Consider the following 123,339-nt stretch of genomic DNA (forward strand, 5'->3'; position numbering starts at 1 on the left):
CTCTGGGCTGACAGTCCCAGCTGTCCCTGAGTGCTGCATGGTGGCTGGGGGCTCGTGAGGCAGTGAGGTAGCGGTCCCTGAGTGCTGCATGGTGGCTGGGGGCTCGTGAGGCAGTGAGGTAGCGGTCCCTGAGTGCTGCATGGTGGCTGGGGGCTCGTGAGGCAGTGAGGTAGCGGCCCCTGAGTGCTGCATGGTGGCTGGGGGCTCGTGAGGCAGTGAGGTAGCGGCCCCTGGACCATCTGACCCCCTGCTGGTCAGACAGCCTCCAGGACGCCCTGGTCTCAGGACTGTTTCACATCTTTCTTTTCCCATTTTAATTCATTTAGATATTTTACATTACATTTTGTGGTACAACTAGAAAATGGCAGTGTAATATATTCCACTACGTGTGGACACTTGAAATGAAGATAGTAGTTCCAAGTTAGCTTGCTAACAAACAGAAGAAGCCTGGGGTAGTTGAGATCATCAAACTATTTAAAATATTATACACAAAAATCCAAACTTTCCCACAAGGGAATCTGACATGTTGCATGGCAACCACTTGCAACTGCCTGGCTAAACTAGCCTAGCTTACATCAAACTACTCACACTTCTTGGCAAGATATTAGATGATATTACAATACATTTTCTGAAAATCTAAAATTACCAAACCATTTGCATAATTGCTCAATACTAATCATATCTACTTTCAGACTAGTTCTATTGTAATGACATTTCCTTTACAGTTATCATTCTTTTTTTATATTAACACACTGAAATAACTTCCATGGTTTAGGATCATAAGAGAAAAGAGAGACAGAAAGAGGGAGAGAGAGAGACAAGAGAGAGAGAAAGTTATGTTGATATATATAGTTTTATTTAATGTATATTTAGAATACATTAATACTTTATATGTACATTATACATTGAAAATATTATTATTATTTGTATTTTTTTCCAATATTTAATGTTGAACTTAATGATTGATATACTTGCTATATCTTCCTCCTTTCATAATCATTTAATTTTAATGTTTCTTTCGCAATACTTAAAAATGTATTTCATGCCAAAAAAAAAGAAATCTGAACTGAGAGACAGGGTGGAGGATGGCCCCATCGCCCACACAGCCTATTAGATATGTGCGTTGGCCTGTGAAATGTTGTATCACTTTAATTAGTGGACGGCCGTAGGGTTGGGCAGTGTGACGAGTTTGGGAGAAGGTTGATCATGTTTTAGTCATTGCTCAAAGCAGAGGGGATTCCCCCCAACACATACAGGGTTTTGTCAAGCTTGGCTTGTTCCCTTTGTCAAGGTGGATGACAAGATTACTTCTGTTCTGTTGTGATATCCGCCAGTATACTAAAATCATTTCTAGGATAGTAATATTTAAAAAGCTGTGATACCCATACATTAGAGACTTTGAAGTGGTCATATTTAATAGCTTGTTAAGTTTGAATTTAAGTTACAATTGAATGAGTTAAATAATATTTAACTTTAATTTCTAATTATTTCCCAGTATATTCATATGCCACCTCTAGATACATAAAATGTTTCTTTTATAAATACATCTTTAAATTAGGCATTCATGAAGGGCATTCATTAAAACCATTCAGCCACCAGCCAGAATGGGAATTCTAAAATGAGGGATTGTTGATCGGATGTCTGAATAAATTGCTAAATAATGAACATTTTAGACAATTATTCCAAATCAGAGTTTGCTGAATGCACCTTGGCGCAGAGCCAAGCGTCACAGACGGTGGAAGATGGAGCCGAAATGGAGGAATCAGGGCTGAGGGGGTAATTGGACCTATTGTCCTATTGTATAAGCTAATGAAGTGACGTAACTGAAGGCTTTGGTCCCTTGTCTGTAATGTAGCCTATTATGCCATTCCACAAATGTAACGAAAATCCATTTAACACATATCTAAATGTGTATTTCTCAATAATATTTCATAGGAATATATACTCACCATATTGTACACAGAAAGCTTGCAGCATGTAACAGTACTGTATGTTAAGCTTGCAGCATGTAACAGTACTGTATGTTAAGCTTGCAGCATGTAACAGTACTGTATGTTAAGGTTACAGCCACAAAGAGGACAGGCCATCAAAATAAATACCTGAGATTGATGCAGGAGGTGTGTATCTAGCACTGGACAATGGCCAGCTAATGGGCGGTGTCATGTACTGTGTTTCTAACCCTATCTATCATGTACTGTGTTTCTAACCCTATCTATCTATAGGGTATCTATGTACTGTGTTTCTATGTCTGGGCTGAACTGCTCAGGAGCACTTTATAGGAGCTATAAAAGTTCACACGACCCCCATCCCTTTGAATTTGTATTGACAGGAGTTCTCACAAAGACTGGACCCCAACCAAGAAGACGAAGCATCTATATTATCTTAGAGCCTTCGCTATGGAAATGCTCCAGTAATAAGACAAGGCAAATAAAGACTTATGGAAAATGAAATGAGGTATGAATATCCATAAGCATAAAGGAAGACTATTACCCCCTTCGGAAAATCGTATATTTGTGAAGATAATTTTCTTGTGAACGAGGCTGGCTGTCTCTCTGCACTTGACCCTGTGTGATTATCTTTTCTCTGCTTGAACTCTCCTTGAACTAGGAATAACCATCACACCAGCAGACCTGGCTATCTCCCCTGCATCTGGTTATTTTAGCTCCAATTTGCTGCCTAATACAGCAATTACCCTGATCTATGGCTGGAGTCACTCCCGTTATGGATTAGTATCAAAATCAGCACATTCAGAGAGCCGGGAAAAGGGGGAGGGGTTGTGTGTGTGCAAAACCCTGCCTTCGGTCCATAGATGTCCTGATTAATTCCTGAAATATCACCTTGTTATAGCTGGCTTTCTGCAGCACTGAGACTGAGGACTAACATTACACATTTGTGTAACATCACACATTTGTGGTTCCTTATGACCATGTAAATATACAGAATGATTGATATTCCAAAGTCCAGATACGTATTAGAAACCTCTTTTATGCAAGCGTGCATTATTGTTTGTACTGAGCGTAGAACACCTCATGGAGGAGAGATGAATGTGACGAAGGAACTGTAGTTCCAACAACATGATGGAACTGGACCTGTTTCACTGAGGCTGAAATGAAGACATGATTTCACTTCAAACCAACACTAACAGGAACAAGGTTTAGGAACAGTACATGCACAGGTAGTGTTGGAGGTTTAAGTGTCTCCAAGCAGAATGAGCAGTTAGTGCCGGGCTGGAGTTATGTCCCTAGGGTTGGGACAAGGACGGCTGGACATTAGGTCTGGGCGATATAGCGAATATTAGCAATCATATCGTAATCATTTTGGTGACGATGTAAAATGCGAAAATATCGTGAATATATAATATTTTATATAATAATAATAAATATATGTATATACTTTTTGTCCTGTCACATAAGGACCTCTGCATGAATTGTTCCATGTGAGGTCCATTTTGTCAACTTGCAAGTACCATGTTATGGCAACTGCTTAAATTTGCACTACAGATTTTGTACTTTGTAACAATAGCTATTCTATCTAAATAGTTGTTGTTTTCTAATGGGGGAAAACAAAAATATTTTGTAATTTTTTTATGATTTCAATGCAAGTGCAAACATATCGAGATATATATCGAATATCGTGAACATTTTGACAATATCGAGATATCAAATTTTTGTATATATCGCCCAGCCCTACTGGACATGTCCCTGGGGTTGGGACGAGGATGGCTGGACATTTCCCTGGGGTTGGGACGAGGATGCCTGGACACGTCCCTGGGGTTGGGACGAGGATGGCTGGACACGTTCCAGGGGTTGGGACGAGGACAACTCATCAACACCAAGTGGCTCCCAGAGACAGTACATTTGATCCCCCCTCCCCTCCCCCCTCTACCTTCTCAGCCTCAGAGGGAGGGGCTAGACAGATGGTCGCCCTCAGCAAGACATCAGCAGAGGAGGTCTGAACACCTCTTGGGCCTGTGGAGCCAGTGAGTGCATGAGGCTCCAGACATGGACAGCAGTATGATGCAGGAGTTTAATGTTGCAGACTTCCGCAGACTTTGGCTAGTTTACATTTACATTTAGTCATTTAGCAGACGCTCTTATCCAGAGCGACTTACAGTAAGTACAGGGACATTCCCCCCAAGGCAAGTAGGGTGAAGTGCCTTGCCCAAGGACACAACGTCAGTTGCATGACCGGGAATCGAACTGGCAACCTTCGGATTACTAGACCGATTCCCTTACCGCTCAGCCACCTGACTCCCTGAGTTTAAGTCCTGACTGCCCTCTTAAAACCCCACTACATGATAGTTTATGATTCTTGTTCATTTTACTCAAGCTTGGCCACATTACGTTGTAGGTAATCAACAACAACAGTTTCAGTAATTTTCCAGTTCAGGATAGATGGCTTTTTTATTTTTTTATAATCAACCTATAATCAATCTGCTTGCATACGAGTGATTTGATTAGGATTTCCATAACACGAGAAAGCCTACCCTCTGTGTTATGGAAACGACTCGTATAATGCCATAACTCAACCTACTCTGCAACAGGAGGGGAAAGGGATCCAAGGTTACCTGCATCATTTTCCGACCCCAGAGTTCAAAGGGAGTGATTTGTTGGAGGCCAGTCTGGAGACTGGTGAACAGAGGGCTAGCTATTCCTGGACATCTTCACCACACCTGCCCGGAGAGCACAGGCTGGCATCTTCATCACCTGTCACCAGAGAGACAACGCCACGCCCTTGAAGCCATGCTTGAGGAGCCGGAGGAGACAAAGGGTCACACCTCTCTTTGTGTTTCTACTCATCAAGTCACTGAACAGTCTGAACTGTTCTTAGCTTGTTAGGTTTGGAGGAATTACAGTTAGTTGTGCTTATAATAAAGAGCAACCAGTTGTCTTTGGATTAGACGGTGGGAGGGTGGAGGGAGGATGGGAGGGGTGGAGGGGAGGGAGGGATAGAGGGGTCACCTGGGAGCTGTGATCAAGCTGACACCTCTGGGCTCCACAGGGGGTGTCTGTGTCACAGGAAGGCGAGCAGTGTCAGCACTGCAAACCTGCTGTCGTATGATGTAATACCCACACAAAGCACAGCCATGACATACACACACACACACACACACATACACTGATACACCCCCACAAACAAGCTAAAAAGCCACAACTGAAATGTGGATGCTTTGTCCTCCATGTGTTGTAACTGTCTTGTTCTGAGACATAGCAGTCGAACACATCTGTCCGGACACTCCTCATTACAGCGCAAATCGCAGAACTGACATCTTGTGATTAGAGAAGCAGAAAGTGTGTTCCCTCTCCTTCATCTTTCTCCATCGTTATTTTAAATCTGACTGAGTCAGTCTGCAACACTGCGACCGAGCGCCCTGCTGTACGCTCCACAGCAGCCCTACTGGAGGGGTTCTCATCACATCAATCCTAACCCATCACAACTCAGACACACAACACTTCAGAGCACGTTCAAATTCCTTTCTCCAAATTACATTTAGTCATTTAGCAGACGCTCTTATCCAGAGCGACTTACAGTGTAATGTACAGGTGGTTATCCCCTCAACATCTTGATCAAGCTGAATTTTTGGGCAATAAAAAAATAGGAGCCAGAGGGAATTGTGGAACAAAACTGAATGTCAGCAACCCTAATCCTAACACTGAAGGACTGAATGTCAGCAATAACACTGAAGGACTTTGGTTTAACAACCTCAAGCTCTGTTGTGTTCCACGGCCCATCGCTAGCACCCCAGCTCCCTGGCATGCTGCTGAACGACTGTCCGTTCCTCAGGCACAACTTGACCATCTGAGACTCCCACACATCCACACAGTCCACCCACACGCTGACACACACATTCACAGGACAACGCTCGACACACACACACTTCCTTATTACTAGCAGGATGAAGATGATGCATGATTCAAGACGAAAGTGTTATGAGATTTTTTTTATGATTATGAGAGAACTCAGCTCTACGAAGTTAATAGTGGCCACAAACGTTAATTTGTTTCTTAAATTTGATCAACAGAGAGCAGAAAGATCACTGCATGTATACTTCATACTGTCCCAATGGTGATACTGTAAGACAATAGCTATCCAGCAACTCCCTACATCAGACATACAACCACCACCCACACACGCACACACACACACACAGATACACTCACACACAGACCCCCCACACACACACTCACACACAGATACACTCACACACAGACCCACACACACACTCACACATGCATACACGCCTCCTTTTCATCGTTCACAATCCAAAAGCCTTCCTCCAGAAACACACCCCAACACCCACACCCCCCTTCCCCCCCTCCCCCCGCTCCACAACCAAACTGTTCGAGCCACTTGCCTGCCAGCAAGGCAAGATGGCCCTGCAGCCCTCCAGCCAATCACACAGCAAGGCAGGATGGCCCTGCAGCCCTCCAGCCAATCACACAGCTTGGCACGCTCAGCATATCGCAGGCCAGCTGATTCCAGTCTCTGACTTTCTTCGTCTGCTCTTCTGGAAACTTTTGGACGACAAATTGATATTTTAGTGCTTCACGGTCTGGTAGATAATGTGGATTAGAGCTAGGGATGGAGAGAGAGATAGACAGAGAGGGAGAGATGGGGAGAGGGAGAGAGAGAGACAGAGAGGGAGAGATGGGGAGAGGGAGAGAGAGAGACAGAGAGGGAGAGATGGGGAGAGGGAGAGAGAGAGACAGAGAGGGAGAGATGGGGAGAGACAGAGAGGGAGAGATGGGGAGAGACAGAGAGAGAGACAGAGAGGGAGAGATGGGGAGAGGGAGAGAGAGAGACAGACAGGGAGAGATGGGGAGAGGGAGAGGGAGAGAGAGAGACAGAGGGAGAGATGGGGAGAGACAGAGAGAGAGACAGAGAGGGAGAGATGGGGAGAGGGATAGAGAGAGGCGGGGGGAGGAGGGGATAAACCCAAGTGCTTGTGGCCGTTGGGATGTGTGTCTCGGCGTCCAAAGAGAGACTTCACACTTGGAGACCGTCGCCCCGGCTGAGCACACACAGTCTGGCGGAGGAAACCCTTCAGATGCTGGCAGAGACCCGGGCCTTGTGGTAACAGCACAGACCCAAGACAGATCCTGGTGTTTGGTAGCAGATCCTGATGTTTGGTAGCAGATCCTGGTGTTTGGTAGCAGATCCTGGTGTTTGGTAGCAGATCCTGGTGTTTGGTAGCAGATCCTGGTGTTTGGTAGCAGATCCTGATGTTTGGTAGCAGATCCTGGTGTTTGGTAGCAGATCTCATTCATTCTAATTCATGAAGGAGTGTCGCACCTGGGTCACATGGCACAAACACCCTCTTGCAGAAATAGGAATGCAAAATGGAATTAGAAACTATGTGAGATATGGTTTGTGAACAGCAAAAAAACTGAAATTCAAATGACCCTAACTCTACACAAACAAGGTGTTTTGTGATGTATGCAAAACATGTAATTAGTATTTTCCATAATTTAGTTATGGCCCTAACCCTAACCCAATGCAGTAACAGGGTCTTTGCCATCTCCAGACACACACACACACACACACACAAGTAAAAACAAACAAGCACAAAAGCGCTCACCCACATACACAGAGTCTTTACAATAATCTTTCCTGTTCCAGGGAGGCAACTGAGGGTGATTATGATGAACTACTTAAACTGCAATTACTGCAGCGAGGAAGGAGAAGGAGACGACAGCAGTTTAGACAATCTGGGCGTCCGCCACTGTGCCTGCTGCAGCTGGGGCCAGTTCTAATGCAGTAATTGATAGACTCTGCCAGTCACTAGTGGGATCAAAATTAAAACTCAAATTATCATCATTAGAGCCATAATTGCTGCATCAAACCCACATCAGTGTTTTTGTTTATCATTATAAAATTACACTTCTGTTATTTAATTTCATCAGCTGTGTTGAAGGGACCGTCTGAGGTCTCGACAGACAGTTAGTTCAGCATATTCTCTCTCTCTCTCTTTCTCTCTCTGCTAGTAATAGCCAGATGATATATTGCCCCCTGTGACTGTCTGGCTACTGCAGATGGTCGTCTAAAATCACTCTGGGGTGTTGATGTCACTATAAATACAATGCATTCCACCATAAATAAAGAGTAGCTCTGAACACACCCCTCCTGGTTGAGGCTTATTGATGCCTGTGAAAGGAAGGCGTGCACATGAAATGCCCCATAAAGTCCACATTCACTGTGCTGGTGTCTACAGTCACGTAGGCCTGTCTGGTTCACCTGACTGGCCGAGGTCATTACATAATTTCAAAAGAATCAGTGGAGACATTACATAAAGAACAACATAAAATTAGCTTCATGACAGTCCATATCATCAAGGTCACATGTAATTCACAGTTATTCTAACCAGGGTAGTAACCTGGGTAGAACAGCACAGTGCCACGCACAGCTGGCATGTCTCTCCCAGCCCCCAGCCCTGCCCCACCAGTGGGGGGTGTACATCTGAGCCTGGATAGGTGGATAAACGCTGAGGCGACACATCCTCTCACCCGCTCCTGACTGACAGGGGCTTGGCTGCGAGGGGGCGGGACTTGCCCTTGACTAAACTGTGACCTGCTGACTAGCACCCAGACACACCGACACCGTAAACGACCAGACTGGTACTGTAGCTGGATTCTCCCTCAGTAAAACCAGGCCAATCAGACAATATTAATGATTGTTAAATGTGCATATGCTGGCGCTGGAGAATGGGAAGGTTAATAGACAGGCAGCGTCACATGACCACATTTATCAGTTTCTATTTATCTCTCCTTGGGAGGTGGCAGGTTTACAGTAAATACCTTCTGTCCCCCTAATTTCCTAATGATGGGGATAATGATGGAGAATGGTGCAGTCATTAGCAGGGACAGGCTCGGTGCATCACTCTGTCAGGCATGTCTCTCCCAGGCCTGCAACGAGAAGTGATGGAGCCCAGCTGTTCCCCAAACTGCACCTCTCCCCAAACGAGGAGAGAGAGACTGCACCTCTCCCCAGACGAGGAGAGAGAGAGACTGCTTGTAACCACAGTAGGACGCAGCAGTGAAGACCTCTTCCTCTTTTACTTTTCATTTCTTCCTGTCTTCCTGAGGATTCTCATACTAGCTCTTTCCTTAGCCTTCCTCTACATTTACCCTCCATCTCATCCTTCTGAACACCGGCTTCTCCATTTCTGCTGGTCTTCCTCCACCACTCTCTTCATCCTCTCCTTTTCATGCACGTAGTCTTTGTCTGACCGTTTTAATTAGTAGTCAGCACCACATGCATTCTATCAGCCTGGCAGAACACGTTACAATTATAGCTGATAGCTAAATATTCCTCTTCTCCAAAAGATTAATTTAAGAGGGAGGCTTATCAAACAGCCTTTCCTTGTCTTGTAAACTGACAGCTTTCAGCACAAGGAGAGTGGAAAGCTGTAATCTAAAATGAGCACTCAAGTTAAACACTTGTATTCTAATATATCATTTGAAAGAGAGGGATGAAAAATGAACAGAGTAATTTAGCTTTCATCTCGCATTAACACATCTTTCTTTCTCATTAATCTTTTTGCGTGAAATATTGGATCTGGCAGAGGGGCTTATTGGCCATCAGACACCAAATGCAGAAATGACCCGGGTGAGGACGGCACCTTTACAGGTATACTCGGAGGCTGAATACATTACGCCACAAAATTAGTTCTGGTGATTTCAAACTAGTCTCATCAGAAATGTCAAAGTCACCTCTGATGAATGGCATGCAGTGATGACTTCAGGCTGGGCCCCACCATCTCGTCAGCGTAGTCTTACACTGGGTGAAGCAACACAAGCATAATACTAATGTGAGCACCTCCTACTTTCACTGTCTGGCCAACTTCAAAGGAATTAAAAATGGATCCATTAAATGACATCTGTACGGCACTTTGCTCAGAGAGTTTGGAGCTAGATTGGTTTGTATCCCAGGCAGTCAATCACCTCTGGGAGAGAAAGTGACAGCTTAAAATGTACAGACAGAATGTTGAGACTGAAATACATTTGGGTGAACACATCCATTATATTAATATGTTTTGAATAAATTGAGCGATGTACATGGGATTTGAGGCCCATTCATGTATTATAGAGTGAAATGCAATGTCTCTTGAAATCCATGCTTGTATGCACTCAGCCAAACTGAATAATCAACTCAGCACTCTAGTGACCTTTGATCCTGTGCCTCCATAGTGCTGTGTCTGACAGCTGAGCGAGCACATCCCTGCTCTGGTGTGTTGTGATCATGTGTGGTACACTGTTACAGCAAAACGACAAGTGATGGAAATCAAGCTTCTATTTTTATCTCCTGAGGGGTGGGGGAAGTTGTGTCGCTCTTAACCACGGAACCAAGAAAATCAACCATGAAGGGTTAGAGTTGGTTTGGTTTTGGGCAATATGATCGCTGACACTGCGGAGCTGTCACAGCGATGCCCTCACCCTCCATCAGCCGATCTCCCGCCCCGACCTCGCACCACCCCTCGCACCTGACTGGCAGAGAGGCTGGACCCTGACTGACACCTTGGACGATTCCCTGTAAACACCTTGAGATCTCTGCCCTCCGGCGTTGAAGATCGGTGGCTAGTGTGAAACCCTCCCCCCCTGCCTCGGCCCGGTCGGCCAGCGCTCTCCGTGTCAGAGGGACTGACCAGATCCACAGTGACGCAGCACCTCTGGAAATGTCACCCCCCAGAGCCAGCAGGGAGGGGGGGAGGGGGGGCTTGGCCGGCCTGTGGGACGGGGGCACACGCTCCAGCAGACAACAACCAGAAACACATGGGGGGCGAGACGTTGCTGTCTGCCTCCTCCGCCCTGCGCGGACTCATCAAGGCTTTCTGGAACAGTGCTGTCCAGCTGTGTCTGAGGAGGCCTGTCTGCCCTGGTGACCGATGTGCAGCACACGCAGGGATGAGCCCTGTGAGCGTGATGTCATCAGCAGCTCTCTAACCTATCCTCCCTTACTGCTCAGATGCATCACATTAAGAAGGATGAGGCACAAAGGGAACTTGTTCACGACACAATGTGTCACCGCTCGCTGTTTACTCCTCAACTGCAGCGTCTCTCCTCCAGAGGAAACCCAAGGATGTATAATACAACATATTTAGCGCTCCATATTTGTGGAAGTCGAGTGGAATGTGAAATGGGTGAAGCGTTAAGGCCCCTCCTCCCTGATGGTGCAGGGTGACATCTAATGGGGTGTTTACTCTTCGCCCGCTGAGACCCAGACTGCTACATTGACTCCTGATTTATATTTTCTGATTCATAGAGGCGCATGCATCTTACTTTAATCAACTTTCTCCATATCAGTCTCCCCCAGCCCCTCCCAAACTGCCATCCCGTTTTCCCCCACAATGCACATTAACAGCAAAAATATAATCAGTTTCCTGACAGACTATGTTTTTAGCAGATGATGGGTGAATATAGCATTTTGAAAATGGCCCCTTCCTCTCCTCCCTGACTGCTGGGGGGAGGCAGAGACTGGAGAGGACGGTTTCAAGGGTGTGGGTAATAGGAACTTCTGATGTGTGCTTTTCTACATGCAGGTTAACAAATAGCTCTGGATGAATTGAGTGACATACAATTAAGGCCAAATTAATTCAGGAAGTGAAATCAAGAAAATGTATCCCAATAGTGTGTGTACAGTAGGGCATTTTGGGGGTCGAACCAGTGATGTGTATAAACTCTACAGTGTGTGCCAATGCCTTCCCTAAGTTTACCCAAAGACCTGAATCCAGGTCAAAGCTTTGCATGTTGTTGAGTGTTGGGACTGGTGGAGTTTGCCAATGTGTGTGATTGGCCGTGCTCCATGAAGTAACGGCAAGGTGTACGATGACAGCTTTGTCCCCTCAAGCCGTGACTGAAACACATCGCTTCAACAAGACGGTGACCAGTTTGCAATAAAAAAACGTGTGACAGATCGGACACAATATCCACGTCTGCGTTTTCCAAGGCTGAGTTACGACTTCCGGCTCAATGTCATACCTCGTGACTGAGAGAAGATTCTCAAATACCGAGATGTAAGTTGATGCATTTTTATTAATGTCAAAAACGAGACATTGGTCTCCTTAGTTTGGCTTGGGCACACGTCCTTCACGACTGTCCAGGCCGAGGGCTGGGAGTCACAGGTTCCACAGATTAAGGCTTGGGATTTCTCTTGACCTTTCAGGCAAATGCCACGCTGTTTGAGGCGTCCAAGCGTAATTAGATCTGATCATCATGTGGCTTCCTAATCTTTCCAGGCCAATTTTGCGACAAATCGTTGTTGTTCATTAGCAATGTTTAAGATGTTGAGGGCATAGGCTAATGATAGGAACCACTGAGGGTGAAATAATCCTGTTGTTTCTGTCTCTCTACCCCATCCTCCTTCCAAGAGGAGGCTACAACTGTTGCAGAACTCGCTTTCAAGGTTAATGAGGCTCCTTTGGCCTGCTTGGCTATGTATTTACATCCTATCTATATACATCTTATCTATCTACACCGACAGCAGAAATGAAGCACTCTCCAGGCTAATGTAGTTTCCTATTCGCGTGACATTTGCCATTAGCTCCATGCTGAATTCACCAGACAACAAGAGCAGAAGAGAAAGCTCAAATCATTCCCAATTAACGGAGGCATCAAACAGTGAAAATCCTAGCAGGAGAAAGGTCAGGCTCCAGAGAAACAAGCCTCCATCACAGAGTTTATTACAGCTAATGAGCGCTATCAGGACCCCCCCTCCAGCCCCTGTCCACAAGTCTGGGCTAAAACATTCAAGTGTACATCATCCATAAACAAGGAGGGACGTTGAAGCCCAAGGAATGTAACTGACTGAAATGGTTGATTTGGAAGAACACCATGCTCCCAGGATTCTCTTAGAGATCTTGTTAACATCTGAAGGTACAGTCCTCCAATGTAGCATAAAAAAAAAAGATATGTTGTGTCGTTACTTTAGCACCCCAAAAGTTGCTTAGCGCACGTGGAAGCAGCCATCCTCCATGCTGTTTCCCCTCAGGCTGGTATCCTCACACAGGATCACCTCCTCACACAGGATCACCTCCTCACACAGGGATCACCTCCTCACACAGGATCACCTCCTCACACAGGATCACCTCCTCACACAGGATCACCTCTTCACACAGGATCACCTCCTCACACAGGATCACCTCCTCACACAGGATCACCTCCTCACACAGGGATCACCTCCTCACACAGGGATCACCTCCTCACACAGGATCACCTCCTCACACAAAACCTCAATTTCCTTTCTCCTGGCTCTCTTAATGAGCACATGAATTTACCAGAGTCCATTTGGTGGGAAATACAGCTGTGATCTCTCTCTCTCTGGACACACTGATGAGGGGCTTGGTGGTGAGGAATAACAGAGATTGGCTGTGACAGCGGCACAATGAGGCTAATGAATATGCCAGGCATGCATCCTAATGAGGATGTGCCAGGCATGCTCCCTCTAACCTGTCCCCAAGAGCTGGCCTTGCAAGATCTGCTCAAAGATATCTATATAGCAAGCACCAGCTACCTCACCTGCTGTCAGCACCAGCTACCTCACCTCCTGTCAGCTTCCCAACGTGGCTAGAAGACAGTGTTTATGTCACTTGCTAGTCATTGAATGACCTTGGAAAGTTTGACAGTCTGTTACACACACAATCATTTTAGTGTGGTCTAACTGTGAAGGCTGAATGGACAAGAGAGGGATTGAAATACCATTGCAGCAAGGATGTTTCCAGTATATGTGGACTGACACCATACTGGCCCTGGTCAGTCAACCTGGTACGCAGATGAAAAAGCATGTCTATCTATTTTATATGCCATTAAGTTCCATTAGAGTGCTACAGTACAGTAATATGAGCTGCTTTTACAAGGTCTAGCGGACCTCTGGGGGAGTTATCGTGGGCACATTAGAAAACAACCCTTCCTCTCGTCCTGGAGAGGCATGTGACTCAGCCTGGGGTGCCGGTGCTCAACCTTGAATAATGATTTAGTTTAACACGAGAGGGTTCACTCACACTGAAGATAATCTCACCCTGCTGTTGGTGTACCTTCATCATACCCCCCTCGACCAGACTGCCACAGCCTGAGGAGAGGCACTGGTTGTGGGCATGCTCAAGATTATCCTCCCCCTATATAGTCAAATGTGGGGATACTTGATGGTCTCACTGACTGAAGGTGAAGACTAAGGGGGGTTAAAATAACATAACAGCTCTATCACGGGTAGAGGAGAGATGATCATGGGTAGAGGAGAGATGATCATGGGTAGAGGAGAGATGATCATGGGTAGAGGAGAGATGATCATGGGTAGAGGAGAGATGATCATGGGTAGAGGAGAGATGATCATGGGTAGAGGAGAGATGATCATGGGTAGAGGAGAGATGATCATGGGTAGAGGAGAGATGATCATGGGTAGAGGAGAGATGATCATGGGTAGAGGAGAGATGATCATAAGTAGAGGAGAGATGATCATGGGTGGAGAAGACATGATCATGCTGAAGGATTAGAGGGTTGTGTAGGGAGGGAGGGACTGGCATATGGTCACGAGACAACATCACTGAGACCGTGTATGGTTCATCCTGTGTGACACCCCCCCCCTCCCCCTGCGTGAGTGTGTGCAGGGTGGGGGAGAGAGTGTGAGTGTGAGTGTGTGCAGGGTGGGGGAGAGAGTGTGAGTGTGTGTGTGTGCAGGGTGGGGGAGAGAGTGTGAGTGTGTGTGTGTGTGAAGGGTGGGGGTGGTTTTGGGATGTGGTCCGTGTGAGGATGGCCTGAATTGAAAAGAGCCACCTTTTGATAGGCCCTTTCCTGGCAGGCTGGCCGGCCATAAGGTGGGGTGGTGCCTCAGGATAATGGCAGCAGAAGGGATAGGAGGCTGACAGCTGGCGAATGCTGCCCCAATATGTTTCCATGAAAGAGGCGAGGAAATTTCAGAAGACGCAATGCCCGAACGACACGCTCGGTGGCAAAGAGAAGATTAAAAATAAAATTAGTTAACATCTTGCCCGTTTCACCCCACGATGCACATTTCAACGCACGGAACCTGACTGCGGGCGCCATTTACAAAACAAAGACAGGGGGTGGTGGGGGGGGGCCCAGAGTTAATTAGGAGAAGTCGTGTGTCTCCTCATGAATCTAATTCGGGGCACACAGATGTGTCCTGGAGGATTTAAACCGCTCCACATTACCTGGGTCTCCATCCTCCCTTGCCTGCGTGCCCCTTGGACAATCCTCAGCATATTGGTAACCTAAATAAGTAATAATCTCAAATGCAAATGACTTGCTTTTTACCTCCAATCACTGTGCTTCTAATGAGGTGTAAAATATGTACATTAATGACAGAAAGTTATTTGGTTCTGGGGGAGAGTTAATTGCTCCTAATCACAGTTTACATCCACCTGGTTACACTAGACATACACCACTGGCTAGACAACAAACCATTTCATTCTGATGCCTCATTAGACATATTGTAAATTGTTGCAACTAAAAGGCACCTCGCATATTGAATTGGCATTAATGACACGCTAACATTGTCGAGTTGACTGGCGGTGATGTTTTGGTCGACAGATATGCAGGTAGGCTGGCTTCACTTGAGTGCCACAATGGACATTTTTGAAAACAATACATTAACCATATACCCTGCCCCTCGCTTCACGCCTGCAACTTTACATTGATCTTATAGAGTTGGACATATACTGCAAGTACAATGGTTTCATTATTAAGTACCATTCATCTATGAAATTATGTTTATGAAAAAAAGAAATATTTATCAAATGTATTTAGTATTAAATCCACTGACCACTATTTATCAATAGTTTTCAAGCAAATGGTGGATCAGGTAAATTACAACAAATCATAGAAATACAATAATAAGGACATACAAAGTCTCCCTTCATACCATCCAGCCTGCCTCACTGGATAATTAAACTGCTATTGAGTGAGGAGCAGCACTAAGTGCTGATATGTGGTGTTGATGAGATCCATTAGAGGTTCATGGCATTACATGGAAGGTGCTCGCTTCAACTGACAATATCAGCATTAAATATCCTCTCAACATCATTAATTGACACAAACCTACAGTGGCATGCTGCCCCTCTTGTGTGCGTCTGTCGTTTAATATTACTTTGCTTTTGCAGCTTTAAATATGTTCTGACATCAGATCCAAGACAGGAGTACATCTGGTCTTTAAGACAGCGTTTGTTGGAACAGCTCTGTCTATCTAAGAGCTTCTTTCTTTCGACTTGTAAAGTGACACGTGGTGTGTTTTCAAGCCTCGTATCAACACTTGAGCTAACAGGCTCGTGGTTCACACCTCTCCTCTCTCGGCCTGTCCTGATGCCGGCAGCATGGCTCTATGGCCGCGGCCACACTCCCGACAGATGGAGAGAGCATCTCTAAGTTTACTGAGCTGAGCGTGGGCTGAGCTGAGAGAAATCCAGTTTGTTTTGTGTCAAAAATCTTCCTCTTCTCCATGAATGGAGATTCTCGTATATTTACATTTACATTTAGTCATTTAGCAGACACTCTTATCCAGAGCGCCTTACAGTAAGTACAGGGACATTCTCCCCGAGGCAAGTAGGGTGAAGTGCCTTGCCCAAAGACACAACGTCATTTTGCACGGCCGGGAATCGAACTGGCAACCTTCAGATTACTAGCCCGATTCTCTAACCGCTCAGCCACCTGACTCCCATACTCATGTATATGAATGTATGTCCCTAACAGGGATGAGACTGTTGGAAACTGTGGCCATTTAAACTGCTTACATAAATACAATATTTTGTAAAAATATTTTCCTTTATTCACACGACAGAAGTAAGAAGAATTATATACTTAAGGGATCCTCAAATAGGAGTCTAACAAAATGCTGATCCTACAAAGCAGGGGTTCCCAACGACCGAGCCTCGGACCGGGGCCCGGGCCACAGATCACTGCCCCACCGGGCCATGGGTAGCTGACAATAAAACTTTTAGCTTGTGTTCGATTAATCTATTACTCATGTCTGTACCAAAAAAGTCAAGCTGTTTAAAATTATACATACAGTGATGACGATGACGTAGCAATGTGAGCATGATTTTGTACTGTGTGGCTAAGAGAAAAAAATGGCTAGTAAAAAGCAGACACATTTGATGAGCTATTTTAAGAATCCGGTTGAAGACACTAACCCCTCACCATCACCTGGAGATCAGAGCCCACTAACTCCTCACCATCACCTGGAGATCAGAGCCAACTAACTCCTCACCATCACCTGGAGATCAGAGCCCACTAACTCCTCAGATCAGAGCCTTGCTCAGACATCGCTCTGGGTTTGATTACCTCAGAGTACAATGATCCAACTGGTGCTATAGATCAAAACAGCTTGATGCACACAAGCTGAAAAAATGACACAATGCAATGAGGTCATTTCTATTTTTCATCTATTCAGCTTCCTTTGTTTCCAGGGGGCTGTGAGCAGCCAATCACCACTGGCCTGCCCAGAGAGGACCAACATAAATAACTACCTGGATGGCTACCTTATGCCGAACTTAGAGACTGTCAACCTGTGGAGAAGAGTGTGGAAGCGGGTGATGGATCCTCTGTGAAGTGATGAATGCAGTGAACGGAGAGGTGGCACACAGCTACCCAGGGCTCAGGACGCCCCCCTGCTGCCCTGGGCTGCCCTACCCAGAGCTCAGGACGCCCCCCTGCTGCCCTGGGCTGCCCTGCTGCACTGGCAGCCTGCCACAAGTCAAACTGGACATTATTTTCATTGAGGGGAAGTGAAGAAACTACTAAAATTCTGTGTTCTTATTTCCAGACAAACATTCTTATATGATTTTACAAATATCGACTTGATATGTGAATTTATCCAGTCTCCATTCATACATAAAGAAGCTCTTACAGCAACATACCATTAAAACGGATGTGTTTCAGAGGACGGGGGATCTGGGCAGTGCTGAATCTATGAACTCACTGAGGGGTTTTACATCTGTTTAGCCTCATTGCTATGCATGGAGCCCTGAGCCACACAGCTCTGGTTCCCCCCCAGAGGCACAGAGTGCTGGCTGGGCCTCAGCCTTGACAGATTACTGCCCTAAACAGTAGTGCCTCCGCCAGTGAAAAAAGGCCTGCCAGCAACAGCTGTCCTTTAGCATTTTATATGCTAACTTCCTCTTTGACAAAGACTGAACACGAACACCGAGTGTCAACAATGCTTTGCTGGGAGCGGTGGGTAACATCTTGTAACTTTCTGTGCTCCAAACCACTTCTGCTGGGCACTTTGCATCAGCAGTGCAGTAATGTGAATGGTAATGAGTCATGCTTCCCTCCTCTCTAGCAGTAGAACAAAACCCTGGTGTCAACACTCCTCTTGAACCCCAGCGTTGTGCTAGCCGGCTGCTATGCTAATGAGCTTGGAGGAGAGCAAAATAAACAAATCTGTTAATTGATACATCCTGTCAGTGAAGAGCCCCAGGGATTACCTGGAGGAGCTGGCGGGTCGCAGACAGGTGCCAGCCAGCACCGCGGGAGTTTAAAGTGCTTCTAATAGGGACACTCACAGCGTCTTCATTCCTCTAATGGAAGCCATTTTGTGAGGACTGGAGAGGTGCCCAAGCTGTTAAGGACCAGGCATTTGGAGTGACCATGGTGACCTACAACCACTCCGGCATGCAAGTATGAGGCTAAGTTCAACAGCCTCTCCAAACAAGCCAGCCGAGGAAAGAAGACACTAATTAAGGTACACGGGCGGTCTAGTCCCCCAGTGTAGCACACAGTGTGAGTGTATACTGAACCTTGTCATGTAGGTCAGTCTGGTGCTTTTAGCAAGGCCATGCATATTAATGGGCCTCTGACACAGGAGTCACAGCCTTAGAGCTCTTGGGGTTTTGCAGAATTAACTGTGGGCTCTTTCCAGAAACATATGCATTGCAAATTGAGATTATGGCTGGTTACAACGCTGGTCCCTGTGGCATCATTTTGCCTAAACAAAAATAAGGGTACATGATGCCGAAAGAATTACAAGTTACCCATGAATTAATTAATTACCGTAGAGAGGTAAAGAGAGGGGCATATGCTTTGTAGACCAAAAACAAGTCTACCGTGTCATTTGAGCCCAAGTGAATTAAGGGTCTGTTTACTATGTTGTGTGTTTATATTAACCCGAGTGTGACTAGTGGATTGCATGTCCACTATTTGGCCCAGATTCCTTCATTAATCTTCACGTTCTAAAAAACAGAATGCTGCTGGATGTGCAGTATGGACTCAGCTGGCACGCAAGCCAAGACTTGATGTTCGTCAGGCATCTTGTTATGTTCATGCCTCTATGTTCCTTGGTGTCCTTCAGGAGGACCCTGACATGCATGTGGCATGTATCTTCAGCTAGGTTTCACAAGCAGTCCGAACCCTTGTCACTCACAGCCTTGTTTACAACTCGCCTTCTCTCCATCGGCTGTGATTTCGCAGCGAGACGACTGCCTCATTGCAAAAGTTCAGCTCTGGATGTGTGATGTACATCATCGGTAATCAGACAAGTTGGGTACCATCCTCCTGCTTTCCCTCCAAAACAACATGTCTACTGAACTGAAAGCCAGAGTGCAACTGTCACATTAGCAGCCAGAGTGTTCGCTGTGCTGCCTGGTAAACAAAGCCCAAAGATGTTTTGCATGACAGACAAAGCGCCAGCTCTTTCAGGCGAGGCCAGAACGCACTGAAACGCTGCAATGCTCTCTTTTGTTGTCTGTTTGAACTCTTTAACCAATTAAAATGGCAGAGCAGAGTGCATATCTGAATATGCATGACAGAATGTCACATTATGAAAAAAAGGGAAAAAATCCAGCTAATTAAGTGGTCAACAGTCTGCCATTGTGCTATTGTACCTTCCATTTAATTTGCACATAAAACCATGCCTTCATGACGGCAACATGCGTTTTTGATCTTGTGGCAAAAAATGCTCAAGCTTTCAACTGTATTGTTTTAATGAGGCTTTGCACATTCAGAGTAATCGTTTGGCCAACAAATTCTGGGTAAAAGCTGCAAACTTCCCGGTGCCTTAATGTAGGCTTTATTTGTCCCTCTTTCATTATGAGTATGGCTCTTATTATGTTTCAGTGTCTTTAGGTTATAATTGAGTAGTCACTGTTATTCTCTTCCCTATAGCTATGGCTGCTTGTCTGTAACACTTGGCGATTCATTGTATGACACTGTGTTTTTTTTGCTTCCAGCATACTGGCAAACTTGGCCAATTATTTGTGAATTGCTGGAATAAGAAAATAGCAAATGAAAAAAAATGCTAATTATACAGTAATTTTTGGGAATAAATATTTAGTCTGAAAAATGTAACTATTGAAAATGTCAGGAGTTATTGGGGAAAAAGCCTTATTAAATGGGTTCAGGTTTGGGCACATGCTCTTTACATGTGTATATATGTGTAGCCAATGTCACAGTAGAGCCCCCATGGAGGACAGACAGGCAGGCATGGAAGACAGACAGGCAGGCAGGCATGGAGGACAGACAGACAGGCAGGCATGGAGGACAGACAGGCAGGCAGGCATGGAGGACAGACAGACAGGCAGGCATGGAGGACAGACAGACAGGCAGGCATGGAGGACAGACAGGCAGGCAGGCATGGAGGACAGACAGGCAGGCAGGCATGGAGGACAGACAGGCAGGCAGGCATGGAGGACAGACAGACAGGCAGGCATGGAGGACAGACAGGCAGGCAGGCATGGAGGACAGACAGGCAGGCAGGCATGGAGGACAGACAGACAGGCAGGCATGGAGGGCAGGCAGGCAGGCAGGCATGGAAGACAGACAGGCAGGCATGGAAGACAGACAGGCAGGCCCGGGCCTCCACTTCAAACTCAGCATATTGCACCGCCCTCAGCTTGGTATAAAAACCCAAAGAACTGTGTCACAGCTCAACCGGGGCACCGAAAAGCTACTCTCCTATTTTGGAGGGAAGAAAAAAAATCCCAGTTAAATCTTCATGGTTTGCACTTCATGCCAAAACCCTGCTCATCCAAAGTCATTTGCAGCAAAGTCCATTATCATCATCACTTGTGGAGATGAATTCCCTGTGATGGTGGCAGCCCACAGCAGCCTCCCCTCATAATGACATTCTGCTCTTGTTGGCACAGATCCCCGCCAGATAGCTCATTCCCAACTGCCAGCATGCCAGACATGCAGGCACACACACACCATACTGGGTGGAACCTCACGCCAAAAAAAGGGAAAGTGGTATAAAAGGTGTAACATACCATATTATGAGTGAGCTGGATAGATAGATAGCTATCTGGGTAGCTAGCTGGATAGATAGCTAGCTAGCTGGGTAGGTAGCTAGCTAGCTGGGTAGCTGGGTAGATGGGTAGATGGGACGTGTGGATGGACAGACAGGCAGACAGTTTGTCTTCTCCCAGTGAGCAAATGGAAGGAGAAAACGAGCTTCTTGAGCCATCAGGCTGGTGACCAAATTAAGGTTGATGCCCCATGAAAGAAATGTATGAGGAAGACCAAGGCCAATAATGTTTAAAACGGCTTGAGACAGAGTCATCTCCACGGGAATAAAACAGTCCATGGACACACGCGGTCTGTTCATCACACGACTCAGCACAAACTGGAATTGTGCTGAGAAGTAAAGGCAGCAGCAGATCTCCTCTAACTCCAGCTCTACTGGTGCTCCACTCTTCCACCTGGACATTCATTAAAAAGGTGGACACTGAGTTGATTAATTGCGTTCGTCATTTCAATTATCATCCCTGGGTTTTTTCAGTTGATTGGGATTGTCGGTGACTACAGTGTAGTCCCTATGAATATTCCTGGTAATATTACCAGCGATCTCGGCTTACAAAGGCCCAAACTGTGAGAAGTTTTCAATACCAAAAGCATAACAATGGTATATGAAAAATCTTTGACAAGAAGTGTAAGGTCACATGGGTGGAGTGTGACATGGTTCAGGGCTGGACTGGGACAAAAAAATGGCCCTGGCTGAAGCTACAGCACTAAATATGTCGGTTATTTTTGCACATGTTGAGGTATCAACCTCTAGACTTAGGGTTTTTGGCCCGCAACTTCTCCGCACCCCCCTTGCGCTGTTGTTTCTCCATCCTAATCCACAGATTTCTGGCTCTGAGCCACTGCATCTGACACAAGAAACAGAGGGGGAGGGGTGGAGCCTGTTCAGAGATGTTATTGGGCCAGCCCAGTGTCAGTATGGAAAATGAACCAATGGAAATGGCCACTAACATTTTACAAGCTTTACAAGCACATTTCTGACCTCCATTACAGCTTGTTGACAACATAGTGTTTATATATTTACAGAAAAACTGAAATTGGCAAGCTGAAGACAAGATGGCTGAAGGTGACACTAGCAGGTTGTCGTGGGATTTGGGTAAACAGGAGACTTGGCAAATGCAGTTCTCCACTGTTGACAAGCAGTGATGGTGACCAGGTGGGAGATGTTATCCCAACAGTCTGGAACTCTTGTGAATTATTTGCTGATAGATATAAACAGCTGTTATTCTTGGTAATGGAAAGCAATTAGAAACATCTGTACACTTGGCTGTGAGCGATGCCTCCATTTCAGGCCCTGGTCCCAAGTGCCACTGGGACATAATTACATCACCAGGACTGGGGTGTGATGCAGGACTGGGGTGTGATGCAGGACTGGGGTGAGATGCAGGACTGGTACTGGTCTGTAAGAAGCAAGGAGACAAGCAGACTGACCAGGACATGGATCCAGTTTCGCAAACAAACACACACCTGCTCACATTAACTGTTCAGATCTGGATTTCCACACTAACGGCTATAACATTTCATATAACTTTCAATGAAAGAAACCCAGACCCTGGACATGAAGGTAGGACCCTGTCTTCGGTCCCTCCTGCAAGCCCTCCCTCACGGGGTCCTCTACGCCCGGCTACTCGACATGCTGTCGGTCACGGGGCTTAACTGTGTTGAGTATGGAGACAATGACCTTCTGCACCCCTCCTGCACTCCTCCTGCACCCCTCCACCCCCACATCATCCAAAACACAGAACTGCGTTGACGAGGGCCCCCCTACTGAGGGGTGAGATTAGCCGCAGTAAAGCGTGACTGTGACTCTACCATACATCACTGGGCGGGCCCCACTGAGCGTGCTCATCAGCTGTAAATACCAGAGGTCTCCGCTGATGGGAGCAGCAAGCGGGCCGGGGTGACGGGGAGGGGGGAGAGGGGTGACGGAGAGGGGGGAGAGGGGTGACGGAGAGGGGGGAGAGGGGTGATGGAGAGGGGTGATGGGAGGGGGGAGAGGGGTGACGGGGAGGGGGGAGAGGGGTGATGGGAGGGGTGACGGAGAGGGGGGAGAGGGGTGATGGGAGGGGTGACGGAGAGGGGGGAGAGGGGTGACGGAGAGGGGGGAGAGGGGTGATGGAGAGGGGTGATGGGAGGGGGGAGAGGGGTGACGGGGAGGGGGGAGAGGGGTGATGGGAGGGGTGACGGAGAGGGGGGAGAGGGGTGATGGGGCAGGCCGGAACGGCTCGGTGAGACCGGGAATTTGTTTTGGACAGAATACAGCGTCTGTTTGAGAAGAAAAAAAAGCGAATGCACGCCCGTTTCTTCGTCTTCTTCTACGTTAGTATGTTAATGAGGGGATGAATGGGAAAGAATTACAGGGGGGGCACTAGATCGACCTGTTCAACAATTAATTTGAGTTAGTGTTGAAAGCACTGCTTTCTCTTTCCAGATGCGACTACATGTTATAGAATCCATGCAACCGGTGAGCTCACATGTATGTTCATAAACACAAACACACAATTGGATTTGTGTGCTTTATTTGTGTGCTTGTCTATCTGTGTCCATCTTAAAAAACAATGTAAACGGCGACTAAAAAAGGACAAAGCCTGCTGTGCCTTACAGGACACGGAAGCAACAACACAGAACATTATGTTTGTGCTTCTGTTTCATGCGGTCTCCTAAATCCCTCAGGCAACAAACAGAAAATGTCCGTCACGACAGATGAGCGGGGAGGCCGTGAGGCCCGGCTGTTGGGTCTGGATATGCTGATGCTACGTGGCGTACCTGTCACAGGAAGCTGTCACAGGACGCTGTCACAGGACGCTGTGAGCAGTAGCACACTAGAGGCTGTGAGCACTAGCAGACTAGAGGCTGTGAGCAGTAGCACACTAGAGGCTGTGAGCAGTAGCAGACTAGAGGCTGTGAGCAGTAGCAGACTAGAGGCTGTGAGCAGTAGCACACTAGAGGCTGTGAGCAGTAGCAGACTAGAGGCTGTGAGCAGTAGCACACTAGAGGCTGTGAGCAGTAGCAGACTAGAGGCTGTGAGCAGTAGCAGACTAGAGGCTGTGAGCAGTAGCAGACTAGAGGCTGTGAGCAGTAGCACACTAGAGGCTGTGAGCAGTAGCACACTAGAGGCTGTGAGCAGTAGCACACTAGAGGCTGTGAGCAGTAGCAGACTAGAGGCTGTGAGCAGTAGCAGACTAGAAGCTGTGAGCAGTAGCAGACTAGAGGCTGTGAGCAGTAGCAGAGTGGAGGCTGTGAGCAGTAGCACACTAGAGGCTGTGAGCACTAGCAGACTAGAGGCTGTGAGCAGTAGCACACTAGAGGCTGTGAGCAGTAGCACACTAGAGGCTGTGAGCAGTAGCAGACTAGAAACTGTGAGCAGTAGCACACTAGAGGCTGTGAGCAGTAGCAGACTAGAAGCTGTGAGCAGTAGCAGACTAGAGGCTGTGAGCAGTAGCAGACTAGAGGCTGTGAGCAGTAGCAGACTAGAAGCTGTGAGCAGTAGCAGACTAGAGGCTGTGAGCAGTAGCAGACTAGAGGCTGTGAGCAGTAGCAGAGTGGAGGCTGTGAGCAGTAGCAGACTAGAGGCTGTGAGTACTAGCAGACTAGAGGCTGTGAGCAGTAGCACACTAGAGGCTGTGAGCAGTAGCAGACTAGAGGCTGTGAGCAGTAGCAGACTAGAGGCTGTGAGCAGTAGCACACTAGAGGCTGTGAGCAGTAGCACACTAGAGGCTGTGAGCAGTAGCACACTAGAGGCTGTGAGCAGTAGCAGACTAGAGGCTGTGAGCAGTAGCACACTAGAAGCTGTGAGCAGTAGCAGACTAGAGGCTGTGAGCAGTAGCAGACTAGAGGCTGTGAGCAGTAGCACACTAGAAGCTGTGAGCAGTAGCAGACTAGAGGCTGTGAAAAATAGCAGACTAGAGGCTGTGAGCAGTAGCAGAGTGGAGGCTGTGAGCAGTAGCAGACTAGAAGCTGTGAGCAGTAGCACACTAGAGGCTGTGAGCAGTAGCACACTAGAGGCTGTGAGCAGTAGCAGACTAGAGGCTGTGAGCAGTAGCAGACTAGAGGCTGTGAGCAGTAGCACACTAGAGGCTGGTGTGTCTGTTTCCATGTTTTTTTTCTGATTTTGGAAACATCAGAATGTGAATGTGATTGTCCCAGGTCTTTCTGTTTGTCTTTTCAAAGAGGCTTTATATTTCAAATTATTTGATCTTAAATGTAAGATTGTACAGATATAAATAAAAATGCATATCAGACATGATGTCAGTGACGATCACGCAGAGAGCACAAAGCAGAAACATCATCTGTGCCACGATCTGTGCTTAACCCTAACCATGCAGTCAAACGTCCTCCAAGTTCAAGTAAAGAACTTGATCAGACATACTCTGTAAATGCTTTTCATTTACAGTGAGCTGGTGACTGAACAGAAGAGTTAATGAGAGCAGTACTACAGTAACATGGTATTAGTACTGGTAGTACATGGTACTAGTACTGGTACTACAGTACTACCAGTAACATGGTACTAGTACTGGTAGTACAGTAACATGGGCACTACAACGCAGTAAAGCAAACCACCCAGATGGTGGGTTCAGCCTTTTGTAATGAAATCTGCTTTTGTGTTATTTCAAAAATGACAAAAACCTTTGCTTTAATCTCTTGTCTTTCACCGTGTATACCTGGAGTTGCATGCATGCATCCGTCTGAAATCCCTCTTGCTTGATAATATTTTAGGATTATATCTCTGATATAATTTTGGCATTATTCTTTAATAAATCAGGTTAGATAAGCATATCTGTTTAATTTTTCCCTTCCAGAATTTAGGATTACGATAAAACAGTACCTATTACTATCGTTAATGTTCCACCAGCCAGACAGGATACATGCAAACATCTGTACAACAATTTATCAGACAGAATTATGTATGTCAGGGCAGGGCTCTGGGAGATACATAATAATGAATAATAAATATGAGCAAAGGAATTAATGGGTTTATGCTGCGAGCAGGTGCCATGCATTTGACGATGCAATGTTCATTTGACAATGTGTTATTTAGTGGAGATCGGTGCTGTGGATTTCAGCCTGTCAATTTTATATAATGAAGCATGATCTTTCATCACCTGAAAATAGACATGCGTCACACCCAAATTCAACAAATAAGAAAATGCCAGTTTTTTGCAAGTCAGTTTACAGAATGTGATAAGAGTTTTACAATCACTGAAAGAAAAATCGCCTAACTGTCCTGTTCACACCAACCACTTCTGAAACTCATGATCACACTACAGTTAAACTCACCTACTTTATACATGAATCTAACATTAAAATGAATTAAATATCTGAACCATTCATACATAGTAACATTTATGAGCACGAGGCAGAGAGCAGCCCCATCAGGCTCGTCCCCAGCTGTCAGCCCTCTCCTCGCTCCTGTGTGGGGAAATACCTCCACGCCTGCATGTTGCTCTGATTTACCCTGACCAGGGCAGGGTACACCCCCAACACCCTCGACCCTTCTACCCCTCTCACCCCCCACAGCCTCCTGGGTCTCAGGTGAGATTGTTCCGTGCCACAGCATAGTGTTTTACACGTGCAAACTCACTCTCACTTCAATACTCAAACCACTTGAGTACACATACGCTCAGAGAGTCAAGCTGACTCACACACACGCACACACATGTTCACACACACCGTGCAGCTAGCTAACATCATGGTGCCTGCCCCTCAAAGAGACTCACACTGGTAAACAAACAAGAAGACTGATATTCGTTCTGATGAGGAAGAGATGCTCTTTTCCTCCAGCCTAATGCAGAAATATGCCCCACAACCCCATGACTGATTGCCTGGCTGGGTATGACTGGGAGCAAAACATATAGAAAAATAAACGCCTTATGGCCAGTATAGCTCTGCTTTTCCACTGATTTAATTAAGGAAGCCTTCTGTGCTGGCAGTTCACTACAAGGGACATTAATGATGGAATTAATGGCTGCTTCTTTCTACGGAGAATACTGTACCAGTTACGTATCAGACAAGTATCCTTGAGCTGAATTACTGGCGAGGGTGAGCTACTTCATACAGACACAAACTTCACTTCTCATTTCCACGCTGTCAAAGTGAGCAGCTGAAAGTGTCTTTTGTTTTTAGCGTTAATTAATATCTGGGCTATGCTAATGCGATGCATCGGTGTCGAGCAAGTCAGTACGCTCACATGCATTTAGTTTGAGGAGTATGAATAGCTTGTATCTGTGAGGGTGGAGAGTGTTCAGCAGGATGGTGGAGAGAGTTCAGCAGGATGGTGGAGAGGAGAGAGTTCAGCAGGATGGTGGAGAGGAGAGAGTTCAGCAGGGTCGGGGCCTGCCTTGGGATTCATCTCCAGCGCCCCCTGGAGAGAAGGTCTACTGCTGGCCAACCAGCAACCTTCACTTGAATAATAGTACAAGAAAAAAACTTTTTAAAGCTTTTTAGCTATATGTTAGGAATTGTATTGGATAAAAGTTTCTGCTAAATCTATAAAATGTTTATGTAAAACTCTAATAATGTATGTGAAACTACTGAATGTTTCTCCTTTACAATGACCATGTATTTTTACTGTTGCAAATGGATACAATGTGTAATGTTATCACCTTGAAGTATAATTGCACAAAATGTGCCATGTATTTGCTTTGAAGTTTGTGACGCATTAGTAGCAAGTGCATCTAAACTTCAGCTCAGACCAAGCAGCTTTTTGTTCAACCTCTATAGATGCTAATGAAACACCCAGAATGTTTTAATGAAAACTTAAATAAATAACAAGCTGTAAATCAGGCGCTGGGTGCAGAACTCAGGACCCAGTCAAGGAAACTGGGTCCTAAATCATGGAAAGAAAAGGTAATGTGGCCTTACCTCAAACTTTTATAGTCACGCAAAAATCCCTCTCTCTTCCTTGATGACATCCTCTTAGATACTTTAAGGGCCAAGAGACCTTCACTTCTGTCCAGCATCAATCACATTCAGCATTTTAATTTTCAGACCACAAATCTTTCTGTTGCTCAAGTTATTTTTTGACATTACCATGACACTTAATATAGCAGCTGTTCAATGGAGGCCACTGGATTGAAGCGTTATATTATAATTATATACAGTAAAAGCATTGCGGATTGTGTTTGATGTGACTTTTTATTCATCAAGTATTAAAGTATTTGGTCTACAGACAATGTTCAATACATGATTGTAGTCAGAAGTTACTATTGCACACATACCACATCTACATCATTGTCTCTCAGCTGGCATTACTGCATCACAATACCGGAGCGCAATAGTTTCATTTTGATTCAACTTTTCAAAACTAGGACAAACATCAACATACAAAAAGTATGAAAAGATTCATCTAAAAACTCATACAATCATATGGTGTCCAGACAAAGTGTGTCAAAGATGCACAAGTTTCATAGTGGTTTCAGCATCTGGTGCTGCAGGCAAAGTCTGAAAACATCCTGCCAACAGCCAGTCTACAACTGGAGGAAGCCAAGCAGCTAGCCCCCACCCTCAGCTGGGAGGTGGTTCCTCAGCTGGGAGGTGGTTCCTCAGCTGGGAGGTGGTTCCTCAGCTGGGAGGTGGTTCCTCAGCTGGGAGGTGGTTCGTCCCAGGTGGGATTGGGAGGTCACAGGTATGAAACCTTGTTGAGGAGGGAGGAACAGCTGACCTGAGGCTGGTCAGTCCAGCTGACCTTAGGGTTATCTTCATTGCCTTCTGACCTTGTACCTTCTAATTTGTCTCAAATCCATTCCATGCTTAATACCTTTCCAATGTGGTATTTCGATTGGATTAAATGCTGAACCATGCATCCAATCACGACAATAATTCTCTCCAGATTCTATTTTTGGAGACTTTTCAGTGTTTGGAATGGTGTGATCAGCTATACTTTTTGGAAACAGAAACATTTCTTTTTTATCCGGATATAACATGAGAACATTCAGGATTTTACAGTAATGAGCTTCTATGCAAACTGACAATAAAAATACTGTACTGTACTGGTACACTGCCAGTTAGATCCACTCATTCTGGTCCCTTCATGAATATGGGAGTCAGATGGCTGAGTGGTGAGGGAGTGGGGCTAGTAATCTGAAGGTTGCCAGTTCGATTCCCAGCCGTGCCAAATGATGTTGTGTCCTTGGGCAAGGCACTTCACCCCACTTGCTTCGGGGGGAATGTCCCTGTACTTACTGTAAGTCGCTCTGGATAAGAGCGTCTGCTAAAATGACTAAATGTAAAAATATATTGTACAGTTAACATGAGAAACCATCTCCATCTCCAGAAACATGCCCTTTCACACACCCCACATAAAAAGCGTGCTTATTTGATCTAAAGTGTGCATGCAGCGGGCCACATCTAACCAAAAATAAATGTATAGTACATTTCCATTTGACTTAGGTTGCTTCTGTGTTTCTGTGATTGAAAGAGTCAGTGGAAAAGGCCACTACAGCACCCTCATGGTTTAGTGTGTTTTCTGCAGCAGTTGGATAACAGTCATGAAACTCTTAAGATTACACTCCCCATCCCCTATCCAGTCATATATGTTTCTACAAGATTAACTCAGTCCTATTGTCCCTGACCGTGCACTCATAGATTAAAATCTGGGTAGCTGACCCATAACTGAAGTGATAATCTCTCTCCCTCCTCTCTGCTCCATCTCTCCTCTCAATCTCTTTGAGAGGTAACTGAGACAAGGTTTTAGTAGACTTGATCTGGGAAGACAATGTGTGTGTGTGCGTGTGTGTGTGTGCGTGTGTGTGTGTGTGCGTGTGTTGGAGGGGGGGGAGGCAGTACAAACAGACAGGGGGTGGTGGGGGGGTGCTGAAGGGGGGCGAGGTTGGCACATGAAACAAGGGTCTAGTATCAATCCTGCAGCTATCATCTCCCAGCATGCATCACTGCATGCATCCCCCTCCTCACCCCTCCTCCCCCAGACTCATCCCTCTTCCCCCTCCTCCCCCAGACTCCTCCCTCCTCACCCCTCCTCCCCCAGACTCCCCCTCCTCCCCCAGACTCCTCCCTCCTCACCCCCCTCCCCCAGACTCATCCCTCTTCCCCCTCCTCCCCCAGACTCCTCCCTCCTCACCCCTCCTCCCCCAGACTCCTTCCTCCTCCCCCAGACTCCCCCTCCTCCCCCAGACTCATCCCTCTTCCCCCTCCTCCCCCAGACTCCTTCCTCCTCCCCCAGACTCCCCCTCCTCCCCCAGACTCATCCCTCTTCCCCTCCTCCCCCAGACTCCTCCCTCCTCACCCCTCCTCCCCAAGACTCCCCCTCCTCCCCCAGACTCCTCCCTCCTCACCCCTCCTCCCCCAGACTCCTTCCTCCTCCCCCAGACTCCCCCTCCTCCCCCAGACTCATCTCTCTTCCCCTCCTCCCCCAGACTCCCCCTGACCTGCTAGACTGTCCTGGCTCGCTAAGGCTCTGTCATCCAGCAGCACCGTGAACATACACGTTTGGGAGGAGGACAATTCCATTAAGCTGAGTCAAGCTGTTTCCGTTCAGGATCCAGGCCCTTTGTGCTCACCGCCCAGCACTGACAACTGGAGACGCGGCACAAACAACACTGTGTTACAGCACACAGGCCTGGTGATACATCCATCTGCTGTGTCTACTGTTGCAGACCTGATGCCCCTCTCTCCATTTTGCTGCTCTCCCCTTCTCCCTCTCCCCTTCTCCCTCTCCCCTTCTCCCTCTCTCCCCTTCTCCCTCTCCCTCTCTCCCCTTCTCCCTCTCTCCCTCTCTCCCCTTCTCCCTCTCACCCTTTCTCCCTCTCTCCGCTGCCTTCTCCTTCTCTGTCCCTCACCCTTCATTCTAATTCACTCTCATCCCTGCCCCAGCACCCCTCTCTGTCCCTCCCTCTCGTCTTTCCCTGTGCCAGGCTATTAACCCATATTTCCCCTTCATTCCCACCAGTATGGTAGGGAGAGGACTTATCAGAGCGCAGAGAAAATGTGCTTCTAGGTAGGTAATGCAAGCTGTTTCACTTGATTCTATCTGCAGGCAACAGAAATAGTGTATTTGTGCAGTACATTTAGCAGTTTTCCTACTCTGAATGCACATTAAATTTACATTTAGTCATTTAGCAGACGCTCTTATCCAGAGCGACTTACAGTAAGTACAGGGACATTCTCCACAAGGCCAGTAGGGTGAAGTGCCTTGCCCAATGACACAACGTTGTTTTGCATGGCCGGGAATCGAACCAATAACCTTTTGATTAATAGCCCGACTCCCTAACCGCTCAGCCATCTGACCCCCTGACACATCTGACACATCTAGTTTAGTCTGCAGTTAAGGTTGGTATCATATTTACATTATTTCTATATGACTTTAGTATGACAGGAGAGCTTCAGACCGCTCTCTGGGAATGAACACAAAACATAAATACACTGAAAATCTGATAGAAACAGATGAAAATCTGTTATTCCTCTCTAAATGTGTTATTAGAAACACGATTTCCCTCCAAGACCTCAGTGTGATTGGTCTCATGTCCAGCACCAAATCCTAAATATAACATATTGATGCACTTTATTTGAGGGCCTTTAAAACACTGATCTGTTCATCACAACATGGCAGCGTAGATGGAGATGTAAGACGAGGCCTTCTCATAAATACAGCATGATACTCACACACACTGCCAGCATGTGTGAGAGAGTGTGTGTGTGAGAGAGAGAGTGTGTGTGTGTGTGTGTGTGTGCACACAGTAGAAGGATCTTCAGGGTCACATCTTACCTTCTTACCGGCTAAGCTCATAACAGGGAGACATATTGAAGATGAGCTCAGGCAGACATGAACATTTTCATCTAGTAGATTACATGCGCGGGGTGAACAGATGTTTGTAGGCCCGTGAATTTTTTACATATAAATAAACAGACTAACACATGTCCTTGAGTGATGCAGGAGGAAAAGGAGGGAGAGAGGAGGAGGCAGAGGGGGAGAGGAGGAGGAGGCAGAGGGGGAGGCAGAGGGGGAGAGGGGGAAGGGAGGAGGAGGCAGAGGGGGAGAGGAGAGGGGGAGAGGAGGAGGAGGCAGAGGGGGAGAGGGGGAGAGGAGAGGAGGCAAAGGGGGAGAGGAGAGGAGGAGGCAGAGGGTGAGAGGAGGCAGAGGAGGAGAGGGGGAGAGGAGGCAGAGGGGGAGAGGAGGAGAGGAGGCAGAGGGGGAGAGGGGGAGGCAGAGGGGGAGAGGAGGAGGCAGAGGGGGAGAGGAGAGGAGGAGGAAGAGGGGGAGAGGAGGAGGAGGCAGAGGGGGAGAGGTGAGGAGGGGGAGAGGTGAGGAGGAGGAGGGGGAGAGGAGGAGGAGGAGGCAGAGGGGGAGAGGAGGAGGCAGAGGGGGAGAGGAGGAGGAGGCAGAGGGGGAGAGGAGGAGAGGAGGAGGCAGAGGGGGAGAGGAGAGGAGGGGGAGAGGAGGAGGCAGAGGGGGAGAGGAGGAGGCAGAGGGGGAGAGGAGGAAGATGGGGAGAGGAGGAGGAGGAGGCAGAGGGGTTAGAGGAGGAGGAGGCAGAGGGGGAGAGGAGGAGGGGAGGAGGCAGAGGGGGAGAGGAGGAGGAGGCAGAGGGGAAGAGGAGGAGGCATAGGGGGAGAGGAGGGGGAGAGGAGGAAGAGGGGGAGAGGAGAGGAGGAGGCAGAGGGGGAGAGGAGGAGGCATAGGGGAAGAGGAGGAAGGGTTCCTGAAGAACCCCTGGCTGGTTAAGAGCCTGCAGGAGAGATGAGGGCCAAGGGCTGCAGCTCCACTCTCTAAGGCACGCTCCCTTGAGATTGTAACTTAAGCATGTTTCCCTGTTCATCTTGGTAAAATGGGATTGACTAGATGTTCAGCAAAGATGCCAGAAAAAAAATACAACTCATATTTGTTCAATTCATATTAGTTATTTTAAAGCTTTAAAAAAAAAAAGAAGCCCAATTGTGAACTATTTGAACATTTTTTTATTTATTTGTTTATTTGTCAGGGACAAGGCAGCGCACATTATTAAATACATAGATAATGTTGTAGATGTGTTGCATAAAAGGTTTTTAGCCAATAGGCTAATTTGCAAATACAATTTACTGCATAGTGTGAGTTACACAATCATGCAGCAGATGCAATGTATTAGTATATCAACATTTCACAGATTCATGACCACATTACACCAACATGTTGGTGGTTTACAAAGGGTCAATTTACAACAACCTGTATCTATTGCTCATGACAACAGTTATGGCTATGATAGTCTTCCCTCTAACAGAATGGCAAACTTTTACTTCATCTTCAATGTCAACGGAGCTTGGAGCTCATCTCTGCTTTATGTTGGAGCAAGGGAGAGGAAGGGAGAGAGGCACATTTAATTTGGAACTGTAATGACATAAACATCAATCTGTCTGAACGGCTGCTTAAATGACTGTGTAACCTTTACAACCCTGTTAAAGAAAGATGTATAATTTCTGTATAAAAGAGAACCTGGCCATAAAGAGTCCAGCTGCACTTTCCCTTTACTGGACTTCAGTCTCTTTTATGTCCAGTCAAAAGGTTCCCTTAGAGCCTGTTGGTGAAAGACTCAGATAGATCCTCCTGTTAAGAACCACATTAAAATATTCCGTGAATTTTAACTGATTTAAAAATTGTCCGGAACAACAACAGATTGAGAGCCATAAAAAGTAGAATAAAGCCTTTATTGCCAAGTGACATTCCCCACATAATGGAAATATTTTACAATGCCTCCCATTTATGGACCTCTATCTACTATAAATTATATTATGCAAGAAACATCCTCATCACCTCAGGCATTAACTAGCCTGTATTAAACATCTTCTCTTGAACAGAGGGAAAAATTGACTTGCTAGATGTGCCCTGAAACAAAATTAAATCTGCCTCCATATTTAATGCCACATGTTTTTATTATGTAGCAAGCATATGTTGGAACCGCTACAGACAATGACACTGCTGCTGGGCACAGCGCTCATCAGGACGTTCTAACCCTAACCCTTCCATCTTTCTTTTCATAAAAAGATTGGGCAAATTGTTTGTGATCTTTGTCAAGGGCTTAGCGGAGAGAAGGACCGTGGCCGTGGCAACACCAGCCCGGAGCGGACAGCAATCTGCAAAGCTCGCATTTTTTTGTGCAAGGTTTCAACAAGAAAAAAATGAAGTGGTTTGGAGAACTGTTGCCTCCCAGGGGCTTCCCACAGCAACATGAAGCTGAGGTCTGCAAGAATGTCTGATGGTGCTATCTTAGTTGAACATATGCCAGATTCTGTTTTGGAGGGGTCATGTTTGTTTGGTGGCCTTTTCCCTGAATTATGGTGCGGGCCACTGGGGACAAAGCCACACCTACACACACACTCCCCAGTTCAACTACACACACACCCACATACAGAGAGGGGGAAGATGGGAGAAAGGAGGAGGGTAGAGAGAGGGGGGAGAATGGAGAGGGGGGAGAGTATATAGGGTGGAGAGGGTATAGAGGGGGGAGAGGGAGGAGGGTATAGAGGGGGGAGAGGGAGGAGGGTATAGAGGGGGGGAGAGGGAGGAGGGTATAGAGGGGGGGAGAGGGAGGAGGGTATAGAGGGGGGGAGAGGGAGGAGGGTATAGAGGGGGGGAGAGGGAGGAGGGTATAGAGGGGGGGAGAGGGAGGAGGGTATAGAGGGGGGAGAGGGAGGAGGGTATAGAGGGGGGGAGAGGGAGGAGGGTATAGAGGGGGGGAGAGGGAGGAGGGTATAGAGGGGGGGAGAGGGAGGAGGGTATAGAGGGGGGGAGAGGGAGGAGGGTATAGAGGGGGGGAGAGGAAGGAGGGTATAGAGGGGGGGAGAGGGAGGAGGGGGGCGGAGGTTGACGGACATATTTCCCACAGCTCTGTGTCACTGTGGGATCATCGCACGTGATTACGGCCGGATCAGCGTGATCGGCTGTCTCTGATTCACTGACATCTGTCGCTGAGGTGAGACAAGCTGTGACACGACTCATCCTAGACACGAGGCTTGAGCAGCTTTTTAACCCTAACCCAAAGCTGGCTGGGTTGTGTTTAGACCTTCAGAGATGCTCTTCATCTGCTCACTGCAAACTTTGCAAGTTTGGTGCATGGGGGACCTTCCAAGTCAGAGCTATGGGGTAGAAGAACAAATAAAAAAAACAAATAATAAACTGCACGTAGAGGGGATTCTAATGACCAACCCAGACGCACTATGACACAAACATGTCACTATTGTTTGTCTTGTGTTAAGATTACTCAACAAATGTTAGAAATAATCTTTTTGAACTAGGTATGCTTGCATTCCAACAGTAAAGATGAATAACCTAACCTGTCATCTGACCTGACAAAACCCTCACAATGAGCTGTTGGATTCAAAACAAGGACACTTAAAAGTAAGCAATGCTAAACTGTAGGCAATTTGTCCTGTGTGAACACAAAACAGCAGAGTGAATCAGTGACTTGTGGGAATGAATGAGTGAAGTATGTGTGAGCCATGACATAGACAACAATAGATGTAATCTGCTGCTTGAACAGTGTCCTTTACTAACCCCAATATCTCTCTCCAGCTTCATGAGATGGGGCATAATTACATAGTTCATAACAGTGAGATACAGATTAAGGAATTCATTACCGCTTTTGTCAACAAATAGCTTGTGTACAGTTATCTAAAAGTCCAGCTAGGGAATAGAAATCATTCCTATGGAAATCAATCATATGGAGCCCTGGGCTGCTTTGATGTGCCCCTCATGGTGGAGGCTCAGAAAGGATCTCTGAGCCAAATCCAACCATCAATCCGTCTCTGAGATTTAAGGGAATATTGAAAATAATTTTTAAATTGTTGGTAATGTAGCATAACCCATAACCTAACCCTAACCCATAACCTAACCCTAACCCATAAGCAGGCCCAAACGGAATAAGTGGGCGCAGAATTCCGACGAAAACCCGCAGATTTTCAAGTAGAACGCATTGGTCTGAGGCTAAATGTAAATAAACTTTTCAACTCATATTATGTCTCTATTATTAAAACTTTAGCCAAAAATGCTAAGAATTGAAAAGGAAACACTTATCGACCAAAATGACAGCAAGAGACAGGGCCAGGGAGTTTCCAGGCGATCTTTATGAGGATGGATCAATACTTTTTTGCAAAGTCTGTCAACATTCAATCGACCATATTCGGCGTCAAACTGTGGTGGAACAGCTTCGGTCGCTCCGACATAAGAACAGGAAGGCTAGCGGAATTCCGCAGATTTCCGCAGATTTTCAGTCTGAATAACTGCAGAAAATGTGAAAGAAATCTGCGTATTACGTTTGGGCCATAAGCCACCTAGGGACCTCACATCTGCTTCAATCCTTTTCTTCTTTTTTGGATGCAAGCTCAAAATGTGATTACATGTCAGACTTTCACTACCACATATGCTGGGGCTAAATCCCTCAGTCCTTGGAGATTTCTTATTACAAGGTTCCAAGAAAGAGTCATGTAAATGATTCCATGCCCACGTCTGTGATCTGTCCTGAAACATGCAGGAAGCATTTTCCGTAATACAATAAAATATGAATGCCCAAAACACAATAAAATACCGTAACATCAGATTATACCTTAATCTGACTCAAGAATTCTGTTCAAATCATCCCAGACACTGTGCAGCTAAAGGATAGGATTGAGATTGCAACATCAATGGCACAAACTCCTACTGACTGGAATCAAATAAAATCGCTGTACAGTACCTCGCTGTCAGCAAAGACATTCGCATTCAATTGACCTTTTACACTAGAACTATCATTAACTGTTAAAGACAATACTGTTGTATGCAGGGTACTAATTACAGGAGTACAGGTGGATACTAATAGTAGCAAACGTAAAGTAAATCAGTTTAAACATTTGCAAAAGCTTTGAATAGAAAAAAGAATGTCTCAACATATTCATTTAATTACAATATTACACAATAGGTATTGTTTAGTGAGGCCAGGTGATAAGTCAGTGGTGATAAGAATGCTGCTGACTCTGCATCCAGCAGCCTCCTTCACCAGCCATGTCCCTCTGCATCCAGCAGCCTCCTTCACCAGCCATGTCCCTCTGCATCCAGCAGCCTCCTTCACCAGCCATGTCCCTCTGCATCCAGCAGCCTCCTTTACCAGCCATGTCCCTCTGCATCCAGCAGCCTCCTTTACCAGCCATGTCCCTCTGCATCCAGCAGCCTCCTTCACCAGCCATGTCCCTCAGCACTACGTCTTCACAGCAGATCACAGAACGTCTTCCAAGTGTATTTTTATTCCAGTTATTTTTTTGTTTTAATATGTGTGAATCAATTAATTCAGTCATAAAAGGCCATTATAAACTGTGCACTGAAGTTAATGTGTCCAGCATTATCACATCATTACACCAGCTGGCATTACTGAGCATGTGTTGTTTGTCATAATATATGCTGCCATGCTTAGCAGTCATTAATTGTTTACACTGGAATGTTTTTTTGGGTGTGTGTTGTTTCAGAAGTTTTTCTTATATTGTAATTTACTGAAGAAATACAATTATTTCAGTCTACAGGACAGCTATCTACAGGAGAGCAGTCTACAGGAGAGCAGTCTTCAGGACAGCAGTCTACAGGGCAGTAGTCTACAGGGCAGCAGTCTACAGGGCAGTAGTCTACAGGAGAGCAGTCTTCAGGACAGCAGTCTACAGGGCAGCAGTCTACAGGGCAGCAGTCTGCAGGACAGCAGTCTACAGGACAGCAGTCTACAGGGCAGCAGTCTGCAGGAGAGCAGTCTACAGGAGATCAGTCTGCAGGACAGCAGACTACAGGGCAGCAGTCTGCAGGAGAGCAGTCTACAGGGCAGCAGTCTACAGGGCAGCAGTCTACAGGACAGCAGTCTACAGGGCAGCAGTCTACAGGGCAGCAGTCTACAGGGCAGCAGTCTTCAGGGCAGCAGTCTACAGGGCAGCAGTCTTCAGGACAGCAGTCTACAGGGCAGCAGTCTACAGGACAGCAGTCTGCAGGAGAGCAGTCTACAGGAGAGCAGTCTGCAGGACAGCAGTCTACAGGGCAGTAGTCTACAGGGCAGTAATCTACAGGGCAGCAGTCTACAGGACAGCAGTCTGCAGCAACACTTTCCCTGCCACAAGGTCATCTGGCCCTTGACCGCTGTGAGATGATGGGTAGTCTAGGCCGTGGCAGCCAGCCAGCCTTAGCATATCTACGATGACTGAAGGGGGAGGGGTTGCAGGCACCATCCTGCAGCTTGATAACTGGTACCAACTGGTGGCCCCCTACTGGGCTCTGACCTGCGGGCAGGCAGCGTCGCAGGGCTCCTCAGAGCCAGCCTGGAGGAAGGGCAGGCAGCTGTCTCCTGTCAGCCGCTGCACACCTCCAACATCACCTCCTCACCTGCACACTACAAATCCACTTCTGACAGCCAGTTGAACAGCAAATGGTGGAAGTTTTCTAATTTTTGGCAAACTTGGGCAACAGGGATATCGATGAAATTAAGCTGGGACTACTGGAGAAATTTGACTCTTGAAAATGAGCCAAGGGTTCATTATCTTTACAATAGGACTGAGTCCAGGCCTAATACTGAGGGGCCCAAATCTAAACGGTCCCAAAAATAACGTTTTAAAATCTGTCTGAACATGGCGCTGGAAATGACACTAAATGATGATGATTACAACACTGATCAAACTGCTTTCCTTTTTATTCTTGGGGCAAGCAATGATTCATAAAAAAAGAAAGATATCAAACCCATCTCTAGCCTTCTGCTCCTCTCTGTGTGCCTCTGAAGCCTAGAGGAACAGTATTACATGGTGCTTGATGGAGAGAAGCTGCATAATTAATTTGTGTATGCTTACGTGACAGATGTTTGATTTTGGCCGTAAAAGTAATTAATAAGAGAGTGGAGGGAGAGGCAGATTGCTGGAAGATTATTTATGAAGACTCCTCGCGGTGCATGTCAGAGGGACATCAGCCCTCGTGCTCGCCCCAGCCTCACCTGCTCCCCCATCACAGCTGCTCCCTCTACACTCTCATCTCCTCCCTCTACACCCTCTACACTCTCATCTCCTCCCTCTACACTCTCATCTCCTCCCTCCACACTCTCATCTCCTCCCTCCACTTATCTCCTCCCTCTACACTCTCATCTCCTCCCTCTACACTCTCATCTCCTCCCTCTACACTCTCATCTCCTCCCTCTACACTCTCATCTCCTCCCTCCACACTCTCATCTCCTCCCTCCACTTATCTCCTCCCTCTACACTCTCATCTCCTCCCTCTACACTCTCATCTCCTCCCTCTACACTCTCATCTCCTCCCTCTACACCCTCATCTCCTCCCTATACACTCTCATCTCCTCCCTCCAAACTCTCATCTCCTCCCTCCACACTCTCATCTCCTCCCTCTACACTCTCATCTCCTCCCTCTACACTCTCATCTCCTCCCTCTACACTCTCATCTCCTCCCTCTACACTCTCATCACTCTCAAGACAAGAAAACAAATGCTAACACAAAACATTAACCTGCACTTCTAATACCTCTGCAACATAGATCTTAAGGTTTTAATACAACATAGCTGAAATTGGAACATGCAGTCTGGACAGCATGCCAGAACACCTGCTTATCTTAGATGGAGTTACAGTAAGCTGTTCAAAGAAATCATGGACTTTTGTTGACTACTGCCTCTCACAGGACTTGGGCCTGTGGGGAACTGTCGGGTTAAGGGCTGGGCCTGTGGGGAACTGTCGGGTTAAGGGCTGGGCCTGTGGGGAACTGTCGGGTTAAGGGCTGGGCCTGGGGGGTCTGGAGGGGTAGGGGACTGGAGGGGTAGAGGGCTGGGATTTGGGTGAGGATATCCAGAGGAGTTCAAGTAAAGAAAGACAAGGGAGTGACAAGGGTTAGGGTTGGGGGGGGGGGGGGTTGAGGAAACTGATAAGATACAGCCCAGTGTTTTGCAACAGCAGGGACAAGACAATTTATGCCTCAATCTAGGGACAAACTTCTGCTTTTCTTTTTTTTCTTTTTATTACAGTGCTCCACGGCTTGTAAAGACAATAATGAAGTGTAATGGATGACAAACAGTGAGGACAGGGACTGAATGTAATTTCCTCAATGTGGGTATAAATCTCGTGGTGAGGGTTTTACTGGAAAGTCTTGTGGATATTCAAATCTGCTGCTTTGATTGAAGTAATCACAGTGGATCACGGAGCTGTAATTCAACAGAAGGTTATAGCAGGTGACCCACCACAATATGATCTTGTTTATTTGAGGAAATTGCAGCAAGATTACTCTCCTGGGTCTTATTAGTCGACATGATTAAAAACAAAGCTTTGATTTGAGAAAAAACAATAGACTCGGGGAAGAACCGTTTCTACTTTATTATGTCATGCAACTACTAGTGTGGTTAGTGTTAGGATTAGTTAGGTCACTAGTGTGGCCTTGTGTCGGCTTGAAACACTTGGGAGAGGCTCACATTAACTCAGAGTTTGGGACATGGAATATTGGTATTAAACAGCATCAGCCTGATAGAGGAAAGGGGCAGCATGCAGATATATAAAACAGACAGTCTGGGATTAAGAGCAGACTGATCTCCCTGGAAAGGCATATTTGCTGTGATGCAAGAGGGGGACCTTCTGGTGAACAGCTCTCTGGGGTTAAGGTTAGATACCACTCTGGGGTGGTCTCTTTAGGTGTCACCCTTGGGGGCCGGAGGGGTGGAGTGGTAACTGAGACCAGGGGTGGAGGGTCTGGAGGGGTGGAGGGTCTGGAGGGGTGGAGGGTCTGGAATGTTCCAGCCATTAACTATACAGTGCATTTTTACTTCTGCAGCACTTGCAGTCGGAGGAGAAGGAAAGTGAAACCAAGCCTTTCCTCAGTGGGTTAACTTACTTCCTCAGCATTTCTGGAGCATGCAGAGTGTGAGCAGTAACTGGCTGTCTGGTCTGGTCCAACCTATGGACAATTCTAATTACATTATTTGTCATCTTTCTGATTTTTGCACGATGATCAGCACTAATGTGCCTATAACCAACCAGTCCCAACTCAACACTGTAAACCTCCCTGTGTGTCCCACTGCACTAGCAGGCTGGCACCTACATGAATAGCACAGACAGCTAACATGAAGACATACTTTGGGTATAATATAGAGAATAATTCTGTTACACACATAATTGTACGGATCTGCTTGATTAACGAGCAATGCATTTTAAATTAATTACAGGGCAGTAAATTACAGCAGTTTTACACAGACGACGTGAATTCAATCTAACTCTTCCTAGGAGGATAAATAGAGAGATGAAATATAATGAAGAAGAAAGAGGAAAAGCCATCATAAAGAGATGCATTTGCATACTAATTAAAAACTGCGTAGTAATCTTGCCAATATTCTTCGAACCGGTGCTTTAGAAGTCCTTGGCTTAACTTACTGAATTATCGTTTTGTCGTTCCCACAAACTCTGAGAAGAACTTCACTGTTGGAACTGGCAACAATTCTGATTCAACTTTCTTGTTCACAAACTCAATGGAATTAATTGAAATTCCTAGTGCACCTGAACAGCGGGTTCAATCTCTTTTCAATCTGTTAATTGTGGGAGTTTAAAGGCAGTGTCCTAGGCACCCAATAAATCAAGTAAATAGCCAAACCAAGTTCATGTTCATTCAATTCCTCCTCATGACATTGAAAGGAATCGCTTATAACAGATTTTCAACTGTGATATAATTTCCTGTAAGCAAAGACCACTGATTAAATACCTCACATAATGCATTGTCACTGTGATCTCTGCCACATTCCTCTGGCTGATATTAAACTGAGCTGTTTGAAGCAGTTTAATCTCCAGCAGAGGCAAGCTGAGAAGGATGGGAGAGACTTGCTGTCTGGCGTTGGGGTGTTTAAATCTGTTTACAGGCTGTTTAAATCTGTTTACAGGCTGTTTAAATCTGTTTAAATCTGTACATTGATTTGATATGTTTTATCTTAACTCAGTTGCATGTTGTAGATGCTGCAGTGTACACAGGTCTCCCCTCAACCTGACCACAGCTCTGCACTCTGCTGATGAGGCAGTCAGTGCTTCAAATGTCTGTCATTTAGAAGCTCAACCAGCAGGCCAGCACTGTGAGAGTCAACCTATCTTCTTAACCATTACAAAGCCAGCTACCGTATGTGCTGGGCAGCCACAGCAAATCTGAATGCATTAAACAAACTTTCACTAGTTGAGATTATACAAATCCTTCTGTTAATTTCATGTCCGTCTGTCCCCACACACATGCCCCCTGCTCGTCTGCTCTCAGCTCCTGACGGCAAAGCTCTCTGAAGCAATATGTAATTAAACTCAGGGAGCATATTTTTAATCCTAAAGGCTATTATAGATTTATGGTCAGTGCATTGTCTGAGCTCAACAATGGCTTTTTTGCCCAGTCCTCTCGTGGGATACCCACAGCCTGGATATGCCCACTGTATATGTTCTTAACTGGTCAGATAACATCAGGAGGGGAGTGCTATGCTGGCTTACTGCACTCAGGAGTAATCCTTAGCTTTTGTATTTGGTCTGGAATAGATAGAAAAAAGCTTATCTCACTGAAGACTGTAATTATAATGCATCACCCATCATAAATGACATATTTCTGAACCCATTTTCAGTCACATTAGACTTGAAACAGGGCTATATACGCAAAACTATAATTACAGTGTATTCATTTTTCGTTTCGGCGGATTAAAGTATTGAGTATGTGTAATTGTAAGTGTTCTACATTTCAGAACACTGGGGCTTTGATTAAAACTGACCAATCCTCAGGACACTACGCATTGAAATGCCATGAATACTTAACTTAATTGGTACTTTTATTTGAAATAAAAAAAATCTTGTCTGCTCTGTAGGTGTGGCGTAACCCAGTCGCTGATAGCAACATCCACAGCAACCATTTCCAAGGTCCTGTTGCACTCTTGTCCTCTTCTGTCACACGCAACTGAAAATCATCAGGTTGTGGTGCCTCAATGTTAATGTATTCTCTCTCTTATTTGACTTTTTAATAGGCTTTTACCTAATTATCCTCACATGGTTGTGGAGAGCAGCGTGGGAGCTGGGAGCAGGAACAAATGGGGGCAGGTTGGGAGGTACTGGCATGCGGCCGGCTTTGCTCCAGCTCTGCCGCGCGATCATTCCCTTCCCCTTGAACATGATGTCAATATGTTGATGTGCCTTTCTTTATTAAGACACCATCCAACTGATAACAAGTCCTGCTGTGTGTTACCAACATAAATAATTACAACAGAGACCAAGGAACGGCAGGTGGCTTTTGGCACAAAGAAATCATCGTACTTGATGTGGAAAATAAAGTAAAAGGACCCATCTGTTCACAGCAGGGGGAGGCAAAAAAATCCGTTAACATATTGTCACTAACATTATGAAACACACATTTAATAATTTAGTCATGGCACCTGGCTATGGACACTTGTTTAAATTATCGAAACAGAAACACACAAGGCTTCAAGGCTTGAATGAACCCTTCCCACTTATGGCTGATAGGTTGGCCATTTTGTCACATGATCTGCCAATATTTACTGAAGAGGAAGTAGTGGCAGGCACTTGTAATGACAAAATAAGCGTCTCTGATATGAGATTAACCAAGTGACAGCAACAGAAGGGATCTTGAACCGGTTTTGGTGTTGACAAGTGGCCCAAGATCTTAATTTAGTTTTCCTCTGAGCCAAAAGCATGGCCAGACGTTGACTTGATTTAACGGAGACGAGGCCAACTGAAACACAACACACTAAGCAGAAACCTTCTGCCTTGCTACGGTGGAACCAACATCAGAACCCTTCTGCCCTGCTACGGTGGAACCAACATCAGACAAGTCAGCACTGAATCTATTTGTTTAATCTGATGCTTAAAATGCAAATATCTAAACATACCGCAGTATCTACATATATCCCCCTGAGAGTCGATCTTTAGATTAGAAGACCAGGAAGTGACCAAAACACGAGGGTTTGGAAGAGGGCCACTTCACCCAATGAAGAGAGGTCCCCCCTGCAAGTTAAGGACCCCAGCGCCTCCCATCATGAACCAACACATTCATCTAGGGAGGAACATTTCTTACAAATCTGATTGATATATTTGCTTGTTTGGAACGATCAGTTTAGCACTGCTAATGTTTCCTGGTGTGTGGAGCCCTTGTCTGTGTATGAATTAGGTGATTAAGCTGTAGGGTTTCCCTACGCACCCTCTGATGAGCCGCCCACCAGCACAGCGGTGCCTCCAACGAGGGGCTGAACCTCGAAGCACATCTAGTCCTAACGGCCAACAGAAGCATCTTCCTGCAGAGCTGTGTGTGTTTGTGTATCTATGGGTTTACTGCGTGTGTGTTTGTCCCTGAGTTCTCTGTGGAAAGGAATGATCCTTTTAATATGCCCATACCTTCTGGCTGGGATGTCAACATTGAAGATAATTATAACTTCCTGTTATTTCCACCTGAGAAATATGAGGATGAGTAGATGTGTTCTGTGGAGTGTGACCCGCCTGACGCCACACTGCAGCAGATGAACCCTAACCCCTGACTCCATCACCTCAAGCACAACACTAGCTAATGAACATTCATGTAAAGTTGAACGAGAAACTGCGTTTACATTCTTCCAGAACTGGGTCCACGGTCTGTAATTCTAATGTCTTGATATCTTAAATGGCCCAAAGAAAGAACATTTGTCATTAAGGTCTTCGGTTTCCTAAGATCTTTAATCCAGTTGAAGATTTTTCAGATTCATGTTTCAATTAAGGAGATTGTGTTTAACAAGAGGCAGAATGGCAGACCCCCTCCTGGTCTGCCTCCTCTCCCTCCCCAGGATGGCGGGCCGACAAGCCCTCACAGGGAACATTATTCCTCATAAAATTCTTATAAATACCTCAGATCCTTGGAGAGTTCCATGAACCTGAAAGAAACATTCTCTATGCCCAGGAGCAAAGACGCCATTACAGCTTGTAGTGGAAGATTTAATAGGTGTCATAATTTATCATGTAAACCCAAAAGTGTTTCTTAATTAAGTGCGTGCGTTAATGAATTTTTTAATTTGATCCCTGTAAGTACTTTGCTATGCTAATTGCAATATTCCACACATTAGTTATCGGCTGTTGCCCTTGGCTATTTGCTGCCCTGAGGAAGAGAACCCTTTTTCCTCAACCAAAGTTCCTTAACTCGTGCAACCCCGGCCATCTTTCAGTGTTGGACTGGCTGATCTTCTGCAGCTTGTCCTGTTAATTAAAGTGACCAAAGCTACTGTCACACTCCCAAAAGAGTAGAGTATGGTGCTGATGCTGAGCCTCTACCGAGACAAGACAGGCACAGCCCTCTACCAGGGCAAGACAGAAGCACAGCCCTCTACCGAGGCAGGACAAAGGAACAGCCCTCTACCGAGGCAGGACAGAGGCACAGCCCTCTACCGAGGCAGGACAGAGGCACAGCCCTCTACCGAGGCAAGACAGAGGCACAGCCCTCTACCGAGGCAGGATAGAGCCAAAGGATCCTTTAAGCAGGTTTTGGTGCTTACAAGTGCCTTCCCGTAGTGAGCTATTTATAATGACTAATGGTATCCCGATTCAATCTTGATGACAGTATTAAAGACTCAATATCGCTGGTGGCAGCCTCATATTGTTGGATACAATTAATCGGTTTAAGCAACATACTAATGGACTCCACTCTCTCTCTCCATCGCCTGGTATTTTATTAATCAACTGCAATTAAGCAACAAGGAATTGTCCTTCTAATGACTTTCAGTAATAAGAAATAAGAATGATTTAACCCTGAGCAGTGTCCAAATACAGAAGCAAGGTCACTTGAGCTCACTGGTCATGTATGTCTGTAATGAAGCTAGGACAAATCTTAGCCTTATTCAATATCAATGTCAATATTTCTCATTCCAAGTATCTATAAAATATTATTATGATTTTCTATGCTTTTGTTCCGATCAATAATGTTATTTTATATTTAAACTAATCAGTGAAGTTGCTGACGACCAGTACAAACCACAGTGATCCTCTTCTACCTGTCATGGGAGGACATGGATTCGCTAAGCCCCTTAATATTGCAGAAGCCAAAAAAACACAAGGACATCAGCCCTTAACCCTAACCCTACCCCTAAGGACATCAGCCGTTAACCCTAACCCTACCCCTAAGGACATCAGCCCTTAACCCTAACCCTCCTGGAGGCCCCGCCAACATATCCTCACATTTTGGGCTTAATGTGAAACTCAGCAAAGGCAAACGGTTCCACAAACGTTTCAGGAAGTAATTCCTCCCATATGAAGAAAAATGTGTTGCCATTACCCCTGCTGGTAGTAGGGAAAGCATCTGCACAGGAAATGTATTTAATATTCACGAGCGTCTTACACTCTGACATTAGCAGAGAAAGATAATCCCCTGAAGATTAAATTAAATGTAGGCTGGAGTATTTAGTGCTGCTATTGTTTTCATTAGTACAAAAGGACTTGTGTTCAGAGCACATTATATTAAATCGAGCCGTGAGCTGTTCTCATCCATGGCTTCTTGATGAAACATAATGTTATTCAGCCTCCAAATCTCTTAGCAGCAGGTTAGCATTATAATTTTTAACTACACTTAACAGTACCAAAATATGCATTAACAGTATAAAAAAGCTTTTTATTAAGTTAAAAGCAAATTTGTTTCTGGGTGGTACCCATTTGCATTTGCTTGTATATGCTGTACAGTTTGATAGAGCGTGACATTTCATTATTTATTTGTTTTAAGGGCAAATCCTTTTTCTTTTTTTTGATTGCTTTTATGGAAGTGCTGTCAACAGGTTGTAGCACAATAACATTAGCAATACAAGCACAATAACATTAGCAAATCCAGTTGATTCGTTTGCCTTATGACAGATGGTCTGTCTTCATTCTGTGATATGAGATCATAAAACATTGGACAACTTAGCATCCGTTTTGCACTTCATCTTTCCAGAATGACCCATTTAGCAATGACTCTACAGCACAGACTGCATGTGCTGTTCTAAAACACAACTGAGGTCCGTCACCCTCTGTGAGCATTGAAACATACACTTCATGCCTGGAAACTGCTACACTGGACAAATAAGAGTTTCAAAGTCTGCTTCAGGTTAAATTAAATCAATTCAACATTACCACGGTACCTGGATTAGCAAACCAGACAATCCATTGTTAGACCACTAATGCAGGTCACATTAATGAAATGAATGGTCTTATATAATACTATGTTATAGCACAGAATAATACGATAGTCAGTTAAGAGCCGTATTAACTACAAAATTCCACCATGAATATTTTAACTACCAGAGCTGAGGTGGTCCTCACACTTGTACCAACCTGGTGAGGCTGGTCCTCACCCCTGCTCCCTGTACCAGCCTGGTCCTCACCCCTGCTCCCTGTACCAGCCTGGTGAGGCTGGTCCTCACCCCCGCACCCTGTACCAACCTGGTGAGGCTGGTCCTCACCCCTGCTCCCTGTACCAGCCTGGTGAGGCTGGTCCTCACCCCTGCTCCCTATACCAGCCTGGTGAGGCTGGTCCTCACCCCCTGCTCCCTGTACCAGCCTGGTGACGCTGGTCCTCACCCCCTGCTCCCTGTACCAGCCTGGTGAGGCTGATCAAGCTGTTCCAACAACTGGAAGACATCACAAGTTAAACACTCATTATTTTAATTCGATGCTAATCATGTGTTAATGAGACTAATCCTTGCAATGATTCAGGTAATTTGCTTAATGGCTGCCCAGAGTCCAGATTACAGCAATCAGTCACGTTTGATAAGACGTCTGTTGCGTTGGGAAAACTCAGGTAGTAAATGTGGACGAGGGAGGGTGAGCAGGCTCGTGGGCAGCTCTACATGCTGGTTCACTAACCTTTAGCCCGCTAACACCTTGCATTAGCTCTGTGTTTGCAACACTTTCTTAAAAGTTCATCCTCCAAACCCATTTCCACTGTTAACAACAAAAATGAGAATCAGGCAAAATGTAATGTAAGACGAATAATAGCATAGCACAATTCCCCAAATCTCTGCCTTATTTACCTACAATATACGTGAAAAAAAGCAAAGATGTGCTAAATGCCAGACAGGGACGAGGAAACTTTAGACTGTGAGCATTGCATATGGCCCCCTGCTGTGCTGACACACGGTGGGGCAGGTCAGTCCTCGGAGTCTCTCTCCCTGGGGAGGAGGAAGGGATGTTCCTGAACGCCACACGCTGAAAAATGGCTGCAGCACAACGGCATGAAGAGCTCACAAATATAAATCTCTTGCCTTGTATTTTTACTGTCATCAAAACCAATGCTCATTTGCTTTTTATGAGGAATAGAGGGAATAATACATCTTAATTGCCGCTTACCACAAATGCAAATTTGTGAATTTAAAAAGCATTGGACAGTATACAGTAAAAGTAGGCACAGTGCAAAGGGTAATCGCTGTGTTTTGAATGGCTTCTACAGTTATTTTATTGCATGTACTGCTTAAATGGCATACATTAATTGACTACTCATTTAATCAACAGCTAATGTCCAACATTATATTGAGGAAACATTATTTCTTGGAAACTGGGTTATTTCTTGGTTGTCTATGATTCCAGCTGGTCAGCTTTAACCCTGCATCCACTGCAGTCATTCAACAGTCATTTGCATATTCCCCACTAAATAAACAAACATCATAAATGGAATTACAGAAGTATTTCCCAGGATATAAGCATGAGAACCATTACAAAACAATGGTATTTAGCTAAATCACCATGCACCATCAATCTGCAGTGCACAAATCACAGGATAACCTACATTTTCTGCAGTAATCTGGACTAAAACATGCTAAATGCCTATACAAGGGGCCCACCCATTGTTCAGGATGAGGGTTTAGCCATGTTTAGCATACTGAGGGAAAATGGGTTTAAGTGGCTGTCTGCCTCTGCAGCTTTGTGACTACAGACTCATATCCAGCTCTGTCGGATCCTCTCTTAGCCCCTCCCAGACACACACGCTCTACCCCCCAACACACACACAAACACTACCCCTGACCCTAGGTTCAAGTCCCCTGGGAAGCTATGGGGATGTCTGTCATGTGTTGCATGACAGACATGCAAGCACATGCATGCACAAATAACCCCATGCTAGATAAACACATATGTGTAGATATGGAAACACGCATCCCCCCCACCCCGACACCTCCTGCTATCATGTACAACAAAAAGTTGTCTCTGACACCAATAAGCATAATGGAGATTACAAAGGTAGCTCACCAGTACACTCATTGATGTTACTGTTTTACAGCATCTGTATTTAGTAATCTCCAACTGTACCTGTGGATTAAAACAAGATTATCCATTAGACGGATTATCATTATAATTTCTTAATATCACATATAGCGTGATGTCAAAGATGGAGGCTTCACCAGGAAATTACATGAATGTTTACTGATAAACGACATACAGCTAACTAATCACACCTCATTTATTTACAATTCTATTTCAGTGTTCGTTTAACTCAAGTCTTTAACCTGAGATGTCCCCAAAGCTTGTCTCGACTGTTGACCTGTAAAACCATTCACATTCAAATCTCCCTTGATACGTTATAAAATAGGTGGTGTAATACAACCTTGCACCTTCAAAAGTAGGTGTGAGTGAGTTATATTCTCTTCGCCCCACTGATCAATGTTGAATTAATAGGGTCTATACTGGATATTTAATTGGATGTGGTCATGAAGGCCAGCTCTCCCCGGAGCAACCCACAGGTACAGTGCTGCCTCAGAGGCAGGAGTAGACATGGTGCTGCCTCAAAGGCAGGAGAAGACATGGTGCTGCCTCAGAGGCAAGAGGAGACATGGTGCTGCCTTAGAGGCAGGAGGAGACATGGTGCTACCTCAGAGGCAGGAGGAGACATGGTGCTGCCTCAGAGGCAGGAAGAGACATGGTGCTGCCTCAGAGGCAGGAAGAGACATGGTGCTGCCTCAGAGGCAGGAGGAGACATGGTGCTGTCTCAGAGGCAGGAAGAGACATGGTGCTGCCTCAGAGGCAGGAGGAGACATGGTGCTGCCTCAGAGGCAGGACGCATGCGGGGGATGCTGCTGGATGTCTCCCCCCTCCACACTGGCAGCAGCTTGTGAGTTGTGTCCGATCTCCGATGCCCACACAGGAGCTGTAAAATACCCACAATGCTTTATGCATGACGGACGTTACCAAGCCAATCGATTTTATGGATGTGCTTAACGACCACTGTGATGGATTTTCCCAATTTAGTTTTTTTGCCCATTTGTACTACAAGTGGGCATCTTCTTCCAGAATGTGTATAAAATATTGTATAAAACCATCCACTGTAACACAACACTGTAGAACTGTAAAGTAATTAGCATTGTTTACTATTCTAGAGCCATTTTCCAAGTACGAATGAATACAGTTTTACTCAATCAACAAACTCATGCACAATTTTCAAAGGTCATTCAAAGAAAGAATTTAGGAGGCATCCAGCAGTGCATTACATTCTAACCTGCATGAAGCGGCCTTGAACCTGTGAGTATGATCATGTTTGCTGTGGGGACATAACTTCCCTCTGCAGAATTTCTTTAACATGTTTGAGTATTTAGAAGATCTCTCTTTTCCTCCAGTCCTCCCAGCTGAGGAGTCATACAGCACTTCCATTCACTTCCTGCTTGTTGGTGTCTCTGAGGGCATCAGAGGCCAAGGCAGCCCTCTCCTGGTGGGAGTGGGTACTGCAGCGCTGGCGGCCTTCTCCCACACGCCCAACACAGATGCGTCCTGGGAAACACTCAGTTAGGACAGAACACAAGCTCTTGGAACATCATACTGTATAATCTGCAACATATGCAACCTCCAAGTCATTTTTTCCGTAAGCTAAAAACCCTAAAGAGGATGAATTTGAACCTCCCCCATCTAAGCTGCTTTCACTGGGCAGCAACAGCTGAATGAAAATGGAGCAATTACTATATTGAGGTCAGAAGGTAATGACTGTGTGCTGCTGCCCATGTGCTGACTGCAGTCACTGCCTGTATCCATCGTATCAGGGGAAGTGATTGTGAGCGATCTGCCTGAACGGAGGTCTTTATCCAGGAGGGACCTGCTTAGCAAGTTAGCGCATAGCCAACCTCCCCTGATGCAGGCATTAGGGGAATGGGAAACAGCTTAGGCGCTTAATTTCTTTTCAATTTCTTGAAACTCCTCTGATGCACGCAGGTCCTCATATCCCCTCATGTTGTTCAATATATCTGTCTTCACTATGGCATTCTTAATATTGCGTGCTTAGCTTACATTGTTGTGGATTCTTCTGAGTATTTCATATGGAGGAGTCAATGAACTGCTTCAGCTTTTCATTCTCCTGTCAGATGGATGCGGGAGTGGAGGCTTTGTGTATTGCTGTCCTTGTGACTCCAGGGAGTCAGGTGGCTGAGCGGTGAGGGAATCGGGCTAGTAATCCGAAGGTTGCCAGTTCGATTCCCGGTCAAGCCAACTGACGTTGTGTCCTTGGGCAAGGCACTTCACCCTACTTGCCTCGGGGGAATGTCCCTGTACTTACTGTAAGTCGCTCTGGATAAGAGCGTCTGCTAAATGTAAATGTGACTCATGGATAAGAGTTTTCTTAAACTCATGCAGTTCATAAAGATCAGTTTTATTTCAGGGCCCACCATGTGGGATCACTTTTCCACATGGTCGAACTGCACGAAGACCACAAGACAAGTTGTCTCTCTCTCTCTAGCACATCACAGAGAGACAAGTGGTCTCTCTCTCTCTAGCACATCACAGAGAGACAAGTGGTCTCTCTCTCTCTAGCATATCACAGAGAAACAAGTGGTCTCTCTCTCTCTAGCACATCACAGAGAGACAAGCGGTCTCTCTCCTCTAGCACATCACAGAGAGACAAGCGGTCTCTATCTCTCTCTAGAACATCACAGAGAGACAAGTGGTCTCTCTCTCTCTCTAGCACATCACAGAGAGACAAGCGGTCTCTCTCTCTCTAGCACATCACAGAGAGACAAGCGGTCTCTCTCTCTCTAGCACATCACAGAGAGACAAGCGGTCTCTCTCTCTCTAGCACATCACAGAGAGACAAGCGGTCTCTCTTTCTAGCACATAACAGAGAGAGAAAGAGGAGAGACAGAGAGGAGAGACAGGAGAGACAAAGAGGAGAGAGAGGAGAGACAGAGAGGAGAGAGAGAGAGGAGAGACAGAGGAGAGAGACAGAGGAGAGGAGAGACAAAGAGGAGAGACAGAGAGGAGAGACAGAGAGGAGAGAACCCCATATTGACCGTGTGGCAGGTGAGGATGCTCTCACTAACCCTAACCCTCAGTGAGTGGAGAGACAAGATAGACAAGCAAAAGAGCACAACAGGAAGAACGCATATGTGTAAGTATTAAAGTTGTCCTGTTAAATAACAATTATCAACGCTGGTCACTATCTGTAATAAGGTACCGTGAGTGGGAATTAACCCAATCAAAACAAAAAATAAACAAACAAATAATACAATAAATTAGTGCCCTAGAGATTTAGACTAAAATCAGTGACAATCTGCAAAAATGGGGTCTGGCCTGGAAGACCTCATGCGATTCGAGCTAGTGTCACCTTGCGATGATGAGCGTATTGCACAGTGTGAGACCAACAGCTTTCCAGGCCACACAAACCAAGCAGATGTTACGGGTGTCAGGGGTCAGTGTGCAAGCTGCAAGGGCCTTAATCAACCATTTAAACAGCAGATAGCAAATGACATCATTATAAACACAGATTTAGTGGCATATTTCACCCTCTTACTGGAATAGGCTGAACACTTGGTTAGGGTTAAGGTTAGGCTGAACACTGCCGCAATGATGTGTTGCTGTTGCTTACAACATAATTTCTTCTGCAGAAATTAACTTTTGTTACAGTACAATAAGGGTTGTTGTTACATGCAAATAAATGTATTGTATGTATAATGTATGCAGACAGAGGTACCCACAGCACACAGACAGGGTCATAGTGCTAACCTGGGCCAAATAAGCTTTTCAGGAAGGACACCTGGTCCACCTTTAAATGCAATTAAATATCATTAATGCTGTATTCAAGATTTTTTTTAAGTATGTAGTATATGAGGTTAATGACTCACACATTTTCCTCACACAACAAAACTCCACAGAAACACCTTCAGATACAAACAGCATGCTCTCACACACACACACCTTCTTAATCTCTGTTGTGATTAAACAGCTCCTCATCAAGTTTGATCCATAAGACACATTCTACATGCGTCTGTGTCCAGGTCTGCAGTGCTGCATGTCTCCTGGTGTGAGGCAGCAGACATGAGGCAGGGCAGCCTTCACGTCCACCAGTGCTGCATGTCTCCTGGTGTGAGGCAGCAGACATGAGGCAGGGCAGCCTTCACGTCCACCAGTGCTGCATGTCTCCTGGTGTGAGGCAGCAGACATGAGGCAGGGCAGCCTTCACGTCCACCAGTGCTGCATGTCTCCTGGTGTGAGGCAGCAGACATGAGGCAGGGCAGCCTTCACGTCCACCAGTGCTGCATGTCTCCTGGTGTGAGGCAGCAGACATGAGGCAGGGCAGCCTTCACGTCCACCAGTGCTGCATGTCTCCTGGTGTGAGGCAGCAGACATGAGGCAGGGCAGCCTTCACGTCCACCAGTGCTGCATGTCTCCTGGTATGAGGCAGCAGACATGAGGCAGGGCAGCCTTCACGTCCACCAGTGCTGCATGTCTCCTGGTGTGAGGCAGCAGACATGAGGCAGGGCAGCCTTCACGTCCACCAGTGCTGCATGTCTCCTGGTGTGAGGCAGCAGACATGAGGCAGGGCAGCCTTCACGTCCACCAGTGCTGCATGTCTCCTGGTGTGAGGCAGCAGACATGAGGCAGGGCAGCCTTCACGTCCACCAGTGCTGCATGTCTCCTGGTGTGAGGCAGCAGACATGAGGCAGGGCAGCCTTCACGTCCACCAGTGCTGCATGTCTCCTGGTGTGAGGCAGCAGACATGAGGCAGGGCAGCCTTCACGTCCACCAGTGCTGCATGTCTCCTGGTGTGAGGCAGCAGACATGAGGCAGGGCAGCCTTCACGTCCACCAGTGCTGCATGTCTCCTGGTGTGAGGCAGCAGACATGAGGCAGGGCAGCCTTCACGTCCACCAGTGCTGCATGTCTCCTGGTGTGAGGCAGCAGACATGAGGCAGGGCAGCCTTCACGTCCACCAGTGCTGCATGTCTCCTGGTGTGAGGCAGCAGACATGAGGCAGGGCAGCCTTCACGTCCACCAGTGCTGCATGTCTCCTGGTGTGAGGCAGCAGACATGAGGCAGGGCAGCCTTCACGTCCACCAGTGCTGCATGTCTCCTGGTGTGAGGCAGCAGACATGAGGCAGGGCAGCCTTCACGTCCACCAGTGCTGCACTCTAGGAGATCAAACCTCCACTAGGCTGCTCTGGGATTCAGAGCGGATAACTGGGGCCCGTGAGAAGACATTCCTCCAGAACACCAGCGTATGCGGCTTGCGCTGTGGTGTCTCGCCTCAACTTTTATAGTAATTGGCTCCCCCCTTTTAAACAGTCCTGATCCGGATTGATCGTGCTGACACAGCAGAGCTCTGCTTCACCCCGGCCCCATAACGGTGGCTCGCCTGGGTGAAGACTGATGTCTCAACAACCAGGCGAGCAAGGGATCCGGGGAAGGGGCCCTTAGTCGAGAGGGAGAGAGACAGAGAGAGAGGGGAAGAGACCCTTGGGGGTGTTCTAGTCAGTTTGTCAGAGAAACTCACTGGTCACCAGAGCGCCGACCAGCGTCAGTTTGGATTCCCGGCCCCGCCACATGATCCTGGGTTGGAGCTTTGCCCCGGAGACAGATAGACGCCTGGATGAGGAGCCCTGCAACAACATGCAGCCCCGACACGTGATTGATACGCTCCTAATTCCCTCAAATAAGACGTATCATGATGTGGGGAGGGAGACAGACAAAGGGGCAGAGGGGAGGACATGGGTGGGTGTGGAGGGGGGTGGGGGAGAGGGGCCATGAGAGCCATTAAGTAGGCCACCCTGTGTCAGGTAAACTTTCTGCTTGTAGCTAACTGGACGTGTCAGGCTGGTTAAGTGTTGAGCTGTCAAGCCAGAACAATGGGGTTAAAGATGTGGCCTAGAAAGTATTCTGCTGCACCAGAGAGAGACAGCAAGAGTGAGAGAGAGAGAGAGAGAGAGAGAGAGAGAGAGAGAGAGAGAGAGAGAGAGAGAGAGAGAGAGAGAGGGGGGCGGGGGGGGGGGGAGAGAGAGGGGGGAGAAGAGAGTAGAGAGGGAGAGAGAAAGGGGAGGGAAGACAGGGCACTTGAAAAGCTCTTTGACACATCTTACTAATTGTTGTGTGAGAGGTGAAAACCCACATTGGTCTGAACTTCTCAACTCATATTACGTGTCTATTATTAAAACGTAAGCCAAAAATGTTAAGAATTGAAAAGGAAACACTTATCGACCAAAATGACAGCAAGAGACAGGGCCAGGGAGTTTCCAGGCGATCTTTATGAGGATGGATCAACACTTTTTTGCAAAGTCTGTCAACATTCAATCGACCATATTCGACGTCAAACTGTTGTGGAACAGCTTCGGTCGCTCCGACATAAGAACAGGAAGGCTAGCGTAATTCTGCATATTTCCGCAGATTTTCAGTCTGAATAACCGCAGAAAATGTGAAAAAAATCTGTGTATCACGTTTGGGCTGCTCATAGGGCACAAAACAAATAAAAGTCAACAGAGACAAGATCGTAGAACAGCTCTAACACAGCACAGGGCTAACAAAGCACAGCTCTAACACAGCATAGTGCTAACACAGCTCAGCTCTAACACAGCACAGTGCTAACACAGCACAGGGCTAACCCAGCACAGGGCTAACCCAGCACAGGGCTAACCCAGCACAGTGCTAACATAGCCCAGCACTAACACAGCACAGCTCTAACACAGCACTGGGCTAACACAGCAGAGGGCTAACCCAGCACAGGGCTAACACAGCACTGGGCTAACACAGCACAGGGCTAACCTAGCACTGAGCTAGTGAATCTGAGGACCTCATAAAGATAACAATAAAAGAGGAAACAATCTACCTTTAAATACATTTTAGTCCATTTCATTTAAGAATGGTTTAGAAATCAAATGATGGCATTTGGTCTTTCAAACTCTTCATGGTTTTTACTGGACAGTTGGGTGTTACTATATTTGATGTGCTCATGCAGGAATGAATTCTACACACTCACAATTATGAGAATGAATGTTCAAATTAAACCTTTGATAATCCAGTGAGCTATTTTTATCCTTGCAGTCCTAACAAAATTAAATCTCTAAAGATAATTGCTCGCTATTGTCACAAGCACCCTATTGTTTCTGCCCGAACAAACCCAGAACCTATTTGTTTTGCTTTGTCCGCCTGCATGTTTCCCTCTCTTGTTGGTGCCTCAGGGGCAACCGGCTCTAAGTGTTCTAATAAGTCATGTAAACGTACGGGGTAAACAAGTATGAACCAGAGATCGTCTACAGAGACTGGGCATCTGCCTCCCTTAATCAACCCCCAGAATACCAGTCAGAATAATGAGTCAATTACTGTACTGAGAAGACTGGGAGGAGGGCTAGTGCCACATACAGAGGAGGAGAGAGGCAGACAGAGGGAGAGAGGCAGACAGAGGGAGAGAGGCAGACAGGGAGAGGGAGAGGCAGGAAGAGGGAGAGAGGCAGGGAGAGGGAGAGAGAGAGGCAGGGAGAGGGAGAGAGAGAGGCAGGGAGAGGGAGAGAGGCAGGGAGAGGGAGAGAGGCAGGGAGAGGGGAAAGGTAGAGGCAGGGGGGGAGAGGTAGAGGCAGGGAGAGGGAGAGAGGCGGGGGAGGTAGAGGCAGGGAGAGGGAGAGAGAGGCAGGGAGAGGGAGAGAGGCAGGCAGGGAGAGGCAGGGAGAGGGGGAGATATATAATCTCTCTCTGTAGTCTTTCACACACAAATACACTACCATATAAATGCATAATACACTCCCCAGTGAAAGTGAGAACGAGGGCAAAAGAGACAGAGAATAAATCCTAATGTTCAAAGCCTTTACATCTGAGCCACAACAGCCTTGATAACAAGAAGGTGAATACTTCTGTTCCTGCTCAAATTTCGCTTCCATCTCGCCATCCTAATAGTCAGACACAAAGCGAGAAAATTTACAAGGTGACAACTCTAATTTATCTTTAAACATTTCTAAAATCAGTTAACTGACTGTTTCAAGCCTTGGCAAATGAACAATTAGCACTTCCTGTCGAATTGTTTTGAAACAGTCACTAGCCAAAGAGCCACAATAAGAATGGGAGATAAAAAGAAGATAGTAAATAATAGATGACTAACTTGGATTATTTCCTTGTCATGAATTGTAAGCAATTTATTCACCTTTACTGAGCCACAATAATGAGCTTGCTTGGCTTTCCATTCATTTAGATGACGGCATTTTGTAAACTGACGGGGGCCTAAACAGCATGAATACATGACCATGATCTTGAGACCTCATAACTGTAGTAGGTTTATGTGTAACATATACAAGTGCATTATGAAATATCTGTTGCATCTTTTCAATATACTTATATGACTTATAATATACTAACAAATATGTTGCCAGGTGACACATACAGCAGTGTCAGTTTATGTGACAACAGGAAACATTATTAATCATCTGCAGATGTGTGTAATTACCCCTGTTGCTAATTGTTCACGCTAACCCAAAGCAGCCTCCACCATTACGATCCGAAGCGATCCTGTAACCTTACTGATCCATTATTCAAGGCCATTTGCCATGGCATCAGTCACTGACAGCTGGGGGCGAGCATGTCCCGTCATCAGGACACACCAGGGGCCCACGTCCTGCGTCCAGAAGGATCCAGACACAAGCTCTTACTTTCAAACTGTCACTAGGAATCACAGATAACCCTTAATACATCAAGTCGCCTTCTTCACTGAGCTAAAATGAATTAGCGCAAGTCTCAGAGGACGTAGTTTCAAACCCTCAGGTCCTTTAAAGGACAGCGTGTCGTGCGGATGCGAGATGGAAGGTGGTCTGTTCAGAAGGGTTAGGGAGTACAGGCTGGAAGGGTACAAGACTGGAGGGTCAGGGAGTACAGGCTGGAAGGGTACAAGACTGGAGGGTCAGGGAGTACAGGCTGGAAGGGTACAAGACTGGAGGGTCAGGGAGTACAGGCTGGAAGGGTACAAGACTGGAGGGTCAGCCAGTACAGGCTGGAAGGGTACAAGACTGGAGGGTCAGGGAGTACAGGCTGGAAGGGTACAAGACTGGAGGGTCAGGGAGTACAGGCTGGAAGGGTACAAGACTGGAGGGTCAGGGAGTACAGGCTGGAAGGGTACAAGACTGGAGGGTCAGGGAGTACAGGCTGGAAGGGTACAAGACTGTGTGGGTCCAGCCAGGACGTGAACACGCTGTGTGGGTCCAGCCAGGACGTGAACACGCTGTGTGGGTCCAGCCATGACGTGAACACGCTGTGTGGGTCCAGCCAGGACGTGAACACGCTGTGGGGGTCCAGCCAGGACGTGAACACGCTGTGTGGGTCCTGCCAGGACGTGAACACGCTGTGTGGGTCCTGCTGTGAGGCCAGCAAAAGAAGGAATGTCCCAGTCCTGTGTGTGTATGTGTGTATGTGTGTGCGTGTGTTTGTGTGGAAGGAGGGCGGCCAGTAGGGAGGCAGCATGAGGAAACAGTAGGAGCGTCGGGGACGACACTGGATCCATGGCAGCTGTTTCATTCAATGTTTCCTGCTCTCAGCCACAGCTGCTCCCAGATGAGGCCCCTCCTGCAGGGCCCCGGCCTGTCACAGGCCCCTCCTGCAGGGCCCCGGCCTGTCACAGGACCTGAGTCTCAAGCCTGGCACAGCGCACTGGTGGAGCACTCTCCTTCTTATCGCCCTGCTCTTCGTTGATGTGTCGTTCTGTCTCAAATGATCTGTTTACCCCGGACAGAGAGGGAACTGGGGTGTGTGTGTGAGAGAGCGTGTGTGTGTGAGAGTGAGTGTACCACTGTTAATGTCAGAATAAAACATAAAAGCTCTTGACATGCTGTAGCCCCCATCTGCATCTCTGGTATGACCTTATGCTGCCATGATCCAGTCCACACTGCTGTCAGCGTGTGTGCACAGTAAACATCCGTGTACACAGTTATGAATATGCAAAAGAGCCTTTGAGTGTGTATTTTGGTGTTCTCTATGAGGGTTAGAACGATATTCCACTTCAAACTGCATGAGCGCACACACACACAAACTGCATGAGCGCACACACACACAAACTGCATGAGCGCACACACACACACAAACTAGTTGTGATCATTTGAAGTGTCCTGTCCGTGGTGGTTACAGCTAAATAAAGAAAACAGATGCTGAGCTGTCCCTCTCCTGCAGTCCATCTCAGGGACACAGTCCCTCTCCTGCAGTCCATCTCAGGGACACAGTCCCTCTCCTGCAGTCCATCTCAGAGTCCATCTCAGGGACACAGTCCCTCTCCTGCAGTCCATCTCAGGGACACAGTCTCCTGCAGTCCATCTCAGAGTCCATCTCAGGGACACAGTCCTGCCTCCTGCAGTCCATCTCAGAGTCCATCTCAGGGACATAGTCCTGTCTCCTGCAGTCCTGCCTCCTGCAGTCCATCTCAGGGACACAGTCCCTCTCCTGCAGTCCCTCTCCTGCAGTCCCTCTCCTGCAGTCCATCTCAGAGTCCATCTCAGGGACACAGTCCCTCTCCTGCAGTCCATCTCAGAGTCCATCTCAGGGACACAGTCCCTCTCCAGCAGTCCATCTCAGAGTCCATCTCAGGGACACAGTCCCTCTCCTGCAGTCCATCTCAGAGTCCATCTCAGGGACACAGTCCTCTCTCCAGCAGTCCATCTCAGGGACACAGTCCCCTCTCCTGCAGTCCATCTCAGAGTCCATCTCAGGGACACAGTCCTGTCTCCTGCAGTCCATCTCAGGGACACAGTCCCCTCTCCTGCAGTCCATCTCAGAGTCCATCTCAGGGACACAGTCCTCTCTCCAGCAGTCCATCTCAGGGACACAGTCCCCTCTCCTGCAGTCCATCTCAGAGTCCATCTCAGGGACACAGTCCTGCCTCCTGCAGTCCTGTCTCCTGCAGTCCTGTCTCCTGCAGTCCATCTCAGGGACACAGTCCTGCCTCCTGCAGTCCATCTCAGGGACACAGACCTGCCTCCTGCAGTCCATCTCAGGGACACAGTCCTGCCTCCTGCAGTCCATCTCAGAGTCCATCTCAGGGACACAGTCCTCTCTCCAGCAGTCCATCTCAGGGACACAGTCCTGTCTCCTGCAGTCCATCTCAGGGACACAGTCCTGCCTCCTGCAGTCCATCTCAGAGTCCATCTCAGGGACACAGTCCTCTCTCCAGCAGTCCATCTCAGAGTCCATCTCAGGGACACAGACCTGCCTCCTGCAGTCCATCTCAGGGACACAGTCCTGTCTCCTGCAGTCCATCTCAGGGACACAGTCCCGTCTTCTGCAGCCCTGTTTCCTGCAGTCCTGTTTCCTGCAGTCCTGTCTCCTGCAGTCCTGTCTCCTGCAGTCCTGTCTCCTGCAGTCCTGTCTCCTGCAGTCCTGTCTCCTGCAGTCCTGTCTCCTGCAGTCCATCTCAGAGTCCATCTCAGGGACACAGTCCTGTCTCCTGCAGTCCATCTCAGGGACACAGTCCCGTCTCCTGCAGCCCTGTCTCCTGCAGTCCTGTTTCCTGCAGTCCTGTTTCCTGCAGTCCTGTCTCCTGCAGTCCTGTCTCCAGCAGTCCTGTCTCCTGCAGTCCTGTCACCTGCAGTCCTGTCTCCTGCAGTCCTCTCTCCTGCAGCCCTGTCTCCTGCAGTCATGTCTCTTGCAGTCCTCTCTGGTTGATGATCAACCAGATTTATGACAGTTTGAGGAGGGAAATCTCAGAGTAGTTTGTACAATTACAGGTGCAAACACTAAAGGTCTGATTGCATCAACCCACGCTATTTGTTATTTTACATTGTATAATAGAAATATAAGAAACTACTTTTGAAAATGATACTGTACAACACTATCATGAATAGCTGCAGAGTACTTGACTTAGATCAATACACTTAAGCCACAAACAATGTCCACAAATATAGTTATTCTTGACCTACATTACAAATCAGGAATCCAATATTGATTGAACCTTTGATCTACAGTTATAGTGTCACATTCTTTGACATTAGCAGATTGCTGTAGAGGGAATTTTCCTTGATAAGTTTAAGATTATAAAACACATATTTCACAAATGAAAATGCATGTGTGATACTCCTGGGGACCATTTGACCTCTGACCTCCATGCTGTCATGGTTGAGTTCCCTGAGGAAATTGAGAGCTTATTTGCGATCCACTAGCTTCCACTAGCTTGTTGTCCACTAGCTTGTTGAGACATAATATTGTATGGAAACATTCGACTAAGTAACATGAAGCAGGCGGGATGTGTTTTCCACCTGTAATAACGTCCTCCCCACATACGGATTGGATTTGAACCTTACTCAAAACAGACTTCCAAACTGATATCTCAAACACACTCCGAATGATATTCTAAATCTCCCATGATAAAGACTTTAAGGGCATTATCCTTTTGGTGCTTAGGGTCTCTAATCCTGGGTGTTGATTAGTTGCAAAGATGGAACAGAGTGTCTGTGTTGTGAGCTGAAATATTAATTCTGACTTATTCCACCAGAATCCACATTCATACAAACTTGCTGTATATAGTATGAGAAAACGCCATGGTCTTGAAAACTTTCACACAACTGATAACATCCATACAATATGTATTGCACATGTATATTACAGGAGCTTTCAATGGGTAAGAGTTAAGTTACACAGGCTTAACTAGTACTACTACTAAGTTACACGGGCTTACCTAGTACCACTACTAAGTACTCAGGCTTAACTAGTACCACTACTAAGTACTCAGGCTTAACTAGTACCACTACTAAGTAAGTAGTCCATCTCAGAGTCCATCTCAGGGACACAGTCCCGTCTCCTGCAGTCCTCTCTCCTGCAGCCCTGTCTCCTGCAGTCTCTCCTGCAGCCCTGTCTCCTGCAGTCCTGTCACCTGCAGTCCTGTCTCCTGCAGCCCTGTCTCCTGCAGTCCTGTCACCTGCAGTCCTGTCTCCTGCAGTCATGTCTCCTGCAGTCCTCTCTCCTGCAGCCCTGTCTCCTGCAGTCCTGTCTCATGCAGCACTATCTCCTGCAGTCCTGTCTCCTGCAGTCCTGTCTCCTGCAGCCCTGTCTCATGCAGTCCTGTCTCATGCAGTCCTGTCTCATGCAGCACTCATGCAGCACTATCTCCTGCAGTCCTCTCTCCTGCAGCCCTGTCTCCTGCAGTCCTTTCTCCTGCAGCCCTGTCTCCTGCAGTCCTGTCTCATGCAGCCCTGTCTCCTGCAGCCCTGTCTCCTGCAGCCCTGTCTCCTGCAGCCCTCTCTCCTGCAGCCCTGTCTCCTGCAGTCCTGTCTCATGCAGCACTCATGCAGCACTATCTCCTGCAGCACTATCTCCTGCAGCCCTCTCTCCTGCAGCCCTGTCTCCTGCAGTCCTGTCTCCCGCAGTCCTGTCTCCTGCAGCCCTGTCTCATGCAGCCCTGTCTCCTGCAGCCCTGTCTCCTGCAGCCCTGTCTCCTGCAGTCCTGTCTCATGCAGTCCTGTCTCATGCAGCCCTGTCTCCTGCAGTCCTGTCTCATGCAGCACTGTCTCCTGCACCTCCAGCACCTGCTGCCAGGCTCCTCAGAGAGTTCTCTGCCCTCACCTCCAGGAGAAGAACAATGACAAGTATTTCTAAAACATATGTCTCATATTAGGCGAATCCTGACTGGCTTCACTGTGATACACTGTCGAATAGGCCTTGAGGTGCGTTGAATACAGTTCAACAGATACCAGAACTCATGAATATGATAGGGTTGACTATCTATGGTTGCACAACAGGGTCTGTCACTTTTACACTATACACTTCTATAGATCAGGGAAGCAGGTTTGTTTGTCAAAAGTGGGGGAAGCTTTTTGTCCCCCCCTCCCCCCCTCGATTGCAGACATGATATGGAGGGCTTGATGATGCACCCAAACTAGCTCTGAAATAAAGTCCTTTTGTGAAGCACCGTGATGAATAAAACACTGAATGGACTTGATGGACCAGTGTACAAACCCTAGCTTCATCTTCCATTCTGAACATCTGCTTCCCTCCTTCGAGGAGAGGCGCTCTGCCGTGAACCACGGACGCTCAAACTCCACGATGAAATATACATGCTGCAAAATAAATAAGTAAATATTTGGAGTGAGACCCGCTAGTGGTTGATGATCAACCAGATTTATGACAGTTTGAGGAGGGAAATCTCAGAGGAGTTTGTACAATTACAGGTGCAAACACTAAAGGTCTGATTGCATCAACCCACGCTATTTGTTATTTTACATTGTATAATAGAAATATAAGAAACTACTTTTGAAAATGATACTGTACAACACTATCATGAATAGCTGCAGAGTACTTGACTTAGATCAATACACTTAAGCCACAAACAATGTCCACAAATATAGTTATTCTTGACCTACATTACAAATCAGGAATCCAATATTGATTGAACCTTTGATCTACAGTTATAGTGTCACATTCTTTGACATTAGCAGATTGCTGTAGAGGGAATTTTCCTTGATAAGTTTAAGATTATAAAACACATATTTCACAAATGAAAATGCATGTGTGATACTCCTGGGGATCATTTGACCTCTGACCTCCATGCTGTCATGGTTGAGTTCCCTGAGGAAATTGAGAGCTTATTTGCGATCCACTAGCTTCCACTAGCTTGTTGTCCACTAGCTTGTTGAGACATAATATTGTATGGAAACATTCGACTAAGTAACATGAAGCAGGCGGGATGTGTTTTCCACCTGTAATAACGTCCTCCCCACACACGGGTTGGATTTGAACCTTACTCAAAACAGACTTCCAAACTGATATCTCAAACACACTCCGAATGATATTCTAAATCTCCCATGATAAAGACTTTAAGGGCATTATCCTTTTGGTGCTTAGGGTCTCTAATCCTGGGTGTTGATCAGTTGCAAAGATGGAACAGAGTGTCTGTGTTGTGAGCTGATATATTAATTCTGACTTATTCCACCAGAATCCACATTCATACAAACTTGCTGTATATAGTATGACAAAAAGCCATGGTCTTGAAAACTTTCACACAACTGATAACATCCATACAATATGTATTGCACATGTATATTACAGGAGCTTTCAATGGCTAAGAGTTAAGTTACACAGGCTTAACTAGTACTACTACTAAGTTACACGGGCTTACCTAGTACCACTACTAAGTACTCAGGCTTAACTAGTACCACTACTAAGTACTCAGGCTTAACTAGTACCACTACTAAGTTACTCAAGCTGGTAAGCGAGGGTGTAATGGCAGAATTCAAGTGGCACTGTGTAGATCGGAGGAGTCAGATGGCTGAGTGGTGAGGGAGTCGGGCTAGTAATCTGAAGGTTGCCAGTTCGATTTCCGGCCATGTCAATTGACTTTGTGTCCTTGGGCAAGGCACTTCACCCTACTTGCTTTGGGGGGAATGTCCCTGTACTTACTGTAAGTCGCTCTGGATAAGAGCGTCTGCTAAATGACTAAATGTAAATGTAATGTAGATCTGAATAGTCAAAAGATGCAGTTACAATAGAATTTATTTAGTTTGTACAACTTAAGAATGAACAGAGTGCTCTGTGATCAGTCATGACCGAAGGACGTGCTACAGGTCGTTCGGTAGAGTGATGGAGAACAACCGTAAAGCCCTGCCTTATATAAACTTCATAAATGATCAATACATCAATGCAGTGGTCTCTGTGATTGGCTAGCACTGGTCAGTGACCTTTAAGACGATAGAACCCCCCAGGTCAAGTGACCAAAGTCTTTTGATGTCACGGCTCTTTCTCTAAATGAGGATAGTAAAGATACCCTTAATGAAACCCAAACAGGACACAGGACACAATCTCCTTGGCCAAAAGGTCAGGGCTGCTAGATCAACTGATCCATCTACACTTCTCATCTACACCTCCATGCCTTTGGCTTCTTAGTTAGGCATCATAAAACAACACCATAAATACCTTAAGACCAACTGCTACATCCATTCTACAGAGCTTGCATCCTACAAAGCCCCAATTCATTACATTACCTATCTATATAAAACACATACATTGTAACTATATTCTAAATTTCCACCACAAGGGACTTGTACCTGGCCATCCTCAAGTCCTTTTATTTACATTTACACTTAGTCATTTAGTGACTAAATGTGCGACTTACAGTAAGTACAGGGACATTCCCCCGAGGCAAGTAGGGTGAAGTGCCTTGCCCAAGGACACAACGTCAGTTGGCTTGACAGGGAATCGAACTGGCAACCTTCGGATAACTAGCCCGATTCCCTCACCGCTCAGCCACCTGACTCCCTTTTATCAGACAAGCAATCTAATGAGGTCCACATAAATATCATAGCTAGATTAGCTAGAGTTCCTTTCATGGCAATGAGCCATTATCTCAATAGTAAAGTGGATGTAATTACTGTTGCCCATCAGAGTTTGGGTGTTTTCAGCTTCGGCTGTGTTCCCCTTCTGCTGAGCTGTGTAAACGTGTTCACTTAGATGTTATGAGCAGAAATATTAACTGGAAAATAAAGGGATAAAGGGATAAAGAGGCTACCGTACAATGACTAACTCAAACTAATCTGGTAACCACCCTTGTAAGTTAAAAAGGCGCCAAATAAATCAACCGTAAAACCTGTCCATTTAAAAGGAGGTTGATCCTCTCTACCTCCTCAACAGTGTTAGCAGAGACCCATCCAAACCTATCATCAGTGAGGGGGATAAGCTAGGCTCTAAATATGAGACACTAAGCCGACAGCTAATTAGAAGAAAGGTAATGCAAAGCAAGTTAATTAATTTCAAAAAGCAATAATTATAAGCTAATTGGGTTAGATGTCTGTACCTGAGGTGACTGTTAAAGGGTAGAGACCCAAGAAGAAGAAAAAAATGCTATTCATCACTTGCACTAAATTAGACATCTATCATTGTGTGGATAATACATTGGCTACAAACAGTCTTCCAAAAGCAACAGAACTTTACAGGAATGTTTACATTCGATACGTACATCTCTGGTCTGGATGTTCTGACATCATACTTCCTTGGAGACGGATCAGTAGTTTAGCATATTAAAATGTTTCTATTGTTATAATCTATCTTGACTGCATCCAGTTCCCTGGCTTCTACGCTTCTTTCTTCAAGGCTTCTGAGCGCTGTCAGGGTCAGTAGGTAGGTGTGTATGTGGAGTGTGTGTGTGTGTGTGTGTGGGGGTCTCTGTGTATGGGGAGGGCAGGGGGTGGCACACGAGTATGTGTATGGGGACAGTCTGTGTGAGTGTGTGTGTGGGGACAGTCTGTGTGAGTGTGTGTGTGGGGGGGCGTGTGTGTGTGTACAGTTTGGGGTCAGAGACTGCCTGTGGGCGACCTCAGGTGAGAGGAGTCCACAGCTGAGGCGCTGCTGTTGGGTCAGGGACAGGCCCTTAGGGAGGTATACCATCTGAAGGTCATCCCCTCCGCCAGAGACAGGACGGAGGCAGTCTGGGCAACCAGACGCATGTGATGAACCAGCATGAAGAATTAAACAGACATGGGAAGACAACAGCTCTTCTTAGGCATGGTTAGAAGTAACTAAGGGGCGGGCTAGTAATCTGAAGGTTGCCAGTTCGATTCCCGGCCGTGCCAAATGACATTGTGTCCTTGGGCATGGCACTTCACCCTACTTGCCTCAGGGAGAATGTCCCTGTACTTACTGTAAGTCGCTCTGGATAAGAGCGTCTGATAAATGACTAAATGTAAATGTAACTAAGACCTGGTTTATTCATGTATTTAATATCAATGTTGTGACGGATCCTTCTGGTAACAGTAGAAACGCATGGTAGTTGTGTTGAATGTTTTCATATTATCTTAATGTTGTGTTACAACAGTGAGGTAAATCCCCTGTTATTGTTCAGCTCTGTTTGGTCTTCAAAGTCATCATCATAATCTGACTGTTTGGTTGCCATTCTGGAAAAACATGTATGTTTCCCACATATATCCCCCCCCACACGATGATCGTATGGGAAGGATAATCTCAATCACAGATGGAAATGTGTGAGTTTGTAACGCAAAGGGTCACTTGATCAAAACAGATATTGTCCTTAGGAACACTAAATTCACTAGAACTCAATATATTCTCATTTCACAACAATATAAAAGCATGATAGAATCCCAGACCATTTAAGGATGCAAGTCAGATGAATCCTTTTCCTGAGAGCTAGCTAACCCTCTTCATTTAGTTTTAGGGTTCATTCTCATGTAAATGGAGAATTTACTGTCACAAACTGTAACACAAGACTGTTAGGTCTAAGCTTCATGAATATCAAGTGTGGCTGTATTTCACTTCCAAGCACAATTACTAATGAACTTTTAGTTGAGATGTGATTCATAAAGAGACAATTCATGGCCCCTCCACTTATATTGGGGGTCTGCAGCAACTATATAATCAAGATTGATGAAGTCGTCTGTCAGATTGATCGCAAGCATTCTACCCAATGAAAATGATTATCGAATTACTGTGGCCTAGCCATTAAAGGCTCCCTCTGCTCGTAAAGGAAGAAGTTAGGGCTCCTAAGAACCCACTCAATTAAAAGTATGAGTGGTTGCTCGCCGCTAACACTGTTAGCATGAGTTATGGCATGGCTGTCGGTCTAGCACTGTGAGGTTTAGGTCCCAAATCATCACCTAAATTGAACGCCACATATTTACTAGATAAGAAAGATGAGGATGTGGTGAAACACGTCGCTTACCTTTGCTGAGTCTTCAACTGGCCAGAACTACAACCTCCATGGTCCCATTTCGTCACCTGACGCATAATCCCACAAGGAGGGAAAAATAGGTGTCAACACCACATTTACATTTAGTCATTTAGCAGACGCTCTTATCCAGAGCGACTTACAGTAAGTACAGGGACATACCCCCGAGGCAAGTAAGGTGAAGTGCCTTGCCCAAGGACACAACGTCAGTTTGCATGACCGGGAATCGAACTGGCAACCTTCGGATTACTAGCCCGATTCCCTGACCGCTCAGCCACCTGACTCCCTTGATTTAATACTGATCTAAACCAAGTTTCCATTAGTCTATCCTTTTCTAAACACTTACATATAAAAAGATGTATTTTTTACTGGTGATTTTCCAGGAGGTTTTGTACATGTAGGCTACCCCGCTACACTGCTCAGCCAGGGAATGGGACGGATAGAAAAGACGCGGACCCACCTGCAACCGACGCAAGCAAGCACACCCTACAATTTCCCCAGAAATTGTACCTTCTCTAGTTATCTCTAAGCTGAAATACTAATTCCCAGACGCTAGCTACAGGGCTGCCAACTTTTCCAAAAAACTTGGCGTGAGATTTGGTAGCAAACCCCCCCCCCCCTTAGGCGAGCTTTCGCGAGCTTCACTCCCCTCCCCCCTCCCCCCCCCCCCCCCCCCCCCCCCGACGAGTTTACACGGCTGTTTGCGCGTCGATGATGCTTCACTCCGTTAACCTGCGCCTCGTCCATTACTGTTTACAACGTTAGCTTGGCTACTTGTTTGCCGTTGCATTTTCAGCGTGAGATATACAATGTGTGGCGTGAGAGCGTGAGAAATGTTTGAAATGCGTGTGTCACACGGCGAAACCGTGAGAGTTGGCAGCTCTGTAGCTATATAGCCTGGTCCTAACCAGACCCTCGTACATTTCATTTGTACAGAGGGTCTGTGATCGCTCCATTGACAAACGTTAATTTCCTTGAAGGATGGTACTCTGTTGAAGTTTAAAACTATTGGATCTGCCCAGAGCCACTATGATCTGCAATAACCAATCGCTAGCGTTCGCCTTAACCAACGCCTTCACCACTACTGTAATGGGGCTAGCTGCCGTAGCTGGAAAAATGTTCCCGAACCCCGTGGGGAGGAGGGCCACAACATCATGGCCACCAACAAAACTCTGCAAGGATTGTTCTTGCTCCGGCTTTAACTTACGGATATTCGGCAGCGTTGCTACAACCGACCGAATAGCTTTGCTTGCATCTTTCTCCGCCGCCATTACTGAACTACAACTCGAAATAGTGCACGACATCGTCATCGTTCTCAGCCACTCCCTCTGTTCGCTGATTGGACCTACAAATTTGTTTTTTCTGAAAACCGACTAATACACTGAAATCCCAGACCTAGTACAGAAGCAAAATAAAAATTGAGCAGAAGTACGTAGGAGGGCAGAGCCAGGCTAGCTAGCTAGTGCCTCTCGACAGAAACAAGCATTTTTCAACATAAATACCACATTTGAACCCTAAATAACCCCCCCCACACACACCTCTTTGATGAAACCTAAGATCTTTATTCATGTGTTCTAAATTATGGTGATTTTGAGCTGTTTGAGCCTCACCTAACAGCAAGAAAAAATTTATTCATAAACAAGAGCTTTAGCACTCACACAAATGATAATTAGTTAATACTCAATTATCTGATTTTTATTTAGGAAAGTAGTGATAATTCCCAAAGCCCGTTGGTCCTATTGTTTCTGACAGCTATTCCCAATCACAGTCATATTGGGGAAAAGGTGACAAACATGTTGTTGTCTACATGCTTGTTTTCATGCCACCAGGTTAGAATAATACCTGAGCCCTGGGAGAGGAGACAGCAGGCCAGCCCTGGACCCCTGGCGTGCCTCCTTTCTCTCCTCTCACCCACCTACCATCACCAGAGGAACCTCTTCTCTCCTCTCACCCACCTACCATCACCAGAGGAACCTCTTCTCTCCTCTCACCCACCTACCATCACCAGAGGAACCTCTTCTCTCCTCTCACCCACCTACCATCACCAGAGGAACCTCTTCTCTCCTCTCACCCATCTACCATCACCAGAGGAACCTCTTCTCTCCTCTCACCCACCTACCATCACCAGAGGAACCTCTTCTCTCCTCTCACCCACCTACCATCACCAGAGGAACCTCTCTCCTCGTCCCTCTCCTTCCTCCCTCCCTCTCTCCCTTCATTCACTGAGGATCAAGCCTCTGTAATCCCTGGATTTTATATCCACCAAAACAGCTTGGGCCCATCAGCAAATTGCGATGGCATATGGTATAGGTTTATGATTCATCTGGCACATGCATAGCAATGAGGGCCCCATCATCCGTGGGCAAACACAGGGAAAATATCGTAATGTTAAACGATGCCAGCGACAGAGAGAATGGTGCTGGGCGTGTGGGAGGGTTGTGTTTGCTGGGCAATGTGGCAGCAGTTGAGGTTGTAAATGGGCCTCCCAATCTCCTCCCTCCCCTCCCTCTCTTCTCCCGAACCCCTCTTCTCTCCTGTGGCCCAGGAAAGATTAGGGATTGGCTGTGGAACACATATTCTGGATTGGACCATTCTGGGGACGAGGCAGAGGGTAAATATGAAGGACGGAATGAGGAGAGGGGAGGAGTGGGACTGTTCAAATCCAAGACAAGGATACAGGATCAGTATACTACTGTTGATATCTATGCTATAACAGAGCTGGACAGCATCCTAAAGGAAACTCATTCATAACCGGTTTAACTATTGGTCTCATCTGATTCACAAGAATAACTATAGCCTCAAATAAAAGGTTGTCCAAGAGAACTATTTCCTGTGAAACATTTGAATGAACATTGCATGATGCTTCATCTTTGAGTCTCAACCTTTCCAAAACCAAAACACATTGCTAGTGTGGTAAACGTAATCTGCTACATTAGTGCAAAACATCTGCTGGAGTAGTCAGAAGCTATTTGCTGCTTTTTCCTGACGAGTCTTTGGGATGTGAAACATTACCAAACACCTCCAGTCACAGTTCTCCATGTTCATTAGACAGGAAGCAGTTTGCTGCTGGCAAGGTCACATGACCTGCCTCCGCTGAGGCCCCGCCCTGGAGGCCAAGCACATCCACCCAATTGGCTCACAGGCCTGTCAGTCAGCCCTGGTGCCAGGTAATATTGGTTGAGACAGCCAGCAGTGTTCTGGGCCTGTCTGCACAGATAGGTGAGCAGTGAAGGACAGGTCTGGTGTGAGCTGACAGTTGCATGTTGGAGTTTTATCATTAGCAGCTCCAGACAGCTAGCTGACCCTCTGGCAGGAAGGTGAGCGTGTGAACAGGTCTGACTCAACCAATGCCCCCACGGTATTTCGCAGCACATATTGTGCTATCATTATTTCATACCTAGCAGGATGGACTTTCAGCGCTGCACAGATTGAGGTGCTATATGCACCAGACTGCTGTGAAAAATAGCTTTAAACTGGTATGAGAGGCGCGGGGGGAAATGGTGCAAAAACATGCTGACCACGACGTGAGGATCGCTGGACTTTTGGAGCCGGTTTGTTGACCATCTGGTCTGAGAAAGTGCTGAAAGAATCACAAAAAACGATTTGAACACATTACAGTACTTATTCAAATGAGGTTAAATGATCTTTGTGTAAGCGACAGTATCGTAAACTTCTTATAAAAGATTGAGGCATTTATTTGAATAGAGACTATGTGTAGGCCATGAAGTACATAGTTTATGATAAAGTAATAATATGTAAAACAGCTGACAGAGGCCTTTCCAAAAACCTAAAAGCATGAAGATAAACTGTGTGTAATCTCCCACCTGTATCCTTCACATGGATCCCTGGACAGCAGCCTTCCTTAAAGACACATTAAGAGAGGGGATTTACTTGTAATGCTCTTTGAAATACAATGCATAAAATCAAGTGTCAACTGTAACAAGCTGTGCTTAGGGAGCTAGTCCTCTCTGGTATCTGAGGGGGAAGGCCACACTTTGAAAGCTGTATATGGCCCCGGCCACTGATCCTGAGGTTGCTCATGTTTTAGAGACAACTGTGCACATTGGGAAACCATGGAAATTCAGACAGGCTTAAAGCTGGGCAACAGCTGCCTTCATTACTCTGACCGTTATCTAACCCTTCCTTTGAAAAAACAAGGAAGTACAACTTCTTTATGATGATTAAGTGTTATGTATTTATCCTTGTACTTAAAATACCTTTCTCAGCAAAAAAAAAGTATGTCTGAGTTTTAAGTACAGTTGAACATGGATATTACATTATTATATTAGACATAGTATTTTATAGAATTATTAACAGTGTGAGAGACCAGTTGGCTGCATGTCAGATGTTTTGGTTGAGAAAACTGCTAAACAAGCCATTTAGGTATGTGTGTGAATGTGTATTAGCAATAAAATGCATATTATGTGGGTGGAAAGCCTTAACTAAGACTGTGTTAACTTGTGCTGCCTTCGGGTCACATGACCCAAAGGTTCATAACGAACCATCATTGTGTTTACCTAATTTTACCCAATACAAAAACAAATAAAAATATTTTTCTTTTAACCTTCGCCATGTGGGGGGTCTGAGACAGCCCAACGGTTAAAAGAAAATGCTTCACTTTGTTTTTGTATGCGGTTAATTTGTCGCAATACGATGGTAGGTCACAATGACTGATGGGTCAGAATGCCTCGACTCATCAGATCAATGTGAGAGCGTCTACAGGATTTTCTTTGGTCTGAATTACTTGTTTCCTGTGTGACTCAGTAATTCCACTATCACCATGGACACAGCAGACAGGTGATGTCATCCTTATGCTATGACAGTCATGTTTCCTGCTGACAGGTAGTGATGTCACTTAAGAGCGACTTCAGTGTGGCATCAGCGAAGTTTCTTCTGTCAGAATATCACTTGGTTGTAAAATAGTTTTTAAAAAGCAACCCTTGTTTGCTCCCCTCTGTACCTCCCTCACCCTTACCTCCCCAGGACTCCCTCCATACCTCCCTCACCCTTACCTCCCCAGGATGTGCATTCTCTGTGTCATCATTCTTGATTACTCCCCTTATGTTATGGCTGCAGTATATCATGCAGAAAATGAAACTTGAGTGAAACTCCCATGCTGCTGTCCAGCAGAGAGAACAGGTCTCACTAAGAGCATGCACTGAGGCGGTTCTGTACTAGATTAGAGATATCAGATTTATAAATCAGCTTTAGCAGTGTGGAATATTTAAACATGGATTATAACAGACTTTTCCAATGTTATAAAAAGAAGAGTGTATAGTTACAGCTGCAGCAGATAAGAGGTTAATAGATTGATGACCAGATATGTTGGTAAAGCAGTTTATCAACCTCAGTGATTCAAAAAGCATATGAAAATGTGGCTTATAATATCTCCTGTAACCCCTTTGCGTTCTAAGCTGTGTAAAACAACCAGCAGTAATCAGCTTTTAAGGGGATGTTGGTGTGGTGTCAAGTGGCAGTGTGTGAGGAGGGAAGCAGACAACGTGAGCAACATGAACAGTAGGAGCCAGTGATGCTAAAGCAGATGTGACCTCGCTGGATCTGCTTAACACACACATACAATCAAAGGCAACACACACACACATATTTTCAACATCCCCACACACACACTGTCAGCATCCCATTATATATAGTACGTCATCCTTGTACTCGGACATCATTTTTTCTCCCTCTTCAAACCAGGAGTGGAAGGGCTGCAGTGTTTAAAACACTCTCTCACACACACACACACACACACAAACACACACACAACTCAGCCTTCATCCCATCACAGCATGCAAATGTTGTGAAAACAGAAGGTGTACAAGCACATATTTTTTTACTAAATGGAAGACCTCATTTTTGGGGCATTGTGAAACTCGAAGGGGTGTGTGTGTGTGTGCGTGCGCGGAGTGCCTCCGGTGATGGCTTCAGTGGGGAGAGTCTTCCAACTGTCCACTCCTCTGTCCACACACACTATATAATCACATTCCCTGTCGGGCCTCATAAATCTGCATGGGCCCAATTAAATGTAGCCTTTAGCGTGTCCTCACCACCTAAACAGTGTCAGGAGGACAGCGTCTATTTTCCATACAAGGTTTAATAAAACATTTGACAAATTATACTGAAACATGTGAAACATGACAATTACACAAAACAATACAGTGTTCAACACAAATGCAAACCCATGAATTTTTTGAGAAAAGAAAAACCAAGGTGGTATTCTTTCATATTTCACTAAAAAAACAACGGGTCCTAAGAGTCAAACTGTACACAGAAGAACCAACACTTTACATTCAAATTACAACCTTAAAAAATATAATTTACTATTTTGTGCAACACATTCTTTGGTAAGCATGTTTATCTAGCTCGTGATAAAAGCAGTTCCCTAACCATAATTGATAATCAGCCTCTAATATACGGCAACACACTGAATGTTGAGTAAAACTTGAAGGAAATGTTGTCAGCAATGCTTTCAGAAATATTACAGCACCTTTTGATAACTTGTTTAGGTTATGTGTGCCTCAAAACAAAATATATAAACGTTATTATTTTATTTTTAAAATTCATTTAAAATTCAAAATAAAATTGGTCAAATATTCAAATATCTCCACATTCAAAACAACTTACATACAAAAGGGCATTTGGGGTAAAAATTAGGTGCAAAAATATAGAACATAACATAACAAAAGGCTATTTTTGGTATACGCTAATTCAAGGAATTACATTTAGTAATTTTTCTTACTAATAAAAAGTACACCTTATTTTGTATAAGCTCTCCATAGAAATGTGTAGACTGCATAGTGAAGGAAAAGCTCCTATATTGAATGTGATGTGTTATTAATAAGACGGATAGCTGTGTTTTGACTAGTATGTAAATATCTCATTAGCAGGAGTTAATAACAGCCTTGTGCTCTCAATTGTAAGATAAAAAATACAATATAAAAGTGCTAAATATACCTCAATCTACTGTCACTCTAAAAGAAGAAGCTGAATGGCCTATCAAAAATGTCTTACTGAAAATTAAGCAAGAGGCTAACTGTGTGTTTGGGTTTGAAATAAATATGATGGCACCCCGAGGATTTGGATATGTTGACCACTGGAATTATTTATGCTGCTCGCCGTCCAGAGGAGACAAAAGAATAATTAGACTGGTAAGACGTGCGCACCCATCTCCACTTGCATGCCCACCAAATGTGAGATGTTCTCCGATTCCCTCTCAAAGTTGATGGTTGTTGAACTTATTTTTAGTGTCATTTGATAAGCATCCCTGCTTGCACAGAGACATCCCACTGACCCAGCCACTGGTCATTGTCTATACCGGTTCCCGTCAAAGCCGGCGCGCTTTGTCAGGTTTCGACTCGAATATCCATTTTGCATCTGAAGTACCGTATCGAAAGTGACTGGATCGTTCGAGCCTTTTTCTTCAGCTGCTGCCCCTTTCCTCCCCCACAGTGTTTCCGCTCTCACTAACATCATTTGGGATTGGCGTCATGACAGCACGCTTGAGAAATCTACAACAAATATATATATCTCCCTCTTTTCTGGGTGTGGGGCCATGTGGCCAGAAACATAATTTCTGGAAATGAACAATACTTATCCGTCCGTCGCATCCGTTACTTTGACTTTACGTTTTGAACCTGGTGCAGCATCACCAAGACCCTCTTTCACCAAATAACACCAGTACAGTAATAGGTCATCCAATGTCAGAAAGCATAAAGTAGACAGCCAAGTCTTCACAGGCTGCTGCTCGCTGTTGCTTTTAATTATTTTAATTAAACTTTGATATTGTGGTGGTGAGAGAACTAGTGGTCTGAGACGTGAAGAGGCCCTGGGAGGACTGGGATGGCCGATGTGGCTGAGCAGGTGAGACAGCTGGATCTCTGGATCTTAAAACTCTGAACTGATAGGCATGTTTATGTGATGTGCTGTACGCCTAGACGAGCACGGAGCAGACTGCAAAAAAATAGGGGGTAAAAAAAAGAGAAGAAAAAACACTAAGCAGGATGTCAAGCTCTTGAGGCATCCATCCCTCAAACGTAGCCGGAGATCTCTTCAGTGACGGGGTTGACTCGCGGTGGAATAACGCTCTATTAATTTTTCTTGTCCCTAGTGCATAATGAAAGAAAGGTGTCTTCTAAAAACGAAGGGCAAAGTCGTACTGCCTCCAAAACCTCAGGGCGTCCTGTCTACAATTTGTCATGCGTGTGCACTTCTCAGTGTTAAAATGACAAGATCTGCAGTCAAAGGGCTCCCGCCAGGCATTCGATGGTGGAGAGTTGGAGAGGCTTCGTGACGAGACGTTGCCAGGAGGCAGCGGACTTCTGCACTTGTGAGCCCCGTTGGGATTCGCTCTCCTTCCATGCCAACGGCAAACTGCCTCTCTCGCTCCCGCTTTTTCGATAGCTTCCGTCTGTGTCCATGAAATTAGGTTTTCCACAGAAGGCACAATATGGTCAGAATATGTTAAGCCTTTGGTGCACACAAAAAGCTAACCGAATACGAATGGCATCTTTGTGCCGCATTTCTGGGCATTTTTTGCGCTTGCAAAGTTTAAAAAGACAAGTTTGAAAATACAGTTCTGTCCCTGCCATGATTATCTCGAAATATTCAAATATTCGTTCATAAAACAGTTTCAGAGTGTAGAGCCACTGTCTGGGAGGAGGGTCTCTAAGCATATAGAAGAAACACAGAGGATACAGGGTTTTTTGGATAAAATATCTTACAAAAGGAGATTTCTCTCCATCGACCACAATGGATACTTGTACTTGTACAGGAAAGCTGGTCATTTTTTGTTCTTCTAATGATTCGGCACTCTGTTGAAATTCATACACCGTCCCTGAAAAAAGAAAAAGGAGATAGTGTAAAATTTTTATGAAGAAATTAAATTAGTTTGTTATTCAAATAATTAATGTTTTTCACTATTGAATGTATAACTGTGGATAGCAATTCATGTTTAATAATTAATAAATACAAATAAATTTAAAAGTGATAAATGTTGTCATTTCTATGTCTTCATTTGTATTCTTGTATTGGCATTGCTGACAATTTCCTGTATTTAAAATGCTTGTATTATTTATTTTTCTTAAATAAGTCTGTCTTTTAATAGCTGAATTTGAGTCAAAACAAATTTATATTTTGCTAAATACAAGTATATATGTTTTTCACTATGAAATACAGCTACACCATTCTGATCAAATTAAATAAGTCCAATCAATAATTTTGCCAAGAACAGGAATAGTCTTATACATAGAAATCTGTATAAGGTATGTAAAATTATAAAACTAATACAATAATATGCAATCATAAAATCTCTAAGAGGCTCTGCAGTCGGTCAACACGAGAAGCTTAAAGCATAATGCACCTTCCTTCCCTCTGCCTCTTGTCTGAACATACCAACACAACAACATCTCTATTCACCCCCCCACAGCGGCCAGCCTCCAGCCCAGGGGGGGGTCCTGTCCTGCACCGTGTCTACCAGACCCCGGGCCAGGCAGCTGTCTGAGCCCGTCGCCCCGCCAGGATGCCGGGCTTGGAGGCCAACAGCGGGCGCAGTGGCACCAAGAGGGAGCTCTAGCACAGATAATACTCGCTAGCCAACAAGCCCCCAAACCTGCCACAGTCTCCTCTCCACATCTCTCTCCATCTCTCTCTCTCTCTCCACAGTCACCATCTCTCTCTCTCCACATCTCTCTCCATCTCTCTTTCTCCACATCTCTCTCTCCATCTCTCTCTCTCTCTCTCCACAGTCACCATCTCTCTCTCTCCACATCTCTCTCCATCTCTCTTTCTCCACATCTCTCTCTCCATCTCTCATCTCTCTCTCTCTCCACACCTCTCTCTGCACACCTCTCTGCACACCCCTCTCCGCACCTCTCTCCCCACACCTCTCTCCCCCCGGCTCTCTCCCCACCTCTCTCTCCACACCTCTCTCTCCACACCTCTCTCTCCACATCTCTCTCTCCACACCTCTCTCTCCACACCTCTCTCTCCACACCTCTCTCTCCACATCTCTCTCCACACCTCTCTCCCCACACCTCTCTCCCCCCGTCTCTCTCCCCACATCTCTCTCCACACCTCTCTCCCCACACCTCTCTCTCCACACCTCTCTCTCCACATCTCTCTCTCCACACCTCTCTCCCCAAACCTCTCTCTCCACACCTCTCTCCCCACACCTCTCTCCCCACACCTCTCTCGCCACATCTCTCTCTCTCCACATCTCTCTCCACATCTCTCTCCACAGCGAGTTCAGCAACTGTTAGCAATTACTAAGTAGTTAGCTGGGTTATACGTCCTCATAAGCCATGTAATGTAAGTGTGGACCAGCTCTGTGGCTTTAGACACATAGATTTTTCAGCATTGCTTTCCTCTCCAGTATGGGGGCTGGTTTGTGGGAGCTCCATGCCTGCCTGGTAAGCCCCTCGATGTGGACCCTCTGCAACTAATCTCACACAGTCAACAAATAAGGCACATCAGATGCTGTTTTGGCCGTGACCAACAGAGCGGCTAAGTTCACTGGATTTTCATGGTTTAAGGCTTGGAAAGGGAGACGTTTGTAAAAGCTGGTCTCACTTCAGCACAGAATGCTGGGTAGTGAGGCTAAGCAGGTGCAGCACAATACGGTCAAACCCGTTCCAGTTCCCCTGCTCCCCCACGAGAGCCCAACTTGGCAGAGTGTTTCTGAGTTGTAACTGGGCCATGTTGCACTGAGGCAGAGAGAGAGACTGCCCACCTGTGCCACCCGGCGGGCTGAACAATAGTTTGAATATGTCAGCACGGGGTGTCGGGGAGATTTCACCTGACTGATGGACGGATGGGTGGATGACTTGGGATGTACGGGTGGATGACTAAGGTGTAGAGATGGTGAAGTGAGGGGACAAGGTGTGTGTTTTTCTTCTTCTCAGTCAGAGAGAGGAGCAGATCCAAAGCTTATGATTAATAGACTCCATTAAAATCACTCCATTAGGTTTGGATTAAAATAAATTTGAATATATTGAAGAGCGAAGTTGCTAATGATGTCAAACAAAACTTTCCGGTGCAATATATGCAAGTATCTTTTGTAAGGCGTAATAGTTTATCTAAGATGTTAATACAATATTAAAACAAGTGTAAACTAAGATGTCTGTAATTTACAAGTGTAAATGTAACACAGATATTAAATCAGTTACAAACTCTCCAACAGTGAGAGGAGTGTGACTGTAACTCAACATGTTTAACACTGGTAGAAATGCTGTAGGGTAACACTGGTAGGTATTCTGTAGGGTAACACTGGTAGGAATGCTGTAGGGTAACACTGGTAGGAATGCTGTAGGGAAACACTGGTAGAAATTCTGTAAAAAAATAAAAAAATAATACACATGTTTACACTGATTAATATGCATAAGTAAGTAAATGTTTTGATTTTGTTTTGAAAATTATCTGTCCCTCGCAGAAAAAAGTTTGGGGACCCCTGCTGTAGGGTAACAGTGCAGGGTTATGGTTAGGCATCAGCGATCAAAACCTCTTCATGCAAGATCAAACATACTGTCCTGCAATTTCACATAATTGTGAAATGAAACCCGCCAAATATGTGTAACTATAAAGTTGGTTTTGGCACCAGTTCAGTCAAACGTCCCGATTTCTGCTGATCCGTTTGTTTGACCATTGAGACGTAGCTTGCAGAGCTAATGCCATGTTGTTGGCTTTTCGTCTCAGTCTTTGCTCCTCAGTGTTGACTGGAGGAGACGGAGGTCCACAGTCGTCCAGAGACATGTTTGTGTCTCTGCTTGGATGGCTTGTACTCAGGCAAGGGTCCAGATAGAGGAGTCTGTGTGTGATCCTCTGAGAGAGAGAGAGAGAGAGAGAGAGAGAGAGAGAGAGAGAGAGAGAGAGAGAGAGAGAGTGTGAGAGAGAGATCCTCTCTTCTCTCTCTGAACAGCTTGATCCCCCCGGAGCCGTCTTGCACCGTCTCGTTTCTCCACAAGTGAGATCGAGGACGCGGGGGCCGAGAGGGGGGCCGAGAGGGGGGCCGAGGGGGGTGGACAGCACCATTTTGGAGTTCTCCTCCGCTTCCACAAAAAAATTAACATTTAACTCACAAATATTTGTTTGATATGACATTTGAGAACAATAAAGTAATTAACATTACTTTACTTTGACCTTATTGAAATACTAGAAAATCGACTGAGATGGTATGAAAAGAATGTTAAATTCAGGCATCCATTTCACCTTTACTCTCATATGAAATCAACAATTCTCTTTCCAAATGACACAAAAGGTCTTTATGGCAGCATAAAACTTCATCGTAACCCAGACTCTCAAGAGGGGAACTCAGTTGTCCACATTGCTCTGTGGAGTCTCAGACACGAGACATGTGTTCTGCTTTACTCCCTGTCCTCTCCTGTGCCTGCATATTGAACGTGCAAAAAAACGTCCAGAATGAGGCGAGAAGCCCAGCTGCAAAGGGAGGCGATGAGTGCCAGAGTGTGAGCAATCTCCATCCTGGAGGCAGGCCCTCCTCTCACAGCCCCTTGTCCATGCACTCGCACGCTGCCCACATAGCACTGCCATCTGGCCTGCTGGGAAAGCATCCTGGGCATAGCCAACAACATGATAGGCGCTGACAACTTGAGTTTTTCATTGTATTGTTAAGAGACAGATACAACTCGGTACAAGTGCAAGGTACATGGAAGAGAGTGTCTATGATGATGTCATATAACCCTAATCCTACATGGAAAGAGTGTCTATTGTCTTCCCAGATATCTGGAAAATTATGTAATATGACATACAAGGCCATCAGAGGTGATATTCAAACTGATTTGCTTAATAAATAATACAACCTCCCATGTGAAGTTTACAGTTGAAAAACACAGTTCTTACTCCTGGAAAACACTACTCCTATAAAACGTTAAGACTTGATTTAGTAATCAGATCCAAAGTTCTTCTGTGTAAATAAAATGCCATATGATTGGAAATCAAGCAGTCAAGACTACCTGATTGACCCAGGAGATAGAGAGAGCGAGGTAAGGTTTTTTCCATCTAGAGCCGCCAGTAAAAATTTTACCGCCGGCAGGCAGTGACATACTGTGTACAGATTGTTCACCGTTAGCTCACATTTCTTTTGTGACAAGGGAACATTTTTACTGCGAAAGTCAGTGTACTCCAACTGACCAGTTAGTCCCATAAATCAAATCTAGTCTGTTGGAGAGCCTGTAACAGACTGTTGATTGGTGTTAACCATTGTAATCTTGTTCCCTTCTCCTTGGTGATCTACTGCACACCATGTTCTTTTGGATGCAAGCAGCTAAATAAAACGTGTAAATGTATGTTGGAGGTTAAATGAAGGCCAAAGTCTCCTCAAAGCATTTGACAGCTATTGACAGAGCACTTTCTGTCCACAGTAAAATAAAGAGCGAGAAAGAAATAGTGGAAGCACAAACTTCCAGTGCATTGAATCTCTTGCTTGGAACTGTAATTCTGAGAGCAGCATAGCAAACAAGAGGCATCCAGTATGGGTATTATTGGGTAACTGATCTTATGGCATCTTGGCAACTGTTTCATTATTTGGCAAGAGTTCATCTTTGCACATCCCTCAGTCCATCTAAATATTGCTTTAAGAGGGCTTGGGGATTACTTAATTCAGAATGGTTAAATCAAGACATTAATCACAAAAGTAGGTCAACACATTAATGACCAAGGTTAGTCTAAATATGTCCCACTATGCTAAGCCCTGTGATGCTGGAATAGCATGCTGACTATTACACTGAGGTCAAACACACACCCCGAGACGCTCTCTCCAGTGGAAGCTCTCTCTCATCACACCATCAGGAGAGGAAAACTACCAACAATTACACCCCCGGATCCAGATGAGCACAAGGTTACAGTCAAGTCGTCCTCCTCCTGTCCCCCCTCTCCTCTCCTTCCTTCCAACAAGGTGGGGATCCTTCTGCCGCAGCTGCTTCCTGCCCCGCCGCTGCACTGGGCCCTCACAGCTGCTTCCTGCCCCGTCACTCTCTCCTCCCTGGTTTTGTCAGAGTAAGTGCACATCACTGGCAGCTCAGAGCTCTGGGCACCATCCCCCTGGTTGTTCCTGAGAAATGCCAGTCGTTCTGGCGTCGGCTGGGGCCCTCACAGACGGCATAGGAAGGCACAGATGGCACTAATGGATGAGCGGAATCCAACCGAGGGAGCGGGCCGAGCCACACTAGAGCCGTCCAAATAGCTGCAGTGGCTACGGCATGAAGAATTCAGAAGGATAAAATAATCATAAGAGGGGAAGAGAAAGGGTGGAGGGCTTTGGAGGCATGCCAACAGGATCAGATGGTAATGGGATTGTTCTTGGTTAGAGACCTACTGGAGTGTTTCGAAGAGGCCTTGTGTCCAAATCACAAACAACAAGGCATTTGTTCCTGCCTCTTCCAGTTGTCAGGATTGCTGGTACATTAGGGACCGATGATGTCATTGTTACAGTATGCAAAGAGTTGTGATATACACCTTAATATAATCTAAACAGTTGGGATATACACATTAATATGATCTAATAGAACGCAGAAAAAGAATCCTTTTGACCTTAAGTTGTACCACAATATGATGCGGGATGAAGAATGAGGAATTTTTCCACAATGAGGAGAAAATGTGTATGTGCAATATGTGTGTGTGTGTGTAATAGGTGCATGTGTGTAATGTGTGTCTGTAGTGTGTGCGTGCGTGTAATTTGTGTGTGCGTTTAATGTATGTGTAATGTGTGTGTGCTAGTTCCCCCCCCCCCTCACCAGCAGGGTGCTAGATGTGGTCACATGGGATCGGCTCTGTGAGGAGGAGCAGGACATGTGACAGGGCGGCCGGTAATTGGAGGGAGCTGTCAGGACGGGCGCGGAGCGTGTGTGTGTGAGGGGCGGCCGTTTGGACACGGCGTGGAGCACGAGCCAGGGCGCCTGCCCTCCCACAGGGTGGCCGTATTACCACCTCGATGAGGCTAACGCAGGAAAACATCCACTGGCACACAGCCCAACCCTGGCTGTTCATCCTGGAGACAGAGCCCAACCCTGCCTGTTCATCCTGGAGACTCAGCCCAACCCTGGCTGTTCATCCTGGAGACAGAGCCCAACCCTGGCTGTTCATCGTGGAGACACAGCCCAACCCTGGCTGTTCATCCTGGAGACACAGCCCAACCCTGGCTGTTCATCCTGGAGACAGAGCCCAACCCTGGCTGTTCGTCCTGGAGACACAGCCCAACCCTGGCTGTTCATCCTGGAGACAGAGCCCAACCCTGGCTGTTCGTCCTGGAGACACAGCCCAACCCTGGCTGTTAGTCCTGGAGACACAGCCCAACCCTGGCTGTTCATCCTGGAGACAGAGAGCAGCACTTCTAGAACCTGGTTGAAATTACATACAGGATCTCTGGACTGTCATGTCTCCCCACAGTTATTTTGGATACATAATTGTATTTCATTGTTGAACAAGCTACATTTATGAATATTCATATTTTCCTTTACGCAGTGATTAGGGGAATGGTTTTCAATTTTCTGAATTATAAATATGAACACCTCAGACTATCACAGCTACTGTAAAGTTCTTAATGTGCAATTAGCATGATAGAGATCTAATTTGTAGTTAACAGTTAATCAACAAATTATTCAAAACGCAGATTTGTCTGTTGATGATGTGCCAACATAGATTGCCAGAAACGTGCAACGTTTGTTGTACAGTTGACATGATTAACTACAATTAGAAAGGTAAAACAAAAGAAGTAATGTGCAATTATGAGTAATCAAAGCCTCAAGAGGAATAACCTCTACAGTTATATTCTCTCCTCTGACCATCTGTGATAAATGATATAATATCTAAACTGGATAAAGCTACTGAGAAAAGCACATATAAATACATTTCCTACAAAGTAACTAAAACGTCTCAAACCTTATAACATAACCACACCTTCTAACATAACCAATTGTAGAACGTCTTTCCTACAGTACTGCCTGATAACCCTTACTGGAACAGGGATGAAACAGTAACTGCAACTAAGGTTCTGCTTATGTAGCAGAAGCCTATTTGATTCACATTCAAGATGACACACTCTTAATTTACCTTCTCAGTCTGTCTTCATGTTCAAATTTAGTCAAATGTTAAAGCAAAATTTAAATCTGATATTTCACCACAGAAAAGCTGTTATTCATGCGAGGCTGTAAAGTAGAAGGGTATAAATATGAGCAAGCAAAACACCCTGCTATGTTTGGATGGAAGTCTTGGTAATAAAACATCTTGTTACATCCACTGAGGAAAATATGCTTATCATGCTGCATGTTAATATAAGCAGTAAATAACAGGATGGTGGCGCTGTGATGTTCAGCAGGAGGAGAGCAGGGATGCTCTGCAGCAGGGTAATGTGACCTGCGCAACACAGACGGCTTGCATCAGAGGACAGACAAGCGCTCACACACATATGGCAACTGTTACGCTACTGGTCAGGCAACTGTTACGCTACTGGTCAGGCAACTTGCCAACTGATATACATAGATAATGAGAACAACCTTTCCTTAGAGCCTTCAGTCTCCGGAGACATTTCTGAAACCTCCAGCAGCGCAGATACACCCTCATGGGGGCCTGCAACCAGAATCTATAGAAACACTGACCTCAGAAACACTGACCTCAGAAACACTGACCTCAGAAATGGGTTGTCCAATAAAATAAGCACCCTTCTTCTCTGGGGATTTTTTTTTTTTTGGACAATGTTTCAAAGATCAGTGCAGACTAACTATCTCACACCATCCTCCAGCAGTCCTTACTGACATGTCCACACCTCAAACATGCTTTTCTAGAGGCTCAGCACCTTTGGGTGAGAGAACCTTGGTCTCCACCTCTACCTTTACCACTGTTGAGGAACCAATGACTGGGTGTCGGGGGGTGGGGGTGGGGTGCTGAGGGTGTGATCACATAGACCTGAACACCCCACCCTCCTCAGCATCTGCTGAGCATACAGAGGAGAGCAGGGACAGCCAGGCTCCTACATGCAGACAATGGAGACCAGGGAGAGGAGGACCAGGGAGAGGAGAACCAGGGAGAGGAGGACCAGGGAGAGGAGACCAGGGAGAGGAGGAATAGGGAGAGGAGGACAAGGGAAAAGAGGACCAGGGAGAGGAGACCAGGGAAAGGAGGACCAGGGAGAGGAGGACCAGGGAGAGGAGGAAAGAGAAGGACCAGACAGCCAGCCTCTTTCATCACCTACGTACAGAAAGCAGCTATGACCTCAAGTGAACTCTCTTTGACCTTGGAGTCAGGGGAGCGAGGAACGGTGGGGCTCACAGCACAACAAAACAAACAACCCGAGGCCTGATTATGAAATTAACTAATTTGGCAGGTCAGCCTTTTTCAAGACAGGGCCGCGAGTGGCTGTGTGAGAAGGCGGTGTTGCTTCTCTGTCTTGACTGAGGGAAAGATACATATCTTTGGCTGTTTGTTTGGAAAGGGGGTGTGAACTTCATGGAAGTCCTTAAAATCAATTAGGGTTTCACACAGAGAGACGAGCTTGGCCTAGACTGAAAGACCTGGTCGGGCTGCTGGCGATGTGAGTCAAAGCTTGGCTGCAGCTAACACTCAGGAGTAGTGAGATGGAACATAGAACACTCAGGAGTAGTGAGATGGAACATAGAACACTCAGGAATAGTGAGATGGAACATAGAACACTCAGGAATAGTGAGATGGAACATAGAACACTCAGGACTAGTGAGATGGAACATAGAACACTCAGGACTAGTGAAATGGAACATAGAACCCTCAGGAGTAGTGAGATGGAACATTAACACTCAGGACTAGTGAGATGGAACATAGAACACTCAGGAATAGTGAGATGGAACATAGAACACTCAGGAATAGTGAGATGGAACATAGAACACTCAGGAGTAGTGAGATGGAACATAGAACACTCAGGAGTAGTGAGATGGAACATAGAACACTCAGGAGTAGTGAGATGGAACATAGAACACTCAGGAGTAGTGAGATGGAACATAGAACACTCAGGAATAGTGAGATGGAACATAGAACACTCAGGACTAGTGAGATGGAACATAGAACACTCAGGACTAGTGAGATGGAACATAGAACACTCAGGACTAGTGAAATGGAACATAGAACCCTCAGGAGTAGTGAGATGGAACATTAACACTCAGGACTAGTGAGATGGAACATAGAACACTCAGGAGTAGTGAGATGGAACATAGAACACTCAGGAGTAGTGAGATGGAACATAGAACACTCAGGAATAGTGAGATGGAACATAGAACACTCAGGAATAGTGAGATGGAACATAGAACACTCAGGAGTAGTGAGATGGAACATCTAATTAATTGGTTATGCATTATTATTATTGGTTATTTTGTGGTTATGCATTTGGGTATTTGGGGTATTTTGTGCGAAACTGCTGATTGACACACTTTATAACTCCCTGGTTGGTTCATGCTCTCACAACACAAAACCATTTCACTGTAAATGAGGGATGCTTTCTGGAGAAGGATGAGAGACCTCGGTGAGCAGCATACACACTGTCAGGAAAACGGAGGAAAGGCTCTTTCACGCCATCTTTCTCACACTCTTTCTGTCTCTTTCAACGCATCTACTGTAGCGAACTGGCTTATTTAGTGTGTTTAGGAACAGTTTCTATCTCCCAGGGTTTGGGTTAGGGTTAGTGGTGTTTCTATCTCTCAGGGTCTCCTTTATATGTCTTTGTACCACTATATTCCCTCTCCCTCTCTCTGAGCCCGTCTGACCTGGCTCTCTCTGTTCCTTCGGCTTTCACACTCGCTCCATCTCTCTTTGTTCATGTTGAGGCGCGCGGCCGTGCGGCGCTTCTGACAGTGGTCCTAATGAAGACGTAAAACTGTGGGCAGCAGGTTTCTGAAGGTTACACTGTCTATACTGGAGGAAGTGAGAAAGAATGAAGTCACTGATGGCATGTGACGTTTCCTCTGAAGATGATGCAAACCACTGCTAATGAAGGCTGGGCCGCACAGACCGCGAGGAGGCAGGGGAAGTGTGTGAGTGCCAGTGTGCGACTGTGGCTGTGTGTGTGTATGTCATGGTGTGTGTGTGGCTGTGTGTGTGTGTGCCTCTCCTCCATCAGTACGGCTGCATGTCAGTTGAAGTACCAGGGTGTAATATTACAGTCAATTAAATGGACAGGGGGGCTGAGACACATCCCTGGCACAGTACCATCCTGACCACGACTCCCCTATTGAAGTCATTAACGATAGAACATGCTGGAATGTGCAACATTCTATTAAGAACAGTATAGTCACAGTATAAGATTTCCCAAAAAGACGCACTTTATACACAATTAATATTAAATGTCCTGTCATAACCATGGGTTCTTATTAAAATTTGGGGTTGTTTTCTGAAAATTGCTCAGGCCAGCCCTGTTACCAGCCCACCTGGGTCGGCCCACCTGGGATCCAGACTGCAGAGAGAGAGGTGTGTGTGTGTGAGTGAGTGACAGAGAAAGAGAGAGGGAGAAAGAAAGAGAAAGAGAAAGAGAGAGAGAGAGAGAGGGGGGGGGGGGGGGGGAGGGACCAGTACAGTGTTACAAAGACATATAAAAGGAGGCCCTGAGAGATAGAAACACAACTAACCCTAACCCAGACCCTGGGAGATAGAAACTGTTCCTAAATACCCTAAATAAGCCAGTTCGCTACAGTAGATCCATTGAAAGAGACAGAAAGAGTGTGAGAAAGATGGCGTGAAAGAGTGAACAGGTCTTAGAGTAGGAGACACAGGAGAGCTTGTCCCCAGCCAGGACATCTGATGTGTTAACAGGGAGACACAATCTGCATCTGTGCTAACAAAGACTGGGATTGAAGGACGCTTAACATGAGCACTGAGCCTAAGACACAGATAAATAGACAGAAGGGCCACACACAGCAGGGGAAGTTAGAAATATACTTGTTGGTGGCATTTACTGTATAATCTCTCTCCACCATGTTCATTTTAATGGGTGTTTTTTCTTCAGTGGGGCTGCATGTTTGTGCATGGAAACTTTGATAGGTGCCATTTTGCTTTAACAATTTAAACCCATTAGATTACTGATACATCAATTATATCTGCATCATCATTACTCAGCATACTTTAAAGGAGACAGACTATCAACTGTAAAAGATCACACTGTCATTAAGGTTAATAGGCTGGCTTATAAACTATCATCATTAGCATCAGAAACATCATTCATAATAATTAATTACATAATTTATGCTTAAAAGATAAATGCAATGCAATTTTGCTAAATATATCTTGCTGCATATTGTAAAGCACACAATGACTTATGTACAAAGGAAATATGGATAAAAAGGCAGAGCGATCCTGAGAGGATTCAACAGTTTGGGATAGTTTCTGCCAAGTAGTCCTATCTGCATCTTTCCTTTCAATCAATAATGAACCACCACTTGTAATGTCATCATGACCCACTCAGCACACCAGATGAAGCACATGGTCCAACATAGAGTTTAAACACTGGTGAACACCCCTCCGTGGGGTGTTCACCAGGGAGCAGTTCTTAGGAGCTTAATCAGTTGATTACATACATAAATAAAGTGCTACAAAGTCAGAAAAAAGGTCAAACAAGGCATTTTAAAGGAATTTTGGTTTGTAAAGCTGATTCTGAACAATGCCAGTAGATACGGTTAACACATGTCTAACTAGAGGGCAACGTATAAAACCCTAAATAAATGTATTTTACATTTAGTCATTTAGCAGACACTCTTATCCAGAGTGACTTACAGTAAGTACAGGGACATTCCCCCCGAGGCAAGTAGGGTAAAGTGCCTTGCCCAAGGACACACAAATTTTGCACGGCCAGGAATCGAACCAGCAACCTTATGATTAATAGCCCGATTCCCTAACCCCTCAGCCATCTGACCCCCTTAATATGAAGGGTAAGCAGGGTGAAGTAAGGCTCTTTCAGTGTTTGATTTGTGTAATAATTGTACAACATTTATATATTAGTATTAAACCAACAAACTAAAATTATTATTATTTTTATCTACTGTCCTGTTACTGCAATAACTGTCTCTCATCCACAATAACATTTCCATATGATTATCATGGGTAGGAATAAGCATGAAAATAAAAATACATGCAATATGCAATATATAATTGCACAGGGATTGTAATAAACAAAGTCACGAATACAGTAGCCCTTCAAAACGTATTAGCTGATGTCAACACATCATTACATGTATATAATGTAGGGATAATTGAATATTCACTGTGAACATATTCCCTGCGTAACATAAATACCCGCTTCCATCTTTTTATAAATTCTAATGGAAGGGACTAGAAGAGAGCAGCATTAGAATATGTGAGTGTGCGTGTGTGCATGCCCCTTCCTGTCTGTCAGGGGTGGAGGGGGGGAGAGGGGGCTCACGGGCACGACAGAACCAGCCTCTGCAAAGCTGACATTAACAATAATGTTATTTAATTAAAGCCAAGATTCCAGCCTTCCTAGCCAACAAGGGAACCCCTTTGATTGTAATCTGGGATGAAGAAACGCTGTGGTGTGCCCACATGGTGACATGGGCCTCTACACACCAGCCTCCACACACTGGCCTTTACACACCAGCCTCCAGCCTCTACACACCAGCCTCTAAACACACCAGCTTCTACACACTGGCATCTACACACCGGCCTCTACAGCCTCTACATACACCAGCCTCTACACACACAAGCCTCCAGCCTCTACACAGCCTCCAGCAGGACTTCAGACCAGCACACTACCCTAACCCAACCCTATCCTAACACCGGGTAGAGAGACAGAGCAGGATAATCATAACACTGCACCTTGCAGAACAAAACAGTCTGTGGGAGTATTAAAGTACAGTATGTTCAAAATTGATTGATTTTGAAGATTTTTTTTAAAACAGTCTATACAAACAAATTTAATCCAGACTATAAAAAATTGACTTGGAAAAGAAGCCTGAGATGGAATCTTAAAAAGCAGCTAAAAGATATTAAATGTGTTGTGAGCTGATGTTTCAATCTGATAAACGGCTTATTGAGCTTGATTTCATTTGGGTTGGTATGTGGCAACAGAAGCTTCTCCATAACATACATGTACAGTGTCGTTTTAACAAAACAATTTTCTTTAAAAAAATGTTTTAATCCTTAGTCATAAAATCCGTTCAATGTAATGTTTGACTGGACATGAATGTATAAACACAGTGTTCCTATTTAAAGCACTTACACGACAATGTATGTCCAGAACTCATATTTCTATCACATACAATATCTCATCAATGTCTCACTCTGACCACCCACCTATCATTGTCCTCAATGACCCCCTCTTACGTGTCCAACACCATTACGCCCCGCCCGCCACCGGCCCGGACCAGTGCCAACATGCACAAGCACACACACACTGGTGGGTGGGGGGAGGGGAGTATGTGTTTGTGTTACCCCTCCAATAGTAATCCCGTTACCAGCCCCAGCCCCCCCAGCACCCTGCCTGGTCATTGGGGGCTAGCTCGTGCCGATTAATGCAGCGGCCATTATCGAATTTACAACCAGCCGCATGGACATCTGCCCTACTTTTCCTGAGTTAATGTAAAAGGAACTAATCTGGTTAAGAGAGCAGGGGCCGCCTCATAAATCTGTGGCGCTCTCCGCTGCGGTTAAAGCTGTCACATCTCTTCTAGGGGGAGTGTGGCTGAACAGACCTGTCAGCCCCTAGTTACTGCCTGTTAGGGCTAACAAGGCCGTCCACTGATAGGACTAATGAGGTCCACAGTTTTTTTGCTTCCCTGGCGAATACAACTCGCGATCGCACACACCTATTGTCTTTTCTTCTACCCTTCCTACCCCTCCCTCCCTCCTTCTCCCCTACCCCTCCCTCCTTCACTTCTCCCCTTCCCTCCTTCTACTCCTCCCTCCCTCCTTCTCTTCTACTCCTCCCTCCCTCTTTCTCCCCTCCCCTCCCCCTCCCTCCTTATCTTCTACTCCTCCCTCCCTCTTTCTCCCTCCTTCTCCCCTACTCCTCCCTCCTTCACTTCTACCCCTCCCTCCCTACTTCTCTTCTACCCTTCCCTCTTTCTCCTCTTCCCTCTTTCACTTCTACCCCTCCCTCCTTCTACTCCTCCCTCCTTCTCTTCTACTCCTCCCTCCCTCTTTCTCCCCTACTCCTCCCTCCCTCCTTCTCTCCTCCTCCTACCCCAAATTAAACTTACTCTGGTTACTCATACTAGTCCCCTCAATGTACAGTAAGAATCATTTGATGCTGGGATATACAGAACAACATGGGGGGTTTATTTCAGGGCAGGGCTGTTGTGTCTTGCCAATGCACCCCTGCTAACTCTGACTAGGAAAGTGCCACATGCATGAAACTTAACAGAGGTGCAACTGTAAAGGACTTCACTTATGAGTTTTGAGTGTTCTCTAAAGACCTGTCCATGGTGCGGATAAGCTAGTGAGATCAGAGAGGACAGAGGACAGAGGGGGGGGGGGGGGTGTTTGGGGTCCAAGCGTCCAGGGCTGATGACTGATTGTTATTTGGGGGACTTAATCAACTCCGAATGTTGTCTCAGACCCGTTTCCAGAGCTTTAATATTTGTGACACTTTGGTTTAATTCCAATGACCCTGTTAATTAGAAATGTCATGCTCTCTGATCTGGGGGGTCGTTTGTAAGCTAATACTGTTTGCCAGATTGTTTACTCTCGATCAAGGCCCTTTTTTTTGTAAAATTGAGATGTGTATTTGCATCAACATGACAGTTTTATGATGGTAATTTTGGAGGCCAATATCAAACTAAAAGTATTTTTTGGATTAATCTCAAAGCACACAACCAACACTGCATGCCAACACGAGGAGTTTCTAAGAGCCCACACTATTTACCAAGATGACCTAACCCTAACCCACACTAAGATGTTAGGGTTCTTCACTGGCCTTCATAGGCATTCATGAGAGGCTGTCACAACTAAGTCAACTACTGTCATTCAAGCAGTTAAGCATAATACCCTGAAAGATATGTCTTAGCTCATGCATCTCCGGACAAGTAAGAGTTTGGGTTAACATGAGTCAGTCCAGAACTCCCCTCCTGGCTGCTGGTGACCCCGCTAACCCTACGGCACACTGATACTCCACTACATCAGCCTGTCTGCTATGAAGTCCCTTGGCTCATTGTACGCAAACAGTCAAGTCTGGTCGGTAGCAGTCTTGATCCAGTCCTGAGCAGTGTCGGGGCAGGCCTGCAGGAGGCTCTGAGCCTGGGTATGGAGAGTAGATCTACACCCCCGGGATGCTGGTTAGCCTGGCCAAGCCTTGCCATGCTGTCACGTTCCCCTCTACACCAGCAAACTCCAAGCTAGCGCCAGCACCACACCCCTTTAACTACCCCTCCCCCCACTCCCTATCCTCCCCCTCTCTCCATCCTCCCCCTCTCTCCATCCTCCCCCCTCTCTCCATCCTCCCCCCTCTCTCCATCCTCCCCCCTCTCTCCATCCTCCCCCTCTCTCCATCCTCCCCCCTCTCTCCATCCTCCCCCCTCTCTCCATCCTCCCCCTCTCTCCATCCTCCCCCCTCTCTCCATCCTCCCCCTCTCTCCATCCTCCCCCTCTCTCCATCCTCCCCCCTCTCTCCATCCTCCCCCTCTCTCCATCCTCCCCCCTCTCTCCATCCTCCCCCTCTCTCCATCCTCCCCCCTCTCTCCATCCTCCAAGAAGACCGAGAGTGCCTCCCCTCTGCCCCGTCTGCCCCCTCTGCCCCGTCTGTCCCCTCTGTCCCCTCTGCCCCGTCTGTCCCCTCTGTCCCCTCTGCCCCGTCTGTCCCCTCTGCCCCGTCTGTCCCCTCTGCCCCGTCTGTCCCCTCTGCCCCGTCTGTCCCCTCTGCCCCGTCTGTCCCCTCTGTCTCGTCTGCCCCCTCTGCCCCGTCTGTCCCCTCTGCCCCGTCTGTCCCCTCTGCCCCGTCTGTCCCCTCTGCCCCGTCTGTCCCCTCTGTTCTCAGTCCCCTCTGTCTCGTCTGCGTGCCATGTTGTCTTTGTCTGGTCGGAGGTTCTGACCATGTGACCACAGCTCATTACACAGCTGCCCTGAGGACTGAGGACGTCTGCGCTAGACTAATAAGCTATGTGTTTATCACTGCCATTGTTTTAATAGGGTTTAATGTATGCAGGGGCCAGGCTAAGTGAAATGATATGTTTTGAACAATGGCCAGAATGCTTGTGGTCGTGTTTGTGTGTGTGTGAGAATGTGGTGATATATCTATCTATTGTCAGTGTAAGTGATTTCACATCTAATCTTTTTTATTTTATTTATATACATAATAAGGCAAAGAGGTGTCAGAACAGTCTAAATAATACCACATTTTGTTCACCGGAACAGAAGATCAAAGCTTAAATGCCTTAACAACATAGTGGTGTCTAAATCAGATGAAATCATTTCAGATGATAACCCCCCTCCATACACACATACACACAAACACAACTCATACACAAACAAACACACAGATATGCAGATAAACACACACTGCCTGGTAACAATCTGAGGAGCAAATTATAATATTGTTTTGTTCAGTCAGAAACTCCACCGATGTGTGTTTCAGACATTTCATCTTTGTGAGAGGGTGCATAGTGATAATAGTGCTCATGCATGATTCATGGCACACCTTGTTTGTACATTTTGTGGATGGCTGCTTTTGGAAAACAATACCTGCGTCTGGTGTTTTAATGTGTGTGTATCAGCCGACAGCAAACACACAGCCCTGCCCCCCTTCAAAAGAGCCGTAACACCAGAACAGGGCCAGGCCTCCGCTCTCCCTGTAGCCTGCCACCTTCCCTTATACCTGCTGTCCCTAGTCACTCCCAGGAAGAACTTGGCGGCAGATGTTGCAGCACCAAGTTGGCTCTGAAGTGCCTCCCTGGCTCCCCGGTCTCCCCGACAACACAGTCAAACCACATTAGATCTCTTTATTTGTGCCTGGGGCGAGTTCGGCACTGCAGCTGTGTCCACCCCCGCTCTACCTTTGGTGTTGAACGCCCTCGGGCATAAATGTGAGACCAGAAAAAAAGAAAAAAAGGAGAACTCTTTCTCCTCCCACTTCTTTCTCTGCATCTGCTGACAATCCAGAAGCCTGGGGGAAGGAGAGGCTAAGGGGGTGAGGGGGAGGCTGGGGGAAGGAGAGGCTGGGGGGTGAGGGGGAGGCTGGGGGAAGGAGAGGCTGGGGGGGTGAGGGAGAGGCTGGGGGGTGAGGGGGAGGCTGGGGGGAGGAGAGGCTGGGGGGTGAGGGGGGAGGCTGGGGGGGTGAGGGGGAGGCTGGGGGGGTGAGGGGGAGGCTGGGGGGGTGAGGGGGAGGCTGGGGGGAGGAGAGGCTGGGGGGTGAGGGGGGAGGCTGGGGGGGTGAGGGGGAGGCTGGGGGGAGGAGAGGCTGGGGGGTGAGGGGGAGGCTGGGGGGAGGAGAGGCTGGGGGTGAGGGGGAGGCTGGGGGGAGGAGAGGCTGGGGAGTGGGACACTGGGTGAGGTGAGAGGGTGGATGGAGGGAGGGCGGGGGAAGGGGTGCCCGGTGCTGAACAGATGTCTGTGACAACCTGCTTCCTTACACCTGTACGAGTCCCAACCCAGCGGACGCTGCATCACTGAAACATTCATTACCCAGGAGGGTTGCTGTCCGCCATCAAAGCTGCACTGCCTCTCTCTCTGGCCCTCCCTCACTGCTTCCCTACTTCCCTTCCCTGTGTCTCTCCTCCCCTCCTCCCTGCACCTACCCTCCTTCCTGTGTCTCTCCTCCTCCCCTCCTCCCTGCACCTCCTCTCCTCCCCGCACCTTCCCTCCTCCCTGCACCTCCCCTCCTCCCTGCATCGCCCCTCCTCCCTGCATCTCCCCTCCTCCCTGCATCTCCCCTCCTCCCTGCATCTCCCCTCCTCCCTGCATCTCCCCTGCTCCCGGTGTCTCCCCTGCTCCCGGTGTCTCCCCTGCTCCCTGCGTCTCCCCTCCTCCCTGCGTCTCCCCTCCTCCCTGCGTCTCCCCTCCTCCCTGCGTCTCCCCTCCTCCCTGCGTCTCCCCTCCTCCCTGCATCTCCCCTCCTCCCTGCGTCTCCCCTTCTCCCTGCGTCTCCCCTCCTCCCTGCGTCTCCCCTCCCCTCTGCGTCTCCCCTCCTCCCTGCGTCTCCCCTCCTCCCTGCGTCTCCCCTCCTCCCTGCGTCTCCCCTCCTCCCTGCGTCTCCCCTCCTCCCTGCGTCTCCCCTCCTCCCTGCGTCTCCCCTCCTCCCTGCGTCTCCCCTCCTCCCTGCGTCTCCCCTCCTCCCTGCGTCTCCCCTCCTCCCTGCATCTCCCCTCCTCCCTGCATCTCCCCTCCTCCCTGCTGCCTGCCTCTTCCTCTGTGATCCCTGCTGCCCGCGCTGCTGACGTGATCGAGGAGGGTGCAGCGGCTGGGCATGTGCTCACTGAACGAAGGGTGACAGGGTAAGGGTTAGGGTTCAGACCTGCTGCTGCCACCACAGCCTCATTTCCTGTCAGCAGGCCTAAATACTTCCTGTCAGCCGGCCTAAACACACCTGGGAACTCAAAGCTACCAGTGGGCGTTACTTTATTTTTCCCTTTGCTTGTTTTAAAAAACACATTCAATAAACTGCAGTAGAGGTTAAAAAATCGTCTTACGAATTCAGGTTGTTTAAAAAAAAAAAACATTTAAAATAAGGAACATAATGATAAATCATGTATTCTTTTTCCCGAAGATGAGAAAACTGAGATGACATTAACTGAAAATATCACAACAAAGCTTAAAGTTGAGGAAACAATGTAGTGAGGTGAGGTCTTCCAGGCTGCTCCTTTAACCCTTAGCAGAGGATAATCCTTATAAGTGTTCAGTTCCTGTCTAGCATAGGGAGCCTCACAGCTGGCCAAATGTCTCCATGTTCCAACAGCATTGTGTATTATATGAAAACCAAGTCCAAATATCAAGCTGTCATATGCTTCCAAGACTCAACAGCTAGGTGGAGATGTGCTTGTTTGTTCAATTACATGCCTCAAACTGGAATGTATAAACAACAAGATACAGTATAGGTGTCCAAAAAAATTGAAATCAAAACATTATTTTATGCTATACCATTTAAATGAAACCTTTGAAAACGTATTTTGAGAATAAATAATCGTGCAAAGTGAGTGTGAGAGGTAGGAGCCCTGAGAGACCTTATTAGGTCATGCTTATCAGGAAGGAGAGACCTTATTAGGTCATGCTTATCAGACGGAGGCTTGAGAAGCAGCTGCAGCTCACACCCGTATTTGGTAACCACAACACAACACTGAATGTGATCCAGCAACTTCCTGTGTGCTCACAAACTACCATGCCTTGCCTCATAAACTAAGACTGTATTCTGTTTGGCTTCCTCTTACCCAGCTGGCTAGCTAGCACACGCACACATCATTAGACCCCCCCGCCCAATGTTGTCATGCTGTATCACTAGTGTGTTGTAACTCGCTGCAGTGGTGCCTAATCTAAGAAAAAGATATAGTGATATTGGGGTTTTGAAGACATCCGGCTTCAGGTGGGTTTGGATATGGTTTGGGTGTTATGGTTATGGTTTGGTTGGTTTATGGGGCCAAACTCCCCCATGGTTAGGGTTAGGGTTTACCTGGTCCGCAGCGGTCGGCCGCATGAGAGAGACGCGGTCGTACTGCCGGCGCAGCAATGCCCACACAGCATCCAGACGACCCTGGGGAAGACAGATATCATGGCTCATATTAACTATGACTGTGTTCACCATGACTTAGATAACTTTCGTGGGCATGTGGTATGGATGGATATATAGCATCCTCATGTTTTAGAATACATGTACATACAGCTTCCACACATGTAATGGAATCTATGCAGCATAAATCAATTCAACCTAAAACTCTGAGAATGGCCCATCCCAGCACAGACATCCTCCTCAGCTCACCTTGATGGGAGTGTACCACTTGGACTCCTGCTGCTGGCATGGGGGGGTGGCCCTGGGGGTCCGTCTGATCATGGGCTCCTCCGCGTCCTCGGGCACCGACACCACGGCGTTCTTGGCCTTCTCCAGGCGGGCCCCCTCCTCGGTGGAGCCCTTCTCCCCCCAGCGCACCTGAGGGCACAGCGGGGCGGGGTGAGGGCTGCATGTGTTTGGGGTGAAGCTCTCATATCTATAGCAACGCTATGTTACAAACTTATGGCTGATCCTGCCAGGCGGAAGGAGGGATGTTGTAGAGCTCTTCATGATTGTTTTATTGCGTAAAGCTTATACTGTACAAGTGTAGACGTGAGATGTAAGCGAAAAACATTATATCAAAGATGAAGGGCATTGATCACATAAATACTCCAAGGTCAATAAAAAAAAACAATAAATGACTGTCGACAAAATGAACATCTTTTTTTACCTCTTTAAAATGTCTAATATTGATTTTGACCTAAATTGTCCTAAATAGGTTTCCAGCAACATTTACAGTGTCTCTGCTTCGTTCTACAAGCTGCCCTAGTTTTAATTGAATTCATCACATCTGTTGCTGGGGAAAATCCTACTGCCACATGAATAGCGAGAGGTGATTAATTAGCAACACGTTCTTCAAGCTGTAGGTTAAGCTGCTACAATATAGAACAGCTTTTCAGAAGCAATCCCTGGGATATTCCTGCGGTGTGGTTAAAAAAAGGGAGGAGTTGTGATGAATAAAAGATTGCTCGCCATCGAAGGTTGTGTATATGCACTGGGGACGAGGAGGACTTCAGTGTGGCGTCTTGAAGTAGAAGAAAGAGAAAGAGGACAGGTTGATTTTAACAACACCTCTTCCCCCCTCAATCCAGACGAAGGCTCTGAAGTGGGCTGTCGTGGAGCATCAACCTGATCCTTGAGAAGAGGGAGCGAGGGGGGACGAGGGGGGAGCGAGTGGGACGAGGGGGGAGCGAGGGGAGGAGCAAGGGGGGACGAGGGGGGAGCGAGTGGGACGAGGGGGGAGCGAGTGGGGGACCGAGGGGGGAGCGAGGGGGGGACAAGGGGGGAGCTGCAGCAGAGAAACTACGCTCCGGGGACGGAGCCGGAGGAACGGTTCCCCTGAGGTTCCCCTGAGGTTCCCCTGTGCTCTCGGAAGTTCGCGTCTCCGTCTTCCTCGGGGCTGGTAAGGAGGGGGTAGCAGGGGGCAGCAAGGAGGAAGGTTGGGGCAGTAGGAGTGGGGAGCTTGTTGGCTTTAAACCTGATTCCCAGTGGGGAGGTAAACACAGACAAGCGAGTGAACAGCGATCTAACAAAAGGCTGCTGAGGTTTGGGAGTTCGGGGGAAGATGGATACATCAAGCCGACAGCAAGCGTTCAATCCTTCATCCTGGTTCAGTGTGGAGTGAGATGGCAGGGCCCTGTCATGTCAGTCCTCAGACGGCTGATGAGGAACGCAGGCCCCCCCCCCCCCACAGAAGAAAGCTTCCGTCTTACAGCTAGCTGGCACCTTAGCTTTGCATGATTCCAACTCTGCTTGGTGGGGTGGGGGCAAGGTACAAAGGCATCATGCACCAAAGGCCCCATCTATGCAGTAACACGGTTTAGATCTGATATTCAACATCCAGAACATCTGTGTGAACAGTATCTTGTACAGTGGGAAAAACAAGGTCAATCTGAACTTGAGAGAAGAACAACATCTGACCTCCATCCGTTTGATCCCCCCGGCCCCCCGGCCCCCGTAGTAGGATGCGTCCACCGTCGGCCACTTGTTCTTGGGGAGAGGATCCTCCTCTGGCTCCTGGAGGGGAGGAGTTCAGCTACATTACTCACAAATACAAACACACAAATACACTCTAGCATTGCAAAAACAGATACAAAGCAAACAACTATAAACACACAGATATTTAAGTCAGTGATACTACAGCTCTGGAAAAAAACACTGCACATTTTTCTTTCCTTAAAAAAAAAGTTGAGAAGGACAATTTAGAATTAGGAACAGAAGAAAATAGAAGATAACATTTGCAGCGGCTTCTTAAATTTCACAGTTCTGGTCCTCACTCAAAATTGTCTGTCTCAACTTTTTTTTTAAGGAAAAAAAAAGGTGCGGAGGGAGGGAGGGACGGAGGCTTGGAATGGACTCACAGGTGGTGGCGAAGAGGGAGGAGGAGGAGGGGGGTCTTTGATAACCTGAAAAGAGAGAGAAGACAAACAGTGTGCCATCAGCAAAGGCCTGTCACTGGATGTAGACACACACACACACACACAGACACACGTCCTGGATGTAGACACACACACACACACACACACACAGACACACGTCCTGGATGTAGACACACACACACACACACACAGACACACGTCCTGGATGTAGACACACACATACACACACACACACACACACACACACAGACACACGTCAGGGCAAGTACAGATGGGGACTGATGCAGGTGCCTGGTGGCAGGTGACAGTGACTGTCACGTTGGCCTGGATATGTGCTGAGAGACATCTCTCTGAGGACTCACATGTGTGACAACTGACGACTGATTACAACTGTAACTAACTGTAACTGATTACATGTTTCTGCTTCGAAACAGTTCGGCAGCCCCTTGTGCAAAATGAAGAAAAGCTCAGAATCAACTTGTTAACAGGGGAGTGTTTGGGGTGAGTGTGGCTGCCCTGTTAACAGGAGAGCAAGTACAGACCCACACAAACACACACCAGGAAGAGCAAGTACAGACACACTCTCTGTCACACACACAAAGTGACTCAAATAACTCATTTGAAAAACTCAGCAATTAAAAGCGTATGACTTTCCCAATCTGCACAAGTGCATGGAGCTGAAAACATATTACTGACAACAGTGAATTCCCCTGAAGAGCAGTGTCTAAAGCAGACCCACCTTTAGTCTGTTACTTATCCAACACACACCGCTATCCCAGCCTCTGCATTTGCTAAATGAGTTTCTCTAAAGGTGCAATATAATCACATTGTATCATAGGTTGAACAGCTGTTTAGCTCATGTTCAAGCACACATTATACTCCTGATGCACAGTTGTCATTACTCTAATGACAAAATAATCAATTAGACTGAAATAATTGCTCTTTGACTTATAACTGGCTGAAAGCAAATCCCATACTTTTTTGGGGGAAAGGCTCCACGCATGATGATTAACATAATTTCAGGAAGACCTTACGTTAAAGGATTACCTCTTTTTAGTAAGTAATTATTCAGCAGATTTCCTGGACATATTGTGGGATAAATAAAGCATTATACGAATGACGGGTCTGTGCGGTTGTCCTAACTACCTACCGACAGACAGATGTGAAGAGGCACACCCACCCATGTGGCAGAAGTGTGCACGGTAATTAAAAAATAAAACCAAATTGCCGTGATACTTAGCCATCTGACTTTAGCACAAGCCGCTTGAAGCAGCAACACCAACTCGGACCAATCAGAGACTCTGGGGGCCGAGTCCCCATATGGCTCTCTGGAATATCCAGCTGATAATCACTCCATTCTACTCCCTGTTGTTTCAAGCTGTTTCATGGTTTAGCCTGAGAGGGAATTGTGGCAGGTAGCATATTCGCAAATTAAAATGCTACACTTTTCATTATGGGAAATATGAATCTATTGCAAGAAACATTGTAAACACAGGTCCCGAGGGACCAACTGCAAGCAGGTAAACATAACAGCTGTGACTCTCCTTCTGAAGACCATGATGGGGGAAATGTCATGAAATGAAAATGTAACTTTAACACTGAAAACACCACAATGTAAAACTCATTATAGAAACTTCCCGAACTTTGTTCTGAGGACATTCATGCACTACACACCAGTATTGTAGATTTAGCATGAACACACTGTCATGTCTCAGCAGGTGTATTTGAAATGTCTGGAAATAAAGACTGTCACACCAGAGTTTAAGAACAATAAAAGCATTAGTGCTGTATTGGCAAGTACATTAGAGGGTTGCTTCTGAGGGCTGTTTTCCAATCAAATCACAAATAAACACTTCAAGTGCCATAACGCATTTTGTATGACCTCTTGCCTGGCGTCACTCCATGTGAGAGAGGGAAGAGGGGTGGGGGGGGGGGGGGGGTAAAGGGAGAGGGGAGGAGGGATAGAGTGAGAGGAGACGTGTAGATGCAGAGGGAGAATGTAGGACCTCATTCTGATTGCTGCAGACTGGCAGATTGGGGTTTAAATATTAACAAGCACACATGGCCCTCTTCCTCTGCATCCCCAGTGGAGGCCAACAGCAGCTCTGCCACCAACACCAGCATGGCCACAGCCAGACATGCTGCAGGGCCTTTACATTTTAATGTCTTTGTTGGTTTTCCAAAATATGCTCTTGGATGGAGCCACTACAGGTTCTCAAAGAGGCCGTGTATCACTCTAGAGGCTGCGGACCCTAACCTAACCCAGCCCTAACCTACCTCTGCCTCTACACAGACATATTGTTACAGCAGTTTTGAACTATGTCCAGCACAGTCTCTTGTCTATGCTTTAGAGGATCTTAGCTTACAAGAGCGATGCTTTATAGAGTGATAGCTTATGGAAACGGGCCCCTTACCTGGTGGTCGGACCAACAGAGATTACTCTTAAAACAACAAATCGACAAAATTTCCTGCAGGGATATATCAGTCATCTATCAACTGTAAACTTCCTGCAGGGATATATCATTCATCCATCTACTGTAAACTTCCTGCAGGGAAATATCAGTCAGGGTGGTGTGACTGGAGGGTGCAGGTCAGGGTGGTGTGACAGGGCTGGAGGGTGCAGGTCAGGGTGGTGTGACTGGAGGGTGCAGGTCAGGGTGGTGTGACAGGGCTGGAGGGTTCAGGTCAGGGTGGTGTGACAGGGCTGGAGGGTTCAGGTCAGGGTGGTGTGACTGGAGGGTGCAGGTCAGGGTGGTGTGACTGGAGGGTGCAGGTCAGGGTGGTGTGACAGGGCTGGAGGGTGCAGGTCAGGGTGGTGTGACTGGAGGGTGCAGGTCAGGGTGGTGTGACTGGAGGGGTTCAGGTCAGGGTGGTGTGACAGGGCTGGAGGGTTCAGGTCAGGGTGGTGTGACTGGAGGGTGCAGGTCAGGGTGGTGTGACTGGAGGGTGCAGGTCAGGGTGGTGTGACAGGGCTGGAGGGTTCAGGTCAGGGTGGTGTGACAGGGCTGGAGGGTTCAGGTCAGGGTGGTGTGACTGGAGGGTGCAGGTCAGGGTGGTGTGACAGGGCTGGAGGGTTCAGGTCAGGGTGGTGTGACAGGGCTGGAGGGTTCAGGTCAGGGTGGTGTGACAGGGCTGGAGGGTGCAGGTCAGGGTGGTGTGACTGGAGGGGTTCAGGTCAGGGTGGTGTGACAGGGCTGGAGGGTTCAGGTCAGGGTGGTGTGACTGGAGGGTGCAGGTCAGGGTGGTGTGACTGGAGGGTGCAGGTCAGGGTGGTGTGACTGGAGGGTGCAGGTCAGGGTGGTGTGACAGGGCTGGAGGGTTCAGGTCAGGGTGGTGTGACAGGGCTGGAGGGTTCAGGTCAGGGTGGTGTGACTGGAGGGTTCAGGTCAGGGTGGTGTGACTGGAGGGTGCAGGTCAGGGTGGTGTGACTGGAGGGTGCAGGTCAGGGTGGTGTGACAGGGCTGGAGGGTGCAGGTCAGGGTGGTGTGACTGGAGGGTGCAGGTCAGGGTGGTGTGACTGGAGGGTGCAGCTCACCACAGTGCAGCACAGGGGCCAGCACCACCACATGAGGACCAGGGCCAGGAGAAGCAGCAGCACCAGGAACACGATGGCCACCACCCATCCATCCGACTGCCCGGAGAGAGGACACATTACACTCTTAATACACACACACATCACACACACTTAATACAAACGTAATACATAGAATCCCACATTGTCAGGTAGTCATTTTTACATGTGGAGGGCCTATAAACAAGACAAAGACACTTTAGTATCAGTCTGATAGTCAGTTCAGGCAGATAGCAGACGATGGAGAGGCCTGGTGGATCAGCTCACAGCTGGACCCCAGCTAAAGGACTTCCTCTCACATGGGTTGTGAAACACAGAGGAGGACTGCAGAGTCATGCTACAGCAAGACTGTCATATAAACAAAAAAAAAGAAATAAACTAAACATTTATTCCTTACAATGCTTACATTTACTTACAATGCTTATACTTACATTTCCAGAGAACATTCCCACTCACAAAATAGTTACAATGGATAGGCTCTCCGGTGTTTACACGTTGTGGCAGTGATGGTGAAGGCAGGCTCTCCAGTACTTACACATGTTGTGGCAGTGATGGTGAAGGCACTGGAGATGAAGGACTTGCCATGATTCAGGCTGACCAGAACATCCATTGTCCTAGAAAAAAGTCCAATCAGTGCTTAGAACCACAAGAGCTAGTGCAAACAATAGACTGTTGAATTCTAGATGAACTGCTTACTATTACTGAGCGCATTAAAAGGAATCACAAACGACAATCTCGAGTATTACTTATTTATCAGAGAAGATAGGTCAGAAATAGGTGCAATTAAAAGCCTAATGATGAACGGCACCGCAATTTCCATATGTCTACTAGGCCCAATCCAATTACCAAGGGCCTAATGAGAAACCCAGGGCAGGAAATGGAACCATGCGAAACGCCTGAAATCCTCCATACTAAAAAACAATGTAAAACACTATTGTCTGTGAAATGTGGTAGAGTGTGTGGCAGCGTGCAGGGGAGTCCTGGATGAAAAGGTAGAGCTCTGGAATAATAACAAGAGGACTCTTTGCTGTGGATTGAGCCTGAGGCTCTGCCCTGGGCGGGTATTCTCCAGTGAGTCCCAACAGATGAGAGGCCAGACCATGTGTTCATTACTATGCAGTGTATTCTAAATAGCCTATATGGACTCCTTGCACTTTCTCTCACAATAATACTTATTTATGATTTCAGGCACGTTTAAAATGGGATAAACTTAGAATGAGCCATTTCCGACAACTTGTCTTTGTAAAGCGTGCTACATATTCTCTTTTTAATGGTACTGAAGAGACATTCTGACAGGATCTTAAATGTTGAGATTGTGGGCGGTTGGCGGAAGGCCGTTACTGGTTCTTGCATGTTAACTAAGTGCTTCTGCTGAATGGATGAGGGGAGAGGCTAATTTAGCTGACATCCTCAATACATAATAATGGTGGGCAGGTTGTTAATCAAGCTGGAGTTGTCGGCCCCGCCAAGCTGAGGGGGGCTAACGGGGGGGCTACTGGGGGGGGCTGACAGACGCTCGCCCCTCTTGCTGACATCGCCGGACATCCTTAACGCAAGACAACCCAACCATAGTGCGCAAAGCATGATTCCACCCCCCCCCCCCCCAACAGCAGTAAACTGCAATAATTACGTAGGAAATAAGGGCTACATTTTGAGTCATATATTTCAGACCAGATTATTACTTGTGACCAATACCTACTAAATACTAACCAAATATTTTGAATGTAGTTATTCATATTTGTCAAGAGTTTTGTACCTTTGATATATATATATGATGTTTAAATGCATTTGAGCTATATACTGTACATAGAGTATTTCATTAAAAAAAACAGATAAATTGGCTGAAATGGCAACAGGAGTTAGTGGGTGCAACTTGTCCCAGAAACTTAAAAAAACTAAACGATTAATTATTCATTGTGTCCCTTTCCTCGTAAATTTAACACTATAAAAGAGCATGAATGACAGCGAGGAGAGAGTTCCAGCTGCTTGGCCGGTTGAGCTTGATGTATGAGTGATGGCTGAATGAGACGATGGGTTGTCATGGGAACACTCAGAACTCCACAAGTTCTCAGGGGCTCTGTAGCCAGGCAGAAGCCTTCTCCTCATGTCACTGGAGATATGGATGGCTAACGTAGAAACTTTCTCCTCACACACACACACACAGAACTCACACACGATGAGAGAACACACGCTCTTCTGTCAAAAAAGCTCATCGTGATGTTAGTCGCTGATGATGCGATTCAGCTGGACCGGGTGACACTGTTTTCATTTACGGCTTTTGTTTAAAGAAGTGGAAATTGAGCGGGCTGAATAATTCACAGCTGAACATATGCAAAGACTGTCACCTAGAATCCAGGAATAATCACTCTGCAGAAGCCTGCGTGGCTGACAGAAGTAGCGTAACTTTCCTCAAAGAGAGGGGGCCCGGGCTGGCTCATGTTAATCTGGAAGAGAAAACATCTCTCTATACAGTACATGTACGTGTGAGAAATTTAAAATATAGTTCATTACTAAGGTTTTAAAAGCGTTAAAGCAGGCCTATATCAAATCCCTTCTTATATTTACGCCTCGGAAAATGGTTGAAAACCTAAATTATATCCAACCCTATCCAATTATATCTAACCCTAACATAAAATGTAATTTATATCCAAACAGAATTTAGAGAACAACAGGACAGCAAGGCACAATGCCTCAGGTATTCCTCTTCCATAAGGGCCATGGTGGTTGGGGTTAGGGCTAGGTCTAGCCCAGGCTGCTAGATTAGATGGTGGTTGGGGTTAGGGCTAGGTCTGGCCCAGGCTGCTGGATTAGATGGTGGTTGGGGTAAGGGCTAGGTCTAGCCCAGGCTGCTAGATTAGATGGTGGTTGGGGTTAGGGCTAGGTCTAGCCCAGGCTGCTAGAGTAGATGTTGGTTGGGGTTAGGTCTAGGTCTGGCCCAGGCTGCTAGATTAGATGGTGGTTGGGGTTAGGGCTAGGTCTGGCCCAGGCTGCTGGATTAGATGGTGTTTGGGGTAAGGGCTAGGTCTGGCCCAGGCTGCTGGATTATTGATGAGTCACACTGGCAGCGATACCTGCTCTATGGGATGTCCTTCCCCTCAGTTGTCTTTTACCCACCGAGGCTGTGAAAACACCAGGTGAGGACATGTCAACGCATGAGCAAAACCACTTAACCTCCCTATCCAGTCCTACATGGGGGGGGGGGGGGGGCATCTCCTTTAATGGAGGATGAGATACGGAGGGAGGAGGGGTGCCAAGAGATGCTGTGTTAAAGCCCTGACATTGCAGCTGTCCACACAGATGATGCCCTGGGCGGGAGGCCCGGGGAGAGCATCTCTCGATGGACGGCTGGATGTGGGGATTCCTGGACATTCACAGGGTTGAACCCAGTCCTGAATCCCCAGGGAGACAGGAAGCCACAGCTGATATTACGGCTTAGGTTCAGAATGAAGAGGGTTCATATTGGTAGTAACATCTGCAGCACACTGTCAACTACCTCTCCTGTTTAGATCCACGTTTACAGGTATGACTCACCAATATTCAGCCTGGGCATGGCCTCCACATGGCCACAGGGAAACATATATATATATATATACACACAGTATTTACATCTACATTGAAGGGAAACTATAATATATATAGTGAGAACAACATACATCTACATCACAGGGGAACAACCCTCCCCTCAGATGTTGGAAAGGCCCTCTGGCCCCCAGAGCCGGCTAACGGAGAGGAAGCAAGGCCAGATGGACTGAGCCAGAGCTTCCCAGGCTCTGATGTTACATGCAGGTGGTCCGGCTGCACGGGATGGTAGTGCTCAGTGAATTATTTAAATGAGGGAAGCGTGGAAAGGGAAAGGCTTCATCTGTCACACATCCTTTTAAAGACCCCTTCCAGTAGATGTGTTTACTCGCCTCTCAGTACCAGCAAACAACTTCCGGACAAAAGTAATTAGCAATACTTTTTTTTAACCTACAGTACATTTTTAAGCACTAGTTCAGGTTGGATTTAAGGCCTTGGGTTGTGTGCGTGGGCTGCTACAAAATGCCTTACTATTCATATTCTTTATGTAATACATGTTTGAACTTGGGGTAACTGGGTCTATTTTTCCAGAAGGAAGGCACAAAAACATGTTATCGCAGCAGTTTGGATTAAAGTTGAGGGGATTATTTGAGGTGGTGTTAATTGTTGATTGTGAATAAATCAACTTGCTCTAAGCTTCACAGACTACCTTAATCTCCCTTGAGCACCTGTGAGACATTCAGGCCCTCATACATAATCTGTCCTGGATTGGATTGGTGTCAGGGAGGACATTACTATCTGATGTTCCATCAAAATGTCTCAGGGATCATCTGTTGTGATTGGGATTAAATTGGTGAATCCAGAGAAAAAAACTGATATCCTGATGGAAAAATACTCAATGCATTGCTGACAACTGACATGTGAATACATGCATATGTACAACTGATGTGAATACATACAGGCCACACAGTGTCTGTATCTATATACATCTACAATGCACAGACACATGTCAGGCCTCCAGTAGTGTTATTACATTTACATTTACTGTAAATGTAATAACACTACTACCGCGCACTTGTGCACCTCGAGCACTGACTTTCAGTGCTTAGGGCGCTTACACTGACAGAACCAGCAGAATTCAGTGCACTGTAAGTACCCGGATGACGCACTGCAAACAGTCAAAAAATGCAGTGTACAACGATAGACACTACTCGCCCTAAACGGGCACCATATTGGCTACGTAGCGGAAGAGGAGGAGCCCTTTCGGCAGCTTTTCATTTAATTTCTAAAATAATGGCGGACGAAATGACTCGCGAGCAGATTCGCCTTAGATTTGCGGGTGTCACAATCAGATTTGCGTCCGTCACTTCCCGCCAAGTGGTTAACTTAAGTGTTCCATTTGAGACAGCACTACTCAGCGACGGAGTGCACTACAGATGTAAGTGCACTGTATTGCAGTGCACTGTATTGCAGTGTACTTAGTGAAGTGCGCGGTAGTAGACACAGCCTTAGTCATTTAGCAGACGCTCTTATCCAGAGTGACTTACAGTAAGTACAGGGACATTCTCCCCGAGGCAAGTAGGGTGAAGTGCCTTGCCGAAGGACACAACGTCATTTTGCACGGCCAGGAATCGAACTGGCAACCTTCAGATTACTAGCCCGATTCCCTAACCGCTCAGCCACCTGACTCCCATGAGATCCTATTAGGTGTCAGTATTAGGTATCAGTATCAGTTGTCCTCTCCTGTATCTGGTTAGAGTTAGAGTGACTAAGGTGTCAGTTGTCTCTCTTATACCTGACAGCTGCTGCTGCTCTTACTGCACCTATTAAAGACCTTTCAAAACTCCTCAGACTAAGTAAACATTAGTACATCTGGTGGAAAATTTTAAATATTTAGAACAAACAAATTATAAATGTACACAATCATACACATTAATATTCATATTAATGATTTGCATTAAATATGCATAATATGCAGTCTGCATTTACTGTACAGTATGTTTGTACTCCATTAGCATGGTACCATCCCTCCACCGCCTCATTGATACTTACTGTCCCACTTCATACAGCACTGGAGCAGGACACAGAAGATAATTATTCTGCACCACGCTTGGCTTTGTATCTGGAAAATAATTGGACACTAGCATGAGCTGTCTGCAGATTCTGCCTTGCAACGGCGAAGAGAATGAACCAGAGAATAAACCAGATGTATCAGGGCAGCATGTGTCTTTGGGAAGTCAAAAGAGTTACGCCTGCTGACGTGGGAAGCGAAGATAGACCCCAGAATGTTTGTATTGTGTACAGTATGGATACTGTATGAATAGGTTTGTTTTTGTGCACTTGTGTATGAATATACAGTGTGTGTCTGATAAACAGTCAGCTGCCTGAATCGTGACTGAAACACGTTGAGAGGGATGTACCCCAGCTGAGGTGACAGTCTCGCAGGGCCCTCCTGGCCTGTTACTGCTAGCTCAACTGTAGAAACCATGGCAGCATCTGCTTCACATATGTGGCGCATGTTTTGTGGTTGTGGTCATGCCTGTCCATAATTATAAAAGGTGGCCATCTTGCTACATAAGGTTGAGGGAAAACACGCGAAAAAGCCTGTTGGAATAAATAGGCCCCAAGTGGGAGACTGACAGACACAACTGAAAAGGACCAGCAGAGAGACATCTGCTGGTGGTCATCTCCTGATTCAGATAAATAACTGAAAACTATTTCAGTCAATTGAGTTAACTTTGGAGCAAGAAAGCCGTATTGGCAGCAATCAGTTTTAACCAAATGGTTTCCTGCAGCCAAGCAAAGATTGAAAAGCTGCTTCAAGTGCCAAATCCAGTATGCTTCCTGCAAAAATCTATTTCTTGACAAAACAGACTGCAGGGTGGAAATGATAAAACCCAACGACCCCTAAACAGCTCTGTTGTAATCAGACTCGTAGATCTTGTTTGCATGTTTTTTTTCCTTGAGGGGTTTTGGTGATACAAAAATAATACATGAAATGGCACAAAGGTGCTAATACTGCTTCACACTGGCTCTGGTAAGTTATGTTCCTACCGTCTAGCATCAATAGTGTAAAACAGTTAACCCTAACCCAGTTTAGCTTTCCTGTACATGCTCGAAATCAAGCAAGATGTACCTGATTCTGAAATTGTGTCAAAATATTCCTTTAATAAAGCAAACAACCCAACATCATCTGAGTATCAAGAGGCAAACCAGCTGAACAACCCTAGCCCTAACTCACTGCAGCTGAACAACCCTAGCCCTAACTCACTGCAGCTGAACAACCCTAGCCCTAACCCACTGCAGCTGAACAACCCTAACCCTAACCCACTGCAGCTGAACAACCCTAACCCACTGCAGCTGAACAACCCTAGCCCTAACCCACTGCAGCTGAACAACCCTAGCCCTAACCCACTGCAGCTGAACAACCCTAACCCACTGCAGCTGAACAACCCTAGCCCACTGCAGCTGAACAACCCTAGCCCACTGCAGCTGAACAGGACTGATACTTACCGAAGGTCTGGTGTTTGACTATGAAGCTGCACACGACCCCCTCGCTGCTTCTGCCCAGGGTGAAACCGTTCCCTTGGAGGACAATGTCGAAGGACTCTGGTATGTAAACAAACAAGATGGAGAAGATAGTAATGAAGCCTTTACTGAGTGCCTAACCCTTTACAAAGGGCCTCCGATGACAGACAGTGGACGGGTGAGACTGCTGACACACGTACGGTTCACACACACGCTGGAGGGCTCCACTCGCAGGATCTCTGTGCACGACTGCTTCAAGATCTGCACAACAGAAAAAGAAGAGGGCATGAATACGGTGCGTTATTGTGTTGAATAAATACATCAGGCTGGACCGTTATCACCTCTGTCAAGTTTGGAAACAGATTAGGACACCTGAGTGTTTGCTGTGGCCCGGCCTCACCAGGCAAGCAGCAGAGGCATGTGGAGCTCTGTCAGCCTTTATGGGGAAATTATGCAAGACTATTACATCCCTTCGTTCTATTAAACCTCAGCGAGTCTACATTATCATATAAAGAGGCCTGTGTGAGCCCACTGTCATATGAGCACACTATCTCCTATGATCCAATAAATCAACAAAGGACAAACTATGCAAATCTGCGTACACAATCGGTAAAAAGGAGCATATTAACTGCAATACATAGCACTTGGACCTTTCATTTGATGTTGGGCAAAACTTCAATCTGAAGTGGAAGGAACATTTACAGTGAGCTTATTAAATCTGATAGCTTGATATGGCATCGTGAAAGGGCTGAGGAGGGGTGGTTAGTCAGTCAAGGGAGGGAGACAGAGGCTGCTGCTATTCAACACTATTTCTGTGTCTAATTACAGATCAGAGGTGCCGGCTGGACTGGAAGGAAGCTATTCCATATCTCAGAGCCCTGATGACTTCATTATTTATAGGCTGAGGTGGCCGCTATCCAAATGAGTTGGCCAGGGTTGCTTGGGGATTTTGGTGGTGTCTGAGGATGACTCTTGGATAACTCTATTTTGAGGTTTATATGTACGTTTTTTTTACAGTAGAGTGTCAGGGGTAAATAGGATAAGTGCATCCATGCATCACAAGTGTGTGATGCATGGAGTTACACTAACCCTAACATGGATGCATGGAGTTACACTAACCCTAACATGGATGCATGGAGTTACACTAACCCTAACATGGATTCATGGAGTTACACTAACATGGATTCATGGAGTTAAACTAACATGGATGCATGGAGCTACACTCAACCTTCTGTCCTTGATGGTCTTTCAAGTAAAGAATGTTCTATAGGTATTAGTTATGTAGTAATATTGTTGTAAGAAGCCTGCTAACAAAACACAAGGTCCATTTGTCCGAATAACAGCACTGATGATTAAAGCTTTTTATTTACCAGAGAAATACTCAAATGTTTGGTTAAATAAAGTAACACCAGCATTAGAACTTGATGTCTCCAGACAAATGCAACATTCGTGGCAAAGTTCAGCACCGAGAAGCTCCATAGATGATCTCAATCCCTAGGAATCCTAGTGAGGAGCTGGTGAACTACTTCTTCTTCCAGGATTACTGACAACAAGAGAAGTTCTCTGCTCATTTGGAAACAATATAAGTTGTTGTCCTCAACGTCTTAGAGCATGAGTTCATGGAGCACATTTGCTACACCCTGCACAGTGAAACAGCTCTTCCTTGTAATATATAACATCTTGTTTCACTATGATGCAGATAAATACATGGCAGTGTCAGTTTCTTAGTAGTAACTTAATAGTGATATAATCTCAACATAATATTTCCTAAAGATTGTTTCAGAGACCTAAGCTAAGACACCTGGCAGTAACTGCCATGCCTGCCCACATCAGCAGAGGTAATTAATAATTTTACCTAATATGCTACTTTGGAAATCAGATGAGTCAATTTCTCATACAAAACCACAGTGAACTACAGTGAATATAATGAAAGAACAAGTATGGAACTGACTTACTGAGTTCACAATGCCTTTGAGTGCATGGAAGCCATCTTTGACAGGGAACACTTGATCTTTGGTGTCAGCTACTTCAGCAAGCTGTTGGTAGAAGCAACATCGAACAAAGAAGTTGCAGAGTTAACTTATTTTCTCACTCCTGTTTCCATCAAGTCTAAAGTTAAGGTTAGGGCAGGAGGATGTATGATTGACCCTAAATTAAGGTTAGGGCAGGATGTATGATTGACCCTATTATTCATACCTGTTGCTCATCAAAGTCCTTGATCCCAACACAGTAAACTCTCGCACCATATTTACGAGCTTCCTCTGCCTGCAGAGAGACGTGTTAAATGCAGGAAAAAAAAGCCAACATTATTCTTGTGTAAAACACGTTCTGCATTTAACCCTTGTGTTATCTTCGGGTCATTCTGACCCATCAGTCATTGTGACCCACCGTCGTATTGCGACAACTTTACCGCATACAAAAACAAAGTTAAGCATTTTCTTTTAACCGTTGGGCTGTCTCAGACCCCCCACATTGCGAATGTTAAAATAAAATTATTTTTATTTGTTTTTGTATTGGGTAAACACAACGATGGTTCGTTATGAACCTTTGGGTCATGTGACCCGAAGGCAGCACGAGGGTTAATGCAAAAGTAAAAAGCATTAAACATTAGATGAATCAAGAATTTGACCCTCACCTCCTTTATTGTGAGCTCATGTACGTAGACATCAAGTTTCCCATCAGTCAAAGCAAGAATGATGCTGGAGGACTTTTGGGTCTGTGCTTTTATCTGTTCAGAGGCCTGATGGATATCAGAAAAGAAGAAAGAAAGCAAAGTGATAATTGGACAACTAGAGAGAGTGCGAGGTGTGCCGAGCACGAGGCGAGGTGTGTTTGCATCGGTTGCAGCTGGGCCTTTTTTTACTATATCACCTCCAAACCTTTGTTTAAACTAATATCAAACACCCAAACATTCTGGGAATTTTCATGTGTCTACTTACATTTTACAACTACGAAGCCCCTAAAGGGACATGGAGAAGAAGAAAAAATCTTTCTGGTGCGCACAACAAAAGTTTCTGGTGCGCACGAGAAACATTCTTGTTACCACGCTTAAGTATCTGGTGGATACTCCATGCACAGAAGCGTGCATTAGATCTGCTGTTTTCATGCGTGGAAATGACTTATAAGGACATTAAAAGTTTGCTTGCGAGTCGTCACCACTATATCATCTAGAAAGACATTAAAAACGAATATTGAAGTCGTATCGTCTGGCCATACCTCTTTAATGCCCTCATGCATGAACGTTTCACCTGCTGGCTTCACATCCTTTAGTCGTCTCAGGCCCTCCTCGATTTTGTAACTAGAAAAACAAAAAGGAATCCACTGACACCTCAGAGGGCAGGATGTCAAGATCTTAACAATGGAATGTCTCATTAATTTCCATCGGTTAGATAAGTCATTACTATTCTGCTAAGCAGTACTTTTGTCATACCATACCTATCTCCAGTTAGAGGTAGCAGGACTTGTGCTTGTGCTGAGAACACAATGAAGGACACCCTCATACTTGGGCTGGAGAGTAAAAACAGATTATTAAATTGAAATGTGGAGGAGAAAAGTACGTGTGATACAGTATTCCGGCTCCTACTAGAAGTATATATACATATATATATAAAACAGTATCCTGATTCATTTCCACACATCTTTTTTGGATGCCAACAAAAACAACCTCTATAGAGGTGTGATTTCAGCATGGCATTCAAGATCATTTACATTACATTTACATTTAGTAATTTAGCAAACGCTCTTATCCAGAGCGACTTACAGTAAGTACAGGGACATTCTCCCGAGGCAAGTAGGGTGAAGTGCCTTGCCCAAGGACACAACGTCATTTTGCACGAAATCGAACTTGCAAGGTTGCAATCGAACTGGCAACCTTCAGATTACCAGCCCGATTCCCTAACCGCTCAGCCGCCTGACTCAACCTCTATAGAGGTGTGATTTCAGCATTGCATTCAAGATCATCCTCTATAGAGGTGTGATTTCAGCATGGCATTCAAGATCAACGGATTTGGTTTAAAAAAAACTGATCAAAGACACATGTCTCTCAGAGGCAAATTAAATTAACAAATAAATAATAAAATACTGTTTTAATCATGCTTTATTATAAAATGAGTTCAGATAAAAACCATTGTCCTTCTGTCTGTACTTCCTTCTGGTGGGGAGAAAGGAAGTGGTGCTGAAACATGGACAGGAAACAAGTTGTCATCGGAATGACTCATACATCCTATTACAAAATACTGTATATTTGTACCTGCCACTGACTGGGGGTGTGAATAAGTTAGTGCACAATAGTGTTAGTTCCCAAGAAAACACTACTGGCCAACTATCTGTGTCATCAGACAACTGTCTCTCATTGTAAACATTTATCAAGTTACAAATGTAGGAATTGTATTTAGTTAACACAGCTATGTGAGAATAACTAGCTTAGGTGTAATACACATCCTAGAAATGTCTATACTTTGTAAAGGTTTCTCTTTCCAAAAACATTAGTGGAGTTCCTACTTGTTGTTTCCATCTAACTAACTAGAGTACTAACCAATAAAGAAACACCCTTTTCTGTACAGTGAACAGCCGATTACGTTTGCGCAACAAGCTATACCTATTACACCACATTTCTGCTATCTTGATGTTCTGTTCAGATTTCTTAGTTCTTCCCCTTGCCTCCCCTAGTTGTAGATCTAGGCTGGACCATTCTATACACTAGCAGGGTATAACCATGACAACAATTCAACTCCTGACTAGGTGGAGTCAGGTGGCTGAGCGGTTAGGGAATCGGGATAGTAATCTGAAGGTTGCCAGTTCGATTCCCGGCTGTGTCAAATGATGTTGTGTCCTTGGGCAAGGCACAACCTTTAAGCCACATGGCCTTGGTAACGAGAAGACAGCTGCAGCATATAGGTTACTTCATTTCTGCACAGCTGACTTTCTACATTTTGAGTTGGAACTTCTGAGAAGAAATCCATCCATTTAATTCACAAATGCAAGAGCTAGACGTGTGTCAAACTATACATGTAGTTGTGTGTTAATTCTGCCATGTAAACTACAAATAGTGCGTATTTAAATAGTCAAATCGGTTGACCATACAGTATGTACATATTTCAGTTCTCCTGTATATTGTTGAACTTCTGTATGTTTGTTGTGACATATTAGGCTCGGGCTTTCAATCATTTCAATCCTGATGAAAAACTTGAGTTTTTGCCTTGGATTCACCACAAAGAGACAGCTATGCCAAAGAAATATCCGGTAGGGAAGGAAGAGAGCGGTCCAGCAGGCCGCCCCTGATGGCAGAGCAGAAGTGCTCCTGGTAAACATTGTGTAGCAGATTGTCCTTGCCTTCCTGTGTTCCTTACTGTACATTCTCTGCCTCTCAGCTTCTATGTGGAAAGGGGGATATGTGTGGATCTGGACCCCCCCCTCCCTGTACAAATGGCCATTCTCACAGCCCAGAATGATGATCCTTCTCTGCCACCCACTCCCACCTGGTGCATTTGCTATTTTCTTCAACAAACCACTTCATTCTGGCTGGGTCGCTAACCGTCTGTACTGGCACGTACCATTGATTCAAACGTTATGCAAGCTCAAAATTCAATCTGTGAATCTAGTTGACTTTCCTTTATAGCAAGCGGGCTGGACACATGGAGGTGTACTACGCTACAATTTATGGTGGGAACTGGGCACTAAATATCATCCAACTGGTGGAGGAGTTGATTGAATGTCACTGAACACTGGTTGTAACTGGTTGTTGTGGTCACTGGTATAAAAGGCCCGGTATGTCCTTGGACCATTCTTGTGGTCATGACAACATACTCACCTCACAAACCGGTCAGTAAGATTCTTCACAAAGGCGTATATTTCTCCCCAGTCATTCGCCACACTTCCAGACCTGCAACAGAGGCGCTGTAGTCATCATGCTGACTTGCTGTGCTGAGTTAGTATCTCCTGTGGTTAAGTCTGAAGTGTCCTGTTAATCCAGGACCGAATGAGTCAGATAAATGTTAGACCAGCGTTCTGCAATGGGATCAAAGCTAACCACACTGGCTTTGAAGAACCCTCCATGAGTTGGGTTAAGGGGTCAGGAGGGATAGGGAGTTAAAAGTTAAGGGAGCTTAACTTTTATGAGACAGTTACAGTTTGTGTTATGGAAGTAGTCTAACAGGAGGAAAACAGTACTTTGTACTAGACCAATCCACAACCTATAAAATATAAACCACAAATCTAGCCAAAAGTCTCAGATTAACAGGAATCAAAGTAATTTGTTGGATCATTTGTGGTAATAAATGTACAGTGATTTAAAATGTTAGCAATCCTCTAAAAATAGACATTAATTTAACTCACCCAACAAAGGATGTTGAGTGAGTCCTATAAGCCCTTCTTACCCCCATCTATAAGATAGGAGTAAGGTAATTTTCAGATTCACCATTAACTAAGTGATATTTTATTTTTCACCTCATACATAAACAGGAAGCCAACATGCTTGGTGGCAAATGCTCTTTCTTATCCTTTCCCCCAAACTTGGAAACATGCCATTTTTCTGAAGCTGTTGAGTGTCAATATTTCCTGCCTAGAGTGAAGCCCTCCACCCCAAACTAAATTATACAATTACTCAATGATGGCAGAGATAGTGTTGGCACAACTGACAAAGTATGTTATTCCAGCCTGTATGGGTTTGAATGCTGGTTCTGTAAATACTATGACCCTGCCCAGATAGAGTATCTTTGATTGTTTAAAATCAAATGTTAGTGTTGCTGGCCACTGAAATGAAAGTTGATCAGTACGGCTTGTTTGATAACCTAATACAGTGTTTCTCTGTTAGTATTGACTCTGGCGATGCATAGTTCTCAGGTAAAAACCAAAGCCCCAGCTTGATTTACTGGTCGGAGTGTAAGGCCCGCTCAAGTACTCAGGGTAGTGTGACATCCAGGTTAAGGTTATGCAGAGTAGCAGGTTAGCCCAAGCCCGGGCACCGGCCCGGGCACCATAGGCTAGTGATCAATTAAAGGTTGAGTAGCCTATAACCAAACTCAGTAAGACTATTTGTTCATCTGAGCTACAACAGTGTTATTCGGTCAGCTCAGCTAGTGTTAGCTAGGTCAGTTCAGCTAGTGTTAGCTAGGTCAGCTCAGCTAGTGTTACATTACATTTACATTTAGCAGACGCTCTTAATCAGAGCGACTTACAGTAAGTACAGGGACATTCCCCCAAGACAAGTAGGGTGAAGTGCCTTGCCCAAGGACACAACATCATTTGGCACGGCCAGGAATCGAACCAACAACCTTCTGATTAATAGCCCGACTCCCTAACCGCTCAGCCATCTGACCCCCCTAGTGTTAGCTAGGTCAGCTCAGCTAGTGTTAGCTAGGTCAGCTCAGCTAGTGTTAGCTAGGTCAGCTCAGCTAGTGTTAGCTAGGTCAGTTCAGCTAGTGTTAGCTAGGTCAGCTAGTGTTAGGGTGGATAGGCAGTGGGCCTCCCTCTCAGCAGAGTTCTACTCTCTAGTCATTGATAAAGACATTGACCTTGAGGGAGGAGGGGCTGTGTGAAAGATGGGAGTCCTAATGGTCTAACTCCTGTGTTTTATGTTCTCTACACATACATTGAATTGTAATTATTAGTTTAATTACCTCTCTGTCATTTCAAGGGCACATACTACACACTATGTTCATATTGGTCCCTTTGACTGCCATTAGGGTGCAAAGTGGGTATGAATCAGTTGGAGTTAGATATACCCTATAGTAAATTCCTTGTTTGTGCTTACAAACTTACTTGGCAAATGAAGCTGTTTTAGATTCTGATCAATCCAGGCTCTTTGTGCCACCCAAAAGTATCATGGTTCATCCAAATCATGCTGTCATGGACCAGGCATGACTGCAGACTGCTTGTGTCGTTAATGAAGATCAATAATCATTCTAGTGTTATTCCGAGTGCATTTAGAGACACTGTGTAGCTTTGTGTCTGCCAACATCATGAGTTGAACTTCAGCGTGACAGTCATTTCAGCCATTTCAGTGGTGCAGGACCATCGCATTTAACCTAATTCAATCATTGGCTGTGCCAGCAACGCCAAATCACGTTAACTATCTGACTGCTGCGATAGCTCAACGGACACAACCACGTCCACAAATCATCATTTGTCCCGTTGTAGTGGCATTCGTTACAGTACACAATTTTTTTTTGTTGAGAATACATCAGTAACTACGTATATTGTAGCGACTTACCTGTCTAAAACAAAGTATAAATCATACGCTCCGTGACATGAGGCTTCCTCTGCATGACAAGACGATGCAAACAAAGTAAGTAGAATTATAACTGCTGTTGCTGAAGTCCAGTGAGTATTCAAGTAAAAACGATTCTTCTTCGTTGTCGAGGTGGACAGCTGTTGAAACATTTTGGCTCGATATAAGCTTAACTTTTCATGCGATATCATACAGCCCGATAAACGTCCAACAGTCCCTCGACGATCTCGACTAGTAGACAATCAAGACAGACCTCAACTTTCCTGGTTAGGAACAACATGCCAGAGATCCACTCAAACTAAGTAACCGTGCTTCTTGCAAAATATAGAAAACCCCCAAGCTGACGTCAACGACAAGATTTCTTCATGTTTTTTTTACTGACTACCGCTATGATGTTGGCAAAACCCTGCTCTACGCGTCCTAATCATGGAAGTGATATTATAAAATATTCCAAAAGTATTTTTCACACAACACACCCCGAGTAAACGTTATTAAATACGCGCATGCGTGAAATTTGAGCCAGATGCGTGTCCTGAGGCCGCGCATCAAACAGCTGCATCATATTTCCGCGGTGTAGTTAAACGCTATTCACACCGCTAACTGTTATATATATATACAGACTTCATGTACTCTTTTAGATCGTAATTTTTGTTTCTTTTCTCATATTTCCCTACAATTTTGATGCAGCAGTAATATTGTTGCATAGTTTAATGGAGTGAAACAAACTGTTCGGCTACTGAAACCACAACAGCCTCCTATGTCAACCGTTATACACGCCCTGCACGTCATTCAGATAGTTTACTCTACCTAGCTCTATTTATCACTGATTTTAAAAAGAAAGGAAACAATCATCAAGAATAACCTAAATGTGGTTGCTTTGCAATGTGGCTATTAAAAAAAAGCCTGTTCTTGACTGACCACGAAATACTGTAGATATGCACTGATCCTTAATCAGAATCAGAATCAGAAAGGGATTTATTCGCCATGAAAGTTTGCACAGACAAGGAATTTGCTTTGGCAGGAAGGTGCATACAATAAACATATACCTAAAATTTAAATATGTGGACTAACTATACTAAGGGTACATAAACTAGCAGTACTAAGTGGGATAAATATAAGTTGCCGTAAATTACAATATAAAAATACAAAAATACAAATATTACAAAAAATACAAATGTACAAGATACCATGTTGTGGTGCAGTGCAAAAGCAGTGTGTTTTAAGCAATAAGTAAATACATAAATCTTCTACTGTCCTTAATATATGCACTGTTTGGATTTAGATAGCATCTGCTAAATGAATAAAATTAAAGAAATGTGTGTTCACCATAAAATGAAAATGAAAAACTGTCCATCCTTTGCACCATATGCTCTACAGCAGTGGTCTTCAACCCTGGTCCTCAGGCCCTCTGGCCTTCTAGATCTGCTTGGATCATTAGCTCTGCAGAAGCATGATAACAACCTTTCATTTGAATCAGGTTTGATGGAGCAGGGAAACATGTACTCAAAGCCAAAACAATATCGGTATTGTATCTTTCCTACCAATGTTTTTCCATCCCATGGTCCTTTTTAATATACCAATAATCACAATAAATACATGTATGAATCTGTGTAAATACAGATCTGTGTAAAAACAGCATATATGATGTTGAAAGAGATTGCGTTAACCAAGGTAACCATAAACACAAACATCTCCTATGTGACGAAAGAACAACATTTATTTCCTTTTGTTTTGTAACTGTGCAAAGCGATGAAAATTCATAATAGCAAAAGTAATTACAAATAACGCACCCCAGCAAATTGGAAAATTCCAAAGAACAGGAATGCATGGGTATAATTATCTGGTGAATCAAAGTTGAATTATATTTTAATTAATGGGTTGGGAGAATGTTAATTTATTTACACGCCAGTTTGGCTTCCATACATGGTAGATCTTGCTACAAAGCTTTCTGAGCATCAACAACAAGTATGCATTGAAAATGTTTGTAGTTGCTGGGGGATACAAAAATAACAGTGAATTGATCTGTCATGGATTTTTAAAGTTGAAGACAAAATCAAATGTGACAGTTAAAACGATACAAATAATTGTGAAATGCATTGAACTGTTCATAAAAGATATCCTTGACTAAATACCGAGTAAAAAAAGTAAACATTGTTCTATTGACAACAATGTATTACAAAGAAGGAACTGGACCAAATAATGAGGAACAATGTTGTCTCATACACAGTTTGACTCACCTATATGGTATGTCATGGAGGGAATTACATTTTGGGAGATGCCAAGGATGCCATGTTTGGGAGCAACAACTTGCCTACTCTGAAACCCACAAATCCCCCATCAGAGACGCTACTACAAAGGGGTAACACTACAAAGGGGTAACACTACAATGAGGTAACACTACAAAGGGGTAAGACTACAAAGGCCACTGTGACAATCCCTGAGAGTCAGAGGGCTGAGACACAGACAATGAGAATTCCTCAAGGTCTCCTCCTCGGGACAGGGCTACTCCGGCTGTACGTGAGGCAACAAACTCACACTTTACGTAATCGGCCCGTGATACTTGTGCCGGAGACCGTCTCTGTCTTTCTCACACACTGGTCCTCTCCCTCTCGGGACCCCGCCAGCTCCGGTGTTATGGAGAGACGTGCTGATTAGGGTTAGATAGTTATGGAGAGACATGCTGATTAGGGTTAGATAGTTGACCTTGAAGTTGAAACATTGCAAGTGTTCATGGCAGCATTGTTACAGCAGAAAGGAACAAAGCCTCATTATCAATAATTGGAGAGAAGAAAATCAAGAAGCCTCAAGGAAGAGGACCAAAGAAATATTAGTCACAATAACAGTGATTCATCGGCCTCTAATTGCGTCTATAATTCATAATTACCGTAATAACTGTTATTTTAGCTTGTTTTTACGCCTTTGAGAAAGCATTGTTTGTCATGAGTGGCATCCTAAGTTGAAATTGAGTGTCTTGTCCAGATATCAGCAGTATCTATCTATCAGGACTTGGGGTGGCCATGTGTCAAAAGGTAGCAGTGTTTGCATGTGTGTGTCTCTAAAGGTAGCAGTGTTTGTGTGTGTGTGTGTGTCTAAAGGTAACAGTGTTTCCATGTGTGTGTGTTTAAAGGTAGACCCTCACCTAACCTGTCACACTGGCCTGCATTTAAGGGCAGGGCTGTAGTGTCTTGCCAAGAAATGCAACTTTCCCTGCTAACTCTGACTAGGAAGGTGCCACATACATGAAACTTACTCTGGTTACTTATACTACCTTTAAAGTAGCAAACCAGGGGGAAAAGAACAGAGGGTGGGTCCATAGGCTTAGATTAGGGGAGGTGATAGAGGGAGTATCTGCCTGTTCAAGTGCTACAGCCACTTGACACATGGCACTGGTCACACCTGCAGCCCATCAGGTTATCAGGGGAAGACCTTTAGGGAGCCAGCCCGAGGCCGCAGGAGGAAGAGGAACAAAGGAGCAGAGAGACAACCCTGGAGGAATGTTTTTTTCCGCAAAGAGATTGGGTGGAAAAAGGACTGACCTCTGCTCTTCCCCCCCACAGGACCACACCGCTTAAAGGCTGACAAACCCTGGACGGGAAGAATCCTAAATTAAAGTTTGTCCCACTACCCTTACCCTGACACCAGTTATTAAAGGACAGTTTGTTACAGCTAAATGTCTCTGAGCCTCCTATTTTATTGTAAATCTGGCTTTCAAGTCCACCGGGTTGCTTCAATATATATATAAACTTTTTTCCTTGCTTTTAATTATGAATTCTCTTTTTTTGATATGTGGGTGAGTCACATATCAGATTAGGAGCAGGATGGAGATGTGGGTGAGTCACATATCAGATTAGGAGCAGGATGGAGATGTGGGTGAGTCACATATCAGATTAGGAGCAGGATGGAGATGTGGGTGAGTCACATATCAGATTAGGAGCAGGATGGAGATGTGGGTGAGTCACATATCAGATTAGGAGCAGGATGGAGATGTGGGTGAGTCACATATCAGATTAGGAGCAGGATGGAGATGTGGGTGAGTCACATATCAGATTAGGAGCAGGATGGAGATGTGGGTGAGTCACATATCAGATTAGGAGCAGGATGGAGATGTGGGTGAGTCACATATCAGATTAGGAGCAGGATGGAGATGACCTCACAATCCCCATCACTGACAGCAGAGCTTGGTGATTAAGAATTAAGGATCTCCTAATTAATCTGTCTTGAGGCTTCTTTTCAGTTAGCCCCCTGGAAACATGTTTCACATGGACACGACCTCCACTCTGATGTTTAATTGGATTAAAGGGAAATCGGGATTAATCCTCTTTCAGAAGCAAGCAGGCCCAAAGCAGGTAATGAAGTCATACCTTTTTAACTTCCTTCATTTCAGCACTGCTGAGATGTCAGGATTTTGGAGTATCATTGGATGAAGAGCGTGCGAGTGTCGGGTTCATCGTAATGTAGGGAAACGTCAGTTAGCAGAACAGATTAATGTCAGCGAATATGCAACAGTCTCAATCATGCCGGTTTGTATGTGATTCCAAGTGACAGGCTGAAGTGCAGTAACGCACAGTCTCTGTAAATACCTACTTTTTTCAATGTTGGAATTAAATTAAGGTTAAATGAAGTTAAAACTTCCAAACTGATAAAAGTATTTGTTCTTCTGTACGTTCTCCATTGTAAATTCTTTGTCATATCTTTCATTTGGTACATGAACAGTCTACCCATCATGCACTCACAATGTTTTGTCCTACAGTACAATCATTTCCTCTTTCAATACACACACTCGCAAACACATGCAAACACACATGTTTTTTTGTGAAAATCAAAGTGGACAGTTGTGTTTGATTGGTGTGTGGCAGGTGTAGTGGCACCCTCACACACACAACACAGTGCGGTAGAGGAGGATTAGCATCAGTTTGGTTGTTCACCCAAACAGGCAAACAAGGAGTCAAGCCTACATCAAGTATTGTACATGAACCCTAATCCAACACTGTACTGTACTTTGATATGTAGACTGTCGCTTGTTAAGCCTTATTTAGCTACTGTACTTTTAACAAGTAGTCTACCGCTTGTAGCTTGTTAAGTCTAATTTAGCACGGTCCTTCTCACCTGTTAAAGTTTCTGCACTAAAGGTAGTGTTGTTTTTTTGTCTTCAGTGACGCAATAGAAACAGAATCAAGTTTTAGTGTCCCCACTTTGAGACCTGCAAAAGTGATAAGTAGCCTTCTGAATGTGTCAAGAGCTGTCTCTCTCTTGTGTTCCTCTCTCTCTCTGTCTGCCTGTCTCTCTCATCTTACATCTCTGGCACTTGTTTTTTCTTTCTATTTACTTGCCTGACAGGCACTATCACGCTGGCAGCTTTGTCCGTCAAATGGCACCTGCTCCTCCTGATTGTTTTCTCAACTTCCTGTCCTGAGCTGTGTAGATTAGTGTCAATG

General features: G+C 45.8%; 1 protein-coding gene across 3 annotated transcripts; it reads right to left on the minus strand.

Annotated features, from left to right (window-relative positions):
- Window positions 1–74,094: 74,094 nt before the first annotated feature.
- On the minus strand, window positions 74,095–118,253 carry antxr2a (ANTXR cell adhesion molecule 2a). Of its 3 annotated transcripts, XR_010874777.1 has the most exons (18): window positions 117,887–118,253; window positions 115,487–115,558; window positions 113,113–113,184; window positions 112,894–112,975; window positions 112,313–112,417; window positions 111,874–111,942; window positions 111,633–111,713; window positions 109,878–109,938; window positions 109,663–109,758; window positions 108,202–108,271; window positions 103,166–103,244; window positions 102,595–102,690; window positions 99,042–99,086; window positions 98,602–98,697; window positions 96,892–97,059; window positions 96,586–96,666; window positions 76,739–76,851; window positions 74,095–76,425 (listed from the first exon to the last, which is right to left on the minus strand). XR_010874777.1 is itself a non-coding variant. In XM_067228147.1 (17 exons), the coding sequence occupies exons 1-17, from the start codon at window positions 118,093–118,095 to the stop codon at window positions 76,813–76,815; spliced, it is 1,521 nt and encodes a 506-aa protein (XP_067084248.1). In that variant the 5' UTR covers window positions 118,096–118,253; the 3' UTR covers window positions 74,095–76,812. The 3 variants fall into 3 exon arrangements, 2 of the variants coding, with proteins under 2 accessions (XP_067084248.1, XP_067084249.1); XM_067228147.1 differs by having other exon boundaries at window positions 74,095–76,851; XM_067228148.1 differs by lacking the exon at window positions 117,887–118,253 and adding an exon at window positions 117,436–117,503 and having other exon boundaries at window positions 74,095–76,851.
- Between the last annotated feature and the right edge of the window lie 5,086 nt (window positions 118,254–123,339).

This window comes from Osmerus mordax, chromosome 24 (genome assembly GCF_038355195.1).
Source record: "Osmerus mordax isolate fOsmMor3 chromosome 24, fOsmMor3.pri, whole genome shotgun sequence".
Classification (NCBI taxonomy): domain Eukaryota; kingdom Metazoa; phylum Chordata; class Actinopteri; order Osmeriformes; family Osmeridae; genus Osmerus; species Osmerus mordax.

Coding starts and splice junctions, on each gene's coding strand:
- antxr2a (XM_067228147.1), bottom strand. CDS start 118,095: ATGATATCGCATGAAAAGTTAAGCTTATATCGAGCCAAAATGTTTCAA. Junction 102,691..103,165: donor CCATCACTGCCACAACATGT/GTAAGTACTGGA, acceptor CTCTCCGGGCAG/TCGGATGGATGGGTGGTGGC. Junction 97,060..98,601: donor GGGGGATCAAACGGATGGAG/GTCAGATGTTGT, acceptor CTGTGCCCTCAG/GTGCGCTGGGGGGAGAAGGG.